The 144,179-nt window shown below is 32.6% G+C and overlaps 1 protein-coding gene across 1 annotated transcript; it reads left to right on the forward strand.

Annotated features, from left to right (window-relative positions):
* The first annotated feature begins 9,681 nt into the window (after window positions 1–9,681).
* On the forward strand, window positions 9,682–100,434 carry kek2 (leucine-rich repeat, immunoglobulin-like domain-containing kekkon 2 protein). The gene is made up of 2 exons (XM_090101546.1): window positions 9,682–9,779; window positions 97,893–100,434. The coding sequence occupies exon 2, from the start codon at window positions 97,938–97,940 to the stop codon at window positions 100,236–100,238; it is 2,301 nt and encodes a 766-aa protein (XP_089957672.1). The 5' UTR covers window positions 9,682–9,779; window positions 97,893–97,937; the 3' UTR covers window positions 100,239–100,434.
* The last annotated feature ends 43,745 nt before the right edge of the window (window positions 100,435–144,179 follow it).

A 144,179-nucleotide genomic window follows, 5' to 3' on the forward strand; every position in this document is an offset into this window, starting at 1 on the left:
TCCTTACCCTATTTTAGCCTTAACAATGAATAAATCTATTTTTTTCCATCTTTCTAAATTACGTACGAATAATATAACAAGTAAAATAAACAATTTACTAAGAATTACTCCATTCAAGTATATTGTAGGATTAGTTCTACACGCAGGGACGTGGCAGAACTATTTGTTAATTTTTGACTTTTACAATAACGAAAGGCGGGACTTTTGAGAACAAATTTTACTGCTTTTGAGATGATTTTAATTATATTATTCAAATCCAAAGAAGAATTACTTGGCTTCTGTATAGAATATACGAAAGTAGGTTTTAATATAAGCTATAGGTACATTCATCATCATCATCATCACTTTCAGCCTACACTTGTCCACTGCTGGACATAGGCCTCAGTCATGGCACGCCACTGAGCCCGGTCGTTTGCTCGTTGTCGCCAGTTTTGACCAACCCTGCGGATGTCGTCACTCCACCGTGTAGCAGGGCGTCCTACGCTACGTTTACCGAGCCGCGGTACATTCATACTTCCGATGATATTATTGGTCAAGCTAATTCAGTAAATAACACACAAATAAAATATTTATTTTGTATATTGATGTTTTCTTTGACTGTTATGATTATATCGACCCTTTTATTTTATCATTAAAAATAAATCTTTAGGGATGCCATTTGCTACATAATATCTCCCCTCAAATAATGAATAATAAATGACCTCTGAACAATTTGTCCACATTATGGTAGATAAACATTAACGAAATTGTATTTGGAGTGCATACACTTCAGCCCGCGACTTCACTCGAATAATTATGACTATATATTATATTTAAGTTTGTAACGTAAAGAAATTAATAAAAAATAGAGATAAAGTAGAGCTTAAACAACATAGGAAGCTTTTCATTGCAAAAAATATAAAATGTATATTTGAAACCCAAGATAATAATATGAAAAAACTAGTGTAGTATAATAAAATACTAAGTAAAATAAACACAATAATACAGTGACTAAAATACTTTAAAATTTAAACATTTAATCCGATAAATCAATAAAGATCAAATACTTAATTACTACATTGCTACTAGCTTCATACATCTGTATAAATTTATAAAGAATATAAAAAAATCGATCAGGAGGCGGGACTCGAACCCGCATCCTTTCGCGCCATTCCGGGGCGGATGCCTGACCAACTCAGTCACTCGTGACCCGCCAGAGCAATCGAATTTATTCTATTCTTTCAATTTTATGTGTGCGTGGTGTGTCTCTTAGACACATAAAACCGAAAGAAGAAAACCAAAATATCAATTTCATACATCTGATCATATTTCCTGATACCAGTTTCATACAGTCGTAACACAATAGTACACACTTTTCCATTCAAAGTCGAAGACAGGCACTTGGCACAAAAGACAGACAGACAGACACGACGTCGGAAAAAATACCCTCCATGAGGTCTGCCAAAACTGTATTTTATAAGGACTGGTGCACATAACGTCCGCTCCTGTAGCTGTCGACTACATGCAGTTTTTAATCAGAGGTAGGGTGACCATTTGATGGATTTTGGGGGATAAGTTTGTTGAATTATTTTGATGTGACTGTTGCTTTTGTTGATATAATAGATAGGGGCTTGCTTATAATCGAGTAGGTATATCTTGATCCTCTAATTTCATGAAAAATATATGAACAAAAAAAAAGTGTGTGCGTGTAACCTTTACGCGCGATTGAAGTAAAACTTCTTTGGCGTTGACGACATATATCACTGAAATGATTAAATATTAACTTAAATAAATAAATATTATATTATAATTTAATTATATTTATTATTCATGTGCTTTACAAAGATTATTTAAATGTTATATTAATATGTATTATTCATTCGAAACAGGTAATTGAATGTCATCATAATTTCTTACGTACGAAATTATAGGTTTGTGGTAACTATAATGTGAAACATAAATTTTACTCTCTAAATTTGCTACTTTTCTTGAAAATACAGCATCTATCGTTGTACCGAAACGCGTTGTTGAATGAAGTCGAGAAGTATTCATAGATAAATCAAATTTTTCTTCTAAAAAATCAATTAACGGCTGAGATTCCTGAGAGTGAAAATTAACATTAAAATCTCCAGTTAGAATCATCGGTAATTCATGATAATTACTATTTAAAAGTCGAGAACCTTCAATTGTGAAGTGAAGTAATTGCTGATGAATAAATTTTATGATATTTGTCAGGCTAGTATTTGTAGAAATATAAATAACAACGATAATCACAGGTTGGTCATTCGTATTAACACATCGAACCAAGGCGATGTCACCAATTTGTGAAACCTCATCGGAAATTTGTGATAATATAGTTGGTGAAATATTTTGAATTGGTGTTACATTGTTCAGTGTATCTGTAGATGAATGATATACAGCTACTCCACCAGCAGTTGAGTTGGGTCGTTTGTATTGGGTAACGCAATAAAAAATTTCAATAAGAATTTGTTCGTCATTTTTCATCCAAGTTTCGGAAAATAACAGCAATGTGGACCTTTTTAATACTTTATCATTCAGATCAGAAACATGAGCACGTAAACTTTGGCAGTTGAAGGAAAATAGTGTAATGTTACTCTCATTTACAAGGTTATATAATTCTTCCTGTTGTGTTATTAGGCGAGAATTTGAAAGTCTTTCAAATTCACACTGTAAATCAACTATTCCCCCTGGACGCTTTCTTCCATGATAAAATTTGTTGTCATCGGTGTTTGAGACAATGAACAATCCATTTATATCAGTTACTCGTGATAATGCTACATATAACAGCTGCTGACTGTGACTTTTATTGTATTCATAAACGATTTGATCAAAAGTACCACCTTGAGACTTATGTATTGTAAGCGCACAAACAGATACTAATGGAAAGTGATTTCTCTTTGCAAATATTGTCTTATTTCTATTCATTGGTACAGATGACGATCTTCGTAAAATTGGGACTGCTGTTCTACTAATGTTTAGAGTTTGAATATGATGGGCAGCTTTTTTCCTAATTTTCTCTCCTATCTTACCAGGAAACTCAAGCCATAAGCGTATGATGTTATCACTGTCATCACGTTCAATATACACTAACTTTCCAACACAACCGTTGGCTAAGCCATCAGATACATCAATATTGGTTGTAATAATGTAAAATTTGTTAAGAACTAATATGATTTCATAAGGCGATCCTCCTGTATCAATAACTGACATTTTATGAAATTGTTGGCGTACATATGCTTCTTGTTCAACTGAATGACAACCTATATACATATCTGTTGCTATGGATACTACTTTGTCTTCAGCAATATTTAAAATAGATTGATTATAATCCGCAACATGTTTATTTTTATTTTTAATTTACTAATTTTAAAAGTAATAAATAAACAAGTATATTAAGAGATTTTCAAAAAATTTTGCAATTTAAAATAATGTTTTTAAAACTGTTGAATTTTTCATTCACTTTGCTATTCACAATTGATCCGTTTGAAAATTTGAAAATAAATAATCCTAATTGATTATGATATTTGCCACTAGCTGGCGTATAAGTCAAGAAGCGTGTAGTATATGACATATACTTACAACCAATCAGAATTATTATTTTTAAATGGCGGAAACTACACAGCGTTACTTCCGTCAGAAAAAAAATCTGAGTTACTCCCTTGTCGCGCCTAAAGAAGTTTTACTTCAAAAAGCTCTATCTTCCATATTACATTTCCGTAACTGAAACTTTGAATATATGTATATCATTATGGATATAATTAGATGCTCTTGATAAAAGCTATTAATACACAATTTCAACGAGCACACAATAAGCAAGTAGGTGTAGCAAACACGATAGCAATTATAAATATTTATTTTGACATCAATAAAATTTATTTATCTCATCTATAAAATATCCTACAATAATATAAATTATTGTTATTCTACCGCTACCGCGCCGACTATAATGAGTCGAACGCAGTTAAATCGTTGTGTGTGTGCGTGCGTGCGTGTGTGTGTGTGAGTGCCAATAGAATAACACTTTGTGTAATATTATGTGTAGAGGAAATTGGTAACAATGATTTTATGGAATAGACAATTGAGATTTATTACGATGTGATTTATTGTAACATAGAAGTTTCGAGAAACATCATATCAGTTCGGTTTACTGTATTAAAAATTCAAGTGTATTGAATAGGGCTAGTAAATTGAATATAAAAGTACCTATATTATTATTAGAAATCGTAAAAAGTTTGTATTTTTGGTATAGGTACATAATTTATTCTATATGACTCAAAATAGATTTAAAAGTTAAAGAGTTTATAGTTGATTTTATTTCATTGATTAAAATATTATTTCCCTTGATGCGGTATGAGCAGAAAACCACATAATATTTAAGTAATTATTATCCATAAGCAGTAATAAATATACTATTACGAATCCTCAAGTCCAATATCTTTCGATTAAAATGAAACTTGTACTACTTAGAAAGCATGAAGTAATAGTACTTCGTATTTATATTATGCATTCGGAAGAATTTCCTTTACGTCCCCAAGGAACTGAATCCACGATCCTGTGAATCTAATGCTAATACAATGATCACAACGAGGTTTGTTTGTTTGTTTGTTATAAAAAATACAGGAAAAGCAAAATTAAAACGTTATGTGGATTCTCTAGGAAATATATTGTATTCATATCCACTTCGTTGTGATTTATAAGATGTGTGTACTCAATTCAAACTTAAATAACAACTCGAACTCAAATTAAGGCTACATTAAAATATAGTTATTGAATTCGTCATCATATTAAATACGGACTGACCGGTTGGCTTGGTTGGTAGTGGCCCTGCCTTACAAGCCAGAGGTCGTGGGTTCGATTCCCACCCGGGGCAAATATTTGTGTGATGAACATAGTGTTTGCTCTGTGTCTGGGTGTTACATAATATCTATACATATAATACCCCAGCCACACGACTCGACGAGTGGTATGGGAAGTGACGAGGGAAGTAGGCAGGGACGTAGTGTGGCCACGTTACTCGTCATGCCACTCGTCGTGCTCATCGTCCTGCTCACTGCTCCCTATTTTGTCGGCTTTTGCGCGCGAGTCAAAGGACCGGCAATACGAGTGCGAATTAGGGATGGGCGTCATGGAATCAACGGACTAGTTAAATTAACCGTCTATATGTACACTCAACGATTCGACTATTCCATCGCTCACCAATGCACTAGTTGAATTATTCAACGGCTAAACAGTCATATTGATAAGATTAAATTCTTTTCTTTAAAGTTTAAAAAAAAAATATTGTTGGTTTACAAGACCAATATTTTGAATTTAAAGTTTAAACTATAAAAACAAACGATAATAAGTTTTTTTAGTAATACCATAGGTAATACATACTTTTTTTAGGGAGTATAATTTTTGTAAGAAAGCATAAACATTTATTAATTGTTATTTATAATAATAGTTATTTATTTTACACATGAACTAGTCGAAGATTTTAACTAGTTGATTAACGATCTAGTCTCGTTGATGAAAAATACGTCGACGACCCATCCCTAGTGAAGAGCGTCGCGATTAATCGCGCGAGTAGAGCAGTGTGTGGCCAGACGGCAATATCGAGGCGAGCGGCAGCGCGATGAGCAGGACGAGGAGCAGGACGAGTAGCAGGACGAGTAGCATAGTGTGGCTGGGGTATTAGTATTTATTTAAAATTATATATTATGTATGTTTATCAGCCATCTGGTTTCCATAACACAAGCGAAAGCTTAGTATGGGATCAAATCGTGCCGTGTGTGAAGTGTCCTGAAATATTTATTTATTTATTTATATGAAAACAGTTTCAACACTTTATACATGTATAAGGGAACTAGCTGTGCCCCGCTGTTTTATCCGCATTACTCCGTTCTTGTGCGTGATGATATTATATAATAGCCTATAGCCTTCCTCGGCAAATGGACTATCTAACACCGAAAGGTTTTTTTTTTTTAAATCGGACCATTAGTTCACGCGTGCGTTAAAAAAACAAACTCTTCAGCTTTATAATATTAAGTAAATAAGTATAGAAAGAAAAACTCGAATATTTTCATAGAAAATACAGAAACAAAAATGAAATTTAATCTTATTGTGGTGAAAACGAAGTAAAAATGTTAGCTACCGCGGCTTTTAGGGTTGAATAGGGCATTCATTGTAAGGAGAGCACAATAAAATTTTTAATTTATTTTTTCAACTTAATTAACAATTTAGGAGGCGCTTTTACCGACTGTACTGGCTCTGGATTCATTATTTCTTATTTATTTATTTCATTTTGCACATTGCTACTTAATAAGAGTTAAGTATTTGTCTTTATAAAGTTTCCTTGCTCATGTCTTCCCATCGAATACCTACATAAGTAAAATTTGATAGCCTGCATCAACTATAAAGAGGAATGATTACGTTGTTTGACTATTTCAAATTGAGAAGCTATGCTAGACTTATAAAAATACTAGCGGTCCGCCCCATGTTTAAACTATCCTATCTCTCAAGTTGGATCGAACTGCACATGGTGTCCGAATTTTATTATAATCGGTTAAGTGGTTTAGGAGTCCATTGAGGACAAACATTGTGACACGAGATTTATATATATTCAGATGTAACAATCCAACAGTGTTCTTTTTCTCGTGAAGATTTTTTCTATATTTGGCCAAAAGTAAATATTCGACCACATTGTAGTTATATGACTTATGATACAACTGTACAGGAACAAGTACAATTTGGTTATCTACATCATTAACTATAATCCAAGCATATAACATACATTTTCAACAACGCTATCAACAAAAACTGTCTCCAGTCAAATTACCTGAAGCAATCTCACTGGGTAATTGCGAAAGTCGTTAATTTCTATCGTCGATTGTTCGGAATGAAACCTTTAAAACTTCACCCCCTAATACACACTCTTAGTGCAAAAGCTTTTAGCACTTTCAACTCTGGTTTCGCCTTTTATATATTATATTATGTGCTAAAGGTTTTAGTATATATTTGTGTTGGAAAGTAACAATATGAGTTTATGCGATGACTTTTGTATTACTTATCCAATTTCTAGATGAGTGAATACTGTTTATTACAAATACAATGCAATAGATTTACAATAAATGAATGAAAAATAAAATAAAATCGATGCATAGCACTAAAAAGTCGTGCTATTTTAATGATATGGAAAATCCAATCAAAACATTCCAATTTGATTCGATTTGGAAAAATTTACGAAATGTTTTAAATGGATTCTCATCTAAAATACATTATATAAATAATTACCTAAACAATAGCATTCTATTTTTTAGTCATAATTCTATAAAAAATATACTACATTCACAAGCGGAGATGTTTTTGCTTTACTTCAAACTAGCTGTGCCCTGCGGTTTTACCCGCAGTGCTCCACTCCTGTTGGTCTTAGCGTGATGATAATATATTTATAGCCTATACCTTCCTCGATAAATGGGCTATTTAACACCGAAAGAATTTTTCAAATCGGACCAGTAGTTCCTGAGATTAGCGCGTTCAAACAAACAAACTCTTCAGCTTTATAATATTAGTTAATAGTATTGCACGCCTCATAAGCGAAGCGTTGAGGTGGGTACTACTGTCACTTCGCGCAAAACATCTGATTTTTCAAACTTAAAATGTCTTTATGTATCATACATTGCACTTGTAAGATAATACATACACACACATATTAAGAAAAAACACTATTTTTAACATTCATGATATTTTTGATGTCATTTTTGTTATTTAAACTAGTTAAAAAACAGTTTAAAAAAGTTCTGTCTTGGACGTCCGTGTGTCTGTATGTGCGGAGGATTTTCTTGTTAACACGATAGCGACCGAAATACTTTACTAATCGAGTCTTTTTTTTTCTCTTACGCTTGAGTATGCTCAGGAATAGAACCCTTTCATTTTTCAGGGTCTGATTCGATGTGGTTTAATTGTTATTAAATAAACAAAAATAATAATTAATAAATAATTATTAAAAAAAATACGAGGCGTGCACTTTTGGATTTTCCAAATTATTTTTGTTTTATCCCAGGTTACAAAGCCTAGAGACATTGCTCTACCTTGCTCATTAGCTATTCTTATGTTCTAAACAGTTTTTGTCGATTTTTAATAGCATATTTTGGCTGAAATAAACATTTTTTCCTTTTTTCATGTTAATATAGCCCAAGTGCGAGTAAAACTCATGACACAAAAGGTTCCATACGTATACAAAAAATGTTAACGCAACCAATTTTTGGCCGCGCTAACCGCATTTATTTTTTATAAAATCAATATTTGTTTTTATTTTTCGAGTGTTTTTGATTATTTCAGCGATGAGCACACTGAAAATTCAGATCAAACCTATCAATATTGAATGTTTATACTTTGTAGTGGTTGGCGGCACGTATACCAATTATGATATGGATAAAAAATATACCTAGCTAATGTTAGTCAGTATATTTAAAAACCTTTATAAGCAAAATAAATTTTGAATTTGATTGTTATTAATCAAAAATTTTAATATATATTTTATAATATTAGATAGATAGATAATTATTATTAACCTACACAGAAATTAACACAAATTAATACAGATATAGTATAGTAAAGTTAACATTTTGACCGCCTCCTCGGTACAGTGATTGACGCGTGAGCGTAACACCGATGGGTCCTGGGTCCGATTTCCGGTGGAGACGAAAAAAAAAATGTCTTGGTCTGGTAGGACACAGAAGGCTGATCACCTACTTGTCCCTAAAGAAAATCGATCAGTGAAACAGATGTATAATGCATCTACCCCTTACCCCACTAGGGGACATGGGACTTCACTTATAGTAAAGTAGAGAGAAAAGTTAACTATACTAAAAAAATCAAAAAAATGTTTTTTTTTTCATATTAGCTTTCAAATAATGCAATACTGGCTTTGCTACAACGTTAAAATGTATAGAACATAACAACCGGAAGTTAGCAAGGGGTGCGCACATCAAACTTTCACCCCCTGTATAACCCCTTACAGGAATTCGTTTCATGAAGCCCTAACTAATGCACCTTTTACAATTGATATAAAATATTACCTTTATAAGGGCATAGATTACAAAAGCGGCTGTCTTTCGGTGTAAGCCTCAGTAATTAATATCTCGCTAATAAATTTCGAAATACTCGGCAGTGTCGAGACAATTAATTGTTATTTACTATTGGACCGTTTTGTAATAGAAAAATATAATAGAAAAAGAGTCGTAGAAATTGAAGGTGGTGTGTGTGATGTTTAATGAGTAGAATGAAAATTAAATAATAAATATTCGTATTATTTTTCTCTATAAGCAAAAAATATAATAAAAACACGATATACACAATCTTGGGCTCGTAATTCCCGACACATAAAAATACAATACTTACATACACAGTTTTAACTATGTGTGAAAAACTACACGATACCTTTTAGTAAGTATCCAAAATGACAGACAGTAAACACGCCTATCGATCTCAAACCCCGCAGTGAAATGATCAAAACAAAAGGATGTAATTTCAATCAATCCACTCAACCGTTTTAATTGCGCTTTGCACTGCATCGGTAAAGAAGTGGGCATTGAGAAAAGTTCGGGGTCTATCCGTCTGCGCGGGTCTCCCCCCGCCCGCCCCGCGCACCCCGCCCGCGCTCGCCAGTCGACCCTTACACTTCAACCTTGATGCACGTGTTTTGCGCCCAGAAAATTCCGCCAAACATGCCATTGAAATCATTGTGTGTGCTCTGAGTGTGTGTGTGTGCAGTGTGGATTTTTAACGATGTGCTACACGTAAGTTTGTGTTCATATTACGTAGGTAAGCTAATGTAGACGTCTACGGAATTGCGATCGGTAAAGCTGTAATTTTAACGTTTTGCGGTGAGTGATTTGTGGATGAGTGTTATTTTAGGTATTTATAGAAGTATTACATCTACATAATTATTAGTAATTATAAGGTATAATTAGTTTTAATTATAATAGAGTAGAAAGCGAGGAAAATAATACGCTCGTAGACTGAACGCTACGACAGACGCTACGAGAATTTTTCACTATTCGATGTAAGAAGTTTTCATAACACAAATACCACAGCATTATTAATGATACCTACTACATATTATATAATTTTGGACAAGATTGTAGAGTATGTAGATACTATCTAATTATTCTTACCATACTTCAACATAATAATATATTATGTACATATAATAATATAAACCTATACCATAACCGGTCACAAACTAATAAATACTATAAAAAATCCTGTTGAAATGTTATTATTTTCAGGACATAAAATAAATGGTTAACCGTTAGTTTACTTAAATCGTGAATTCCCAGTGAATCCGGTCAACGATAGACTACACGAATAATTCAAACCCGGATCGTGGATCAAAGAGAGCCATTTGTGTAGTAATAAATGGTAGTACATTTGACCTTTTAACCAAATACCTATTACGTGATATGTCGACAATTTGTGTTTACAATTACAGGGCTTTAACAAATAGGTAACTAATAGTACATGATACTTTAGTGGTGGATGGAGAATGGACTCTACATTGAACAATAATATCAAGATACTGTATTTTAATAAGCATTGGGATTATTATTATCAAATTTAATATATATTCTAATCAATCTGTAAACATGTCTTCATATTACAACTTGATGTCTGAACTATTTGTTTCATTAGTGATATAAATATTGGGAAAAGTATAAACAGTTTGAATAGTAGATAATAAAATATCTCTAATAGCTCTACGATTCATATATTATGCACAATGTGCTTTAATAATATATCGATTTGCGTCTTACAATGAGATTAATAGTGAATTTATGTTAACTTGTTTATTATTTATTTATTTATTTATTTATTTATAACACTTCATTGTACAAAACAATATAGGAAATTTGGTACAAATTAGTGAGATACAAAAATTTTGCACAATAGGCGGCTTTATTGCTACACAGCAATCTCTGCCAGGCAACCTGGATATTATTGGATATTAGACAACAGAAGCATAAAAAAACTTCAACTATAGCGATGTTACGCAACCAGGTTAAGAGGAATATCTTACAATTACATTGTAATACAATAATAACTATTATTATAATAGTAACTATTGATATATTACCCAAATACCTCGCCTTGGTAATCCCGGGTTGATTTAACGATGTCAATTACTGAAGGTTTTGTGAACGATTGTCCCTTAAATTAAATCATTTATTATCTTATAGGATTACATTTTGTGTTTCAGTAGATTTATAATTATATACTCAAATACTGAACGCAAGACTGAACACTGAATTGACTACTTATGAACCAAGATTTATACTACTTTTACGGCACAGGTACAAAAATGACATTGATGAAAGTTTTCCAGTATCAGATTAATATTTTATTCTACATTCACCCGCGTGGCTCCGCTCCGTTTGATCTTAGTGTGACGATATTATATATCTATACTAATATTATAAAGCTGAAGAGTTTGATTGTTTGCTTGTTTGAACGCGGTTATCTCAGAAACTACTGGTCCGATTTAAAAATTCTTTCGTTGTTAGATAGCCCATTTATCGAGGAAGGCTATAGGCTATATATCATCACGCTAGCGCTAAGACCAACAGGAGCGGAGCCACGCGGGTGAAACCGCGAAGCGCAGATAGTAATTAATTTAAGGTGAAATCCAAACACTAACTCACCCTGAATAAACTTGAAAATGGAATAAACGAGGGATCGTTTATAATCGTAAAAATATAAATACGGTATTCATTAAGCAACGCAAAAATGGCGCACACAATACATTTTTTATGCTTTTTAAAGTGGATTTTCCAAATGCTATTTTACGCATTCTTTGCTTTGTTTTTTGTATATTATTTTCACAATATTTTGTGGAATAACTCTTCACAAGGATATTCGAACAAATATTTGCATCCTTACATCTTAGATTCTAGAAGGTCTTATTATTTATAGATTATGACTGGAACATGGCTTTTTGGATTTTAAAGTTTCTCTAATTGAAGTTACGTCGTAGTAAAATCAATACTTAACAATGAACGAGCTTTTAATTAGTCTATAGTTATTGCTTTTTTAACAAATTTGGTATGAAATTTAATATATAAATACACTTATTTTAAGCCAAATTACTTCAACCTCTTAAGTATTACGGGTAAATAGATTTGAATTTCTAAATAGATAAATTATTTCAGTTCGAAGGATTAACATAATATTCATTGCCGTATTACATTTTTGGCATTGATATTTCTCGATAATTTTAGGGCCGATTTTTCAGTGCTTGGATAAAACTTATTCGTCGAATAATGTATAAAACTACCATTTTAAAAACGTATTCTAATTGCCTGTATTTGACAGTTTACGTGACATTTTAATATTATCGTGTAATACTTTATTGGACGGATAAGTTTTATCCAAGTGTTGAAAAATCGGCCCTTAATGAATCAATAGGTATGAAAGTTTATTCAACTGTTAATATTTTTAAATTAATAACATACAAGGATATTAAAAAAACAAACTTGTTATTTAATATAACATTACATACCATACATACATGCCAAAGTAATTTCGAGCGGCATTTTTCAAAACGTTACTAGAAATTTAAAACAACAATTGTGCGTGTTCAGATGTTAAAAATGCATGAATTTATTGCCCGGTGTGTTGTTTTTATTGCTTCGTTTAAATTTTAAATGATTCTTCTATTTACGATGCAGGAAAAATGTAATCACTGCGTCAAAACGTTTTTGATTTATTCAATGAAAGATTAGAGAGATTGGAGCTTTTTTTCAACAGCTTATTATGCTTTGACAAAAACCCAAATCACGCATACCATAAACTGTAAATACTAATATTATAAAACTGAAGAGTTTGTTTGTTTGAACGCGCTAATCTGAGGAACTACTAGTTCGATTTAAAAAATTCTTTCGGTGTTAGATAGCCCATTTATCGAGGAAGGCTATAGGATATATATCACCACGCTAAGACCAACAGGAGCGGAGCAATGCGGGTGAAACCGCGCGGCACAGCTTGTTTTCTTATAAAAACAAACGTAACTGCGAAATATTCGTATACAGCTTATAAGGTATGAAATTATGACGAAAGAGGGCAACTACGAGGGCTTTATTAAATTCAGTGACGTAATATACTCTACAAGCTGGGATAAATCAATAGTAAATAGACCAACAGGAGCGGAGTGTGCTCGAAATAAAGTAGCTTTCGTTGTAAAAATAATTTTCAATTTCTGTTTTTGTTAAAATAAAGAAAATCAAATCTTTCATCATAATGATGTATCTTTTTCTTCTTCGTTTAAATATATAATATTGTGAATAAAATTATTATTCAACATGTAGGTGAGTCAAAATCCAAACCCACCTTTTGACCTCCCGGTTGTCAAGGAGAATAAAACGACTTAATACCTACATTTCGACCATTTCATTTAACAAAGGCGGTACCGTATGTATATTATGTAATTCAGTAATACATAAACGTGACATAAACCCTTGCACAAATAATATGCACTGTTTATCTTTTATATTATCAATTTTCTTGTATCTCTATATATTTATATTTACAAAATTCTCGACCGTTTTTTAACGTTTTTGTTAAGACACAAGGAAGGTTCTTATAGAAAACACAAAGTGCCGAGGAAGCTAGAGTATCTTATATAATTTACCTAAATATTATACAATCTCTCATATAATGTGAAAACAACTGAAGTAACGTGCTATTTCTATAATAAATAATAATCTATACTAATATTATAACGCTGAAGAATTTATTTGAACGCGCTAATCTCGGGAACTAATGGTTCGATTTGATAAATTTTTTCGGTGTTCGATAAGCCCATTTATCGAGGAAGGCTATAGGCTATATTATATCATCTCGATATTTCCAACAGGAGCGGAGCACAGCTAGTAGAATATAAGCTTTACATAATAAGACGACGCGGTTGGCGCAGTGGTAAAGTAACTGCCTACTGAGCCGACGGTCCCGGGTTCGATCCCCGGTCAGGGCAAATATTTGTGTGATGAACTCAATTATTTGTTCTTGGGTCTGGGTGTGATTATCTATATATGTATTTATTAAATATTATATTTATCGTCGCCTAGTACCCACAACACAAGCCTTAATTGAGCTTACTGTGGGACTAGGTCGATTTGTGTAATAATGTCCTATAAGTAATATTTATTTTATTATTTATTATTTATTAATAGGTCTTGAAACCATAGTGCGCAGTTTCAATTCCAACCTCACATTGACAAACACATTCCAAAATCATACCTATTGGAATTGTCCTATGGTCTAAATTCATCAATGTCATTCTAATACCTACGCTCCAGTGTACGAAACGCGATGAAACATACGTCATACATTCAACTGCAATGCAATCTGCATTGAAACACGAAAGCCCATATAAATAATTAATTACTAGCTTACCGCCCTTGGCTTCGCCCGCTTTGTAAGACCTAATAAATTATATACTAAAACCTTTCTCTTGAATCACTCTATCTATTTACGAAAAACGCATCAAAATCCGTTGCGTAGTTTTAAAGATTTAAGCATACAAAGGGACATAGGGACAGAGAAACTTTGCTTTATACTTTGTAGTGATTATACGTAAATTAGCTTAATAAAATATAGATACTCCTTTCTGTATGGTTCTGGGAACGAAAATATAGAAAGTTACCTCTATTTTTATAAGTATATTTTCCCCTTTCCCGCAAATGTATCAATGTTAGCTTATGAGCAAATAACACGATATTTTAGCTTCTTATACAATATTATTTTATTATTCTAGTATCATTCTCTCCTCTAGTAGGTGGAAAATTAATATGGGCCCTGGAGGAAAGCACTTTAAATACTGCAGATAGCAAATTTTACATTTTGATAGATTTTTGACGTGACAACGTCTTATAATTCGATAGAGCCGGCTGCACGCACGAAAAAACATGACTCATGCGGCGTTACTTCGCTCTGAGGCGTTCCATGTAAGGCTTGAAGTGCAAGCGAGAGCGCGGAACGAGCGACAAAGAAGCTCCATCAGTATTTTCTTAAGACGTTGTCACGTTTAACTATCGTCAGTAATCCCACTTTACAGACAACCAATTTTTTCCATCTTAAATTAAAACACCGAAATCAAAATAATAATTTAGATAAAGTAGGTAATACCACCGATTACTAATACTTAAAATGCAGTAAAAAAGTGAAGTCCCATGTCCCCTAGTGGGGTAAAGGGCAGATGCATTATACATCTGTTTCACTGATCGATTTTCTTTAGGTACAAGTAGGTGATCAGCCTTCTGTGTCCTGCCAGACCGAGACATTTTTTAAGCTATTGCATAGCTTCTATCGCGGGCCTTGAGCGTGGGGACCGAATCCAGAAATTCCGTAACGAAAAAACCTCACGCTCCCCACTCCGACGGGCACGGCGGAGGTGTGGCTTGAAGGCATGCTATGCAATAGCTTTACCACGGCAGTCCCCGAATGCCACACGTCTTTTTTTTCTTCGTCTCCACCGGGAATCGAACCCAGGACCCCTCGGTGTTACGCTCACGCGTCAACCACTGTACCAAGGAGGCGGTCTAAACGGCGGTAATACCACCGATTACTAAATACTAGTAATACTTAAAATACAGTAAAACTTTTCTATTCTAACATAATAATTGAATGCAATCTCAAATATGAGTTGCATTATAATTCATACTTTGCCTATTATAAATAGCAAATACTCTCGAAACTAATTAAATCAATGCATTTGACCTGTATTCGCTATTAAAATAAGGGGTAAAGTTGCGAAAATACGCCATTATTTGAAGTTAGGAACAAACTAATTGAATGAAGTTAGCTACGGTAATGAAAAGAACAAATACATTATATAGTTTTCCAACTGGTAACGGAGTTTTTTGTTATTTTTCTAAATGTGCAACTTTTTAAGGCTTTGATTAACTTCAATATTTTCTGAGAGTTATTTGCGAATATTTAAATTGATTTGCTTGTTTATTTTAAAGTGTGGTTGATCCTACTAATATTATAAATGCGAAAGTTTGCGAGGATGTGTGTGTGTATGTGTTTGTTACTCTTTCACGCAAATACTACTGAACCTGTTACAATGAAATTAAGCACACATATAGAGGGTAACTTGGATTAACACATAGGATAGGTTTTATCTCGGAAATCCCACGGGAACGGGAACCATGCGGGTTTGTCTTTGAAAACGCGGGCGAAGCCGCGGGTGGAAAGCTAGTTCTTTCTAAATGTATTGTAGTGGGTTAGCATTATATTGTACTCGTAAACACTTACCTAGTGTATAAATGAAGGTATGTTAATTTGCAAAAATTCTCGTAAAAAATTTCTTTTAGCGTTACATGTCGCATAGGTATATTATTATATATTATATCATTTTATATCAAGAGCTAATTTATAAACTACCTATTGAAACTAAATTCACTTAAATAATATCTACACTACATAAAGAGGAAACATATTTTGATTGATTGTTTGAATTGAATAGGCTCCAAAACTACTCCAATTAAAAAAAATATTTTAGCATTCAAATTTTACATGTTAGTGAACTTAGCAGATCATTTTTAGCAGATCAAAAAAAAAGGTGAGTTCTTATCGCGTGCAGTTGAGTTCTACAGTTCCTGATACTTTTTAGAAATAGTTTCGGCGTTTTTACCTTAAAAAACGACATTTGAAAAAATGATCTGCCAACTTCCCGTAGCAGATAATTTTTAGCAGATCAAAAAAAATGTGAGTTCTTATCGCGTGCAGTTGAGTTCTACAGTTCCTAATACTTTTTAGAAATAGTTCTGGCGTTTTTACCTTAAAAAACGACATTTGAAAAAATAATCTGCCAACTTCCCGTAGCAGATCATTTTTAGCAGATCAAAAAAAAATGTGAGTTCTTATCGCGTGCAGTTGAGTTCTACAGTTCCTGATACTTTTTAGAAATACTCGCGTAAAATGAAACACTAGAAAATTTATTTATGTCATATTTCATCACGCCGTAGCACCATGCCGTAGTATCATGCCGTAGCATCATGCCGTAGCTTCATGCCGTAGCATCATGCCGTAGCATCATGCCGTAGCATCATGCCGTAGCATCATGCCGTAGCATCATGCCGTAGCATCACGCCGTAGCATCACGCCGTAGCATCACGCCGTAGCATCATGCCGTAGCATCATGCCGTAGCATCACGCCGTAGCATCACAGCGTAGCATCACGCCGTAACACATGCCGTAGCATTACGCCGTAGCATCACGCTGTAGCATCACAGCGTAGCATCACGCCGTAGCATCACGTCGTAGCATCACGTCGTAGCATTACGTCTTAGCATCACGTTAAGCCGGGTACAGGTCGGGTTTTTTCAAATGTCGTTTGTTAAGGTTAAAACGCCAGAACTATTTCTAAAAAGTATCAGGGACTGAAGAACTCAACTGCACGCGATAAGAACTCATATTTTTTTTTTGATCTGCTAAAAATGATCTGCTACGGGATGTTGGCAGATCATTTTTTCAAATGTCGTTTTTTAAGGTAAAAACGCCAGAACTATTTCTAAAAAGTATCAGGAACTGTAGAACTCAACTGCACGCGATAAGAACTCACATTTTTTTTTGATCTGCTAAAAATGATCTGCTAAGTTCACTAACATAAATTTTACGTTATCCATATTCCATAATGAACATAGGCTATTTTATGAGATTTTATGATATTTTTATCCCGTCTCAACCCGGGTGAAGCCGAGACGAGCGGCTAGTATATAATAAATGTGAAACTTTACCAACCATAAATAAATATTTAGAGTTCGTATTTGCTAATGTGCGTTTGGGTGCAGTGAATTGATAATAATATATCGGTCGCATTAAATGCTAAAATATTTAAAAACAGCTATGTACATTGTACAACGTTATTTTTTTATTTAAATTAATAATTCAGAATATAATGTAAAAAAAGTAATAACGGTTATTAAAATATTCAGCACGTATAAAAAAAATATTTAACAATAATGAATACAAAAAAAAATCTCTATAATATAATGTTACGACATTAACTGTTTCCATCTTGTGTCTATAGAAATTATGTACTGTAAATTATGGCGATTGAAATACACAAAATATTGTTTATTTCAATTTGTTCTTCGATGAAATTAGAACAATAGCATCATTAAAAACTATTTAACAGTATTTAAGTTTTTGACTTATTAACGTACTTGATTATAATACTAGGAAAATAGTTTGGCCCAGTTCCTTCATAAACAAATTTTTCTTACAATATTAGAACTTATTAATATTCATAATAGAAACTAAACAGACCCGTCAGATGACCTAGAAGTGCAATGACTGGAGACACTAATTATTCCGCTTATGGGTATAGAAATAATCCTTGGTGTTGCACTTTATTTCTTGTTGCTATGTTAACATTAATGTCTTAAAAAATATAGGTATAAATTTAATATTTTAGTATTTCAGTTTGAATTTTAGGTAAAAGCGTTAATAGAGTTCAAAAGTTAATAAAACGTATATAATATCACATGTTTATGGTATATAGGTACATAATGGTCTGACGGGATTTGAATCATTGTCTCGTTATAAAATACTTATTGATTAAACATTCCACAGAAATTATTCAAATACCCATCAAATTGCTAAAATGTATTGTTTTTCAAAATTGATGTGTATATAGGGTGCCCCACTGTGTATACTAAGCGCGAAGGGACTTGTAGTTTTGCATACACTGATCACGTAAAAAATACTTAAACAACAAAATTACATCTAAAATTTTTTGCTAAATTTTTCCTGAAAATCTATGTTTTCTTCTCTAGCTGCGCGAAGCAGCCGGCTTATACCGCTTCTCTAATGTGAGCATTTTGTCTATGAAAACATAATCTTAAACGATAGCTCTCGTGCTGATGGCAAAGTTGGGCGGGTTGCTTGTTATGGGTGTACGCATAGAGTTTTAAGAATTTATCTATTTGAAAAAAAATGCGTCTGGAATGTTATAGGTATTTTTTACGTACTCAGCGTATGCAAAACTATAACCTCCTTTGAGCTTAGTATACCAACAGTGGGACACCCTGTATAATAATTAATGTATGTCTATTTCTATAATCTTATAAACATAATCATAGTTTTAATATCTACCAAAACCCGCTATCAGAATTAACGAGAACAAAATATGTATAAACTGTGGTATAAACTTATTGTATTAATACAAAATTTGACACTTTAGCATGAGGTCGACGTAACAGCGCTAGCTTTACTATCAAGGGTTATAACAATTATACAAATAATCATTTTGCGAAGTCGGTAAAAGGGTCAACAATCTCAACTCAGGGGAGAACCGAGAATTATTTTTACAACCCCTTTTGTTCCACTAGGGGTTGATATACTGTTATGTTTGGGGTTGGTTAATGATATGAGAAAAGATTTTTGATATAGAATTGTGTGTCATGTTGATTATTTTTTCTTAACTTGCTGTTTTGTAGAGGTAGCTTAAATATTAATTTCTACTTGAATCACTTTTTCTATTTAAAAACCACTTCAAAATCTGTTGCGCAGTTTTAAAGATTTAAGCGTACATAGGGACAGAGAAAGCGACTTTTTTACTATGCAGCTATTATAGTGATGTTGATGAAATGGAAAAAATACTATTTTTTATATGAGAATTTTTTGCAGTTTTTTATTCTTTTGAATAAGGTGGCAAAAATTTCGGGATAGAGTTGAATTTTCGAAATTTATGTTTTTATACTAAAACATTATTTTAATTCCACGATCTATGTAAAAATGATGAAATTTTGAATTCATTTGCGAAGAACGTGTAATTATAAAAACCACTTCAACAATAGAATTAAAGCGGTTTTCTTTAAACCCCTTTGTGCAGCGAAGAAAATCTTCTTTGGAATTTAAAAGCACTGACATGAGAGAGAAAATTTTATATATTATTCCTAAATCACAATCCGTGTAAAAGCGAAAAGCTTTTAGTATCAGTGGATGGAATTTACTCCCATTCTTTTTATATCCGTAGGCATTTGTGAATATTGAATATGGAATCGTGTTTTAAAGTGTAACTCTTTAATATTATAGTTATTAGGTTTGGGGATTTTTATCATTGGTTTTTATTTAGACATTAAAGATTTTAACGGATTTAAAACCACTCACCGTGACCACGCTCGCTGAAAAGTGTGCGAATCGGGAAAATAATATAATGAATAAATCGCGTTTAAAATCCGTTTAAATCTTTAATGTTTATTCACGTTAAATCAAACACTAGAAAATACTATTGGTTTTTATATTGGTCAATTAATTATTATTGTTTTTGTACCTAATACGTAGTCTTTTATAAATAGAAACAGCAAACCAGCTTAAATTTCATCCGGTTCTTAAAAGATCAGTATTACATTTAATCTAGAACTATCAACTTAAAAATGTAGGTTATACTTTTAATCTGAAGTTAAGTAAGATACGATTATTATTATCACAATAATATTTTTTAATAATTATTTAGGGATTATAGGAATTGAATTTAGGTATTGCTGAATGAAATTGTATTGAAGTAGGTATGTATAGATTGTAGGTAGATTTGTAATAGAAATATAAGGCCATTTCTCGACTTTCAAATGTTATTTTAAGGGCCGATTTTTCAATGCTTGGATAAAACTTATTCGTCGAATAATGTATAAAACTACCATTTTAAAAACGTATTCTAATTGCCCGTATTTGACAGTTTACGTGACATTTTAATAGTATCGTGTAATACTTTATTGGACGGATAAGTTTTATCCAAGCATTGAAAAATCGGCCCAAACAGTATTAAAGTATACAGTCTAAAACTCTACAAACAAAGCCATATACTGTAAATAGCCTAGAATTTTATTCGATCATAAAAAGGATAGTTTCCAGAATTATAGTGCATCCTGTTTTCCAAGCATTCTGTTTTATTCGTGTTACATATGTATGTATCGAAATAAATACGATTTGATGCCAAACATATAAAAAGTTAGTATCGTACAGATCATTACCATACGGGGTTAGATTGGGAGGTCAGCCAAGATACAACCATGCTCTACTTGACCTGTATACGATTTGAGCTTTAAAATTATTTTTCATACTATTTCACGGTAAGTATACCTTATGCATTATGTAGGTTTAAATGGTATGTAACTTACTGGTTCATTAAATAAAGCAAAAAATAAAAAAAGTGAGTGAAGTCCCATGTGTGTTTCACTGATCGATTTTCTTTAGAGACAAGTAGGTGATCAGCCTTCTGTGTCCTACCAGACCGAGACATTTTTTTTTCTTCGTCTCCACCGGGAATCGAACCCAGGACCCCTCGGTGCTACGCTCACGCGTCAACCACTATCCCAAGGAGGCGGTCTGAAAAATAACGTGATTATTATTTAAAACAAATAAAATACCCTGAATTCTTGGAAGCAAAAATGTGTGAGTAATTTAATATTGTTGTACATTTTATCGTTCAATAATTTTCGAACAAAGTTTTATTTCAAACAGTAAGCATTTATTTATTCAAACACACTTCAAAAAGCAGTGTTTTATAGTCAATGATTAAAAATTTGCACCGATTCAGAAAGCACCTGCAAGCTGTTAAGTAACTCTTTTCCATTCATATTTTCAATTTCACGCGTAAAGTCACACTAATGATGATATACAGATTTAAACAAGCATCTTACATATACCTAATATAATCGTAGAAAAGTCAAAACTGTACATTGAATATTCAAAAAAAATATTTGGGACGTGATCTACAATCGATGTTGAAGCCAAAAATATAGTTTTTATAATTTTTGTTCGTTTATCTGTTTGTCTGCAAAGATTTATTTGATTTTCAAATTTGGTACAGAGATAGCTTAAGCCCTGAGGAAGGACATAGGATATGTTTTAACCCGGAAATCCCACGGGAACGGGAATTATGCTGGTTTTCTTTGACTACGCGGGCAAAGCCGCTGTCGGAAAGCTAGTTTAAAATGAACTCACTACAGATGTCGTATCTACCGTACGGTCCGTTAATCGAATCTCTATGTAATTTAATTTCCTTCGAAGTACCCTCAACAATATCTCTCAGTCTATTTAACAGGACTTTGAGAATCGCTCCACTGCTTCGTTAAGCCGTTTTGTGTTTAGTTTTTATGTACTGATCTAATAAATCTTGTTATGTATTGCATATATGCGTTTCATTTGCTTTTGCTTATTAGTATTTTGTTGGTGGTCAAATGAAGAAAAGTCGATTCTCGTGAGTCGATGATTCAAATTAAGAAAAGTGATGAATAGAGAATAACTCAATAATTAAATATGATTCCAGTTATTTGTCAATCATTTTTCTTTGTTTATTTTCTTTCATAGTAGTTAAAAACAGAAACTAGAGAAATAAGTATGCAGAGTTTTGGCATACACATGAAATGTAAATAATATATTTGTCGTCTCTAGGCAAAGTTACCGATTAGATGAAATAAATAAGTACCTACGCAAATAACACGCGAACAGAGAACTAAGCCTATTTACGTATAATAGTTCAAGTCCAGCTTCAGAAATTGCTATAAAAATTTATGAAAAACATTGTTCGCTTCAAAATATTAGAAAGCCGAGGTTTTTCGGATTATACTTTTTAATTTTCTCCTAACGAGATCGGTGTGCGTTCAACCGAGCCGCTTATTGGACAAACCCTTTTAAATCCATAAAAGGGATTGTTTAAATTAATTATGATGCTATAAAATGTACGTACAGTGATAAAGTTTATGACCTAATCTTGTAATCCCCTTATTTCATAATATTATTATACAAGGAAAATGATCCTAATACACCTTTTAAGTAATAGAATTATCAGCTCAAACAGATTTAATTTCACGTTTAGTTTATGTCTGGATTTATTTATCTCGAGGCTAATAGCTAGAGTATTGATTTGTGAATAACTCTTCAAACAAAAGTCCTTTAATATCAAACAATACTTGAAAAAATTGGTTCAGCCTTGAATGCTATCTATTACATGACTCAAGGACCCTTGCCTTCTTATCACGAAGGGAAAAAGTTATATTACTCGTACAATAAAACATAAATCTAATATGGCAATACTGACAATTGTTCCACCAAACAGATGCCTAGACAAAAATGTCAATATATTTCCACTCAACGGTATTACCAGTCGCAGACGACCGTCTACGACGAACCACTCGAAAAATGATAAAATGTTTGCGCAAAGCAAATACCACGATTCCGACAGACGAATAACAATATTTTCATATCACTAAAACAATTTTAAAGCTCCCAGCATAAAGATCATTCTTGCTTCACGCGTTGATGCAATTACTCGGGCATATTTTACAAAGCAAAATGCAGCAAATGGAAAAAACGCTGGGAGTTGGAAAAATGCTGCGGAATAAGGATTTCGACCAGACAGATTAGCAAGTAAAATCAGAGTTACGACGGTTCGGCGCGCAAATAGAGGAAACGCGTCACAATGTTTGCACCAAGTTTTGTTGGAGCCGAATGGTACGCTGAATTTCGAGGACTTGATAAAATTCATACTGTTGTTATACGAATACGAATTCTGTTATAAGGATTTCTTTGTAATCAAAATGGAGATATTTATTTTAAGAACTTGTAACCTGCAAGTAGACTTCACTCTAACTAGAGTTATTAAGAAATATTTAAAATAATTGGCTATCACACATAACTATAACTAATATTTACCTATTGCCGTTATGAGGTCAGAAATGCAATATAGAACATATTATTTAGATAAAGATGCATAATTAAAGCTTAAAACGCTACAAGAGCCATACGCGACAATGACCATACTAAAGAGCCAGATAACTCACGAATAATATCGTCAATTTACGAAAAGTGCTGAACTCACATCCCAGCACTTAGTAGGTAGCAGATAACTAAAGTTGAAAGCATTTCGGAGTCGGGTGGAATATAAGATTTTATGTAGCAAAAGAAATGGCACGTCCTCAGCCCGTAGATTCTGGTCTGAATTTCGTCATGTAATTGGAGTGCGGTAGTTAGGAGTGTTTATTTAACGGTCTCAATTGGGTGAGAACTATTTAAGATACGCTTCGTCCATTGAAGCGAGAGATTCAAATTGAAGGGAACTAAATGTGTAAGCGTAGCTGAATTCTGGGAAATTGTTTATGCATTGGATTGCGATTTTGGTTATAGGTGGGAATCCGGAATTGCAATATGCGATAGAAATGAAGACAAAACCTTAATTTAATGTTAATCTCAGTACTAAATATTTTACGTGGAAATAACAATATGTATTTGAAATGAACATGAGTTCATAACTAAGTTATAAACGATATAAAAAATATTGAACCATAGGAATGAAAAGGTGAATAATATTTTACAGACTACAGATTCAATTCAACACAATATATAGTTTAAATGTAATACAACAATGTACAACAAAACACAAGTATACATTTAAAATATAACTATAAACAATATTTATCCGAACAGAGTTAAAACATGTTTCAAAGAAATGTTTAAAATCATGAAAATAAACATCGCATAAATGAAAACATATTTACATTGAAATGATTGACAATGAACACGGATTCGTAATTTAGATTGACTACATTGAACATCGTCTAGATTCCGGCTCATCAATCCAAACAATAAACTTGTTTTCAAATCTACAATCTCAATTTCTGTTAAATTACACCGAAATGTAATCCTGCCAAAAGTTGAACGTCCAATGTTCTAATAACTCAGGGAAGTATCGAGATCCAAAAGTTTGCAAGTTTATCGAGCACAAACATCTCCGTTCGGGACTTTTTAACTTTCAAACGTTTGAGTTGTGTTTGCTTGATTCTTGTCTCGTTAGATTATATCACGTTCCTTATAAATCTCAAAAGTCATGACGTCATTATTTTAAAGGATAAATTATAAATTAGAAACATGGTTATATATTTGGAGAGTAAATGGTTTATATACTTGCTCTAGCTAGCATCAAATAGTACATTTCTGTGATCTTTTAAAGATCTTGATGAAAATTGAGAATCGTTTGCCGCAAGGTGGACCACTTTTAGTACATTTTTTATTTATACACATTCACGATGTTTTCTAATTCTTAAAATGAAATCGCATAAAAATAATAACTTTACCGTTTTATTAAACAGTTCGTGTCTGCATGGCAAAATATTATCCAGCTAGTTTTAAATATTCATTAGGGGTATGATTTATACAGCCATTTGATAACGTTTCAGTTGTTCCTTTAAGAAATATCATTAAAAAATAAAAATATGATACCGGAAATGTTCGAGAATATAAAACAATTTTCCTTATTACATCAAATATGTTAACAGAATAATAAGTGTAATAGTGAACAAGTATGTTGTCAAACCCTTCAGCCAGCGAACCGTGATAATGCCCATCCTATCGTGCTTGAGAATAACAAGCCAATTCTTCAACGACTTTATTAATTGAAAAGAATCATCCAAATATATTTCATACTTTAATCACGTCTTCTGGTGATCTCAGAATAATTAAGAAGATTTAGATCAAGATTTTTGGGGCGTAATTGGGTTAATTTGATCTAAATATAGAAGGGGCAAAGTTAAAGATAGAAAGTTCGACCCCTATAATGAAGTTTAAGACGGTCTTTTTAATTTAAATTGAAAATCGAAAGGCTACTTCAAATTCATTTAATTTCATGTGTATTGAGTGTAACTTTAAAAATTACAATTGATTTGGCCATATGAAAACCACGGTTTGAAAAAAGAGCGTGTGTCGAGCACACGTGTCAGAAGTGAAACTTCTTTGACAAGATTCAAAGATACCAAAATCGTCGCCTTACTCCATAACGTGACGGTATTGCCATGACGCGACCTTGAAGTTTTAACTTTCATTTCAAAATATATTAAACTAGTGACCAGTCCCGGCTTCGCACGGGTGCAATGCTGATACTATCACTACAGAAAAACTGTGAACGTTGTATATAAAAACATAGCGGCCCGCTCCGGCTTCGCACGGGTATAAAATAGATAGCCGGGCGGCCGGCCGGTACCGCCGCGCCGCAAACGCTAAGTCCCGCAATTTTTAAATCTGTAATATCTTCGAAAATATTCAATTAAATCATACGGTGTAAAGGGCCATATAGATCTATATTAAATGAACAATGTATTCAAGGTATGTAATTGGTTAAGGATTAATGCTGTATTGGTTAAAATTGCTTCGAAAATTAGCCATTATTTGTCGTAAAAAGTAAATGACAAAAAAAAGTTATTGTGGGATATCCATAAGAGATAGACATATACCATCACGGACTTTTCTGTAGACCTTTTCAATGTGTACAATACTTAGTACATTATTTTGATAAAACTCGTAGGGTTCAGCCTGTGTTTGCAATGTAAGCGGAAAAAATGTAATTAGTAACGACATCACATTAGAAACCTCAAAAATAACAGTACTTCTCCTCTATTAAAAAAAACCACATCAAAATCCGTTGCGTAGTTTCAAAGATTTAAGCATACAAAGGGACATAGGGACAGAGAAAGAGACTTTGTTTTATACTATGTAGTGATAGAGGCGATGTAAATGCTACAATGCACTATCACAACTTATTCCTATAATAGCTGTTTACTGTATTAGTTCACACTGAAAGACTTCTATATTCTGTGGAGGAATATCACCTTTTGTCCTGCATATTATTCTAGATGCTACGAGTCGTTTCTGTCAAGATTTTATATTATGGCTAACTTGCATGTTAGCCTTATAACGTAAGGGGCCTTTTATTCAGTTTTTAATCTGAGTACATCTTGCTACAATAACGGCTTGGCATTTGAACCTTTCAAAGCAAGTAGAATTGTGAAAATATGATTTTTTTATTTCTGTGTTTAAGAAATATAATAGTGAGTTCTCTAAAAGTATCCTTAGCACATTCAAATTATTTTTATTAGAGCTAACTCAACAGTTGGGCAATACTAACCGAAGTGTCACTTTGAGCTTAAAAAGTTTAATCTGGTCATCATTGCAGTACTCCAAAAGTTTCAAGCTGTTTAGTTAATAAACTTTAACACTGGTTAACAAGCTTGCTTATAATATTTACTTTGACCATTAATATTTATTGTGGTCGGGTATTTTCGGGGCTGGAATTCAAACCATCATATTTTAATTACACTCTTATCTTGGACTTTATACATTTTAATCAATCCCTGTTATTAGCCAAGCCGGGTAAAAATATACAAACGTCTATGTCTTTCGATCGTCATTAAGAAGAGAGTGGGGGCTGAATAAAGGACGTCTTAAACTTCAAAGCTATCCTTCGGATTAGGGTCGGACAAAAAGAACCTTACAATAAAGAAGTGGGTCAGGCGTGTAGCTAATCTCGAAACAAACATGTTTACAAAAATTTAAATGCTACGCTTGTGTGCGCTGCTTTAGGTATTTTGTAGAGGTCAGCAGATTTCAGATTATTAAATTTATATTGTGTGTGGATTTTTTATTCATCCCTGTATTTTTGATCATGCTCTTATAAGAGCTTCTTATAGGAGCTGTTTTTCAGGTGTAAGTTGTACAATAGTCTGCAGATTCGATTCCCAATATAATGAAAACGTGGGATACCTAAAGGGCAGCTATCTATATCACTGACAATATCTATTTGCGAACGAGTCAGTAAATGATTTCCTTCTTATCTCTGCTTGCCAGACCTTGTCTTAGTTAACAATTATTAAGTTCTGTGTTGAGTTGCTAGCCAAAATAATAGAACTATTTTCTACGACCGTATATCATCTTTGACCGTGCACTCAAACGGCTAGCATACGTTAGTTTTTGCTCTGTGAAGAATTACTATTTCTTAAAGTTATTTACGTTCAAATTGCAACAAGTACTTTCATAACTTGGCAATAAACCAGTGCTGCAGTGAATTACATCAAAAATATCATTAAATAGTGTGTATTATAAGCGAACTAATATCATTCCGTTCAAAAGTTATATCACAATCGGATGTACCGACGTCTGCATGACTTGTGATTTCGACGCGTAGTGCGTGCAATTCGCACGGTTCCGCTCCACGCATAAGCATCATATCTGCTTGCGGCCGCGCTGAAGCATAGTCCCCGCCACTTGCGTCAAAGAATAAGCGACGGAACGTAAGTTACTTTGTGCCTTGCTCTTGTGTGCCGCTGTGAGAATCTTTACATAGGGAAAATTCTTAAATATAAGTTAAAGTTTTCGGATTGCACTTTTAAAATATATACTATGGCTACTGGATCCGCATTATGGGGATGTTGCACAAATGACGATGATACTGGTGTAAACCAAAAGTGCATTATATGTTCATCGTGTGGAAAGTCATTTCATTATGCCTGCTTATCTATGAAGGTTCCCCCTTACAAATCTAAGGAGGAAAAATCCTGGAACTGCCCTATATGCTCAAGTAAGAACCCAAAAACTTTGAAGAAGGATTCTACTCCTATCCGTAATGTAACTTTGAATAGAGGCAATAAAAGACAAGCCTCAGGATCCCCACCACCAACTTCTCCGATATCTAATAATGAAGATTTACGTTTAATGATACAGAATATTATAAAATCGGAATTTAGCGAGATGTTAGATCAATTTAATGTTAGTATTGTCTCCATTATCAATAAAGAACTAATACCAGTCCGTGAGGAAATGAAGGAGCTCGTAAGATCGATGCAGTTTATGAATGCAAGATTTGATGAAATTGAGAAACTACAGCAGTCGGCCACTGAAATAACAAAAAAATTAGAAAAAGAAAATACCGAACTTAGAAATTCAATTGATGATCTACTCTTACGAATTAATAACCTGGAGCAACATTCTCGTTCGAATAATCTGGAAATACAATGCATGCCTGAAAAAAGAAATGAGAATCTATACAACATCGTTACTCAACTAGGCAACGTTGTTAATTGCAACATCGGAGAAAAAGATATTTTGCATTGTACTCGCGTTGCTAAGTCCAATAAATCGAATTCTCGCCCACGGTCTATAGTGGTTCAGTTAATGTCAACAAAGATGCGCGATCAGCTGCTTGCCTCGATTCTGAAGTATAACCAAAACAACCCTCACGATAAACTAAACTCTACACATCTGGGCTGTGAGACACAGAGGTCTCCTGTTTACGTAATGGAACACCTTTCGCCAGCCAATAAGGCTCTTCATGCAGCGACCAGGATTAAAGCTAAAGAAATGGGTTACAAATACGTCTGGGTTAGAAATGGTAAAATATTTGTACGTAAAACTGATGGTGCTGAATATATATTGATCAAGAACAGTGTTAGTCTTAGCAAATTAATTTAGCTGAACCTAGATCGTAAGTTTTTTTTATTTTATTATAACCATGTTTGAGACTTAACCTCTACAAAATTCAATAATTTAAAAATCTATTACCAAAATTGCAGGGGCCTTAGAACTAAAACCAACACTTTTTACAACAATATTTCCTGTACCGATTATGATATAATAATCCTAACCGAAACCTGGCTAAATAGCAATATACTTAGTTCTGAACTGGTTGATGATAGGTACGTGATCTATAGGCGGGATAGGGAGACGTCAGGTTTTCACCCAAATAAAGATGGCGGTGGAGTTTTAATTGCTGTTCTAAGGAAATTCAACTCCTACCGTATCGATAGATGGGAAAGTAGATGTGAAGATCTCTGGGTGACTGTTGATGTGCCTTCTAATCACGTCTCAAATCAAATTATCTTTTGTGCAGTGTACCATCCTCCACCTGTTTCTCCGTCCTCCATCGAACATTTTATTGAACACTGCAATATAGTCATTGAGTCGACAAAAATACCAATATGCATAATAGGAGACTTCAATCTAGGTAAAATAAACTGGGCCTCTAGATCCCTTAATATATCACTTCCTAATGTGTGCAAAACATTCCTGGAATTTCTAGATGTTAGTAAACTGTCCCAATTCAACTGTGTAAAAAATATTTCTGGTCGAACTTTGGATCTTGTCCTTTCTTCGTTATCGTCATGCTCAGTAAGTGAACCTTTATTCCCTTTGACATCCATTGACGTACTTCACCCTCCGCTTGATATTACACTTATATTCTTAAAGGAACTAAATCTACCTTACAACAAACATAACTTGAAACGTAATTTCTACAAAGCAAATTATAAGAAAATTATAGAGTACCTGAATAGTCTTAATTGGAGTGAAATTCTTGGTGGGTCTAATGATGTTGATAGCATGGTCCAAATTCTTTATGATCTACTAAATGAGATCATAGCTAAGCATGTTCCAACTTGTAAACCCTCATCACCTCGTTATCCACCATGGTTTAATAAAGTAATGATACGTTCATTAAAAGAAAAGAATAAGTTAAGATTGCGCTATAAGATGTACAAAAATCCAATGGATGAAATTGAACTAAAATTAATAACAAAGAGATGTCAATTATTAGCAAAGGACTTATACAGAAAATATATGGACGCATTAGAATCTAATCTATCGAAGAATCCAAAACTCTTATGGTCTTATATCAAGTTAAAACGCGGTGGAACCAGTTCCTATCCCCTGACTATGAGCGATGGCGAGACTTTTTCATCAGATGCTACAACAATATGTAATCTTTTTGCTTCGTATTTTTTATCATCATACACAACTAGTCATGACAGTGTCTCTCATGTTCCTTATCATCTAGATGATATTAAAACTAATAGCCAATGCTTAATAATACCATCACTTGATAGGGACTGCATTCTTAAAAAGTTACTTTCTCTGAATGTCGGAAAAGGTGCTGGTCCTGATGGGATTCCGCCTATTTTTATATCTAATTGTGCGACAGCCCTCGTTGACCCCCTAGTAATAATTTTTAATAAGTCACTGAACTCTGGAACGTTCCCAATTGAATGGAAGAAAGCTAAAGTCGTCCCCGTACATAAGTCCGAGAAGAAGGATGTAGTCTCAAATTATAGGCCTATTTCAATTATCTCAACATTTGCGAAAGTCTTCGAGTCATTAATTTGTCCTTACATCCAACAACATTTTAAGCTCTATGTAAGTGATCACCAGCATGGTTTCATTCCGTCAAGATCAACAACCACAAACTTGGTGACGTTTACAGAGTCTCTTATCCGAAATATTGACGCAAATAAACAATTCGACGTCATCTATACAGATTTTAGCAAAGCTTTTGATAGAATCTCTCATCCTATACTAGTCTATAAACTTTCTGCATATGGCATCACAGGGTCACTATTAAATTGGATCCAGTCTTATGTTACCAACCGCGAGTTCTTTGTCGTCGTGAATGGGTACAGATCCAATAGTCACCACATTTCATCGGGTGCTCCACAGGGTTCGCACTTAGCACCCGTCCTTTTCAACATCTATATCAACGACCTGCCCCGATGTTTTCAATTTTCTGAATGTTTTATGTATGCCGATGATTTAAAATTTGCTAGAGCTATTGATGAACCGAATGACATTGCGCTACTTCAAGACGACTTAAATAGGCTTACTCAATGGTGTTATCAAAACCAAATGCAACTAAATCCAAAAAAATGCTACCATATAAGTTTTTCCCGTAAAAATTTAACCTTTCGATCGCAGTATCTAATTGGTAATGAACAAATTCAAAATGTTGACACAATCCGAGATTTGGGAGTAATTTTTGATAGGAAAGTAACCTTTGTGCCTCATATTGATCATGTCATTAAGAAGTCATCCCGAATGTTAGGCTTCCTCATCCGAAATACTAAGGACTTTAGCCGTGAGCGTACAAAAATTATGCTATACAATAGCTTAGTGCGAAGTATTATGGAATACTGTAGTATCGTGTGGAGGCCGCACTTTGCCACTCACATGTTGAGACTGGAAAGGGTCCAGAAACGTTTTTTATGGCACTTAGCTTTTTCTAAAGGTAAAACTAAAAAGCTGCCCTCTTATAAGGAACGTCTCGGCTTCTTCGGAATGCACTCTCTATCGACCCGCTATAATATCAGCGATATGTTATTTCTCTTTAAAATTCTTAGGAATAAAATTAACTGTCCGGGCATATTGAGTCTGATAAATTTTCGTGTTCCATCTAAGTATCCACGTAAATGTATTACTCCGCTGTGTCCGCCGCTGCGTAGAACGGTCCTAGGGGCAAATTCACCCATCGGCAGATTATCTAAATCCCTAAACGAATACTGTGATCTAATAGATATAAATGCAGACAGTGTGGTTAAGTTCTATAATGCTTCTCTCAAATATTTCAAGGAAAAAGAATTGTACTAAAATAATTGTTTTATTTAAGTATTTTATTGTAATTTTTATTATATTGTTATTATTGATATATATATATTTTTTTAATTTTAATATTGTAATTAATTGAATGACGATTTAATTTTTAATATGAATATGAATTGTTTACGATGTCTATAAATAGATATTTTTTCTTATGTTTGTCAAACTATATTTTTGTGTAGGTAGATATTATTAAAATTGAATTTTTGTGTCGTTTTTTATAATATAATCTGAATGCCGATGTTATTTTAATATGAATGTTTATATAATTTGAATGCCGTTGTTATTTTAATATGAATGTTTACATTGCTGATAAATAATTATATATTATGTGTTTCGAACTTTATTTCTATATAGATATTATTGATATAACAAAAATGAATTTTTATGTACCTATATTAATTTGATATTTTTAAATTGTAATTTTGTGTGCCGATTTTATTTTAATATGACTGACATTATTATTATTTTTTTTTTTAATGTTTTATTGATAATTTCTTAAATGTTATTTTGTGGTAGTAATTTTTTTGTTCTTAAATCATAACCGTTTTTTAAAAGCATGTGGTGTTAGCCTGTAATTAATTGTTGCATTTGATATGTTTAATTGTATTTTCGTTTTATGTCTATAATTAGTGTTAACAATTGTTGGCTATCCTTTTTAAATAAATAAATAAATAAATGATGATATTATAAATATTTCTTGATGGAGTGGACATTTCTCAGTTTAGTAGAGGAACGGAAAAAAACTAATGGAATTTTTCGGATTAAATTTCGGCAGCAATAATTTTAAACACTAGAAGAATTTTCTGTAGCTGATTCGCATTGTCTATCTCCAAGAAATTCTGTCTTTATTCAAAACAGTAATTCCTGAACGGAAAACCTGGCATACATTCTACTCGGAACTTTCTAGACTATTTCCATATAGAAACTGTTTTAAGTTTCGCGAAACTAAGATCCGCTGGTTGTGAAGGATTGTAATGCATTTTGTTAAGGATTTGCATGCGGCGTCATATAAGTTCTTGGAAAATTTGAGCGGAAAATTTGTACAGATTTATGAGTTTTATCAGTACTATAGCTTGGCGCTCGTTTGGAATTGGCGCTCACAATGTCATTTATTTTTTTTGTTTCTATAAATTTATCAATAACTGGTAGTTTGGTTGTTTCTTTTACTATCGTCAGTAAGAGTTACATTCAGAACAAATAATTATATTCCATAATTTATTTTCTTTTTTCTTACGAACCGTAGTCCGAGACCTGTGTATTTCATAAATATAATTTTTATCTTCGACAATTCCATTGTATTTTTTGTACAGTTTATATAACAGCTTACCTATATGTATATTATCTTAATATATATAAATCTCGTGTCACAATGTTTGTCCTCAATGGACTCCTAAACCACTTAACCGATTATAATAAAATTCGCACACCATGTGCAGTTCGATCCAACTTGAGAGATAGGATAGTTTAAACATTTAGGTACCACGGGCGAAGCCGGGGCGGACCACTAGTACCTATATGTTTATTTAGATATTCTGGGTATACTATTATTTCATTATTTGTTTGAAAACTGTACACTTGTTTGTTAGAACAGGAAGTTTTGAAATTAGTTATCATTAAGGGTATAATGCTCCATTTGGGTATCGCTTGGGTTTGTTTAATGCACATACTTTTGAAACTTTAACATTCCTAGGCAAGTTAGTGAAGCGTATTGTATATTTATTATGTGATGTGTAGATATTAGTTGTGTGTCAATACAGTTTTACCAACTTTAAAAATGGTTATGTATACGTAATGTTAATTTGGCTCGGGAGTTATTACGCTAAAATACATTATTTAGCAATAGAATTTAGAAAATATCAATGACGAATTATCAATAAATATTTATGTTTCATGAATATTATTTTTACTTTTGGAGTTATTCTAATTTGCCAATAGAATAAATATCAATCAAATACATAAATTAATAAACGAATGAAAACCAAATACATCTCTCTGAGCTTAGGCCTTCAAGTAGGTGGTTTATTTATAAGTCAGCCAAAATTATTACTCCTATTTTGAAGAGCAAAACAACAATTTGTTACACTTTGATCAATAAACGTTATATATTTGTTATTGCACGTTATTGTTCCACTCCAAAGTCATAAAAATAAATGAAGCTATACAAACTATATTTCATTGCTTATAACCTTAATAATATCGATGTTTTGATCGAAATTTATTTTATTTGTATGTTGCTCGAACTTGATGAAAATGCTTTGTTAGAAATAACGTAATTTTAATGTGAAACTTTCCAAAACGTATATGTAATTTTAACTTCGTTAAAGTAATATTTTCTCAAGAAGTATTCGATGTGTGACTTTGAATTTATATAATATGGAGTTAATTTATTTTCTTATTTTTGTTTGAAATTGAACTTATTTTGAGAATACGTGAGCAGACGCTAAATACAATATGGTATTCATTGTTTTTAACATCTAGTAGATATAAATTTAACTTCACATTTGTTATTATTGTGAAACGCTATATAGGTGTCTATATGTATAATAATACTAGCTTTCCACCCGCGGTTTCGCCCGCGTTGTCTAAAACCTAATAAATTATATACTAAAACTTTCCTCTTGAATCACTCCTTCTAAAAAATAAACCGCATCAAAACCGTTTCGTAGTTTAAAAGATTACATAGGGACACAAGGACAGAGAAAGCGACTTTGTTTTATACAATGTAGTGATTAAAGTGTGAATATTTTAAATATTATATAGTAAAAAAGACTAGTTGCAACGGCATGTTTACATGGACGTACGTTTTATAAAAAAGCTCAAATATAGGGTCTTTTTTTCAGAAGCAGGTTACTTATTTCAATGAATATAATACAGATACTTAATCACGTGTCATCTCAAAGAGTTTGTCAGAAACGTATTTAGTAGTATTTAAGGATTTCTTGTAAATACATTCGCTAAGTGGATGAAATAATAATTATATGTTTTACTTTGTTATTCTCGTATCATGTGTATGTAGACACGTGTAATTTGGAAGATTTCAAGAATTTATCTACGAATATTTATTCATGTAATTATTTAATTGTATTTATAAAGAAATAGGATAAGCTCTTGAAATTATTGTATTGTCACCGATCCTTGATAAGTGTACAAAGTTTGAATTAAATCTGTCCGTTTAAAGTGGGTCAAAATCGTGTCGAAAGGCGACGATTACATACAATCAAATTATAAATCTTATATATAAAAATGAATCGCAAAATGTGTTGGTAAGCGCATAACTCGAGAACGGCTGAACCGATTTCGATAATTCTTTCTTTATTATGTTCCTTGAAGTACTAGGATGGTTCTTATGTAGAGAAAACGTAAACATGTACCACGGGCGAAGCCGGGGCGGACCGCTAGTAAATAAATAAATATGTCAGGACAATTTTCACACACGGCACAATCTGATCCCATACTAAGCATCGCTTGTGTTATGGAAACCAGATGGCTGATAAACATACATGTATATATATAATTTTTAAATAGTTTGGAAAATCCAAAAGTGCACGCCTCATAATTTTTTTTTAATAATTATTTATTAATTATTATTTTTGTTTATTTAATAACAATTAAACCACATCGAATCAGACCCTGAAAAATGAAAGGGTTCTATTCCTGAGCATACTCAAGCGTTAGAGAAAAAAAAGACTCGATTAGTAAAGTATTTCGGTCGCTATCGTGTTAACAAGAAAATCCTCCGCACATACAGACACACGGACGTCCAAGACAGAACTTTTTTAAACTGTTTTTTAACTAGTTTAAATAACAAAAATGACATCAAAAATATCATGAATGTTAAAAATAGTGTTCTTTCTTAATATGTGTGTGTATGTATTATCTTACAAGTGCAATGTATGATACATAAAGACATTTTAAGTTTGAAAAATCAGATGTTTTGCGCGAAGTGACAGTAGTACCCACCTCAACGCTTCGCTTATGAGGCGTGCAATAAATACTTATATAGATAATTATTAACACCCAGATACAGAGCAAACAACTATGTTCATCACACAAATATTTGTCCCGGGTGGGAATTGAACCCACGACCTATGGCTTGGAAGGCAGGGCCACTATACCAACCAAGCCAACCGGTCAGTCATATGATATTATGTGAAGCTAATAAAAGCGTATTAATAAAAACTGTTTTCTAGATAAATAATTCATACAAATAATAAAAAGTATTGTTTTCAAAATATAATAACTATTAAAATATAATCTGGATTATTCTGTTATTTTGATAGAAATCCAGTTACCGTAATATCGGAGCATATTCAGTTAACATACCAAATCGTTGACATGAGCCAAAACAAATTATAACCAAACGTCCAACAAAGGTCGGAATTAATTTATCTAGCGCCATTTTTAATTTTAAAAACTATGTTATAACGACGCTGCAGTTACTATATTTATTTTTGTAGTGCCAGATATTACTAATAAGAAGAGAATAACTATTTACTAACAAGCAGAAACTAGAATTGAAAAGTGCTTAAAATATATCAAGTTTTTATTAACAAATAACTGAACTATAATATTATTAATAGTATTTTTCATCTGAACCAAATTTAATGGGACCACACAAGAGTCACCAGCTTTAAAATAAGCATCATCAAAATCAGTTCACCCATTCGAAAGTTCTGAGGGAACGACAAAATAAACACAGTCGATATGAGATCTCTTCCGTTGATAGTGGAAAATTTAATGATGAACACAGATTTTCTAAATATATGTAATTAATATAGAATCTACACTGCATCATTTATTTAATACTAAAAATCTATTTATCTTGATGAACCTTTCTTACTAGATATAAACGCGTTTCATAATAAACCATTATAAAAATACGCTGTTAAAGTGCACTCTATAAATAACTGATAAACCTACATTCCCTGACCCAAAGAAAGCGCCATTTAAGAAGCGTTAAGTAAAGACAGATTATATAAAACAGAGAGGCCTTTAATTACAGCAATTATCTCAAATAAAAACGTTTAGAAAGGCTTTGGCTTCTTACTTATTTATAAAGACAATTGCGGGACAAAATTCTCGATTTAAAAAGCTTTTGTTTGCGTAGATTTAAGTCGTTGTACTCTTTGGCGGGAATGTGAATTTGTTTATAGAAAGCTCTATATATAAATATGACCTACAAAATATATTAATTTAACTTTCCGCCCGCGGCTTCACCCGCTTTGCCTAAAGCCTAATAAATTATATACTAAAACCTTCCTCTTGAATTACTCTAGCCATACGAAATCGCATACAAAACTGTGGCGTAATCTAAAAGATTTAAGCATGCATAGGGATATAGGGACAGAGAAAACGACGTTATTTTATACTATGTAATAAATAAATATATTTGAAGGGAAGGAGAATATTTTCAAAAAAGCATTTATTTCAATGAAAATAATATAATTAATTGAATAACTCGGGTTAAGTTGCGTAGTTAATAATTTTTATATTTCCTAGCATAAACCTGAGCAATTTTAAATGGTTTATTTATTTAATGGAGGAGTATTTCCAATGAACAATATTGCAGATAGCCCTTAGCTTTAAAATTATGTATTACTATTACATGTGCTCAAAATATAGCACAGTCTAAATTAATTTAACCCAATTCCTGTGATATTATTACCAAAATTATGCTTCAGTAATTCTCAGGAAGCCTTCGACCGCGCTGAAAATTTGAGCTTTATTGAGTTCTGTCGATAATGTTGTATAGTGCATGAGTAGTAATTTATAAAGAAACTAACATGCCCCGGCTTTGCAAATGTCACTCGTGGATAGCGTACCTTTCTATTGGTGAAAGAATTTTCATGATCGGTACAGTACTTCCGAAGATAAAGCCTCTTTATAATAATACTAACTTTCCGCACACGACTTCGACCGCTTCATAAAAAACTTATCAAATCTATACATATAATAAAATCGTAGGAAAGTCAAAACTGTACATTGAATATTTTTTTAAAAGAATACATAATCCATGATCTATAATCGATATAGAAGCCAAAAATATAGTTTTTAGAATTTTTGTCTGTTTGTCTGTTTGTCTGTTTGTCTGTTTGTCTGTATGTTTGTCCGAGCTAATCTCGAAAAGTACTGCATAGATTGACTTCAAATTTTGCATGAATATTACTAACAGGTCGTGTGAGGTTTTTTTAAACATATTATCATGCTATCACCTCCGGGGGAGGAGCTGTGAACCTTTACTTTTCTTACGTATTCCGTGTACTACGACAGCGTACAATCTAAAGACTCATGTTTAAATGTTGTTTTTGAGTAAGCCATGCTATTATCTAGCTTTACACTATAAAAACTACGTCATTTACGTAATTTGGGCAGAGAAACTGTTTAATGAATCTTAGTACTATAAAGACAAATTTGATTCAGCGCCATCTATGAGATTTCGTAAAAATCAAATCAATTTACATGTTAACACTACTGAACACAATGTTAAAAATTTATAATTTAAATATAATTATGTTATTTATTTATTTAACTCTTTAACCCATAATAAATCTTCCCTTCCCTATAAGGTGCGCTTATATAATTCGTGTGAATATACTACATTTTTAAAAGTGAGGGTAGATGTATATTATTTTAAGTCAAACTAGACACCATTACAGTTAATCTAATATTGATTGTGTTCATTGGTTACATTTTTAAAAATCTTCGTGTTTTAATAATTCGATCACGAGGCGGGACTCTAATACAAAAAGGTTAGTTCGTTGATAATTATTATTCCTACATCATTTACATGTTGTTAGTAAAAATATACTTTGACTGTTAATACTTTTGTTCAGTATTTATCTGTATGATTATTGCTTGGTAGGTAATTAATATATTTTCATGTCGTATACCTAATTATAAACATAAGTGTGATGTGAAACTAGCTGGATTTATTTTTACACACTCACAGTCTTATATTTTGTGTTAATGTTAAAATAGTATTAATAGTGTAAATCATAATATTTTTTCAAAGTTAAAAATATTTCCTTTTTTCTGATGGTGTTGCCATCGAATTAAACCGCGCTGTCGTTTCGTTCACAAAAAGTCATGTTATTAGGACCGAATATGTAGCCGCCTCAACTTACGGAAACGAGAGTAACCTGCGTTGTCTGTTAGTTATTATATAGTCGAATTTAACGTTACATGGAAATTGGAATCTAAATATATGTATACCTACTTATATTAAATCTGTAGAGGTCAATTCTGCACATGAAATATATTTCCTAAATAACTATCACGAGGTGATTAGAGATCGACATCGACGTCAAAAATGTTTGTCCGTCTGTCTGTCTGTATAACCGTTATAGAAACAAAAACTACTCGACGGATTTAAACGAAACTTGGTACAATTATTTTTCATATTCGTGAGCAGAGCAGCAACTCCATTTTTAAGCTTTCGTCGCGTGTGCGTTCTTAATGCGTGTATCTTAATGGTTAAAGCTACACAGAAATCAAGTATGAAAGAAATGTTCTCCATATTATATAAAAAATATCTCCCGACATCATAAATGTCTATCTTTTATGGTTGAGCTTAGGAGTTCAAAGCTTTCTGATTATATTTGTCTACTAGCTGTCCCCGCGACTTCGTTCGCGTGGAATAGTGACTATGGGACCTATGACCATGGGCTCAGGGTGGGGCAACAATAAAAAATCTTTTTTATTTTCATGCTCCCACTCCCGCGCCCACTCGCACTCCCACGCCATATGCCACGTTCAGTCCCAATCCCACGCCCACGCCCACTCCCTTTCACAATTAGTACCTACCAGATCAAAGCCAGGGTAAGCGCCCCACCCAGCCCCACCGTGGCTACGCCCATGCTGAATTACTACTTAACATACAATTATTGAGTAAATACGTACAACCATACTGTACTGTTGTACTACCATAAATAATTAAAAGAATTGTTATTAAAATTTCTTACTAAACTGAGCTAAAAAACTTACGTACCAAATTATTAAAGAAAATCAAGAAATGAAATGCCTAACCTATACCAAATAGTTACTACATATTGTAATTAAAAATTATGATTAGTATATAATATCGAAAATCAAAAAAGAAATGCCTAACTAATTCTACGTAAAATTTCTTTTAAATTATGTCATATTATTTTTTAGGAACCAGGGGGGGGGGAGAGGAGCAAATTCTATTTCCTTCCTTTCTTAAACGGATGTTTTTAATAATCTATGGTGTAGCCAGTAGCCACTGATCAGCTTAATCGATACTCAGTTTTTATCAAATCCAGAAACAAATCCAAATTAGATGTTTCCTGTCTCACGCACGTAACTAAAGGCTGAAGAGAGAGAGAGCACGTAACTAAACCGTTTAGACGAAGAAAAGTGTATAGAAAAAGGAATAAATAATTTCATAAACTTCCCGACGATCTTTAAAAATAAATTATAACTTTCATTTTTTTCATTCCCACTTTTACCCCTATGTAGGTATAATAAGTGGATGAACCAATTTTGATACACTTTATCTAAGAACCAGCGTCGGAAAATATTCTGCCTAACAAAAAAAACCGCATCTAATTCGGTTTACCTGTTAGCCAGCTACGGTGCCATAGACAGACACACACACACACACAGAAATACATAGCGGTCAAACACATAACACCAGTCTTTTTGCGTCGGGGGTTAAAAATATAATACGACATAATTTAAAGGACATTTTATGTGGAAAATTTACCTATACACCAGGGTAGATAATTTTTGAAACAAAAAAAAATCGCAGTAGGATGAAACCCATTAGAAAAGGATATGATAAAAATGTAAGGAAAAATAAATTACGGTCAATCGGAGTTCGGGAAGTGGGAGGGGGGGAGCTTTTAAGAGAAAAAAATGGTCTCTCGATTTCTCGATAATAATAACACCTGCTAATTTTTTTCTACATATTTTAATTGTACAGACATCACTTTTCCACAATTTTATTATATGTATTGATGATGATGATTGAGATTATAACACTCTTAGTCCGTTTTAATTTTTATTCACCCGCATCAGTGCCACCTAAAAAATCTTTATATATCGAAATTCGAGCAAAGTTAAGAAAATGAGAAATAAGAGTTCTCAAGGATCGTTAGAGATAAGAGGCTTACTATTGACCGAAAACAACATGTGTTATGCCGAACCTGAAACCGCTTCACAACGAGAATTGCGGCTCACAGCTGACCGCGAACGGCATGTACTATCCTGTGAGACCGAAACCTTCACTGAGGGTATATATAACGTCTCACAGCTGATCGCAAATGGCATATTGTACTATCCCGTGAGACCGAAACCCTCACTGAGAGGGAATTACGTCTCACAGCTGATCACGATCGTCATATTTTATCTCGAGAATTCTGAAACTTTTACTCAATATGAAGACCGTTTGACAAATAATAGGGTGCACCATAATATTATTCGATCTCTCGAAGATGAACATGAGCATAAGCAATGACTAGAGTAGGGACGCGAATATTACCATTATTTGAGACAAGAACGATTAATAAGTTTGTTTAATGAAAGATTAAGAATTGAAACTATTGGTCTCTTTAAACGGACGAATAGCGAGAGGCCCGTCTTATTGCAGACAGATTTCGACATAGTCTTAATGACTTAGAGGTAAACATAGAAGATCAATCTACAAATTCGGTGGTGTGGTCCGACGAAATAATATAAAAGTGGGTTTGCTTATAACCTCACAATTGATTACAGATCATCTTCTGTATAGGCGATATTAACGTAGTATGTTCTTTTTGTAATGCTTTAAAGTGGAGTAAGGAGTCGGCTTTCGTTTGAAGATACGCCGGAACCTTTGAAATCACTACTTTTAAGTTTTAGAGGAACATGTGCAATCTAAACAGTTCTTAGACAATATTAGCTCTTATAGTATTGCGTTTTAAATGATCCTTTGGTGCTCAACAATTATCAGATGCTCCTTTCATTCTTACTTTTAAGATACAAGGTCAAGTTTATCATTTGATAGGATCCCTTTTGCCTGAAGGCCAACCTAAGTTTCTTTAAATATATTTTGTATTCGACTACGACGAATAATCGAATACAAGAAATCAATATTTCTCGAATTTAAAACTGAACTCATTTCACAATTTTAGAACATGTTAATTCATCAGGTTAATCCGTATATATGCGTTTTAAATCGACATTAGAAGCTTTTCCTCAAGATGGTGATATTAATATAAAATTGGTATAAATGCCGATAGACTTCCGTCTATTCTATCAGCACGGAAGTCTATCAGCACTCAGGAATTCCCTGAGCGTGTTATAACGCCCAGGCCGCAGTATTACAATTTTTCCTACAGTAGGGCGACGAATGTATTTTCGCATAGCAACGGAGGGGAACTCGTGGGGGGTAAAGTGACGCGGGCCACGTACCACAAACATGTTTAGTTTGTGGTACCGAGCGCGAAAGAAAGTCATCGTGTTTTTAGTAAAGTTACTATGTAAACTAACGTAATTTATTACTTAGGTACATATTCTATAATGGTGCGCTCAAACTGTTAATCTACATTTAATTAAGATTATTATTTTAATTACTAAGAAATGTAGAATTTAAATCACATTCATTCATGTTTTCCTCAGATATTCGATGTCTATGATTTTCGATGATTTTAAGATTTTCTTATCAGAGTATTCAATTTTAATGTAGTTAAATTTTATAAGAGACAATTAAGAACATTCAAAAATAAAGTGTCACGTATTTTTTTTAAACGACGAATGACGAAAAACGACCGAATCGCGGACGAAGTCGCGGGCAACAGCTAGTTATTATATACTAAATCCCGAAGAACCGCTCTATGTATTAAAAAAACCTCGCCAATATCCGTTGCGTAGTTTTAAAGATTTAATCAACGGAAAAAGGACGGACAGAAAGTGTCAGCGACTTTGTTTTATACTATGTAGTGATAAGTATGGACTTTGTGAATTTGGATAATGCGTATTTTTCTAGCAAAAATCTCCTTAATCATGTTATAAGTTTCTGTGATGAATAAGCGTGAAAACTACTTTGATTCCCAATGGAAATTAATAAAAAAATATCTGTCTGGCGATCACAGACGCCTCTAAAGAAAAAGATCGAACTCTGAATACTCAAGTCTTTTTAAAAGAAGGCTGACTTCAATAAAATCTATATTTGTATTCTCGAGTCTTTTAAAAGACCAACGATAACCTTTTGGTTTTAAAATAGATGTAGCAAGAGAGGCAAGAAAAGTGGAATTTAAACTTATTTGAGGTCAGGTCCACGTGCATGCAGTTATAATGGTATGCTGCATTATTAACGACCTATTGATTCGTATTATCAAGCGAATAATTTGATATTCACGCACGTGTTTAGATCAGAGAGCGATTAAATTAAAGGGGGCGATTCAATTGTAGATTACGGCTTAGAGTAACGTAATTTGGAGTTGATATTTGCTTGCCTTTTGTGTGAATGAGTCAAATGTATGATAGTATTTTCTTGTGTTTGATTTTAACTACGCGAATATAATAAATTTAGAAATTAAAGATTTTTTAACGCGATTCATCTGTACCTACATATATAATAAATCTGTAGAAGGGTCAATTCTGTACATTGAAAATATTGAAAAAATAAATAGCAAGCACTTTGCAGCGAGCGTGGTCACGGAGAGACTGAACGTCGGGATAACAATATAACGAATAAATCGCGTTTAAAATCCGTGAAATCTTTAATTTCCAAATGTATTATGTTTTAGAGATTTTGTATGGCTAGTAACAGCCCTTTATATGAACCAGTATCGCTAGAAATTATACTTCTACTGCTACTTCAAACTTTTGTGCCACTGCTCGTGCTCGAGCTCGTATCATGATGAAACATACATTTGTCAAAATTGCAATTATATGTAATAACTAGCTGTTTTCACCCGCATTACTTCGCTCCTGTTGGTCTTAGCATGATGATATATCTATACATATAATAAAATCGTAGGAAAGTCAAAACTGTACATTGAATATTTTTTTAAAAGAATACATAATCCATGATCTATAATCGATATAGAAGCCAAAAATATAGTTTTTAGAATTTTTGTCTGTTTGTCTGTTTGTCTGTTTGTCTGTTTGTCTGTATGTTTGTCCGAGCTAATCTCGAAAAGTACTGCATAGATTGACTTCAAATTTTGCATGAATATTACTAACAGGTCGTGTGAGGTTTTTTTAAACATATTATCATGCTATCACCTCCGGGGGAGGAGCTGTGAACCTTTACTTTTCTTACGTATTCCGTGTACTACGACAGCGTACAATCTAAAGACTCATGTTTAAATGTTGTTTTTGAGTAAGCCATGCTATTATCTAGCTTTACACTATAAAAACTACGTCATTTACGTAATTTGGGCAGAGAAACTGTTTAATGAATCTTAGTACTATAAAGACAAATTTGATTCAGCGCCATCTATGAGATTTCGTAAAAATCAAATCAATTTACATGTTAACACTACTGAACACAATGTTAAAAATTTATAATTTAAATATAATTATGTTATTTATTTATTTAACTCTTTAACCCATAATAAATCTTCCCTTCCCTATAAGGTGCGCTTATATAATTCGTGTGAATATACTACATTTTTAAAAGTGAGGGTAGATGTATATTATTTTAAGTCAAACTAGACACCATTACAGTTAATCTAATATTGATTGTGTTCATTGGTTACATTTTTAAAAATCTTCGTGTTTTAATAATTCGATCACGAGGCGGGACTCTAATACAAAAAGGTTAGTTCGTTGATAATTATTATTCCTACATCATTTACATGTTGTTAGTAAAAATATACTTTGACTGTTAATACTTTTGTTCAGTATTTATCTGTATGATTATTGCTTGGTAGGTAATTAATATATTTTCATGTCGTATACCTAATTATAAACATAAGTGTGATGTGAAACTAGCTGGATTTATTTTTACACACTCACAGTCTTATATTTTGTGTTAATGTTAAAATAGTATTAATAGTGTAAATCATAATATTTTTTCAAAGTTAAAAATATTTCCTTTTTTCTGATGGTGTTGCCATCGAATTAAACCGCGCTGTCGTTTCGTTCACAAAAAGTCATGTTATTAGGACCGAATATGTAGCCGCCTCAACTTACGGAAACGAGAGTAACCTGCGTTGTCTGTTAGTTATTATATAGTCGAATTTAACGTTACATGGAAATTGGAATCTAAATATATGTATACCTACTTATATTAAATCTGTAGAGGTCAATTCTGCACATGAAATATATTTCCTAAATAACTATCACGAGGTGATTAGAGATCGACATCGACGTCAAAAATGTTTGTCCGTCTGTCTGTCTGTATAACCGTTATAGAAACAAAAACTACTCGACGGATTTAAACGAAACTTGGTACAATTATTTTTCATATTCGTGAGCAGAGCAGCAACTCCATTTTTAAGCTTTCGTCGCGTGTGCGTTCTTAATGCGTGTATCTTAATGGTTAAAGCTACACAGAAATCAAGTATGAAAGAAATGTTCTCCATATTATATAAAAAATATCTCCCGACATCATAAATGTCTATCTTTTATGGTTGAGCTTAGGAGTTCAAAGCTTTCTGATTATATTTGTCTACTAGCTGTCCCCGCGACTTCGTTCGCGTGGAATAGTGACTATGGGACCTATGACCATGGGCTCAGGGTGGGGCAACAATAAAAAATCTTTTTTATTTTCATGCTCCCACTCCCGCGCCCACTCGCACTCCCACGCCATATGCCACGTTCAGTCCCAATCCCACGCCCACGCCCACTCCCTTTCACAATTAGTACCTACCAGATCAAAGCCAGGGTAAGCGCCCCACCCAGCCCCACCGTGGCTACGCCCATGCTGAATTACTACTTAACATACAATTATTGAGTAAATACGTACAACCATACTGTACTGTTGTACTACCATAAATAATTAAAAGAATTGTTATTAAAATTTCTTACTAAACTGAGCTAAAAAACTTACGTACCAAATTATTAAAGAAAATCAAGAAATGAAATGCCTAACCTATACCAAATAGTTACTACATATTGTAATTAAAAATTATGATTAGTATATAATATCGAAAATCAAAAAAGAAATGCCTAACTAATTCTACGTAAAATTTCTTTTAAATTATGTCATATTATTTTTTAGGAACCAGGGGGGGGGGAGAGGAGCAAATTCTATTTCCTTCCTTTCTTAAACGGATGTTTTTAATAATCTATGGTGTAGCCAGTAGCCACTGATCAGCTTAATCGATACTCAGTTTTTATCAAATCCAGAAACAAATCCAAATTAGATGTTTCCTGTCTCACGCACGTAACTAAAGGCTGAAGAGAGAGAGAGCACGTAACTAAACCGTTTAGACGAAGAAAAGTGTATAGAAAAAGGAATAAATAATTTCATAAACTTCCCGACGATCTTTAAAAATAAATTATAACTTTCATTTTTTTCATTCCCACTTTTACCCCTATGTAGGTATAATAAGTGGATGAACCAATTTTGATACACTTTATCTAAGAACCAGCGTCGGAAAATATTCTGCCTAACAAAAAAAACCGCATCTAATTCGGTTTACCTGTTAGCCAGCTACGGTGCCATAGACAGACACACACACACACACAGAAATACATAGCGGTCAAACACATAACACCAGTCTTTTTGCGTCGGGGGTTAAAAATATAATACGACATAATTTAAAGGACATTTTATGTGGAAAATTTACCTATACACCAGGGTAGATAATTTTTGAAACAAAAAAAAATCGCAGTAGGATGAAACCCATTAGAAAAGGATATGATAAAAATGTAAGGAAAAATAAATTACGGTCAATCGGAGTTCGGGAAGTGGGAGGGGGGGAGCTTTTAAGAGAAAAAAATGGTCTCTCGATTTCTCGATAATAATAACACCTGCTAATTTTTTTCTACATATTTTAATTGTACAGACATCACTTTTCCACAATTTTATTATATGTATTGATGATGATGATTGAGATTATAACACTCTTAGTCCGTTTTAATTTTTATTCACCCGCATCAGTGCCACCTAAAAAATCTTTATATATCGAAATTCGAGCAAAGTTAAGAAAATGAGAAATAAGAGTTCTCAAGGATCGTTAGAGATAAGAGGCTTACTATTGACCGAAAACAACATGTGTTATGCCGAACCTGAAACCGCTTCACAACGAGAATTGCGGCTCACAGCTGACCGCGAACGGCATGTACTATCCTGTGAGACCGAAACCTTCACTGAGGGTATATATAACGTCTCACAGCTGATCGCAAATGGCATATTGTACTATCCCGTGAGACCGAAACCCTCACTGAGAGGGAATTACGTCTCACAGCTGATCACGATCGTCATATTTTATCTCGAGAATTCTGAAACTTTTACTCAATATGAAGACCGTTTGACAAATAATAGGGTGCACCATAATATTATTCGATCTCTCGAAGATGAACATGAGCATAAGCAATGACTAGAGTAGGGACGCGAATATTACCATTATTTGAGACAAGAACGATTAATAAGTTTGTTTAATGAAAGATTAAGAATTGAAACTATTGGTCTCTTTAAACGGACGAATAGCGAGAGGCCCGTCTTATTGCAGACAGATTTCGACATAGTCTTAATGACTTAGAGGTAAACATAGAAGATCAATCTACAAATTCGGTGGTGTGGTCCGACGAAATAATATAAAAGTGGGTTTGCTTATAACCTCACAATTGATTACAGATCATCTTCTGTATAGGCGATATTAACGTAGTATGTTCTTTTTGTAATGCTTTAAAGTGGAGTAAGGAGTCGGCTTTCGTTTGAAGATACGCCGGAACCTTTGAAATCACTACTTTTAAGTTTTAGAGGAACATGTGCAATCTAAACAGTTCTTAGACAATATTAGCTCTTATAGTATTGCGTTTTAAATGATCCTTTGGTGCTCAACAATTATCAGATGCTCCTTTCATTCTTACTTTTAAGATACAAGGTCAAGTTTATCATTTGATAGGATCCCTTTTGCCTGAAGGCCAACCTAAGTTTCTTTAAATATATTTTGTATTCGACTACGACGAATAATCGAATACAAGAAATCAATATTTCTCGAATTTAAAACTGAACTCATTTCACAATTTTAGAACATGTTAATTCATCAGGTTAATCCGTATATATGCGTTTTAAATCGACATTAGAAGCTTTTCCTCAAGATGGTGATATTAATATAAAATTGGTATAAATGCCGATAGACTTCCGTCTATTCTATCAGCACGGAAGTCTATCAGCACTCAGGAATTCCCTGAGCGTGTTATAACGCCCAGGCCGCAGTATTACAATTTTTCCTACAGTAGGGCGACGAATGTATTTTCGCATAGCAACGGAGGGGAACTCGTGGGGGGTAAAGTGACGCGGGCCACGTACCACAAACATGTTTAGTTTGTGGTACCGAGCGCGAAAGAAAGTCATCGTGTTTTTAGTAAAGTTACTATGTAAACTAACGTAATTTATTACTTAGGTACATATTCTATAATGGTGCGCTCAAACTGTTAATCTACATTTAATTAAGATTATTATTTTAATTACTAAGAAATGTAGAATTTAAATCACATTCATTCATGTTTTCCTCAGATATTCGATGTCTATGATTTTCGATGATTTTAAGATTTTCTTATCAGAGTATTCAATTTTAATGTAGTTAAATTTTATAAGAGACAATTAAGAACATTCAAAAATAAAGTGTCACGTATTTTTTTTAAACGACGAATGACGAAAAACGACCGAATCGCGGACGAAGTCGCGGGCAACAGCTAGTAGCCTATATTACTCGTGGATAATGTAGCTTTCGAATGGTGAAAGAATTTTTAAAATCGGTCCAGTAGTTTATGAGCCTATTCATTACAATCAAACAAACAAAATTTTCCTCTTTATAATATTTGTGTAGACAAAAAATACTCTACATATTTAGGTACTAGAAGTTGCCTCAGGTATTCAAATCAAGGTACATACTTCAATATTATAAAAATAAAATAAATAAAAATAGCCTTTATTACTGATAACATCATTACATTACATTACATTACATTATACATAGTTAATACATTACATTATACATACTCTCTTGTAATAAATAATTTTCAATATATTACAATGTCTTTCCTATTTATTTTAATACAATCGGTTTCATGCACATTTAGTAATTTCATTTTTATTTCAATTATGGTAAGATTACATGCACTTTTAATCATTAATAATAATATTTAATTAAATAATATAAATATAATTTGATTCATTTTAATTTTCGACATCGGTAACTTTATTATCAGTTTGCCTTTTGGCATAGGCCTCCCCTAGGCTTTTCCATCTATCTCTATTTGTTGTTGTTGTTGCAAAGAGAAGCCACAAATAGAGATAGACAAATAGAGACTTCAATATTAATGCACAGCAAATAATAATAAGTCAATCCTACTAATCCTATTAATATTATGAATACGAAAGTTTGTGAGGATGTGTGTGTGTGTGTTTGTTACTCTTTCACGCAAATACTACTGAACCGATTACAATGAAATTTAGCATACATATAGAGGGTAACTTTGATTAACACATAGGATAAGTTTTATCCTGGAAATACCACGGGAACGGGAACTATGCGGGTTTTTCTTTGAAACGCGGGCGAAGCCGCGGGCGGAAAGCTAGTTTTAAATAAATCATAATATGTATGCTCATTAAAAACAATTAATAGGTTTAGCAGATACGCTTTTTGTTGGTTGAAACATCGCTTATGTATTTCTATGAAAAACCATATCAAAGCCAGTTACTACGAAATTATGATTTTAAATTAATCTATTATAATATTATAATCTCTTCTAAATTAGTCTAAAATAAATATTTGAGTTTATCATCTAATCTCATTTAAATCCAAAAACGACAAGGAAACATTTCCATCATTAAATTTGTTTTATTAGGATTGTAATTGGAATTTTAGTAAATTTACTTTACCGGTTCGTTGTAAATTATTTAGGATTTCAATATTTTGTCATAAAATCGTTTAAGTAAACAGTGATTGACGTTGTAATTAGTCCACTGACATATAATTTATTGTGAACTAGCTGTTGCCCGCAGCTTCGCTTGCGTGGAAAAGATAAATTTTCATGGTATAAGTTTTCATCCCCTATATTACCCCTTTAGGGGATGAATTTTCTAAAATTCTTTCTTAGGGACATCTACGACGTTATGACATCTACCTGCATGCCAAATTTCAGCCCGATACGTCCAGTGGCTTGGGCTGTGCGTTGATAGATCACCATATCAGTCACCTTTGAGTTTTATATACCTATATAGATATCAAAAGGAATATTATTATTACAATAATTGTGTACTAGTTATATTTTTTTATTATTATTAGAAACAAAAAGGTTTACAAACATATTGGTGTACAGTTGTGAAGTAAAAAATCACTGAGGATTATAGTAATGTTGTAAAAAACAAATCCTGCGAAACTATTTATAACAATCTTTGATCTCAATAAACTTATCAATAAATTTTTAAATATTCAAAAATTTCTTTCAACACATTCTACAGCCTACCAAACTTTAATTATCGGATAAAACATTTCACCATTAAAAGCTCGTAAATTTTAAACTTCCCAAACTTCACCATTACGCAGGGTAACTCCAAAACACGTACTTAAGTGTTATAAAATACGACTTGTGCCCGAGTTTGCTTGGAACCAATGGAATCAATAATTGCTTCGAAGTTTACAAGTCACTGGCTTGAAATGCGTATCCAAAATTATTATTATTCGAACTGTAAATGACGTTTATCATGCACATTTAACTCTTTAGATGGTTAATTCATTATCAATTAAAGTTATTTCAGAGCCATAATGCGATCTCGAATCGCAAGTTTTTGGGATAGAATGAGACGCTCCAGTAATGGTATTCTGGTGGCTATCTGTAACTATTATGGCAATCCTTTATTTCTTTACTGGTGCAATGTTCATGCATCACATTATGTTAGGTTATAGATCTATGAAGCCAAGGGAATATAAATGATGCTCTAATTGTTTTTAATTGTTTTTAATTTTTATCTTGATTTTGTATACATCTATTATATTATTGTAACTTCCATATGGGAACACATGTCCCGAAATAAAACAATTTTATTTATTTATTTTATTTATTTGTATTGATGCTCACAATACAGGCCACGAGTCTAGTTTGGCCATCTTGGTTCAAATAATATATACTTTATTTACTGTGTTAACAGCCTTATTGTCATAAGTTCAACGATCTTATAATATGCTTGATTTAGGAATAAATATTTTTAATTTTACTTTACTTAAGGATCTGAATAGCTTGATATTCAGTCTATCTTTGCACTTCAAAATATTTCAAAGACGGCAGACGACTTTGTTTTAAGTATACTATGTAGTGAAAATGCATGATCACCCTATAATATGCAAAAACATCTCAAAAGCAGACATTAATCTACCACATTTATTACAAGGTGAAATAAACATTATATAGCCTCATATCTTATCCTATATTCACCATTCTAACTTCAGTAAAACATACAAAATTCTCCGATTCCCAACCCTATGCGACGACAGCATTAGACACTTTCGATTACGTTCAAAAACTTCGAGGAACTTTTATTTTACCTCTCAATATTTTAATGAACCGTCGTCACTGATCACGACTCTGGTGAAATTTGCTTTTAAACTTTGTCCCAGTTAAAGTTTCCGAACGATTGGAACTTGGAATCGTATGAAAACACGGTAGTGAGAATATTGTAATGATATTATTGTTCTAAGTTTGGTTCTATAGTATAGTACCTATTACTAGTTTTCCCACTTATTCACTTAAATCATACGGTGTAAAGGGCCATATAGATCTATATTAAATGAACAATGTATTCAAGGTATTTAATTGGTTAAGGATTAATGCTGTATTGGTGAAAATCGCTTCGAAAATTAGCTATTATTTGTCGTAAAAAGTAAATGACAAAAAAATGTTATTTTGGGTTATCCATAAGAGATAGACATATACCATCGCGGACTTTTCTGTAGTCCTTTTCAATGTGTATAATACTTAGTACATAATTTTGATAAAACTCGTAGGGTTCAGCCTGCGTTTGCAATATAAGCGGAAAAAATGTAATTTTTTACGATATCACATTAGAAACCTCAAAAATAACAGTACTTCTCCACTATTTAATGGATGTTATTATACATATAAACCTTCCTCTTGAATCACTCTATCTATTAAAAAAAACCGCATCAAAATCCGTTGCGTAGTTTCAAAGATTTAAGCGTACAAAGGGACATAGGGACATACGGACAGGGAAAGCGACTTTGTTTTATACTATGTAGTGATAGTGATTAGTAGGAAAGGATATTACTATTTGTGGTTCTATGTTAGAGCACAGTTAAACGTTCCTGTAGTTATGTTGATTAGATCACATGAAATGGAGAACTTCAATTCGGATTTTGGAGTAGATCAAATAGTTTAGCTTTCTAGACATACAATGTAGTTAGGCTAACTCGGTTTATGTGGAGATCAAATTGGTTTAAAATTCGATAAAGCTGTTACCGTACTTCAGTTGTCGAGTTCATTTCGTTCTGAATACTTGTAATAATCATTAGTCTAAAACTTAAGGTTAAAAAAAGATAGTTGTTAAATAAAATAGAGGGATAAATCTATACTAATATTATAAAGCTGAAGAGTTTGTTTGTTTGAATGCGCTAATCTCGGGAACTACTGGTCCGATTTGAAAAATACTTTCGGTGTTAGATAGCCCATTTATCGAGGAAGGCTATAGGCTATATATCATCACGCTAATACCAACAGGAGCTGAGCTTGAGCACTGCGGGTAAAACCGCGGAGCACAGCTAGTATATCTATGTTTGTATATTATAGTCTAACATTTCCTTATTATAAAATGAGCGTCTTAAGCGTATCACACACGGTGAAGATACTATAATATTTTATGTTAAGATTCTCTAATATAAAATAATACAGTATCTTAAGGTATCTGGTATCAGCGTTCTGACCATCATTTTTCTTTTTGTCATTGCGTACTAAGACCCCTTTTTTTTTTTTTTTTTTTTTTTAAGTGGGGAAATCTTGCATAGATACCCACGGCCTCCGGGGAAGGGGCCGTGGGTTATGTCGGATTCCTACCGACCAAAACCCCACTGTGTTCCGTCAAGCCGCATCAACGACGGGGCCACGGGTATGGTGCGTACTAAGACCCCTGTAGAACCGCCATCCTGTTACAAATGACCCAAAATTTTGTGTTAGTATCTCCCGGCCTATAGATGGCTTATCGCTTGGTATCTTAAGATATTGAAGGTAAAATATATATTATCTTCGTCGTGTGTTATGGCTCATAGGATTTTTATGGCGAGCGATATAATCGGAAATAATATGCTCTATGATAATATTATAATATAATATTTTACATTATCTTCACCGTGTGTGATGCGCTTTAATCTTTAACAAACGATTTTTTTAACCGGATAATTTTCATTTATATTCACTCAAACAATTCACATTAAAATGTTCTCAACTACGCTCAATATAAAGTGTTCATAACTCAACCAATTGGTTTTTAATATCTTGTATTTATTTCCATATTCATTGAATACTTCTGTTGTTTGTATTAAATGTAATGTATGATTTCGAAGTACTGTTTTACTGCAAAGGAGCATCATTTAGCATACTTTTTTATAATTACTCCACTCTCTTTTGTTTATTTGCTTGATTTCTCTTGAAAAGTTGGCTTTTTAAAATGTACTGTTAATGTAAAGCTGCAACTTGTACTGTATATCCTTTATATCTTTTTTAATTACTTCATTCCCGATTATATTGAAGAACTAGCTTCCGCCCACGACTTTGTATGTGCATCCCCTTTTTTCCCCGTTCCCGCAAGAATTTCGGGAAATCCTTTCTTAGCGGATGCCTACGTCCTAACATCTACCTGCATGCCAAATTTCAGCCCGATACGTCCAGTGGTTTGGGCTGTGCGTTGATAGATCACTATATCAGTCACCTTTGAGTTTTATATTATAATATACAGATTACCATAAAATGCTACTGAAAGAATAAAGTATATAGTTAACAATTTAATAAAGGCGTGGTATTTACAAAAAATACAGAGAATGTGTGTTATTAAATTTGCTGTTTGATAAATAAGTAACAAGTAACAAGTATTTTTGCTATATTATATTCGTGGTCAATATCTTACAGAATTGCGAAATTTCGTCTGGCCCTGTAATAAACTAGTACCTACCCAGTGCCTCGTGATTTTACCCGCATTGCTTTATAGTCTATTGGTCATAGCATGATGAAACATAGCCTTTAAGCCTTCCTCCAAAAAATGGACTATTTAACAGTGAAATAATTTTTGAATTGGACCCGTGTGGTTCCTGAGATTAGATCGTTCAAGCGAACAAACTCTACAGCTTTATAGTATCAGTATTCAGTATACATTATATATAAGTACACATAATCAATGTTATTTATATCATTAAGTATATTATATAAAAAAAAAACAAATCCCAAAGCGAATTTAATTTGCCTCGTTACCTAGACACACAAGCCAAACAAATCACATATCATAATGGAAGAAATAAACATCTATTTGGATGTTAAGCAAAAACCTCTGATAAATGACAACATCATGAGAGCCGCGAAGTTTATTACGAGAATAAATATTCCCCATCAAATGTAGCTCCGGATTTCAGGGAGTTTTATTTTGGTATAAGTTTTATAAACATGCTTTGAGTCTGCATCGCTAGTCGCTACATAGTATAAAACAAAGTCGCTTTCTCTGTCCCGATGTCTCTATGTATGCTTAAATCTTTATAACTACGGAACGGATTTTAATGCGTTTTTTAATAGATAGAGTGATTCAAGAGGAAGGTTTTAGTATATAATTTATTATGTTTTAGACAAAGCGGGCGAAGCCGCGGGCGGAAAGCTAGTTGATTATATAATTATGTAGTACATGTTTATTTATCAAAGTTTCAATTAATAACTTGCTAGGTTTTTAAACACAATACAATTCAGGGTCGATTTCACCAAACATGACTTTATTCAAGAATTATTCTTGTCATAAAACGCGATAACTTCGTTTACATTTCACCACTCGACAGTATATTAGAAAGTTAAGATTTTCTAGCTTTCCGCCCGCGGATTCACCCGTTATCTATACATATAATAAAATCGTAGGAAAGTCAAAACTGTACATTGAATATTTTTTTAAAAGAATACATAATCCATGATCTATAATCGATATAGAAGCCAAAAACATAGTTTTTAGAATTTTTGTCTGTTTGTCTGTTTGTCTGTTTGTCTGTTTGTCTGTTTGTCTGTATGTTTGTCCAGGCTAATCTCGAAAAGTACTGCATAGATTGACTTCAAATTTTGCATGAATATTACTAACAGGTCGGGTGAGGCTTTTTTAAACATATTATCATGCTATCACCTCCGGGGGAGGAGCTGTGAACCTTTTTTTTTCTTACGTATTCCGTGTATTACGACAGCGTACAATCTAAAGACTCATGTTTAAATGTTGGTTTCGGGTAAGCCATGCTATTATCTAGCTTTACACAATAAAAACTATGTCATTTACGTAATTTGGGCAGAGAATCAGTTTAATGAATTTATTAGTATACAAATTTGAAACAGCGCCATCTATGAGATTTCGTAAAAATCAAATCAATTTACATGTTAACACTACTGAACACAATGTTAAAAATTAATAATTTAAATTATGTTATTTATTTATTTAACTCTTTAACCCATATCTTCCCTTCCCTATAAGGTGCGCTTATAATTCGTGTGAATATACTACATTTTTAAAAGTGAGGGTAGATGTTTATTATTTTAAGTCAAACTAGACACCATTACAGTTAATCTAATATTGATTGTGTTCATTGGTTACATTTTTAAAAATCTTCGTGTTTTAAAAATTCGATAACGAGGCGGGACTCGAACCAGCATTCTTTAGTGGTCGAAATTTTTCTATTCTTTATAAATTTATTGTTTATGAATTTATATTTATAAACAATAATACAAAAAGGTTAGTTCGTTGATAATTATTATTCCTTCATCATTTACATGTTGTAAGTAAAAATATACTTTGACTGTTAATACTTTTGTTCAGTATTTACCTGTATGATTATTGCTTGGTAATTAATATATTTTCATGTCGTATACCTAATTAAAAACATAAGTTTGATGTGAAACTAGCTGGATTTATTTTTACACACTCACAGTCTTATATTTTGTGTTAATGTTAAAATAGTATTTATAGTGTAAATCATAATATTTTTTCACAATTAAAAATATTTTCTTTTTTTGATGGTGTTGGCATCGAATTAAATCGCGCTGTCGTTTCGTTCACAAAAAGTGAAGTTATGAGGACCGAATATGTAGCCGCCTCAACTTACGGAAACGAGAGTAACCTGCGTTGTCTGTTAGTTATTGTATAGTCGAATTTAACGTTACATGGAAATTGGCATCTAATTATATGAATAATACTTATATTAAATCTGTAGAGGTCAATTCTGTACATGAAATATATTTCCTAAATAACTATCACGAGGTGATTAGGGATCGACACTGACGCCAAAAATTTTTGTCCGTCTGTCTGTCTGTATAACCGTTATAGAAACAAAAACTACTCGACGGATTTAAACGAAACTTGGTACAATTATTAGTATGAAAGAAATGTTCTCCATATTATATAAAAAATATCTCCCGACATCATAATTAATGTCTATCTTTTATGGTTGAGCTTAGGAGTTCAAAGCTTTCTGATTATATTTGTCTACTAGCTGTGCCCGCGACTTCGTCCGCGTGGAATAGTGACTATGGGACCTATGACCATGGGCTCAGGGTGGGGCAACAATAATTGTTTTTATTTTCATGCTTCCACTCCCACGCCCACTCCCAGGCCCATGCCAACGCCCACGCCCACTCCCCTTCACAATTGGTACCTACCAGATCAAAGCCAGGGTAAGCGCCCCACCCAGCCCCACTGTGGCTACGCCCATGCTGAATTACTGCTTAACATACAATTATTGAGTAAATACGTACTACCATAAATAATTAAAAGAATTGTTATTAAAATTTCTTACTAAACTGAGCTAAAAAACTTACGTACCAACTTATTAAAGAAAATCAAGAAATGAAATGCCTAACCTATACCAAATAGTTACTACATAATATTGTAATTAAAAATTATGATTAGTATATAATATCGAAAATCAAAAAAGAAATGCCTTACTAATTCTACGTAAAATTTCTTTTAAATTATGTCATATTATTTTTTAGGAACCAGGGAGAGGAGCAAATTCTATTTCCTTCCTTTCTTAAATGGATGTTTTTAATAATGTATGGTGTAGCCACTGATCAGCTTAATCGATACTCAATTTTTATCAAATCCAGCAACAAATCCAAATTAGATGTTTCCTGTCTCACGCACGTAACTAAAGGCTGAAGAGAGAGAGAGGGAGCACGTAACTTAACCGTTTAGACGAAGAAAAGTGTATAGAAAAAGGAATAAATAATTTCATAAACAGCCCAAAGATCTTTAAAAATAAATTATTATATCATTTTTTTCATTCCCACTTTTACCCCTATGTAGGTATAATAAGTGGATGAACCGATTTCGATACAATTTATCTAAGAACCAGCGTCGGAAAATATGCTGCCTAACAAAAAAAAGCCGCATCTAATTCGGTTTACCTGTTAGCCAGCTACGGTGCCATAGACAGACACACACACACACATAGAAATACATAGCAGTCAAACACATAACACCCGTCTTTTTGCGTCGGGGGTTAAAAATATAATACGACATAATTTAAAGGACATTTTGTGTGGAAAATTTACCTATTAGAAGTAACCATAATGTTAATTTGACCCCGCCCCCCCTACTACCTCAGCTTACCCCCAAACCCTTGGGGAATTTTGATATGATCATCTGGACATGTAAAGGAATAACTGTAGCGTATAACAGATAAATTACGTTTTATCGTACACTGTACAATGTACAATAGAATGCCTTAGCAAATGTTCACCGTGATTACTTATAAATTGTCATAACTTTTTTATTTATGAACCGATTGACATGAAATAAACACTAACTGTTAAATGAAGATTACCACAATACATTAGTGAAAACCGCATCTAAATCGGATAAGCCGTTTCTGAGATTAGCGTGCACAAACATACAGACAAACAGACAAAAAAATTTTTAACTACAGTTTTGGGTTCAAGATCGATTTAATAATAACACCTGCTAATTTTTTTCTACATATTTTCATTGTACAGACATCGCTTTTCCACAATTTTATTATATGTATTGATGATGATGATGATTGATGATTATAACACTCTCAGTCCGTTTTAACTTAATTTTTATTTACTCGCATCAGTGCCACCTAAAAAATCTTTATATCGAAATTCGAGCAAAGCTAAGAAAATGAGAAATAAGAGTTCTCAAGGATCGTTAGAGGTAAGAGGCTTACTATTGACCGAAAACAACATATTGTGTTATGCCGAGAACCTGAAACCGCTTCACAACGAGAATTGCGGCTCACAGCTGACCGCGAACGGCATGTACTATCCTGTGAGACCGAAACCTTCACTGAGAGGGTATAACGTCTCACAGCTGATCGCAAATGGCATATTTTATCTCGATAATCTGAAACTTTTATTCAATATGAAGACCGATTGACAAATGATAGGGTGCACCATAATATTATTCGATCTCTTGAAGATGAACATGAGCATAAGCAATGACTAGAGTAGGGACGCGAATATTACCATTATTTGAGACAAGATTATTTGAGACAAGTACGATTAATAAGTTTGTTTAATGAAAGATTAAGAATTGAAACTATTTGGTCTCTTGAAACGGACGAATAGCGAGAGGCCCGTCTTACTGTAGACAGATTTCGACAGTCTTAATGACTTAAGAGGTAAACATAGAAGATCAATCAACGAATTCGGTGGTGTGGTCCGACAAATATAAAAGTGGGTTTGCTTATAACCTCACAATTGATTACAGATCATCTTCTGTATAGGCGATATTAACGTAGTATGTTCTTTTTGTAATGCTTTAAAGAGGAGTAAGGAGTCGGCTTTCGTTTGAAGATACACCAGAACCTTTGAAATCACTACTTTTAGAGGAACATGTGCAATCTAAACAGTTCTTAGACAATATTCGCTCTTATAGTAGTGCGTTTTAAATGATCCTTTGGTGCTCAACAATTATCAGAGGATCCTTTCATGCTTACTTTTAAGATACAAGGTCAAGTTTATCATTTGATAGGATCCCTTTTGCCTGAAGGCCAACCTAAGTTTCTTCAAATATATTTTGTATTCGACTACAACGAATAGTCGAATACAAGAAATCAATATTTCTCGAATTTAAAATATTACAATTTTTCCTACAGTAGGGCGACGAATGTATTTTCGCATAGTAACGGAGGGGAACTCGCGGGGGGTCAAGTGATGCGGGCCACGTACCACAAACATGCTTAGTTTGTTGTACCGAGCGCGAAAGAAAGTCATCGTGTTTTTAGTAAAATTACTATGTAAACTAACGTAATTTAATACTTAGGTACATATTATATAATGATGCGCTCAAACTGTTAATCTACATTTAATTTAGATTATTATTTGAATTACTAAGTAATGTAGAATTTAAATCAAATTCATGTTTTCCTCAGATTTTCGATGTCCTCCGATTTTAAGAGCGCATATTCTATTTAACGCAAGTCAAAAACTCCGCGATCTATTACGATAGATCGCGGCTTGCGCTATCCTTTTACTATGAACAGCATAGGTCCACAGGAGAGCGCCGAGCAACATGTCCTCTCTCTGGAAAGGCTCGCTGCCGACTGATTTTAATCGGGTCGCGCGGCGCGCGCAGTGTTTTATAGAACTTTAAAAAAAATTGTAGAAAAATAATAGAGGTACCTTAGTTGATTTTTTAAATTTTATCTTATAAGTAAGACATTCTTTTATTGCAATATGTATAAATTATATTCAATAAAGTCAAATATCTTGGTGAAAATAATCATTTTGTCGACTATAATTTCTAAAAAAATTCACATTGTTCGGATTTTAATTTCGTAAGTTAGGAGTCCAAAATAAAAAAATCTTTTAACTAACTATTTTAATAAGGATTTTTGCAGTTAGTGAAAAATAATTGTGTGTTAGATCTGTCAGCAATTTCAGATATTTTTAGCTTCGAAATTGACACTAAAAGTGAAATCAAGTAATCATCGGCTCAGTTATCTTGATGGTATTCGGAAATACTGTATTAATTGAAAAAAATTCTTAACTAACTACATAGACAATAAAATTTCCTAAAATTATTAGTAATTCATATGTTTGTAAGATAAGTGGTTGATGGACAACCTGGTTTGAAAAATCACATATTTGAGCCAAACAGCGCATGGACCGCGTACACAGCCTTAAGATTTTCTTATCAGAGTATTCAATTTTAATGTAGTTTATTTTTATAAGAGACAATTAAGAACATTCAAAAATAAAGTGTCACGTATTTTTTTTAAACGACGAATGACGAAAAACGACGTAATCGCGGACGAAGTCGCGGGCAACAGCTAGTATATACTAAAACCTTCCTCTTGAATCACTATATCTATTGAAAAAAAAACGCATCAAAATCCGTTGCGTAGTTTCAAAGATTTAAGCGTACAAAGGGACATAGGGACATACGGACAGGGAAAGCGACTTTGTTTTATACTATGTAGTGATAGTGATTAGTAGGAAAGGATATTACTATTTGTGGTTCTATGTTAGAGCACAGTTAAACGTTCCTGTAGTTATGTTGATTAGATCACATGAAATGGAGAACTTCAATTCGGATTTTGGAGTAGATCAAATAGTTTAGATTTAAGCATACATAGGGACATAGGGACAGAGAAAGCGACTATGTTTTATACTATGTAGTCTTTATTTTATACTATGTAGTTCTTAACATGGCGTTTCGTATTTCGCATTTAAATTAGTTCAAAATTTATTAATTTCTAAACGTTATACCTACTCGCGTAAAATCTAACACAAGAAAACACAATAAAATTTGTCCAAAAGCCTTATTATTACATCAAAATTTCAATGCTTATCGTTAGTTATTTTGCTCAGAAACGTATTCATAGATATATATTCGTCTCAGTCGTATAGAATAGGGAAGAAATATTAAATTACTATGTTATTCTCAAGAATCAAACCTAATTACTACGGCGAAGAAGGGAAATTCAATAGATTTCGTTATGATGTTTATCTTACTGAATAGTAAAATGTATCCCATATTATGTTGTCGACCACAATATTAATCGATGCTTGGATACATAGTTCTTGTTATTAAATTTTCGCATTTTCTATATAAGGTTGATATTTTAATTCCTTCACAATAATAATAAACTTCTTAATTGCTTTTTAGTCCTGAATGATTCAACCTACTTATACTTAATATTATAAAGCTGAAGAGTTTGTTTGTTTAAACGCGCTTATCTCAGGAACTACTGGTCCGATTTGAAAAATTCTTTCGGTGTTAGATAGCCCATTTATCGAGAAAGGATATACTAAAGCAATATATCATCACGCTTAAACCAGCAGGAGCGGAGCAATGCGGATAAAACCGCAGGTCACAGCTTGTTATGAATAGGAACGAAGAAAGATGCACGTGACACTTAATAAGTAACGATTACTTTTTAATAACATTTGTGGTTTTAATTTTGTTATATTTATGTTCAATGTGATGTACCTAATGAAAATGATTTTCTTTCTTTCTTTCTTTCTTTCAAAAATATCCCTAATTTAAGGCCTTAAAAATACTCCGACTTTGACCGAATGCGCGAACTTCCAGGAATAGTTCTAATGTCTTCTAAGACATAGAACTATTCCTAAAAAAAAATTTTATTCATCTTCATTAAAATGAATTCACGACCTCTAAGTAGGTACTATTTAAGAGAAAAAGTAATATCATTATTAATGCCCAATACGCATTACCGATACATAAAAAACATATTGATGGAAGAATGGAAATTTCTATCAAATAAATACGCCATTATATCTCGACATTTATAAATAATAAGATTATATTTGCTCAGACTATCGTCTTACCGTATATCAAACGAAAATTGGATTTTTTTCTTACAATTTATATCTGAAGACGACTTTGCGATATCCTTTGACAATTTTGAATTTGATCTTCTTACATTAAACTAATTGAGGATGCTGGGTAATTTAATGAAATTTATCATCTCTAAAATTGTGTAAGGCAATATAAAAAGGTACGCTTTACTAGATATAAGTTATAATAAAACTTTGTAATGGTAAAATATTTTTTAAACGTTCGCAGAGTGCTTTTACGTACAACAATACGAAAGGGCTTCGCCCGCGTGGTGTTTTGATAAAAGGTAGCCTATGTTCTTTCTCAGGGTCTAAAGATTGTCTGTACCAAATTTCATCAAAATCGGTTGAGAGGTTTAAGCGGGAAAGCGTAACAGAGAGACAGACAGACAGAGTTACTTTTGCATTTATAATATTAGTAGGAATAAAAACTTACAAAAATGATAAGTATGTTTTTAGGTTATTCTATCTAAAAGATTTACATAATATCATCAATATCAAGGTTATTTGATATTACCGTGATGAAATATACAGAATTTAATTAATGAACATTTTTTTTATCAAATGCGTACATATTATACGAGAATATCAACATTACTGAAATTCCATTGATTGGCGTATCTTATTTGTTATTAAAAAGCTATAACGAACAAAAAACAAAATCTTCATTACACAAAGTACTTACAAAAACTTAAGGTTCATTTCATTACACAAAAACCTCTATCTATAATTAACCTGAAAATACCGCTAAAAAACAAATCTATATTTGTTTACTTCACTTTAATACCTAATGAACTTTTAATATCCCATTCACGGAGATACCTAAGAACGGAACAAGCCGGAAAAATGATTGATTGTCGCAAAAAGATTTTCACGAAAAGCGACGCATTTAGGACGGTCACCTGATCTCCTGCGAAATGCTGATATTATAAAGCTGAAGAGTTTGTTTTTTTGTTTGTTTGAACGCGCTCATCTCAGGAACTGCTGGTCCGATTTGAAAAATTCTTTCGGTGTTAGATAGCCCATTTATCGAGGAAGGCTATAGGCTATAGGCTATAAGGCTATAGGCTATAAGGCTATAGGCTATAGTGGTGATGTTACAACATTCGCAGATAAATTGAAAAATCAATAGAGTCACCCTTAAAATTTTGACATAATCCACTTATTACATAATCCATCCATTTCTGGTTAAACCTACCTCTTAATATTATATTTACCAACATGATTAAAGTTAAAATTACAATTTCGCGAACACCTCGTTGATTGGACGTTCCGCCTGTTACCGATTTAACAGATGAATTTTATGAGTAAATACGTCAATTATTTAAAAAGTATATGCAAATTGGATAATGTATTCGTGATCCGTAATTTTGTTAGTATAATGAGAATGAGCTGTTAAATAAAACGGGAACGGTAATTGGATGTTGTATGTAGATTACATGTATGTTTGGGTGGATGGTAATGACTAATTTGGCTACAATTCATTCATTTGTCATCAACTAACTTTGGTATGGTGGGATTGGATTGGTACCTATTCGAAATTTTAGCTACGAACAAATTCAAAACACAGCAGGTATAAAGTCTACTGAATTTAATACACACACAGAATATGAAGAAAACACATGATTAGATGTTTTAACATTTTAATGATATTTTAACGAACAGTTACACATGAAAACAATCTTACTAAACGTTTCTATACTTTCATAAAATCAACACCCACATACCTACAATATAAGTATATTTATCTTATATATAAAATTCTCGTGTCACAATGTTAGTCTGCATACTCCTCCGAAACGGGTGGACCGATTCTCATAAAATTTTCTGTGCATATCGGGTAAGTCTGAGAATCGGCCAACATCTATTTTTCATATGTACCACGGGCGAAGCCGGGGCGGACCGCTAGTAAGTATATAAACCCTTTTACTGTCTAGCAAAAATTCGAAGTATACATCTTATCTTCTCTTATATATAAAAATGAATAGCAAAATGTGTTGGTAAGCGCATAACTCGAGAACGGCTGAACCGATTTCGATAATTCTTTTTTTATTATATTCCTTGAAGAACGAGGATGGTTTTTATGTAGAGAGAACGTAAATATTATGTACCACGGGCGAAGCCGGGGCGGACCGCTAGTGTATGTCTAAATCTAACAATGTTCTAGTTCTTTGAAAGCCATTGGATATCATATTCCTATAGCTATATAATACAGTATGAACATAACACAGATGTGGAATCGACAATCTCTTCACTCAACCTTTCATATATAAAACGATTTGCTTCACAAAGAAAATGTAAGTGTAGAAAATATAGCGCAGGGGCTCGTCCCACGGTTTCAAATGCCTTTCCTTGTAAATTAACTGCGTTGCACAAAAATAATTTAGTAAATCGAATCAGCATAAAAATAATTTATCAAATCGAGCTATATCTTGATCTTGCACGAAAATAATGAATATATTTGAACCATTAGTTTATAAGATTAGCTCGTTCAATCACACAGATTGATAAATTACAAATATGTAAAAAAAAAATAAAATATGTCAATTCTTGAATAAAAGCCAAACTCTTCAGCTTAATAATATTATTACATACTAAAAACGGCGATGAATAAAAAACCTGTACTTCATTATTTTTCATTATTTTACGTTTTCAGTTACAATGTTTAAACCGATCGCATCTTAAAAGATTAAAACGTCCCAGTTCCAACCGAATGTCTAGTGCAGTAAGATTACAGTGTCTAGCAAAAACGTAGACTGTGCTTAGTATTTGGGAAGCTGTGTTACAATAGATGTTAGGAAATTGTTTAAATGAGGCTTTAAAGAGTATTATCGGCTTCATACAAACATAGGTGAAGGTAATAAAAACATATGACCGATTACATAATATGACCGATACAGAATGTATAACAATTATTGCTACCGAGCAGGCCATAATATTATGTTGTATTAGGATACCTACAAAATAATAAGTCCTGCTTGGTTTTTAAACCTGGGAGTTAAAAACATATGATATAATTTAAGACCTCTTTAGATTGCACGCGCTAATCTCAACTAAGTATAGGTTCGGATTAAAATACATATATATTTTAGAGTGAGATGTGCATTCATCGAGAAGGCAATATAATAATTTCGCTTCAATTAATAAGAGCAAAGTTTCAAATTACGTGGGCAAAAAATGATTATGAAATTTTTGCGTTGGCAGTAGCTTTTAAAATAAACTGTAGTATACATATTCCATTTAGGTACGTTAAATTTTGTAGAGAGGAAGAAAATAAAATGTTTTATTTATATTTATTTCACATCTAATCTTACAATCTTATGCTATCAAGTCAGTCACGCTAACTCCATTTTCTTTATTTCCAATTTAATTAAATAAGATTGCGTCTATTTTATCAGTCATGTTTTTGAAACTAATAAACTTAATGGATGAAGTGAATTTATTTATAAAATGCAGGAATAAAATTAAATTAAAAAGGTTTGTAGCTAGCGACATCTATCAGCAAACAAAAAATATATTGGGTCCATATTGAATGGTAAAAATTGTATTTGATAGTTTGTTAGTTGTTTACACTGCAATGGAGTAACCCATTGCAATAATTGTACAGATATGCTTAAGTTAAATAAAACAAATCATGTAAAAATTAAATAAAGTCGTGTACCTACCTATATAGTAATCCAAATTATAGTATATAATAAAATATATATGCACTAATATTAGTACATATATATCTAAAAGTTATTAATATTCTGCTTCAATAGCTTTCAAATAGATAGCTATAGATTAGACCAGCTATACTCTAAGTGTGTTCCGCGGAACCCTAGGGTTCCGCGATACCTCTGTAGGGGTTCCGCAAGAATTTAGACAAGCACTTGCGATGAAGCAAATGCCATCAAATCTAAAATTAGTTATGGATGAAGCGGTCAAAATAATTAATTTTATCAAATCACGACCACTACAATCCCGATTGTTTTCATTATCGTGTGAAGATTATGGCAGCAAACATAAAACACTGCTGCTCCATACAGAAGTGCGATGGCTGTCTCGGGGTAAAACTTTAACAAGGCTATTTGAACTTAGAGCCGAGTTACAAATGTTTTTTTTCAGCAGATACTTCTTGACCGTTTGTATACTTGTTTGTTCCGTAACCGTACTTGTTGTACGTAACTTGGTTGTTCCGATCACAGGTTCCGATTGTCTTTTATGGCGGATATCTTTTAAAAACTGAACGAATTGAATTTATCATTGCAAGGTAAACAGACAACAGTGTTTCGGACAATAACAAAATAACTGCCTTCAAATGAAAATTAGATTTTTGGATTATTTGCGTTGGTAAGAAAGAAATAGAAAGCTTTACGTCACTCAGTAAGTTTGTTAGCGATAACGACTCAGAAATGTTTTAAGTTGATGTGTTTGAAAAATTAGTCCAATATCTCAGTTCGATGCGCGCATCTTTTGAAAAGTATTTTCCCGAAGAACAGAATACAAAAATGAAACTGAATTCATGGATTCATAATCCTTTTTTACCCGACTTGTAAAAGCCCGAAAGTATGTCAAACGAGATATATGAATCTCTTTTAGAAATGTCATCAGACACAAGTATATGGAGTCACTGTTCAAAACGACGCCTCTCAACGATTTTTGGTGCAAAATCCGTGATGAATATCCAATGCTTGGCAAAATGGCTCTGAAAATTCTTCTCCCGTTCCCAACTAACTATTTGTGCGAAACAGGATTCTCAACTTATGCAGCAGCCACGAAAACAAAATATCGGAATAGACTGGACGCCGAACATGATATGAGACTTCAACTGTCTTCTATCAAACCTGATAGATCAACCAATTGATGAAAAATAAAAAACAGTTTCATAACTCCCATTAGTTAGATTTTTTCTTTTTTAATAGAATTTATGTATATGTATTTTCTATTATTGTATTTGCCATGTGGTAAATAAAGTAAGTAATAATTAGTACCTAACTGTTACATTGTACTTTTATTATGCTTGTTAATAAAGAATACACTTTTATAAACTATTGTTTTATTGTAGGGTTCCATCAAGTATTTTGCTTCCCAAAAGGGTTCCGTCACCAAAAAAGTTTGAGATCCACTGGATTAGACAGATAAATCACGACCGTAACCCAAATTCATCCGAATCGTTTGTTTATTTTAAGCGTGATTGACATGCAAACACACACAATTCCCGAACTTTGACATTTATCACACAATACGCTAAGCGGATAAGTCAAATTACACATTAAACATTCACAAAGCTAATTTGAAGTGATAATCTATTTAAAATGAAAATTCGTAGTTTTTCTTATCGTAAGCATAAGATATTATGTAATACAGTATTTGGTATTTTATTGTAAACTAGCTTTCCGCCCGCGGCTTCGCCCGCTTTGTCTAGATCTTAATTAATTATATAATAAAAACCTTCCTCTTGAATCACTCTATCTATTAAAAAAATACGTGTGGCACTCGAGGACTGCCGCAGTAAAGCTATTGCATAGCATGAAGCATCGCATGACGCATCGATGTGCCGGTTGGAGTGGGGGGTGTTAGGTTTTTTCGTTTCGGAATTTTTACATTCGGTCGCCGCGCTCAAGGCCCGCGATAGAAGCTATGCAATAGCTTAAAAAACTGCATCAAAATCCGTTGCGTAATTTTAAAGATTTAACAGAGACATATGGACACAAAAAACGACTTTGTTTAAACTATGTAGTGATGATATTATGCATTATGCATTCATCATCAAATTACACATTATACATTCACAAAGCTGATTTGAAGCGATAAAATATTTTCAATGAAAATACCTTTTATGTAAATATTTCTTGTATTAGTTAAAAAATAATATTTTAATCTGTTATCCAGTAATTCTTATTTTATTGTATTCATTTTGTGCAGGAATAATATAGAGCTAAATAAACCGTTTATAAATGGTTACAAGTACCGTATGACCTATTCATCGATTATTATTTATGCCAGTAAATAGGTCACTCTGTGCCCTACCAGATACTGACTTTTTATAATCACCCAGAGACTTATTAGTTACTAGCGGTCCGCCCCGGCTTCGCCCGTGGTACATATTTACGTTTTTTCCACATAAGAACTATCCTCGTACTTCAAGGAATAATAAAAAATTTTTATCGAAATCGGTCCATCCGTTCACGCGTGATGCCGTGACCAAGGAAAACGGGTTTCATTTTTTTATATATAGATTATAGACTAGCTTTTAGCGCGCAGCTTCGCCAGTCTAAGAAAAACCCGCATAGTTCCCGATCCAATTTTCCAGGATAAATTAATCTATCCTTCTTTTTCAGGCCTTAAGCTATCTCGGTATATTTTATTCCAATTGGTTTATGTTTTAGGCGTGAAGAAGAGACATACAGACAGACTTTGGCATTTTAAATAATATTAGTACGGATTCTCGCAAAAGTCCAAACTCTGTTATACTTCAAACTGACAAAGACTGTTCAACAAATTCTTAATTCCCATTAATTTTCATTTGCGAATTTCAGTTTCCGGGAACAAAATAATTAAAAAAGAATGTATTGTAAACATTTCTGTGAATCTGCTGCTGACGTTGTCTAATCGAGCGATTGTGCCGTTTGCTGTGTATAAATTATTTCAATTCGTTAAAACTTCGGAAAACGGGAAAATTTAATTTTTCTTTATAAGATTAAAGTTTGTTTTCCAAAGATATTGAAAGAACTTTAAATTTGGTTTTTGTATTTTTTTTAGAATTTCATAAAAATATTATATTCGACTTGATTTGTTGATATTACTTCTACATATGTTCAAATGTTATCACCACGACTCATAGTTGATGTTCAATACGACATTACGATATTATATACATTTTACGTTTAAAAAAATGTCTATAAATCCTTTACTTTGAAATTAAAACCAAAAATCACAAGTGCTAGTCTTCACTCATAGTTCGAAAATTTATATTCGTACTACAGAGATACCTCCAATAGTTATCAAATAAAGTTATACTTGTATACGTAGTCTATTATTATTAGTCTGTGGTTATACTTAGATTTGAAACCTAGTTAGCGTGAGTCTTGTTATGCGAATCTATTCGAAATTACTGCCTTTCAGCTTCCGTTGAAGAGTAAATGAATATTATTTAATAAAATTGTAAGGTATAAAGGTAAAATATAATTTTTATTTACTTTATATGAAGTTACAAAATCTATACTAATATTAAAGCTGAAGAGTTTGTTTGTTTGAACGCGCTAATCTCAGGAACTACCGGTTCGATTTGAAAAATTCTTTCGGTGTTATATAGCCCATTTATCGAGGAAGGCTATAGGGTAATTATCATTACGCTAAGGCCAACAAGAGCGGAGCAATACGGGTGAAACCGGGGAGCACTGCTAGTATAAAATAAAATGGGCTTGAAGCGTTAGCGTCTTGACCCGGGATAAAATAACCTTTGCCACTCAGGAATATTGTATTTTTCTATTGATAAAAGAATTTTCAATATATTATTTTATAGACACCATGAAAGATGAGTATTATATTGTTGGTATTAAAAAAGTTTTCTCACAGAGACAGTTAATATTGTTATGCTTTTTATAGTTTATTACCTACAGCGTTTATAACAACTTTTTATTTTGTCAGTTTTCTTGTTTTCAATCAGCGAGTAATAATGTTATTAATTTTATGAAATATCCAAACAAATATATTCCCTACCTTCTTATTAGGTATCATTTATGTTTTATGTGTGTTAATAATTTACAAATTCCTTAATTTAAATATGAAGTACATATAAATAAATGAACAATTGGGTGTCGCAGTGGTGAGTTGAGGCGGCGTGAGACGTGTTCCGCCCACGCCGCCCCATGAGGTCAGAGCTGGCGGGCTCATAGTTTGTGTTGGCCTGGAGACGGGCAGCTGCTGCTGATGGGGTCACGGAAGAATTCTACCTATACCCGTGGCCCCGTCGTTGATGCGGCTTGACGGAACACAGTGGGGTTTTGGTCGGTAGGAATCCGACATAACCCACGGCCCTTTCCCCGGAGGCCGTGGGTATCTATGCAAGATTTCCCCACTTAAAAAAAATGCCTACATATTTCATGATATATCTTTTAAATCCTTACATATTATAAATGCGAATGTGTTTTTAATATGGTCAGATTTTTGTTGTGGAGATTATTAGAAGCATAAAAAGTGATATAGCGTTTTGAAATAGTATATTATATTATGAGTATATTACATGAAATGTAATATAAATAAAATATTATATATACAAGTAAATCCAATAATAATTGTTAATCACTGCGTAATAACTACGTGACGATTGGTTCTCTGAAACGGTATCGTATATAATTATGACGTCACTTTTGAAATGTAAAACCATTTAACATTGCACTTTGTTGACATGTTGTGATAATATTTAATTTGTGTAGCTTTATAACAGTTTTAAAATAAACTAGCGGTCCGCCCCGGCTTCGCCCGTGGCACATAATATTTACGTTTTCTCTACATAAGAACCATCCTCGTACTTCAAGGAATATAATAAAAAAAGAATTATCGAAATCGGTTCAGCCATTCTCGAGTTATGCGCTTACCAACACATTTTGCGATTCATTTTTATTTTGTGCAACGCAGTTAATTTACAAGGAAAGGCATTTGAAACCGTGGGACGAGCCCCTGCGCTATATTTTCTACACTTACATTTTCTTTGTGAAGCAAATCGTTTTATATATGAAAGGTTGAGTGAAGAGATTGTCGATTCCACATCTGTGTTATGTTCATACTGTATTATATAGCTATAGGAATATGATATCCAATGGCTTTCAAAGAACTAGAACATTGTTAGATTTAGACATACACTAGCGGTCCGCCCCGGCTTCGCCCGTGGTACATAATATTTACGTTCTCTCTACATAAAAACCATCCTCGTTCTTCAAGGAATATAATAAAAAAAGAATTATCGAAATCGGTTCAGCCGTTCTCGAGTTATGCGCTTACCAACACATTTTGCGATTCATTTTTATATATAAGATTCTCGTGTCACAATGTTAGTCTGCATACTCCTCCGAAACGGGTGGACCGATTCTCATGAAATTTTCTGTGCATATCGGGTAAGTCTGAGAATCGGCCAACATCTATTTTTCATATGTACCACGGGCGAAGCCGGGGCGGACCGCTAGTTTTTATATATAAGAAGATTATACCATATTCATATGACAACAACATGACAAACAGAGGAAACGTGCTGTCCTTGTATTTCTCCGAAATTACACACAAAAGTAAATTCGAAAGGCATTATCATTTTTTCTACGTATGTTTGATTCAAATGTTGGCTACCCAAAATATTCAATATAATTTTATAACTGAGACAAAGAAATAAATATTCATTTGTTTCTAAATTTATACTAGAAACAATGGTATATTTTGGGTACCTCGAAGCGGTAAATAACGTAAATAAGTTCTTAATTGAAATGTTGAGTTTCGATTCATGAATGTGTAGGAATCGATTTATCTAAGGGTGAATACGAATTTAAGGCTAATTATAACATGTTTGAATAACATTAGGAAAATACGAATCAAAGTCATTGTTACGTATAAAGACTACGTATAATGTTTTTAAACGAAAGTACTAATTTAAAAGACCATTTAAATTCATAAAGAAATCTTTATATAAGAATTGTAAGTCTTTTTTACTAATTTAAATTCATTATATCGATCGTAACAGACTTTGAGATCGTTAAAAATAGTAAAAACAACTTAAATAGTAAATAATAGAGTTGATAGATAAATACGTTTTGTAGGAAATTTAAATATCTGGCTAGACGATTCCAGATTATTGTACATGGACGGTTTCACATATAAATCGAAAATTTAAAAACTTCAGACCATCCTCGGTAATACGTCAATAGAACAAAAAAGCAAAGATTCAAACTTAAAATTGCATTCGGCGTCCAGATTTTGCGATAAAAATGTAATCCGTATTGAGTCGACTCCATTCCTTTTACAAAGAATTGTTCTCTTAAATCATGAGAAGATTTAATATTGCACAGATATAAGACGGTTTTATGTTTAATATTTTAAAGGTTTCTTCAAAGGTTTCATTTGAGATTTAGTGTTCTTTTATGAATCTAATATGAGTTGTTAATGAGACTAAAGATTTATTTAATGGGTCGTAATACCTTGCTTGCTCGGTCATTCACCTCAAAATTGTTAACATTTCTTAAAATATTGTTAGAAAAGTTAAGGGAATTAATTAACAAGATACTTTCTGGTTTTATACTATACTAACTTTTCGCCCGCGTCTTCGCCCGCGTTTTCAAAGGAAAACCCGCATAGTTCCCGTTCCCGTGGGATTTCCGGAATAAAACCTACCCTATGTGTTAATCCAAGTTACCCTCTATATGTGTGCTAAATTTCATTATAATCGGTTCAGTAGTTTATGCGTGAAAACCATACATACATACATACAAATCTTTCCTCTTTATAATATTTATAGTATAGATAACGTTTTGTTAACTAGTGAATTCACACAACTTAATGTCTTGCCATTTACGGTAAAACTTGCTTATAATATAACATAAATGTAGTCAAGATCCAAAAATTAGATACTAGTGCTAGCTTGTATGCACGTTAGTGTCTATGCATTTGAATCATCGTCATTTCGAACAATCACAATAGATTGCACGGTATCGAATGCGATGTCAGCATCACTACAAGTATTATACAGCAAATGTATTCGAACGCATGTTGTCGCATCTTTTGTTCCGCTTCCATTACAGAAACTCAAGTGAAAATACTGGATAAAAGCCAAATTATGAGTACACTTATTCGTAGTAAAAGCATCGTTTTAACAGCCCAATAAATCTGACATCGAACCTCGCAGTATTCGTCTTTGTTCATATATTTTATCCTCGAACCGAACACGCTTATCTGAAATACTATTAGCTTATATTAATTATGCCTCTTTATTGGAACTTTTCCTCGCAAATTGAACGGAGGGTCTCCTAATGAGAATTCGATATTTGGGACCGGAAAATTAGCCTTTTGTGGACAAGTCGTAACGTTATTACTTTGTGTTGAAAACGATGTCAACACGATTGCGTTGGGCGCATTATTTGAGCCAATAATATAATTGTTTGGAGAATTATTGTGTTTTACATATTATTATAGTAAGGAAATGAGAAATAAGAATAAGAAATTTTATTGAAATACTTGCCAGTGAGGAAAATCATTATAACATCTTAAAATATGCTGCTAATTACGATCTATGATTTATGCGGATTCCAGCGGATAATGAGATCACTCGGCACTGCTATAAATGAACCAGATGTATATAATATTATACATCTGTATCTGCCAGAAGTGTATTTATTTTTCAGAAAACCTCTTACCCAAAGATTTTAAACTTGTGATATCGTTCTATACAAAGCTGAGCCGAGATGTTTAGCTCGTACATATTATTATCTGAACCCAATTTACAATTAACAATATTAATTATCTCCTAGCAATAATACTAAAACAAATAGACAAATATTTGCAAACCGCGCTAATCCAGTTTATTATAACTTACATACAGTGTCGTAAACTTGCAAAACGCGTTAATCTCAACAGTCGACTGTAATTAAAATTCCCCAGTAAATTCGTGATAAAAGTCAAATTTATTAGGAGTTAATTTTGACAAGTCTTGAACTTAAGCCCGCGTTATACGGATGGATTTCTTTTAAGATGTGGATTACTGTGGAAATAAAGTAAATTTAGTGACTAATTTTAAATAAATAAATTAATAAATGAATAAAGTCTTTATTGACAATCTTAAATCATTAAATGTTACATTTCTTCTTTCACCAGTATGTCTTATAGCAGTACTTATTCCAGCATAGGAAAGTGACGGATCTATACGGGCCATATAGCGCCATCACTTTCTCACACTGAAAACAGTACTGCTTTAAGAGCACACGGTAAATCTCAAAATGTTTTGCTGATAGCAATTTTTGTTTTTGATCTGTGTGACGAAGCCTTATTCATACAGTTCACACTTCTTCAGTTCTTTTAGTCACTTAGATCCCTTCAATGAGACTTTCAATAGCTTCCTTCCTTACGTTAGGTCTGTTTGAATGTTCCTTGAGTTTTTTCTTGACACGGACGTGAAAATTTTTTCTTTGATCTTTCTAAAAGCGTTTGATCTGGAAGTGGGGTTGGGACTTTATTTCTGAGATGAATTTTACGAAGCGAAAGAGTTATTAGACTATTTAAATTAAGGTGATTACGAGGTGTTTTTTTTAAGGCAATTTGGTTGAGCTTTTGGTTAAGGGAGGAATTTTACGTTTATCAGATTTTACATAATGATATTAAGAAAGTGTGAAAAATTGGAGACAAAGAAAAAAATTGTCTCAGTCTGGCAGGACACAGAAGGCTGATCACCTGCGTTTTCCTAAAGAAAAATCGATCAGTGAAACAGATGTATGCATAATGCATCTGCCCCTTAACCCACTTGGGGACACGGGACTTCACTTAATTCTATATAGTATTATAAAACAATCCCAGGCATAGTAATAATAGTTTTTTCAAAGCCCAATGACAATATATTCTACAAGCTGTCACGAGCAGGCGTATTTGTGACCATAGACGATGATGGATGCGAGCCAAGCGAGCCAAGGAACCCATGATTGATTGTCTGTGGTTAGTTTTTAGTTAATATTTTATATTCTGTGCTATATTGATGATGTTGAATTTATGGTTGTGGAACGTGTAATGTTATCGTGCTTTATAATGGACAGATTACATCAGTAACTAAAAAAGTTTGGTAAGGTCTATTGCTTATGATTTTATAGAGCATTTTTATTATTAAACTGATATACCTATACTGACCTATACACATTTAACGTCTATAGTTAATTGAGTTAAGATGAATTATGACATCCACAAAACACAACACATGTGGATGTGTGTTATGTGGATGTAATAATGTGTCACAAAAAATTATTCATGGCATTCTTGATCTAAGAAAAAGCAAAACTAGTCTGCCGATGCGTACCTAATGTTAATTTTTAATTGTTCATTACAAATTTTTATTTAAACTAATTCCAGATTTATCTACGTATTATGAAGTGTAGAAAATATACTTTTTATAGACTATTTTCTGCACTTACCAAAACTACAAAGCCATATTCACCCATACATAAACAGCCTATATTATCATCACTAAAAGCATGTGTTGAATCGGCACGTCATTACCATAACCATGAAGATGATATTAAATTCTATGAGCGCTCAAAGGGTTTATTGGAAAATCTATTCTTATAACCGATTGAGTTCAAAAGCCTCTTGAGTGGTGATAATCGAGAAAAATATAGCCTTTAGTTTTTGGTTTGGGTTATCTGGGTTCGACTTATGTATTTTACTACCTTTCAAACATTTCACAGCGTTATAAATACCCTATGTCGAACTAATTCGCCTTGCTCCATGACGTGACAGAATTGCCACGACGCGACCTCGAAATACTCTCAACGCGCCAAAAGAAGTTTTACTTCAAAATATAAGTTTAGCTCTACCTTCAAATATTATAATCTATACCAAGTACCCCTACGAAGTGAATTTGTGAATGAACAAGTGAATTTATGAAATATATCTGCCCCATAAGGGAAACATCACATTACAAAGGAGAGATTATATCAAATGGTAAAATACATTTTTTCGACCAATGAGTATGTAGGTATAAAAATGATTCAAGAGGATTATGTATGTGAAATGAAGAGGTCCTTATTTATATAGGTTTATTTCAATTTTAAAGATTTGGCAAGTATGTGCTCAAGGGAACAGAGGTTTTTCAGTATTAAGTATTCAGTTTAAAAAAAAATTTGGAGTCTCTGTATTTTAACAGCGTTTTAGTCAATAAGAAACAAATTATTAAACATAGTTATAATTAGGTAATATTTTAAAGTTTCGATACAAAATAGCTTCGCTGTTACGACAAGCTAGTCAAAGAAAAAGCTATTGTTTCATAGTAAATATCCATATAATTAAAAAATATACATATATGTATTGTTTTCAAACTCATATAACACAAGCAAATCCGAGATTCCTGCTGTATCATTTTAATAGCGTTCATAGCAATACATTAATCCTGACCAAATTAATAGATTTGTCCCCAATACATGTTCAATTGAGCTATTGTTAGCGATTAATATTTAACTAAAACAATGTTTTACATATTATTTTGTGTAAATAAATTAACATGTTGTTATAAACATCATTATGATACGCTTATTTCTGGTGGGTTTTGTCCATATGGTTATTTCTAATACGTTATTTTGTAAAATACTTGCTTATTTCTGGTGGATTTTGTCCATACCTATGTTAATTTCTAATACGTCATTTTATAAAATACTTCATTGTAATATTTGTTTCTTGGAAAGATGTAGCTTTTGTATGTAAAATCATTTTTAAAATCCATAGAAGTTGTTAAGTTAAACCCTATCTATATATATAAAACTCAAAGGTGACTGATATAGTGATCTATCAACGCACAGCCCAAACCACTGGACGTATCGGGCTGAAATTTGGCATGCAGGTAGATGTTAAGACGTAGGCATCCGCTAAGAAAGGATTACCCGAAGTTCTTGCGGGAACGGAGAAAAACGGGGATGCACGTACAAAGTCGTGGGCGGAAGCTATAGTCTCCTAATAAACACAAAACACTTCCTCGTTTATAACATCAATAGAAGAAAGAATAAGACCTAAGTAATTATTTACACTAGATTCATTTTTAATAGCAGGTGAAATGAGGAAATATGCACTTTTAGGACTTATACTTTTATTTCTGCACTAGGTCCGAAAAGTTTCGAGTAGCTTTGTTTGATCAAATAATAAAAACAGAACAGAACTCAAATATTCTAACTCTCACTCATTGATTCCTTATTTTACTACGAAACAAGGGTGTTTATAATTTGTGGTATATTTTAGAGCGCAATCCGCCCCAGGGCTATTGTGTGCCAACGCGAACCGTATTCCGTAGACAAATGATTATTTTGATTAATTAAGGTACCCCACTGAGCTTTTGTAATCCCTTCATTACCTTTAGTAACCAATTAGGAAATATCATTTGCAAAATTGCCAACACTCGCGAAATCAAATTAAAACTATGACAATATACCGACGTTTTAGCTTTGTGAATTTGCGTGGATTATTTTATGTGTAATTGTTTTTAGTATTGTTTGATTGAGTTTGGATTATGCGGGTTACAGGTAGAATTTGGTTGCAAATATTTTTATGTTATTTGTGAAATAAATATTATAATAAATATTTTACTAAAAGAACAAATTTGAAATTTATATTAATAGCCCATTCAACTTCATATCGTCTTAATTATACTATCAATTACATAATTTTAGTATCTAGTGATTAAATAAAACAAATTAATGGAAAAAAAAATTATTTTAATTTTAGTTAAACAATAGAGCTTTGTTAATAAATGGTCTTTATTTTTAATTTAGAAAGATATGAATAAAAGCACTTACATGAGAAACTTGATATAAGTAAATGTAATTTAAACAAAATATTTGATCAGCGTCTGAAATGAAATTTAAAATTCAATTGAAATGAAAACGCAATTAGTTATTACACTGAATACAATTCCATTTCAATTGTTACAATGATTTCAAATTGAATATTACTTCGAACTTAGATTTAGTAATACAAGCTCCACCAGTGCTTTAATTTTAAGTTTCATTTTCAATAAATAGCACAATATTTTCGTATACCAATCTACCATTATTAAAATCCAAAATCTATCTAAATGTTAAATACATTATATTATGTTTAATTATCCGTTTTCAATTATATATATAAAAAAATGAAAACATTTTCCTTGGTCACGGCATCACGCGTGAACGGGTGGACCGATTTCGATAATTCTTTTTTTATTATATTCCTTGAAGTACGAGGATGGTCATAAGGAGAGAAAACGTAAATATATACCACGGGCGAAGCCGGGGCGGACCGCTAGTAACGCAATAAAACAAAATCATATTCCGAATTATTTAGATACGACATGTAAAACCTCTTAGATCAAAACCTTTTTCTTTTAAAAATGACAGCTGCGTTCCTTTTTACTCTGTGGTTCCCAATTTTATAGTCTGTGGAAATCGATCGGCTTATGTTGTCGCTGGCCAGTTCAAGCTATAGATAAGGGATATTCACACGTACTTATATTGTTATGTACTGCCCTTTCTACTCTGTTTCGATATCTGATAACGTTGGTACGTGTTGTGAATTGATCTTAGGGTCTGTTGTTTTTATCTATGCTATATGTACAATAAATGGGCAAAATAGAATTTCCTTTGTGAATATGGCAATAGTAGGGCAACATTTGTCCACTTTGGTCTAAAAAGGAAGAAAAAATTGTGTAATTTATCATAAAAATATTACAAGTTCAGTAGTTTTTAGACTCTTTTATAAGCATTTATGAATGAATGAATATAAAATTGATATAATATAACAATTATGCAAGGAAAGCAGTTTTCGCAGAAATGGCGAGAAACCGCTATTCTTTCAGTACATTTTGAATATAATTTAAATAATTTAAAAGTGTATTTAAAAGAAGCTTTTACTGTATAAATATTAAAACATGTAACCTTGGAATAACATTTAAATTAACGTTGTTTTAACAAGCAAATTCTATGAATAGTGAAACTTGTGTGCATTGAATAGATATCTACTGTAAAAGTTAAATTAAAGTTACAGAATTCGCCAAAATTGTAATAATTAGATAATTTAAAAGCCGAGGTTTTTTGCTAGAACCAACCTAAAAAGGCAAAGCCAATTAAAGTTAAAAGAAAACTTTCATTTCTTAATTTGTTTGTTTGTTTTCCTTTATAATAACAAGAGTTAGTATTCTATATTATCCTGTAAAAGACTTTGAAGTGAAACTTCTTTAGGCGCATTGAGAGTAAAATTTCAAGGTCGCGTCATGGCAAAACCGTAATGGAGTGGTGACGATTTTTGTGTCTTTGAATCTTGCCAAAGAAGTTTCACTTCTGAGACGTGTGCTCGGCACACATGCTCTTTTAAAAAAATAAAGCTTGAACCTATAACGTTGGTGATGTCACACATAACCACTGTACCAAGGAGGCCTTAAAGGATAATTTGCATATAAATGAGTTCAGGTTCAGGACATAGGCTGCCTTGCATCATTATAGATTCATAATATTTACTAGGATGCTGATTATGTAGTACAATATAATATTATGCATGCAAATATTACAAAATGATGTAAAACATAATAGGTATGTTAAAGTAGTTTAAATTAGGTGAAGAGTTTTTTTTATGTTATGTTTCACCCGCATTGCTCCGCTCCTGTTGGTCTTAGCGTGATGACATATTATAGCCTATAGCCTTTCTCCATAAATGGACTATCTAACACCGAAAGAATATTTCAAATCGGACCATTAGTTTCTGAGATTAGCTCGTTCAAACAAACAAACTCTTCAGCTTTACAGTACATATAAGTATAGATTGTAATAGAAATAAAACTAATTGGTGTTTCATTATCAGTCTATATATTTTCACAGCATATGATAATCTTACTTTGAAAGTTTAGCCCATTTTTCATTACAAAAGAACAAAAAATGACATAAGTATTAAAACTCTCTACGCAAATATTCTAACACAAGTTCTGCGGTAAAAAACCCAAAAAATAGAGTCGAATTCAGGATATTTTTTAATTCGGTTGAAAATACTCTAAATACAAGATTAATTGCAACTCTTTCTTCATTATTAACTTCTTAAAAACAAACATTCAACTTTAATATGGACTTACAAAGTGTTTATAGGAGTTAAGGGTGACACCAGAAAAGTTAAGATTAAAAGGGCTTCACCCTCTCAAATTTCTGATCACGAATAGCGCCTTAAGTTACTGAAGGGAGGATTTCATAAACGTATATTATGTAGGGCGGGATCGTATAGCAATTACACTTAAAGTTGGTGTATTTTAATGATTTTCATGCCACGTATGAAAACAAGTAAGTTTTAAGGGAAGTAGATTTTTGAAAAAAAAAGATCGAATTATTGAATTTCATTTTATCTATATAGGTACTAATATTATTAAGCTGAAGAGTTTGTTTGTTTGTTTGAACGCGCTAATCTCAGGAACTACTGGTCCGATTTGAAACATTCTTTCGGTGTTAGATAGCCTATTCATCAAGGAAGGCTATTATATAGGTTATAGGCGGAGCCACGCATGTGCAACCGCGGAGCGCAGCTAGTTTATATAAGTGATTTTCAACGGAGCTAATTTGAATGAAAAGTGTCGGTTAATAATAGCCTTTTATTTTTTTATATTCTCATGTCATTTTTTTGCGATATCAATTTCGTGAGCCTCTAAGAGTTATTTTTATCAATTTGGTTTCCATATAATCAAAGTAATACACTTACCCAAAACATGTGATTAACATCATCATACTTTTGATATTCCAAAGCAACAATACGCATAACCTATTTGAATAAGGGCTGATTTTTCAATCCTTGGTTAAAACTTATTCGTCGAATAATGTATAAAACTACCATTTTAAAACGTATTCTAATTGCCCGTATTTGACAGTTTACGTGACATTGCAATATTATCGTGTAATATTTTATTGGACGGATAAGTTTTATCCAAGCATTGAAAAATCGGCCCTAAATACAATAATCTCTGCTCCTAACCTCGAACAATACATACAAAAATCTTTACTCCTACAACCTAAAACATTGTACAATTTAATGTTCAAAATCGAAACAGCGATTTATCCCGTACTACTGAATTCAAATCCAGTTAACCTAGAAACAGTTTCTGACCGGATTTCAACGGTGAAGCGTGTTCGACCACGTTAAATCTACGATAGAGCAGATATAGCCTGAATTTTAGATCACTATTGATTAATATTTGGGAGCAAAAACTAAGCGCTGTTATTGACTACGCTCTTACCTATATAAGAGCTATCGAGTTTCTTGCCGGTTCCTCTCCATAACTGCTTTCCGTATCGGTGGTAAATGTTAAAAATGTTATGACGATTCAATAGTGATTTTATAAGAAGCCTAATTGAATAAATAAATGTTTGAATTTGAGATTTCGGAGTTATTTGTCGGTTCTTTTCGGTGGTAAATGGTAAAACTATGTTATGACGATTCAAATGTGCTTCTAGAAGAAGTCTAATTGAATATATAATTTGAGTTTGATGTTTATTTGGAAATTTTGATAATGTTGATCAAAATAGGTGTTAAAACTAATGACTACCTGTGGTTTATAAATTGATTTGGTAAATAAAATACTTAGTTGTTTTTATACTGCGCAAATTCTAACATAACAAGTTACTTAATTAATAAGTTTAACAGTTTTTTTAATAGTATTGGGAATGGATTAGGACTGTCGGAAAATTTGGGAAACTGTTAAAACATCAATTACGTGTTACCAACCAAAGATATTATATTTTACAAGGGAAGGCTTCAGAAAAATACGAATTTGAATATGACAAATTTTAACAAAAATATAGGTAATCCTTCTCAGAAATCAGCTTTATAAGCAATAATAATATTTTTTAAACGTCCCAACTTTCGCATTTATAATCTAAATAATACCAATACAGTATTCTGAGAAATTTTTAAAGAAATCGGGTCATTTTTTAAATGTTTGAGTTTGAGTTTGAAATTATAATACTACTCTCGAAAATGGCTGCACAGATTTTAATAATTTTATGGTATGTTTAATTTGTCTCCACTTGAATTAAGAACGTATTTTTTTAAATACCTACAATATGGTACATACAGTAAGTACCATAAATAATAACTTGAATAAATAAAATAAATATTATAAGAATGCTGCTAAAAGCCTACTTCCTAATAACCTTTATTCGCGAAAAAATCATTAAATTCGGTCCAGTACTTTTGGATTCTATTCAATATTTTCCTCTTTATAATATAAGTCTACTAAACTATTATAATAAAAACATTGCAAGTTTATAAGCATACTGCGGTCTGGGACCATCGCTAAAACGGCTAAAACTAAGCATATGCATCGAAATGTTATGGAAGCTATTCATGCATTATGTAACTGCATATTTACATTAACTTAACTGTACTTTTGTTATACTATAGTCAGCAAGGTATTCAACTAATTAGACTTTCAAAATTAGATGTAGGTAGTATAAGATTGCGCTCAAATTATTATTATAATTATTGTATCTAATGATTTTTTAAGTTCCACTTTATTTTATGTTCCACAGCTATGCTTACCTTATATAGTTAATTAAAAATAATAGAAAAAATGTGTATTATAAATTAAATTAAATTTAACAATATTAAAATCATGATACGTTAAAATATAATTCAATAAATCGATTGCCTTTTCGCCTTACATGAATTTTCATTAACACACACACGAATACGCAAACACACATAGCTACGTTTACAGTTTACTTACATATACACACACATACTCACGTACGCACTACACACGCACACACACGTATATCATATACACGCACACAAGCTCGTTCCCTTTTCACTTCTATGGGCAACTACCGCCCCAGCAAATACAAAATGGCGCATTTTTCTATAATTCACTCAGCAACGCTCGGAGAAATTGCAATTTTGCTTTCAATTTGAGCCGCTCTTCGTTTGTTTAGGATGTTTAGAATATCTGCTGTTATTTCTTTCACTCTTATTGCTTTGGTGTGACGCTCAGTGAAAATTCAATATAAAATCAAGTATGTGTATAAAATAAGGAAGTTACCTACGTAATTGGTCATAGTTAAAAAGTACTTATTAATGTATCATTATAAACCTACATTATGGAATGAACAAGGCTGCATTCTTTTAGTTATCATCCTGTTTTAACCCCTGAGAGAGAACTACTACAACGTCTACTAAATGTAATAATCATCACTACATAGTATAAAACAAAGTCGCTTTCTCTGTCCCTATATCCCTATGTCCCTTTGTATGCTTAAATCTTTAAAACTACGCAACGGATTTTGATGCGGTTTTTTAAAATAGATAAAGTGATTCAAGAGGAAGGTTTTAGTATATAATTTATTAGGTTTTAGACAAAGCGGGCGAAGCCGCGGGCGGTAAGCTAGTAACATATAAAACAAGAGATTTCCAAACAGATATTTAGTTTAAAATTTTCTGAGATTTTTCGCTCGATTAAAATATATAAGATTTCTCTATAGATTAGAAAATTTAAGATTAGAAGCGACTTACAGTTCCTACCTATCGTTATACCGTAAATCTATTTAGCTCTAACGGCGAACACCTGTGCCCTACGACATGTCCTTGCGATCTGGTTATAGCAGGTGACCTAGATAATGCTTAGATTTCTTTTAAACTATAAGAAGTCTGTTATCAGGAAATTTCAGATTTATTTATTTTTATGTTCTAGGGTTTGGATGCAATAAAATATTATTATTTATTTAGATTGTTTGTTGTTGCTATTTTAATACCATCCAAATTTAACATAGTTGAAAAATGTTGAAAAAAATGTAGGTATGCACAATATATTATGCTCTCAGTTTTTAGTTTTGTATTGAAATATAAATGTATGAGAATTCAAATAATAAATTTTAAACCAGTTGCAGAGTGGAGAACAATGCTCTTGCCTGTTGTAAAATCTACTTATTATGCAATATTATAGTTTGCAATGCAAGAAATTAAAAAAAAATTTAAGCTTTTTATATAAATTGATAAAAATAATGCCCTTAGGCACAGCTCGTATAGAATAATTTAAAAACTTGCAGCTTTTAAATTGCTTTTAAACTTCTTTATTGAAGCGATACTACTCTATATGCGTGTTATGAATATTAATTATTAATATAAAAACGTTCACATATCTGTCGTAAAATGTTAATTTTAACATCATGTAAAATATAAATATTTGTTCTCGTAATTACAATGTATCTGTCTGTTTATGACTTTATTGTTACTTACCTAATCGTTGTACTTTCTAATTCTAGGCTTAGGCTTAGCCTGAGTACTACAATGTATTAATGTGAGAATATGCTATAGATACTTAAAATTATTGTATTGAGGAGAATATTGTCAGTATTTGTGCATGTTTGTTCAGTTTGAGAAATTGTATGCATATAGCGTAAACGTAAAATAATAATTTGCATATAATTTTGGAACGATTATATTGTCAAACACAAAAAATAATATAATAAATAGCTAAAGTCAACACATTTTTCAAAATTTAAAAAGCGATGTAATCAAGAGTTATTATTTTCGAGTAATCGAGTAATCAAAACCACCTAAACAGAATTAAAACTATGTTACGCAAAAATACTCACAAAAAAACACATTATCTTATTAATATAAGCGTAGAAAATTAATCAAGAGCCTTTGTCGATACAAGCCGGTCCATTATCCGACTTATGGTAAAGAGCCGTCAACTTAATTAATCATAATTAATTGATATTCACTAGTAACACTGTAATATTTTAATTAATCTCTGCCTCATTTTCGAGGATATTAAGATTTTGGAGATCTTTTTGTTAATGAACTGTATTTGATAATAATGTTATTGGGATAGTATTTATCTTTATATTATTTTATCTTTTGAGATTTAAAGATTAATTAAATTAAGAAACTTTGAGAAGGACAGTATTTATTTTCCGTTGGTAATACAATTATTGAGGGTGAAATAGATATTATTGATTGACTCGTGTTTTGCTTTGTGTTGTCATTTTACTACTTTTATTTTAAAACATGCTTAATTTTTAAATACATAACTTCCACGATAACGCCTGCACTGCAATCTAAAAATAAAGTACTCAATGTTATAATTAGGTATAAAAATGTAAAAATAACTGAAAAGAGTCATCTAGAAGCGAGCTTCAACTTCAAGATACTTTGCTTTGCGTAGCCAACACCTCGTCTAATATGACCACTCACATATTTTTTATTCAGTCGAAATATATTTCTAAAAAGTACATATATCTCGATGTTCTAAAATTGTATTTTTGTCGCAAACAAATTGTGAACTTTTCCGAATCGTCCGTTAGCTGTAGTAGGTTGCGAATTGACGGAGGCCCGGTAAGGATGGACTTATTTTTACGTAGTTTCTGGAATAAAGAAAACTATAGCAACCGTATACTTTTGGATATAAAAGAAGCAATTAAAAGACGACCAGTTTATATTGAAACTATATACCTACCAACTGTATACAGACAATATAAATTTATTATGCTACATGATACAATATTGTTCGAATTATAACATGAACAAAAAATTACGAAAACAAAATCGCCACAATTCCAAAAGACTAGCCGTATACAGGATGATTTAAACAATTCGACTTCGATATTAACATATTATCTAAATGGTTACTTTTGACTCCAAGTGTGTAAAAATCTTCTTAAAAACACAATGCAATCCACACACTAACACGAACACAAGTTATCGGTACCAACCAATAACATCACAAATCATCGGAGCGAAATTGCTTCGAGCATTATAATAAAAACATACCTCTTGCTGATGGTTCAGCTTTGTTTTTTGTCAAAACATTATTTCTTATTTTTATGTGATTCTTGTGCCAAGGAAAATACATTAGATTAGATGTTTAGGATTCCAGCAGTATCTCGAAGATAGATTGGCGGCTGTCGGGAGAAAATGTTAGGTCAGGTTGGCTCGTCCTTTTCGATTTCGATTTTTTCGCTGATGTCGGTAAAGAGTTGGCAAATCAACTTTTGACTAAAAATCTTAATTTGGTAAGGAACCCTGCTCCAAACACGACTAACCTAAACAGCTCTTCTTTCGTTCTTCTAAAAACCGATGTCAGTGAAGTTAAAACAATAATCACGACGTTAAAATCTGATAGTGCCCCAGGGTGGGACAAAATACCTACAAAATTTCTTAAAATTTGCTCTTCTATTGTAGCTCCTGCTATTTGTCACTTAGCGAACTTATGTTTTAGTACAGGTATATTCCCTGCTCAGCTGAAAAAGTCAGTAGTTGTTCCGGTGTATAAGGGTGGGGATGGATCCGATGTCAATAATTATCGCCCCATCTCAGTTCTGCCAGCAATCTCTAAAGTTATCGAAAAGCTCATTAATAGTAGACTCCTTAATTACTTTGAAAAATATAACATCTTCTCTGACTCACAGTTTGGGTTCAGGCGCGGTCTTTCAACCGAAGATGCTGTGTTGAAATTAACATCTCTTATATCTGACAGACTGGATGAAGGCAAAAAATGTTTGGCTGTTTTTCTAGACCTGAAAAAGGCCTTTGACACCGTTTCCATCCCTATTCTTATCCGTAAGCTGGAGCATGCAGGCATTCGTGGTACACCCCTTAATCTAATGGAAAGTTATTTAACAGAGCGGACTCAATGTGTAAAAATAGAAAATTATATTAGCTGCGATAGAGGCGTTACCTGTGGTGTGCCACAGGGAAGCGTTCTCGGACCAACGCTCTTTTTAGTCTATATCAATGATCTCACTAATTTAAGTATATTAAATGGAAAAATCTACTCTTACGCAGATGATACGGCGATAGTGTTTAGTGGGAATTCATGGCTTTCTGTATTTAACGCGGCACAGATAGGTATTTCTAAAATTTCTGATTGGTTAATAAGTAATCTCCTCACTTTAAACATTAAAAAAACTAATTACATATGCTTCTCAATTAATAATAAAACACAACCTAATCCTAATCTTAACCTTAAGCTCCACGAATGTGACGGAACTAATAATTTAAATTGTACTTGCGACACTATTGAAAAAGTTTTTACTACAAAATATCTCGGGATCATACTTGATCACCGCTTATCTTGGCATTCACACATTGATTATATGAACGAAAGAGCACGGAAATTAATCTGGATCTTTAAATCTTTGAGACATGTAACTTCACATAAGCTTAGGAATCAAATATACAAGTCCTTAGTTCAATCAATCTTAGCATATTGTATTCCTATCTGGGGGGGAGCTAACAAATCTAAATTCATAGAAATGGAGCGTGTGCATAGGTGTCTTCTGAAAGTCATGTATCAAAAACCTCGCCGTTTTCCAACGACAGATCTGTATAAACTATGTGATATTCTATCAGTCAGACAACTATACATCTTACTTATTACAATAAAAACACACAAAAAAACACCATTTATTTATACCACAGTGGAGGGAAGAAGAAGGAAGGAGGTAATTAAAACTCGCTGTACCAAAACTGTTTTTGCCAGACGCCAGTACTCAGCTAACTCAGCTTATATATATAATCATCTAAATAAATTATTTAACATTAATAGACTAACTTGTTGTGATTTAAAAAATAAAATAATGAATTGGCTAAAAACACTAAATTATGATGACACAGAAAACCTTCTTGCTACGTCATGCACTGTGTAATTTATTACTTTTATATTATTTATTTAACTATAACCACGTGTAATCATTAGCTGGTAAATATTAATTGCTATTTCAATTCGTTAACTCACAAACTCGTGCTCATACATAAACCGACAAATCCAAACACACACACACACACACACACACACACACACACACACACACACACAACACAATACACAAACACATCACACACACACAATCATACACTCCACACTTAACTATTAATATTTAGTTATTAACAGTTTATTTTTTTCATGTAGATAACCTATTTTAAGTTAAGGAAGAGCGGGTCCTCCTGACACAGGTTTTATCTTAAACTTACTAGGAGGGCCCTACTACTCCAAATTGTGTAAAATTTAGAAAGGAAATAAACTATTTTGATTTTTGATTTTTGATTTTTTGATTATGTAACTGCATATTTACATTAAGGCCGTGTACGCGGTCCGTGCGCTGTTTGGCTCAAATATGTGATTTTTCAAACCAGATTGTCCATCAACCACTTATCTTACAAACATATGAATTACTAATAATTTTAGGAAATTTTATTGTCTATGTAGTTAGTTAAGAGTTTTTTTCAATTAATACAGTATTTCTGAATACCATCAAGATAACTGAGCCGATGATTACTTGATTTCACTTTTAGTGTCAATTTCGAAGCTAAAAATATCTGAAATTGCTGACAGATCTAACACACAATTATTTTTAACTAACTGCAAAGATCCTTATTAAAATAGTTAGTTAAAAGATTTTTTTATTTTGGACTCCTAACTTACGAAATTAAAATCCGAACAATGTGATTTTTTTTAGAAATTATAGTCGACAAAATGATTATTTTCACCAAGATATTTGACTTAATTGAATATAATTTATACATATTGCAATAAAAGAATGTCTTACTTATAAGATAAAATTTAAAAAATCAACTAAGGTACCTCTATTATTTTTCTACAATTTTTTTTAAAGTACTATAAAACACTGCGCGTGACCCGATTAAAATCAGTCGGCAGCGAGCCTTTCCACAGAGAGGACATGTTGCTCGGCGCTCTCCTGTGGACCTATGCTGTTCATAGTAAAAGGATAGCGCAAGCCGCGATCTACCGTAATAGATCGCGGAGTTTTTGACTTGCGTTAAATAGAATATGCGCTCTTAACTTAACTGTGCTTTTGTTATACTATAGTCAGCAAGTTGTTCAACTAATTAGACTTTCAAAATTAGATGTAGGTAGTATAAGATTGCGCTCAAATTATTATTATAATTATTGTATCTAATGATTTTTTAAGTTCCACTTTACACAGATATGCTAACCTTATATAGTTAATTAAAAATAATAGAAAAAATGTGTATTATAAATTAAATTAAATTTAACAATATTAAAATCATGATACCTTAAAATATAATTCAATAAATCGATTGCCTTTTCGCCTTACATGAATTTTCATTATACACACACACGAATACGCAAGCACACATAGCTACGTTTACAGTTTACTAACTTATACGCACTCATGCATGCACGCACACACATACGTACATAATCATACACACGCATGCACACAAACACACCCATATGTAATCATATACACGCACACAAGCTCGTCCCTTTTCACTTCTATGGGCAACTACCGCCCCAGCAAATACAAAATGGCGCATTTTTCTATAATTCACTCAGCAACGCCCGGAGAAATTGCAATTTTGCTTTCAATTTGAGCCGCTCTTCGTTTGTTTAGGATGTTTAGAATATCTGCTGTTATTTCTTTCACTCTTATTGCTTTGATGTGACGCAGCGTCAGCCAAAATTCAATATAAAATCAAGTATGTGTATAAAATAAGGAAGTTACCTACGTAATTGGTCATAGTCAAACAGTACTTATTAATGTATCATTATAAACCTACAATAAGGAATGAACAAGGCTGCATTCTTTTAGTTATCATCCTGTTTTAACCCCTGAGAGAGAACTACTACAACGTCTACTAAATGTAAAAATAACAATTAAAATTAGAAATTTCCAAACAGATATTTAGTTAAAATTTTCTGAGATTTTTCGCTCGATTAAAATATATAAGATTAACTGTAATTTCTCTATAGATTAGAAAATTTAAAATTAGAAGCGACTTACAGTTCCTACCTATCGTTATACCGTAAATCTATTTAGCTCTAACGGCGAACACCTGTGCCCTACGACATGTCCTTGCGATCTGGTTATAGCAGGTGACCTAGATAATGCTTAGATTTCTTTAAAACTATAAGAAGTCTGCATCAGGAAGCTTGCTCATTTTAGACTTATTATTATGTCCTTGGGTTAAGGTGCATAAAATATTGTTATTTATTTCGATTATTTGTTTTTTCTTGCAATTACATGTAAATCACACTAATCCTACTAATATTATAAATGCGAAAGTTTGTGAGGATGTGTGTGTATGCGTGTGTGTGTTTGTTACTCTTTCACGCAAATAAAAAATTTAGCTCACATACAGAGGGTAACTTGGATTAACACATAGGGTAGGTTTTATCCCGGAAATCCCACGGGAACGGGAACTAAGCGGGTTTTCCTTTGAAAACGCGGGCGAAGCCGCGGGCGGAATTCTAGTTTAATATATTTGAAAATGGTATGTATGTAGGTATGAACAATATATTATGCTCTCAGTTTTTAGATTTGTATTGAAATATAAATGTAGGAGTATTTAAATAATAAATTTGAAACCAGTGTGGAGAACAATACTCTTGCCTGTTGTAAAATCTACATATTATGCAATATAGTTAACTTAAGTAAGTTAAGCAAGAAATTTAAGGAAGCAAAGAATTTAATTTTTTATTCATAAAAAAGCTTTTTAAATAAATTGATTTAAATATTGCTTTTTGGGCACAGCTGGTAGGTATAGAATAATTTAAAAACTTACAGCTTTTAAACTTCTTTATTGAAGCGATACGACTCAATATGCGTGTTATGAATATTAATATAAAAACGTTTACATATAAATATTAATTTAAACATCGTATAAAACATAAAACATGTTTACTTTTGTAATTACAATGTCTTCGTTCTGTTTATTACTTCATTGTTAATCACACTTGAAGCCTAGAATTAATGTGGGAATATTCTATAGATACTCCTTATAATTATAATATTAGGGAAAATATTTTAAGTATGTTTGTTAATTTTGAGAAATTTTATGCATAAAGCGTAACCGTAAAATAATAATTTGCATATACATAATTTAATAAATTGAATGTAAAATGGCAAAAATCAACACTTTTTACAGATTAAAAACGCAATCTATTCAAGTTTTTCCTTTTATTTGAATGAATGAAGGAATGAAATACTCTCTATTGTACATAATATGTATATTATACAGAAATAAAGTTTCTTACATAGTTAAGATAACTTATAATAGAGATGTACAAAGAGCGGCTTTATCGCTCGTGAGCGATTTCTTCCAAGCAACTCGATGGAGATAGATATTATCATCATCATCATCATCAGCTCATATACGTTCCCACTGCTGGGACACGGGCCTCCTATGAGGGAGATAAATATAGTGAACAAGAATTAAAGAGTAGAATAAGACAAGGAAAGAAGAAAGAGTAAACATAGAAAAGTATAATTTTATAATTTGATCAAGTAACACTAACAGCGTTAAAACTATGTACTACAACAACCTTAACATAGTTAAAACAACGTTACGCAAAAATACTCACAAAAAGACACATTATCTTATTAATATAAGCGTAGAAAATTAATCAAGAGCCTTTGTCGATACAAGCCGGTCCATTATCCGACTTATGGTAAAGAGCCGTCAACTTAATTAATTATAATTAATTGATATTCACTAGTAACACTGTAATATTTTAATTAATCTCTGCCTCATTTTCGAGGATATTAAGATTTTGGAGATCTTTTTGTTAATGAACTGTATTTGATAATAATGTTATTGGGATAGTATTTATCTTTATATTATTTTATCTTTTAAGATTTAAAGATGAATTATTTTAGAGAATTTTTTAAATATATAGATGTAAACTTTGAGAAGGAATGTATTTATTTTTCGTTGATAAAATTGGGGGTGAAATGGATATTATTAATATTATGTTTTGCTGTGTTGTCATTTTACTACTTTTATTTTAAAACATGCTTATTTTTTAAATACATAACTTCCACGATAACGCCTGCACTGCAATCTAAAAATAAACTACTCAATGTTATAATTAGGTATAAAAATGTAAAAATAACTGCAAAGAGTCATCTAGAAGCGAGCTTCAAGATACTTTGCTTTGCGTAGCCAACACCTCGTCTAATATGACCACTCACATATTTTTTATTAAGTTGAAATATATTTCTAAAATTGTATTTTTGTCGCAAACAAATTGTGATCTTTTCCGAATCGTCCGTTAGTAGTAGGTTGCGAATTGATGGAGCCCCGGTAAGGATGGACTTTGTCGATTTATTTTTACGTAGTTTCTGGAATAAAGAAAATTATAGCAACCGTATACTTTTGGATATAAAAGAAGCAATTAAAAGACGACCAGTTTATATTGAAAGTACTAAATACCAACTGAATACATAGACAATATAAATTTCTTATGCTACATGATAAAATATTATTCGAATTATAACATGACAAAAAAAAATCGCCGCAATACAAAAAGACTAGCCATAATGTCATAAACAGGATGATTTAAACAATTCGACTTCGATATTAACATATTATCTAAATGGTTACTTTTGACACTACATTAATTTCAAACAAAAATTTTTTTCAACAGCGAGTGTGTAAAAATCTTCTTAAAAACACAATGCAATCCACACACTAACACGAACACAAGTTATCGGTACCAACCAATAACATCACAAATCATCGGAGCGAAATTGCTTCGAGCATTATAATAAAAACATACCTCTTGCTGATGGTTGAGCTTTGTTTTTTGTGAAAACATTATTTCTTATTTTTATGTGATTCTTGTGCCAAGGAAAATACATTAGATTGGATGTTTAGGATTCCAGCAGTATCTCGAAGATAGATTGGCGGCTGTCGGGAGAAAATGTTAGGTCAGGTTGGCTCGTCCTTGAATAATTTATTAGGCTGAGTGCTGATAGAAATAGACGGGGTATTTTAAAGTATTGTATAGTTAAGCTTTTTTCTGTGAGTGTATTTTTTATTTAATTTCTTATAAGTATTCTAATGTAATTAGTTTTAAGTTTTTAAATGAGAAGAACAATTATTTAAGCCCAACAGTCAGGTTATTCTTTTGTTGAGAAATTTTTGAAGAATAGAAAAAATCGACCACGAGGTGGAATTGGACCCTACGTCTTTTTTGCCTCACCATTTCTTCAAACCTTTAAAGATTTCTCATTAAAAGCAATTGAATGCTATAAAAAATTTAATATTCAGTCTTTTATTTATATTCATTGAAAGTAAGATCTTAGTTCTTATTAAAGTAAACTACATGAATAATAATCCCTAATGAGTGCAAAATCCGCGTAATTGAAAAAGAAACCTATACAGTATCGCATGTAGGATATTAAAAAATAAAGGCTGAACTTGATGAAGCTTACATTTTTTCATAATAATATTTAAAATAGTATAGGTACAGTAAATCCAGTACAACCTTATGAAAAAAGAAAGTTTATTCCAACATACAGTACACATAATTTAAAACTACAGACTTATAACTGTTTCTTCTACAGATTTTTATAATTAACTTGAATGATGAAAATAGAATGAGAATTAAAAGCAAAAGAATAGTTATTTAACGAATTTGTTAAAATACAGCTAAAAAATTACACACAAGTCAAATCAATACAAAAACCTGTAAAAATAATGATTCCCTTACAAACGTAGAAGATTCGAAACGATACAAACCCAAGGTTGGCAAACAAAGCCACACAGAATGAAATGGGTCAGGCAATTCGATAAATAATGCATCACATACATTATGCCACGGGCAAGCAGGTTTTTGTATCTTCAAATATCAGATATCCTGGGAATTTATCGTGGCCAAGGATCCGGGTTGATTTTTAGGAATTCATTTGAGAGGTATTGCTGGTATATATTATTGGTAAAATCCTTGATAATTGGCCCTTTCTCAGAATAAAAAGTAAAAGCTTGTGTTTGTTACTCTATCATGTTGAAATAGCTGTTTCGATGTGTACATAGAATTTGGCACAGAGATAGTCTGTATAGGCAAGTTTTTACGTTTCTATAGTGAGAAGATATTATATACAGTTTTTTCATATACAATTCGGTTTTTTTTAGAAGCATGGCTCTCCAAATACCACAGGGAAGTCACTGACACCCTCTCAAGTGTTGAAGTGGCGTACACTGAATGGCTTACTCCTTCCATACTTACACAATACACATATATGCGCATATTTTTTATTTTTTGCTGAAAAACAAACTTGGAAATTTAATGTGATTCGATATCTGAAGTGGTCATGAATCTAAGGTGTCGTCACGGTAAGACGAAAGACACAGGTTCGAATCGCGTCTCCTGGTTTCATTCTTTCAATTTTTTTCAAATGTTTATAAATAGCTATAAACGAAATTAATCATATTTATTTATAGGTTAATTCATTGAAATTCTACGAATTAAATCAAACACTGATTGCATATGATGTAATAAATTATGTTTAAATAACTTTAAAACTAAATTCGGTTTTATTTACTTCGTTAGTTTGTAATTCAATTCTAGTAATTGCTAATTGCATTTGAAATGGACTAAATGATAATTTCGATATCCGTTAATATATTAAATTAATTAATCGTATTCATTTTATAATGAAATCGAACAAATTCTGTTATGTATTTAAACGGTAAAATCAATGGAGCTAAATACACTTTTCATTAAATTATTGGATGGATATAAATAGTTTAACACAATTTTAATCATAATTTTGATGAACCTAAATGAAGATTCATCATTTCATTATATTACACTAGTGGTCCGCCCCGGCTTCGCCCGTGGTACCTACATGTTTAAACTATCCTATCTCTCAAGTTGGATCGAACTGCACATGGTGTGCGAATTTTATTATAATCGGTTAAGTGGTTTAGGAGTCCATTGAGGACAAACATTGTGACACGAGATTTATATATATTAAGATTGAACGATAGTCTCTCTATAACCACTGTGGCGAGCTTTTTATTTTGCCACATATTTTAAAAAATACCACATATGTTTATTACAGAAAATCACAACACAGCAATAGTTTTAACATTTTGATACAAACAAAACACAAAAACGAAAGAATCTCTATTAATTTCGATCACCACCATTACAAGCAAAAAAGAATATTAATAATAACTCCCTTATTAAGAATTTGTATCATGTTCTTGTCTCGTAAAGCTTAAAGGTGACAGACTGAACTCATGAAGTTAATGAATACCGACCTACTTTCTGAGGCAGTATGGGTTCTGACACAAATCAAACGCACTCGCGGTATAGCACATGTCTTTATCTATGACCGAGTTGTGTGTCTCACAATTTTCAAAAGAAACGAAAGAGACAGAATGTTTCTTGTCTAGCGTTACGTCATCGATTATGTAAACTACGTATATACGTTACATGTGTTTGAAATAATAGTAAGAATAGAAATATAAATATAAATAAAAGATAGCATTTTACCATAAAGACGTAAAATCCATGAAAATCATTACTATAAATAAATGTGAGCAGTCAGTTTGTTGCCTGAACTAGAAGATAATTGAATAACCATATAATAAAAATGAATAAAAAATTGATAAATGAATAAAAAATAGATGAAACAAATCTGAATGATGCTCTACAAATAGAGTTAGATGTATTATAATTATCTAATTTTGGTTCATACCTACTGTGACATGTATTTTTTTATTTATTTTACTATGTATTATATTGTTTAACTAAATATTTAAAAAAATAACCGAAACACTAAAATATACCAAACAAAAACTTTAAGGCCGGCGATAGGAACACAATTCATAACTGTATAAAACAACAAAGACCGGCTGTACCCTTGTCAATGTCGCCGGCAATTTGACTTTTAATATATCATTTAAAACGAGAAAAGTTAATTCTCTCTTCATTTTCAGATATTTACATACTTCCCGGCGATTATTTTTGGTTTTTTAATGCAACATGTCGCTAAATAGATGTAGCTAGTCATTTGTTAAAGTTGAAATCCAGTTCATTAACCTGAAACATTTAAAGTTAAACATTTATTTTTACAATACTATATACAGTAGAAACACTTTTGAGTTCTTTAGATTTAAATCTAGTTGACTGACTCAGACTCATTTTGTCTATATTTTATATATGTTAATTTTTTAGTGAAATTTGAAATTTTTACAATTATTATTTAAATTCGCTTGGAAATAAAACCAAAACACCAAAAATCATGAAAATCCATTCAAATGCTTGATGCATGATTTATTGGTGTCACACTAAACAAACTTTTTTTATAAAAACAATACATTTTTTATGTAAGACGTGAATTAGTCTAAGATCTACAGATAATAAAATGAAATTTGAAATGGTTTATGCTACCATAAACCATATTGACGACTCACGCACTAGATATTAAATTTACGACGATTTTGCAAATCGACTTCCTATCCTTTTTGATCCTATAATATTATGCAGCATATGTCTCATTGACGCTATTATAAGAAAACTGCCTTATTTTTAATATTAAAGTAATCAAAGTATACCGTAAATACATCTTTGGTTTTTTGTTAAAATAAAAAAAATATACAGCAGATTTACAAGGTTTTTTTTAACTACAGTTTGTTCTTAAAATAAAACATTCGTTTCAAATTCGTGGTAATCTTTCAATTTTAAATGCAGCGTAAAACCAAATACAATGGTTTACTTGTAAATTGTAATTGGTATATTTGCGTGTTTTTGCATATAAATTTCATGATAATTTTATTAACCAAATTTATATGGATTGTATTTATTTAGACCCCTTTTCACAGTTAACTGTGGCTAATTGTATTAAGTTAGATATTGTGTTTGTTCACGTACCAGCCATTTGAGAAAATGGCGGCATTATAAGCGTGAAATATAATTGTTTACATTATTTAAACAACACTCCTGTATATTTTTGGATGTTTCTGGATTGTCAACAATGTTAAATGGTTCAAAAGCTTTTGATTAAATTTTGCATACAGATAGTTTTTCACAGCATTAGTCGAATCTCAAGTAATTACGATAAATAATAGGTATTTCATATTAAATTTTCGTACACATTAATAACATACACTAAAATTATTAGGAAATTGCTCAGTTAAATTACTTTCGTGTCCATAATTGGCATTCAAAATATAAAGCCTACATTTAAAATTCAATTTTGATCCATTATTATTTTCTCTGAATAGAAAACAGGTTAAAAATTAATTCCGAGATTTTTCATTTTTGCAACCAAATGTCGAGAAGTAATTATTTTTTGACATTTAATCCATCAGTCCTCGGAATCACAGACACAATAGAAAATCTATTGTGTCGCGCCCCGATCGGGCCTTACGGTGGTCAATGGGTTAATTAGTGATGACATGAAGGAATTGCACTGCTATTCAAAAAATGTAATTTTTTTACGAAGAAACGATATGACTGGCAATTTACTTAAATTTAAAATATTGTTAATTTTCATTTAAGTATACGATGACATTGTAATAACGTAATAAAAAAATAAATAATAAACAAATAAAATTCCAGTAACTTTATAAACAATGCTAATTATTATAAGTAAAGTATTAATCCCTTCAAAGATAAGAATCACAATTGCCTTAATTGTAAAGAAATTTATAGACAAAAATGGAATTCTTTAAGATTATTAAAACAAAGTTTTGGATAACTCGATTCGTTTTAATTGACGTCAGAAACTGGGGGATTAGTCTGAAAATGAATTAAAAGAATAATAAAGTTGAATTTATTAATTTCCAACATCTTTATTTCAGCTGTAACAAATTACTGAGACGCTTATAAGATCGCAATTCCGAATAACATCCAAACCAGATGGTCCAAATTGTTAACTTTATTCATCTCGAGAACAAAGCAATCGTTCAAGTATAAAAAACAATACTCCACGAATGAAAAAGTAATATCAATATCTCATTTTCGTTCTTTGTTCCAGATAATGAAAGCGTTTGGTACCGTTTCACGGATGCCTTGAGGCAATATGAAATTGAAACGAAGTCTGGACGTGCGGCTGATCGCGCTGTGTACGACGTGCATCATCCTGCCGGCCATCGCCTGCCCCTCCCAGTGCGTCTGCAAGTGGAAGAACGGAAAGCGGTACGTCGAATGTACCGACAAAGAGTTAAAGGCGATCCCCGACTCGCTAGACTCCGAAACACAAGTGCTCGACTTCACCGGCAATGATTTGCAAGTACTCCAAAAGGAAACATTCCATAAACTCGGTCTGTTGGACTTACAGAAAATTTATCTTCAGAGATGTCGGCTGCAGAAAATCGATAGCCTCGCGTTCAGGGGACTCGCCAATTTAGTCGAGTTAGATCTTTCCAATAATTACATCACAGTCATCCCGTCTAGCAACTTCGTCTTTTTCCCATCTCTAATGAGACTCTCTTTGAACAACAACCCAGTTACGAATATAAAAGCGCACTGTTTCCAACATCTGTTCTATTTGAATACGTTAGAGCTGAGTAATTGTAAAATCGAAAGTATAGAACCGGAGGCCTTCGCCGGCTTGAAGCACTTGGAATGGCTCAGATTGAACGGTAATAGGTTATCAAATATTCAAGGCGATAATTTGTTCCCCGATACGTTGCGGGGTATCGATCTTCAGAGTAATAATTGGAACTGCGATTGTCATTTGAGAGATTTACATAACTGGCTATCGAATTTCAATATGCCACACGCCGTCGAGCCAATTTGCTCGCAACCTGAGCGGTTGAAAAAACGCACAATCACAAGTGTCGACGAATTCGATTTGGCTTGCTTGCCGAAAATCACCCCTACGACCACGTACATAGAGACTGGCGTCGGGAATAACGTAACACTGGAATGTCTAGTGAAGGCCGTGCCAGAAGCGAAAATACAATGGTTTTATCAAGGGCAGCTTATTCGTAATTATTCAACGTCCGCCGCTGAGCCCCATCATGTTTTCCACGTGGAGAACGGCGTTATTGATAAAAAGAGCGAACTGTATATTTACAATATCGGAAGCGATGACAATGGTACTTATTCATGCATCGCGGAGAATTCCGCGGGGAGGTCACGAACAAACTATACCATTAAAATTCTTATTAAAGAGGAACCCGTGGTTATTGTCGTGACATTCCCACATAGACATTTAGTAGTTATAATAACAGTGATATTTTTAATTATCGTATTACTTATAGCCATAATTGCGGTTGTGCTATTAAAATTTAAAACTGATACGCGCAGTCGTAAGAAGAAGGAGAGTGGTAAGGACGTAGCGTTATGTAACCAAATGTTGCCCTCGAGCCGAGGCAACGGATCTTTGCCCAAGAACAATGGCAGCGTTATAGTGAACGCACATTCGCATCACGCGCTGCATTATACAGTGCAAACAAACCGAGATTTCGAGTCGAGCGACACGTATCAAAGCAATAACATGAAAGGCTTTGTCGACAGAAATCCTGACCTAATTAGCGACGCGGAAACGGTCGCAAACAACGCACAGAATGAGAACACAGTGTTATCGGTGTACAAAACGCAAACTGCAAACGATAGCTTTGAAGAGGAAACCGCATTTACTGCGCCAGTGCAACGACAAGTGACTTGGCAGGATCAACAGACTGTAAATAGCATGAGTTTGCCTCAAAACGCAATGTACCAGCATTCCGCTGACGTCCACTTGAACCCTGGTTGTTTCCTTGATAGTGAGGGTTATCCGTTTGACTATGGGCTTCCAAAACATCCGTGTCGAGCGCCAATTATGTCTAATTATTCAGTTGTTGGGCCATTTTACCAGACTCTACCGCACAATCGGGCAAAAGGGCCAAAGCTCGCATGTAAATTTGCTAAAGACACGGAGTTCAATGCCACTCCGCCGCCGTGTGCAAACTTTGAAATATTCAATGGAACAAATGTGAGGCGCACTTTAGAAGGATATCCCGTACCGAGGAATCGCCAAATAGCATTTGTAGGGAATGGAACAGTGTATTACAATGAAGAATTTGTGCCTTCGCCGCCTGAAGGATACAAAACTGAGCCAGTACAGTGTTGTGCCCCGCAGGAAACCTGTCCCGCTTGGAACCCCAAGGGTACTTGTGCCGTGATGGTGCCTATGGGGATTGCGGAAACTCCGGGCCGGTGCTATCAAGTGGAAACGCGATGTGTAGACACGCAAACTACGGACACGAGAGTGCCGGGCGAGGGCACCGAAAACGTTCTAAAACCACTGCCACAAGTTTCTAACGCTAAATGCGCCTCTGATATATGTTCGGAAAGCCCCGACGAGGGGTATGTTGGCGACGCTAACGACATCTGACGACGTCGTCGCAACGATAACGCGTAAACAGGGCAATTTAGACGCTAGTAAAGTGATAAAGCGACTGAATATGAAAATAGTAATGTATATACGAAGTGTACAGTGCACGTGCGGTATTTTTTACATTTGCATTGTCATATGAAGTGACTTTTTTACCGAATATTGCATTAAGATAACGTTTTTGTTCACCAAAGTTTTCTAGTCTCATGATCTCATGTATGTACCATATTATTTGTTTTACATAATGTTTCATACCTCATCATTAAAATCATGCAATGTGCCAAGTTGGAAATAGTTCTAGTTTCCTAGAATAGATTAAATTTACGCCTAAACAATTTGTTATTCGGTAAGTATTTCTGTTATTGCACTCGAGAGAAAATTGGTTTTTAACCCTTAATTACTCGCGTCCATTTAGTTACACTTACGCTCGCGTGGGGTATATTTAACCCCAATTTTAAAGGTACAATAAAACATATTCTTAATGACATACTTTTATTTTTATTATAAAAATTAGAAAGAGACAACATTGTTCTAAATTATAATACTATCTTTAATCAATATAAATATAATAAACTTTTAAAGATGAAACTTTAAATTTAGGACCTTTTTATTCAATACATTTATCACATATCATAGTGGAATGGTCGTGACAAGCTTGCTGGTGGAATTTGGCACAGATAAATCTTTCTTTTTTATCCTTTGACCTTGGACAGATATCACACCTTTTATAAGTTGTCGATGGATCACCTCTGGAAGTGGGGCTAGGATCCCGAACTTGAGCATTTTTTTAGCCGTTTTTGTATGGCCCTAGGCAGTGTGGTAAATATAACCATAGGCCATCTTTTTGTTCTTCTGCCGACGTTATAGTTAGCACACATTTGGTTGAGTTGTGGTCACTCTGGATCACGTCCTCGTCTACCTCATCTTCATCGGAACTATCTATGATGCTTTCTTCGTCGTCTTCCAAACGCTCAACAATCTGGTAGTCAGAAAGACGCTTACTTGCCATTTTAGGCGTTCTTACCTAAAACAAATAAACATAAAACAAAGATAAGTAAAAAAAAAACAACCATTTAGTATATGTACTGCGCATTATAAAATAAAAATACACATACTCACTCGTCCAAAAAAGTTGCACGAATACTCGCGTGGGGCAATATATACCCCAGACGCGATCTCCTGGCACAAACACATGACATGTAGCGGCGCTCGCGAGTGCTTCACGGCAGGGGAAGGTATTTAGACAGCTACTAAGAAAGGCACGCAGGTAGCTTTAAAAATGGCGGAGATACGACGCTTCAAATACGCCGTGGGGTTAGATATACCCCACGCGAGTAATTAAGGGTTAAGATGAAATATTGTGGACTGCGAACGAAATTTCTGTTTCGGACTGTTTTACTGTATTTTGTATTGTTCTCATTCTTAGTTTGATGTCATATAACGAAGTTTTCTAGCGCCTCGTAGCCTGGTATTATATTTTACAGTGATATTTTCTTTCAAAGTTGTACGTAAAACTATAGAGTGAATTGTTTCAATGAAACCAAGTTTCTTTTAATTATTTCTTCTTCAGTCAATATGATATAAATAAATTTAGAATCAATAATGTTAAATAAGATAATTCCTAATATCTCTACGTTTATTATTCACGCGGACCCTTGAACTCTTATTAGATTAAAAAATAAAATACTAAATGTAAATATATCTTGTAAATACTAGGTTTTATTGTATTTCCGAACGGAATCGAGTAGAAAAGCCAGTTCACATTGCTAGTAACAGTAATATTATGTTTATTTTACAGCATTTTTGTACGATATCTAAATATTATATAAGCTACGAAATTTATTCAAATTCGATTGAGTTGAACAAAATTGGCAAATATTATGATGTACCTATAAACAAGTTTTTATTTGACAATTTTACACTATTATATGAAAAATTATTTTAACGGGTGGACTGAAAAAATGGCCGTGTTGAAAAAAGGTTGTTATTTAAAATACGGCTGTCATTTACATAAACTGAAAGAATTCTAACGATACTCTTTTATAAAATAATATATTAAAAAACCCTTATCAGTCTTGGGATTAAATTACACACAAAGAAATGACAATTTTTTTACATGAAAAGACAAATGTTAATCCATTCACAAATAAAAACCTAAAATCACAAACAATTCTAACTTGAATCAATCTAAATATTACCTTAGTTACAAGCAATGCGGGCTGGCATCAATATCAGGGTACCTCCCTTACTTTAGTTATGCCGTACTTCGGCATTTTCTTCGCGTTTTCAGATAAAAATACATATAAGGAAGACAAGCAACTGACGGGGAGGCACGTTTCGTTCCGACATATTTAGATTTTCATCATGATACTTTACTTTGCTGATTGCGAATTTTGATATGTGAACAGATTTTGGATTTTGCAATGTGATTTGAACTGTAATAACAAGCTACATGGTTCAAAATTAATTGGCAGATCTTTAAATAACATAATTGTTTATGTTTACTTGAAACATGGTTGGCAATGCAAAATAGATCTGCTTTCTTGTTAGACTTGTATGACTTATAATATTATTCTGGTTTGTTTTAAAAATAATTAGGAGTCTTACATTATTATTGTGTATTAAATTAAATAATGCGCTACTTGTATTTCTTTCTAGATGTTTTTAAATATGTCAATAACATACTCTACTACTTTCACTTGATTTAAAATCAAATTAAATAATGCCAGAATTCATTTATTATTGTGTTTAATTTTCTCTGTGTGACTATGAATTATTATTTTATATAATAAAGTTATGTTTCCACATGTAATTATCTAGACTAAAAATGTTAAAGGGAAATTGAAATTGCCTGCAACAAAATACCTTCTCAAATACAATATGAAAATATTTCAAGTGAACTCCGTAAATGTACCTTGTTGAAAGTACTATATGACACAAGAAAATGCCGAGGAACGAGAGAATAGGGAAATAATGTATGATATCTTTTGTAAGAAAACAGTTTTCTTTCATATATTTTGTAACATTGAATAGCAATAATTATAATTTATGTTTGTACGGTCAGAGCAAAAAATTACTTGACTTTTGTTAATACTTATAGGATCTTATTGTTTAAGTTAAGTAGTAAATTACAGTGATACATTGTGAGTAAATATATATATTTTTACGAATCTTCGCTGAGCATAAAGCGTTTTGTAACTGACTGTACAAGTAAATGTACAATGATGTCGACAATGCTTTTCATTTTAAGAGCACTTCATATATATTTATAAAGGTTACAAATGATGAAGAGGTTTGGCAAAAAGGTTGGTCCGGGTCAACAGAAGATCGACTGCCGATTGAGCGAGTACCCTAATAATTTTTATTCCGTTTCCCTTCACTGTAAATATTATTTATTCTTCATAAAAATGCCTGATAATAAAACCCATTTCTGTACAGAATTTTACCTTTGATCTCAAATATCATCTTAAATTGAACGTGATCAGAAATTAAAGCTTTTACGACGGGTTTAAAACGCGTTTAAATCCTGGATTCTTACTAGTTGCCAAACAGTCTAGTTATTTATAATACGTTCAATAGTTCCAAGGCAATAAAAATACTGTCAACATCGTTAAGGCGTCGTCAGACAGATCATTTTGGACAATTTTGCACCTTATGTGCTGTGTGACGACGCCCTTAGTATGTTACCTAGAGGAGTGACAGTTTCGGAGGGGAAAATATTTATGCATCAAAGCAAGTTTGAGTTTATTACATGATGTTTTCCTAACTCATGATTGATAAAAACATTTTTAGTGTCGTTGAAATTAGGAGTATTGTTTCTTACATAGAAAATATTAAAATACACTCTTCTATTATTTTCAAGAAACATTGAGATCAATACATAATTTTAAAAAGGTGATAAGTTTAAGCGCAAAGTTTTTCACATGAACGAATAAAGAGTTTACAAAGACTAGATTGTTCGCAGCTGATAGCTCCATTTAAGTTGAAAAATACCTTTGTTATACGATCAGTAGATCGTTATATCTATACAAATATTATAAAGAGGAAAGGTTTGATTTTTTGTTTGTTTGTTTGTTTGTATGAATTGAATAGGCTCCGAAACTACTTGGCAGATTTGAAAAATTCTTTCACTGTTGGAAAGCTACATCATTTCTGAGTGACATAGACTAGGTTTTATCCCGGAAATCCTACGGGAACGGGAACTATGCGGGTTTTCCTTTGAAAACGAGGGCGAAGCCGCGGGCGGAAATCTAGTGACTTTATAAAGTTATTTATTGTACGAAAATTGTCACTCTTCAAAGTTTTATATCTTAAGCATTACCATAAATCGCAGACTGGATAGATTCTTTTGGTATTAAATAGCACAATATCACAATGTTATTATTAGCGAGAACAAATGTAGATGTGCATGAATTTGGAATAAAACGTGTATTTTTAATTATGTTTTTTATTTCATCCTTTTCACAAAAACCTATGATACAAAAAATGAATCACCAAATGTGTTCTTTAGCGCGAAGCTCGAGGACGGCTAAACCACAGGGCTAAACCGATTTCGTTAATTCTTTTTTTATAATATTCCTTGAAGTACGAGGATGGTTCTTATGGAGAGAAAATCTAAACAGGAACCACGGGCGAAGCCGAGGCGGACCGCTAGTTCATAAATAAATATTAATTTGTTTCCGCTATGAAGTTCCTGGCTTTGTTTGATACCAAATGTAACATACATAGTAGTGTTAAATATTGAACCCACGAATTTTGATTATATTTTAAACATTAACTGAGCTTTTGCTGAGCCATCCTTCATTATTTCAATCTGTATCTGAACGTATAGGTACATGCAATATCATAGTAAGTAAAAAGAGAAGAAGTTGGCCTACTTCTCTCTTTATACTATGGCAATACAGTACTATTATATTATATTCTGTGGCAATAATAAATAACTGGGACAATTGAAGGAGCTTGATTATTATTCATGTATTTATGGGGAATTTCAAATAAATTACACCCTGTTTTGATTGTTATATTAATGAAGTTAACACAGATAGAATATTGATAGAATTTAGATGTCTGTTTATACGAGGTGAAATTCTATTAGATCAATCAAAAATATTATTTCGCTAAGAATTACGTTATACTGAACTAGCTGTGCCCCGCGGTTTCCCGCAGTGCTGTTCCTTTGATCATAGCGTGATGATATATTGCCTGTAGCCTTTCTCGATAAATAGGCTATCTAAAACCGAAAGATTTTTTCAAATCGGACCAGTAGTTCCTGAGATAAGCGCGTTCAAACAAACAAACTCTTCAGCTTTATAATATTAGTATACATTTCCAAAATATAAGAGACATTAAATGAAAAACCGAATCGAAAGATAATAATCGATCACTGAAATAGTCATTATTTACATCGCTCTACATCTTAAGATCATATTCTCCACTCGACAAAAACATAATTCCCATATTCAGATCTACAACTTTTTGACATCATCCATACAACTATAGGTACTCTATAGCACATCTTCTAGTAACAGTAAGTACAATTCAACTAGCTTCCTACATTCAAGCTCCTATGAGAAATAGCTTAAAATATAATCACAGTACTTCAGTCCAATCACCTGTCTGTATAGAAATCGAATCTATATTCCATAGAGGGATGCAACTATTAAACAACTGTGCTTTTACAACTACTACGCTACTATAATATACTATATTGGTTCTAACTTCTAAGCAATATCCTGAATAAAGTGCACTAGATTTATATCGATGAACTAATTTACATGCAAAACTTTGTTGAGTTGTAAATGAGAAGAAGCGTACTCGAGTAATGTTGACATCCATACTAATATTATAAATGCGAAAGTAACTCTGTCTGTCTGTCTGTTACTCAATCACGCCTTAACTACTGAACCAATTTGCATGAAATTTGGTATAGAGATGTTTTGATACCCGAGAAAGGACATAGGCTACTTTTTATACCGAAAAAATGACGCAATCCCGAAAATCCCACGGGAACGGGAACTATGCGGTTTTTTCGACTGCGCGAACGAAGCCGCGGGTGGAAAGCTAGTTTTAAATAAATTTAAATAGTTGAAAAGATTTTAAACAGCATTACAAGGTTATAAATGGATGTTTTATTCAACTAGCTTTGAAAAGATCGAATCTATTCAATTATGCAAGTGATGAATAACAAAGAAGCAGAAATTGATGTTCTGAAAATTGAAATACATTTTGATGTTAGTTTTAAAGTTTCTAGTTTCTACTCACATAATTTAATAATTAAGATACAAAATAATTATCATTCTTAAATTCCTACACGCCAATTAATAATTCAAAGGCAAGATTAGAATTATATTTTTAACGACTGATGCTATACAAAATAATATGGGAGGCGTTTCATCTACGTACCTAAATAAATTAATATAATAATAATATTAGTAAATGTTAGTTTGAAGAAGTAATAAGTATTATCATTCTTAGTTGATTAAATAACAGGCGGTTTCATAAAATAATCAGTATGTGAGATATCTAGTCTTATTTTAATATGTGAAGTCCCATGTCCCCTAGTGGGGTAAGGGGCAGATGCATTATACATCTGTTTCACTGATCGATTTTCTTTAGGGACAAGTAGGTGATCAGCCTTCTGTGTCCTGCCAGACCGAGACAATTTTTTTTCTTCGTCTCCACCGGGAATCGAACCCAGGACCCCTCGGTGCTACGCTCACGCGTCAACCACTGTACCAAGGAGGCGGTCCTTATTTTAATAAACATACCGAAATTATTAATTTAATACATAAACAAGAGAAAATTGTATGATTCGATACAGCAATGTAGGGCGCAGGACAAAAATATATTCATGACATCTACTTGAATATATTATGTAAATGCCGTCGTTTGGTAGATATTACATACGAGAGGCATTATTATTAGATCGCGATATTAAAAATTATCTTTTAGTGCTTCGAGATGAGAGATTTGCAGATTCCTAGTATTCTGTATTGTTCCAAGTTATCGTATATTTAATTTGGCTTGGTATTGAGTTATATCGTTTCGTGAGTAGGTAGATGAGATAGGTTTATTATCCCACGTAACGAGTTTTTTTGGTAATAAAATTTAGAAATGGAAATAATTTATGTAAAAATAATATGTTGTAATCTTATGCACGTGTTTCTTTAGAATTGATATTTATATCGTTACTAGCTTTCCGCCCGCGGCTTCGCCCGCTTTGTCTAAAACATAATAAAATTTTATACTAAAACCTTCCTCTTGAATCACTCTATCTATTAAAAAAAATACATAATGATTCTGCGAACAGTCGTAAACATTATACATCTCAATAATAATTTCTAAAGATACCAAATATTGAATCAAAACTAATATTAAACAGGAAATTTTTTATATGTGTGTTTGTAATATTTTCACACAAACACTACTGAACTGATTTCAAAAATCCTTTCACAAGCAGAAAGTTACATTATTCTTAATTTAATTTATTAATTTATTTATTTATTGACATAAGCTATATTTCATCTCGGTCAAGTAGAGTAGAGCCGGGATGAGTGGCTAGTACTGAATGAATATACAATTTAATTAATTAATTATGAATACTGGTCATTATGTTTTAAAAAAGCTTTGGTAGACGATAATTGTTCTTACTTAAATAGCAAGAATTCAAGCTCAGTTAGTGACATGAGTTCATGTAGCCTTGTTATTCAATACACTCATGCTATATACATTTACTTTTCTTTTCTTTTTCATCTAAATGTATTGTTATTGGAACTTTACCTTCACAACTTTATCAATTTATTTTATCCCATAATATATAAATATTTTCCCCATATAAAATGTCATTGTTGGAACATTACCTTTCCATTTTTATCAATTTAGTACATAAACTATCACATGTAAACTATCTATAATATTCAAAATCGGTTCGCTTGTTTTAGCGTGATTGAATGTCAGTCATCAATCACAATCTTTTATATAATATTAGGGTTTGAATGGACAAACATACACATTGATAGGTTTAGCGATAAGTGGAAAATGGGATGAAAAATCTACTTATTATGAAAATTGCTGGTTTCTTTCCAAATAATATATTCAAAGGGATGTTTATTTTATATGTTATTGATGAAATATACTAAGCAATACATAAAAATACATACACAAATACAAAATATATCTTATATATAAAATTCTCGTGTCACAATGTTAGTCTGCATACTCCTCCGAAACGGGTGGACCGATTCTCATGAAATTTTCTGTGCATATCGGGTAAGTCTGAGAATCGGCCAACATCTATTTTTCATATGTACCACGGGCGAAGCCGGGGCGGGCCGCTAGTTTTGATATAAAATACAGAAATACTCAGGCACTTCAATCAGATGACAACAAATAACTTTGTATAGATAATTAAGACGAAGAAACGTTTTCTCTCAACAATATTTTATCATACATACCGAGTACTATTGTTAATATGTATATAAAAATGAAACCCGTTTCGCGTTGTCACGGCATCACGTGTGAACGGCTGAACCGATTTCGATAATTATTTTTTTATTATATTCCTTGAAGTACGAGGATGGTTCTTATGTAGATAAAACGTAAATATGTACCACGGGCGAAGCCGGGGCGGACCGCTAGTTGTTAATATATTTAAAGCTTGTTAAAAATTGTATAAACGAGGTTTAACAAGAGCAAATACAATTCAAACTCTCGAAAATTCTACAAGAAAGTACCATCACGCACACGCTTAACGATGAGAATTTCTAAGAAAAGTTTTTGACAAATTAAGAAAGAAGTACCTACGTACCACACACCGCGGACATAATGGAAATTTTCGATAAAAAAAGGTCTATGAAATACACGGTTGTATAAAACATACATATTTTCTTATAATTTATGAATTTCTCACACTGAAGAAAGTGGTTTGGGTACTTTTGTATGGTCTAGTGGCGTCGTGATGAACTGTCCCAGCCAGTGATGAAACTTGGATATTTTAAAAGAGCAATATATTGCTTATATAAGTGTTCATATACATCGTTTTGATTAGAATTTTTAAATAAATGAAGGAGAAACCTAAAAAAAACTCAGAAAAATCATATAATAGACTCTAGATTCTAGGTAAATGAATAATACAAAACCAAATATCTCTGTTTCTAATACGTTTCGAGATGTATGTCCGTAATAACATCTGCTCAAAATATATTGCTCCTTTTTTAAATATCCAAGTTTCATCACTGGCCACGAAAGTTCATGACGACGCCAACTTTACCCAAACCCCTTAAGAATCGCGTTTAAAATCCGTTAAAATCTTTTATTTTAAAATGTATACTCGCGTAAAATCAAACACAACAAAATACTGATGCAATTTTTATTCAAGCACAGTCTTCAATAGGCGGGTCCACACAGATGGAGATGAAGAAGTAGTGGCTACGCGAAGCGGCTCGGTCAGTGCAGACGTGGCTCAGAGAAAATGGCGACCACTCACGTGACGGAAGAGTAGAGACCTGTAATAATAAGAAAAAGCATAAATAAAGTCTTACAGATCATGATTATCTTACTTCTATTTTAAAAGTGAAAGTTAGTATGACTGGATGTTTGACAATATTCCATTTGATCGGATCTTGATGACATAGGGTAATTGATCAGAAATGTTAATTGCTATAAGTGTAGATAACGTAGCAGAATTGTTTGGAAGAGCAAAAATAAGTCAGAAATATAAATAAAAAAAATAAATATTTCAGGACAATTTTCACACACGGCACAATCTGATCCCATACTAAGCTTTCGCTTGTGTTACGGAAACCAGATCCAGGCTGATAAACATATTATATATATAATTTTTAAATAAATACTTATATATAGATAATAATTAACACCCAGACACAGAGCAAACATCTATGTTCAACACACAAATGTTTGCGTTTAGTATTAATTATAGTTTAGACCACTTTAAATTTAATATTTCAGAATTCGTTTTTAAGAACCTTATTTTTACCTATAATTCCAGGAAGACACTATATAAAGTTCAGAGAAAATGCCCGTGCAAACTGCAAGGTACAGTCGGTCCCGCGGCGACAAGTTGCGCGATTCATCGCCGTGTGTTTTCGTTTTAATCGTCGACTGAACTTAACATCGTTCAAACTTGGATGTGCCCCGGGAGAGAAGGAACCGAGAATTATAGTCTGTTTCAAAAGACTTTTAAAGCTCAGCCTTGTTTGACTTTTTGTGTTATTTCAACTCTGTTTAAAGGTATGGGTTTTGTTTTAGGTTTAGTATCATTTAATTATATTATGTAGGTTAATTATAATAGTGATTAAAATTATTCTATTCCTGGAAATCCATTCGAAAAGTCATGTTATTAATTTAAACATTAATATTGACTGATAATTATTTTTGGTAAAAATAGGTCACTTCTGTAGGTAGGTTTACTTATGTTCTTGTTTTTGGCATATAATGATATAATTTTTATGTTTCTATAGTCTATAAGCTACAACAAATAAAAGATCATAGTAATAATTCATATCTTATTAATGGTGTTACAAACGACTATGTTTCGCAAGATAAATCGAATCTTTCATCGCCATTACATACCTAATTAGTCACATAACATATTAGGTTGCTTCCAGATAATATAATTTATTACTTTCATAGAAATTAGATAGAATAAATACTTCAATATAACTTGACTTTGTTTAGCCACTGATAACAATCTTCTAATATTATAAAGCCGAAGTGTTAGTTTGTTTGCTTGAACGCGCTAATCTTAGAAACCACGGTTCCGATTTGAGAAAATTATTTCACTGTTCGATAGTCAATTTCTCGAGGAAGGCTATTAGGCTCTATATCATCACGCCAAGACCAATAGGAGCGGAGTAATGCGGGTAAAACCGCAAGACGCAGCTAGTGTAATATAATACTAGGGCTAACATGAATTGACATGAGTTGGAGTCTAAATAATTCAGTATCCATTAACATTCTTCAAGTTTAGACAAGTCTAGACCTAGAATTAGTATCTATTGTGAAAATAAGGATTCGCATGATAAATTGCTTTTAAACTAGATTTTTCTTTTTGTATTTTTGCAACGATATTTAAAAAAAACGATCATTGAACCTTGGAAACGAATATTGAATTTAAAAGTGTTTTTCTAAATCTGTACCTCATTTTTATTACGCCTAAAGTATCCTATAAGTATTTAGAACAACTGGATATTTTATTTAATATTATATGAATTTTTAATGGTTCTAAGTACCCTACTGTCAACATGTGAGAACATAAACTGTGCTTTGGAGTATTAGACCGGGAGATACTGACACAAAATTTCGAGTCATTTGTAACAGGATGGCGGTTCTACAGGGTTCTTAGTACGCAATGACAAAAAGAAAAATGATGGTGTGAACGCTGGTACCGGCGGCTTAGTCGCGTGGGCGTTAGTCGAACTCGTCGGAAAATAGCGAAAGTCAAACGATTTGTAACAGTATAGCACTTATTTTTCCTGGAAGTTTGAGGATCAAAGAATATAAATACAAAATTTCAAAGATCTAGGTGTTGGAAATCTTCACTTATATAAATTAATACTAAATTAATTTTTCAAGTATGACAGCACTTTTTCCCCCTACTAGAAGTATGGCAAATATAATAATGGTCACATTTTATCAAATACTCTCCAAAAATCCAAATGCAATACTGGTACAAAAAGTTTGGCGAAATAAATTTTTTTTGCAGATTTTCGGTGGTATGGCGACCATTTGGAATCGTCCGAAAAGTATGGCATGGCGATTTTCGTAAATGGCTGCACGACGATGGTTACCTGTGCAAAAGTTAGCCTGGTACAAATGGTTGAATAATTGTTTTATTTAAATCAACATATTCGCGTCGGTATGGCGGGCTGTAAGTCACACCGGAAAAGTATGGCATGACACTACCGCCTACTTCTTTTTTATGGGCTATCGGTAAATACTAAAATTTTTGTGTTACAAATCGTTTGACTTTCGCTATTTTTCCGACGAGTTCGGCTAACGCCCACGCGACTAAACCACCGATACCAGCGATCACACCATCATTTTTCATTTTATCATTGCGTACTAAGACCCCTGTAGAACCGCCATCCTGTTACAAATGACTCGAAATTTTGTGTCAGTATCTCCCGGTCTATATTGTAAACTTGGTTTTAAATAAAAACGTCATCATCATCTCTACATTATTATTACGTACGTTATGTACGTTTGTTACGCCATAACGAATGATTTGTTTTAATTCAATTAAAATACATCTTAATTGTTTATGACATACCGATATTTTATAACATATAGGTATAATTATTAGGCTCTATGGCGTGCCTTATTAGAGGTCTATGTCCAAAAGTGGACGGGAAAAGGCTGAAGAGAGAGAGAGAGAGGTATAATTTTCTTTCTTTGCTTGTGGGTTCCTTCGGTAACTACTAATTGGGCCAAGCACGCATCGGGTAAGTTACAAATTGACGGAAACTTAGTATGAAATCAATGATATTATAAGTAGAAAGGTAGATAGGTTACCAACACAACAATCGATCTTCAACAACGGCAAACCAACGTAAACACGATGAGACATCAAAGTAATATTTTATTCAACTTATATATTTTACTTATAATGTCACTAGGTTCCCGCCCGCGGCTTCGCCCGCGCAGTCAAAGAAAAACCCGCATAGTTCCCGTTCCCGTGGGATTTACGGGATTGCATCTTTTTCCCGGGACAAAAAGTAGCCTATATCCTTTCTCGGGTATCAAAATATCTCCATACCAAATTTCATGAAAATTGGTTCAGTAGTTTAGGCGTGATTGAGTAACAGACAGACAGACAGAGTTACTTTCGCATTTATAATATTAGTATGGATTACATGAAATTAGTGAAATTTATCTATTGGTGATTTTTATTAGTAAATACTAAAAGCAAAGTAATCCAAATCATACCTACATACATTAAATATTTCTGTGGCTTTAAATTCAAAATGTTTTTGCTACAAAAAAGCTTATGTTTTCCGTAGTATTCTGAATCGTACTTCAATATCCAAAACCTTAAATAAGAGTAGTATAAAGGCGGATTTACTTATGGATTATTATTTTACCTTCAATATAGGATTTATACTATCGTAAATTCATACTTACATCTTAATACTATTATAAAGGCGAAAGTTTGTATGGATGTATGGATGTATGGATGTATGGATATATGGATGTTTGTTACTCTTTCACGTAAAAACTACTGAACCGATTACCTACAATGAAATTTAGCACACATATAGAGGGTAACTTGGATTAACACATAGGATAGGTTTTATCCCGGAAATCCCACGGAAACGGGAACTATGCGGGTTTTCCTTTGAAAACGCGGGCGAAGCCGCGGGCGGAAATCTAGTCTAATATATTTCCAACTTATAATAGTAGAATTTGTTATCAAATAAAAAAGTAGCTTAAATGCAGTTATTTTATTTCTTTTGATGAAGTTTTTTTTAAACCTCTGCAACGGAAAATATACTAATTTGGCTTTGACTTCGAGTTAGAAAATATATATCTATTTCTCAAGGCCATCGTTGTTTTCATATAAAATAAAAAATCTTACAAGAAATGCAAAAATGCTTTTAACTCAAAATGTACTTGTCGCGACTAAATTATTTATGAACAAGACGAGGTGTGAAATGCGAAAAAATGAGACTGTCTGTAATTTAATTTGCTTTTTCCGTTTATAACATACAAGTCGTGAATTTAGAATTATGTCAACGAAGGAAAAATCAAGCTTTTTATGATACATTATATAATTGAATATAAAATAATATTTTAAGGCAGTACTAAATCAACAAGTAATTTTATAATCATTCAAAAATGACTACTTACAACGAAATAATGTATTTATTAAATTGTAGTATAATATTTTGCCGGATATTCTAGAATCTTAATACTTATAGTATTTATATAATCCAAGACATTATTATAAATCGAAAATTTTTATGATTAATATAATACCAAAAGTCGTATTTCAAAAACCTACCTATATATTATCACAAAATGTACAAGACAAACAAACACAAATGCTGCAAGATAACATAAGTTTATTTTAAAAAATCCGTAAAATTGTTACATTTCATGAAATTAAGCACACACGATATATAAAGTCAGTAGTTCAGTACTGAGAAACGAATAAGTGCCTTTTACTCCATATACTAGAATAATTCAGATAAATAAGCCCTCAGAACTTTGACCTTTACTAACGTAAAATAAATTAACCTTTTAAAGTTAATTAACAACTATTATAATATCAAAGTAAGGTTATAATAATATTAGTTCAATGAGTTAGTTTTGTGATATATTTGACTTTCCACCCTTAGTTTAGCTTTTATTGTAAAGCTGTTTAAATTTTATAAAATACTAGCGGTCCGCCCCGGCTTCGCCCGTGGTACATATGAAAAATAGATTCTCAGACTTACCCGATATGCACAGAAAATTTCATGAGAATCGGTCCACCCGTTTCGGAGGAGTATGCAGACTAACATTGTGACACGAGAATTTTATATATAAGATTTCTCTTCTTAAAATTCACCTAATTTTGATCAGCAATTTAGCTGAAATAGACAAAGATGCTTTCGTATTAACTCATATTAATAATAAAAAATATAATTTGTGGAGATCTTTTATCTTTTATTTACCTGGTAAAATAATGCTACATGCGTAATTTTACAGTTTTAAATATGTAAATGAGAAATGAATAAGACTATGATTTTTTTCTAACTTAATAATTTAAACACTCAAAGAGGCAATATCTGAACTACATTCCGTATTGCTCAAATATTATTTAATCACTAGAATTCCTACTTTATCCCGACTATTCATCGAGCAAAGCCAGTGCCTTAAGTTAGTCGAAATTATCGATTAAGCCAAATAGATTGATGCGGTAAGCTGGTTGTGAGGTGTGGTCTCCATTCGCAATCTGTCTGCAATATCTCAGTCAAACAACGGAGGCATTACCAAAATTGTAACGACATTACATGAACTAAGAACCAGTCTAATAAAGAGGAGAATTTTTACAGTAGGTATGTTTACGGTTTAACTGAAAAACTAACTTGATCGTATTACAAAGAAAATTTAAAAAATTAAGATATACAATGTACCTTTCAATATACGTACCATATACGTACCTACTCTTAAAAACAACGGACAACCATTCCTCAGATAATGTTAGAAAAGTAAAACAGTCACTGGCCTGTAAAAAGTATCCAATTTTACAAAGTTTGGTTATATTTTAGTACAAAAATATCAAAAGAAATACATGAAAACTACACAGAAAATAAATGTGAAGACTCGTTTTCCAACATCGAGCATACATCTGTAAAACGTTACGTCTAACCTAAGATTTGGTTACACTCCAATTTTCTTTTTATATTTGTGTATTAAAAAGCGGGAACCTACTTAAATATTATCTTTATCAAAAATAAATATGCCTATGTGTATGTGTGCGCAAATACTACAGAACCGATTACAATGAAATTTAGCACACATATTATAGAGGGTAACTTACACATATAGGATAGGTTTAATCGAGGAAATCCCACGGGAACGGGAACTATACGGGTTTTTCTTTGAAAACGCGGGCGAAGCCGCGGGCGGAAAGCTAGTCATTTATAAGTTTAATGTCACATTTATCTTTAGCAATAATCGTTTACTTTTCCACATAACGAAATTGTATGTCGCATTTATGGTAGATAACTTCTCTAGAAAATGTCATGTTCCTATAAAAGGCGGTCAACGCAAAACCATTGTCTAGAATTAAATAAATTAAAGCTCATTACTGAGTCTTAATTAATCTACGTCAATCCAGTGATAGCTCAGACAAACACTATTTAGTCGATACTGATTTAGATATTGCCTAGAGCCTTAATCGATAAGTCTTTACTTCAGTAAGTAAGTTTAACTCGTATGTATACAACTGCATAAGTCAAATAACAGTTTAGTTACGACTAAAACTGAGATTTATAACAGACCATATATGTACAAGTGCTGCTTAAATCCTACTAATATTATAAATGCGAAAGTTTGTGAGTATGTGTGTGTGTGTTTGTTACTCTTTCACGCAAATACTACTCAACCGATTACAATGAAATTAAGCACACTTAAAGAGGGTAACTTGGATTAACATGTTATAGGTTTTATCCCGGAAATCCCACGGGAACGGGAACTATGCTGGTAATCCTTTGAAAAAGCGGGCGAAACCGCGGGCGGAAAGCTAGTATTTAAAAAAATATACCATATATAAATACTTAAATATTTTCTGATATAAGCTTTTTCAAACCATCAAAATTCTCAATTCAGAAACTAGCTGTCTCTATGATGATTATGATTCCTCTATTTGATCAATTTCCTTAGCAAGTACTTTTTATATGTGGTTAGAAATGTAGCTTTTCATAGTGATAAAAGAATTTTTGTAAACAGAAACGTGTTTAAATTTTTCAGCAGTTATAAAGAAGAAAGAAACATGTAGAGTCTGTAAGTCTTATCTATATTATGTTATACCAGAAACTGTGTACTATTATTGACTAATAACTATTTTTCACATGGCAACACAACACCAATTAGCAAATAGGTTATTAACATCTTTGAAGGTCAGAAAGCGATATATCTCGCAAAACCACGGGAGCCTGAAACCCTGTGGTGTGAACAAACGAATGCCAATGTAAACTGTAATAGAACACATTTATTTTTATTGCTTTTTTATTGAGTGATATGGCAGCGCTTGACTACGATCTCGCCTGATGAAAAGCTGAGATGTGATTTAAGATGCAGCGCTTCTCTTGAAAGTACCCCTTCACTCTTTTCTTTAAGACCTTCTAATTGTACTCGTCGGGCAATACAGATTCAGCAAGCATGTTATTGATGTTAATCTATACTAATATTATAAAGCTGAAGAGTTTGTTTGTTTGAACGCACTAATCTCAGATACTACTGAGTCCGATTTGAAAAATTCTTTCGGTGTTAGATAGCCCATTTATAGAGGAAGGTTTTAGGCTATATTATATCATCACCCTAAGACCAACAGGAGCGAAGCAATGCAGGTAAAACCGCGGGGCACAGCTAGTATTTAATAGTAATGTTACGATTAATATTTAAATCTACTATTCTTCGCTACATAATTCGCTACGTCGTACATATATTTCTTAAAAATAGGTATTACATTATAGAACGTTTGCAAAAGCACTTATAAATCGGAAACGTCAGAATCTTGTTATGTATGAAGGCAACTGGGCCAAAATATTCGACCGGATATCAACTGTACAAACGCGTGCCAAAGTTTCAATTTTATCCGTGTCTTATATCACTGTAGGTTATTGTATTACAGTACTGACTACTGGTATAATGTAGGGAAATGGTTTTGTATGTGAAACATTTGACGTGTAAACGGCGCAATACATATTATAAAGCTTTTGCGCTCACTTAGATTCTTTTGAATCTGTGGTTATGCTATTAATTGAAATAGGTAACGTATGTATACTGTATATATGTATACTGTAAGGACTGACGTAAGAAAAAGCACTTTTAAGGGATTACATTTAAAGGAAACAAAGATCAAAAACAAGTTTAAAATTAACCTATTCCATGTTATTTCTATAACCGAAAATTCTTAAGATATACTAAGCAGTGTAAGCTTTAAAAAATAAGCTTCAGTAGTATTACAAATAGGTATTAAATTAGAATTATATACATGCATAGATATTGTTTTCTGAAAACATTACTTTTTATGCAGTTGTGTCAATCATGTTATTTCACACAAATCTTAATAAAATGACTAGTAAGATCCCAAAAGCAGTTTCATATTGGAATCCTTGCTACAGTAAGTCAAGTAATTTGCGTCGACGTTATACCTTACTGTGTTTTAGGATTAGTTTCATGACACAAACAGTTGTTTCAATAGAGAAATGCAATCGAATGAAACTAAAATGTATTCTGCCTTTAACGATGGCCTATTGTTTTTCCAGATAAATTATTTTTCAAAAAATAAAAATTGCAGAAATAATACATTAAAAGATCCTTATTAAATGCGCAATGTTAAAATTTACACATAAACTAGGGATCGATTCCAAAAATTATTTCACCGCTAAGAAGCTACTACATCTTTACCGAGCAAAAGACGGATTTTTTTTAACTAGCAAATGCGTGTGAAGCCAGGGCAAACATCTAGTATATTTTAATTACACAATAATACTAACGAACTAACAACATAAGATAAGACATAATAATTAAATGTCGAATGGCAACCATCTTGTATTATTTTCTAAGAAAATAAATAATATCCTGTACTAGAATTACTCACTATATTATTTTCAGTATTCTCCTTGATGTGAGCTAAGACCTACTGTACATGACCTTTATGTTGGTTTTAGGTACCTTGAAAATGCTAGAAATAAAAGCTCTTCAAATTTTCAGTATGTTGTATATCTAATTTAAATCTTATATCGCTACATTTTTGTTATACATGTATATTTGTACATAATATAGGTAAATTAGCTTGGAGAAATTTTTGCATATGTAGTGGTGTGTATATTACTCAGATCTTAGAGCGCGTTTCCACTATATCGTTCTGGCCTATACAAAAATGTTTCGATATCCTAACATTACTATTTAATTTTATACTTATTCCTAGCAACACTTTTGTTTTCAATAAAAACAAGTTTTTATTTGAAAGAAAATGGTTTTGACTTTATAAAAAAAAATATATCATTCAATTTTACGTCCTTGAGCAAACGACAAGGCGACTACCGTGAAACAATAAAATATCGTGTCCATAATAATTTGTTTCATAATTAATATTTGACCATAATAATTACGAAACAAAACAAATAAATAAATCGTCACTTGATAGTGGAAAGTGGAAACACGCACAAAACCAGAATAAACCAGTTTACGCTGTCCGCAGGTGCCACGTGCAGTCGTTTGGTACCGTTAGAACATAAAGCACATTTCATTCAAAAATTATAATTATTATGTACGTAGTTTAATTGATAAATTTTGTATTTGTTGATTGTTGTTATTATTTGTTATTATTGTTATAATATTTGTTGAAGTGAATTACATGTCCCGCAGCCGGAGGCCCCAAATGAAAACTCAGATGTACTTAAAAACTACATTTAATAGCTAAAATGAGACTTTTACACCCATGTCTGCACGATGCAGACCGGAGTTAAAGAATGAATTTATACAGTTTAATAATTATAAAGACGTAAGCTTGGATGCTAACTAAGGGAAATCGCATCCACATTCTATTCCCGTGCGAACGGCGTATTCAGCAGTTTTGTATGAAGGCAGGGCCATAACTAGTGTTTAATTTGTGTGTAAGTGTTGTAACTTTATATTGTTAATTCAATATGGCTCCAGTGTTAAAACATGGTCGAGGCAAGCCTTTGACTTCTCAAACTAAAGAATTAAACTTTAAATGTCGTTTCTTTTTCAGGTTAGTAAATTTTTCATTTTAGTAACATTGTTAATGTAAAAGTTATATGTATGTTAAATGTGCAAATATTAAAATAAAGTCTCATCTTTTTCAGAGGAGAAACACATATAGTTTAATTTAAAATCCCTTATATATACAGGGTTACTTGTAAAACACCGGCAACCTCGCAGGACAAGATAGCTAACATCATAAGTAACAACATTTCGACTTTTGATAATTTGTTAGATTTTATTTTCATACAAAAATAAATATTCATTTAATTTTCCGTCTGAATATTATAAACTCTACGCCTCCCAAAAATTACGTAAACAAAAAGCGAACGAGAGGGGGAAGGGGGCGTCGCGTCGTCCATCCGATAATTAATAGAACATAGACTTACAAATGTAAGGAGAGTACAATAAAAGTTTAAAAAATCATTTAAAAATAATTTATTGCGTTATGCCAAAAGTCGTAGAACAAATGTTGTTACTTATGATGTTAGCTATCTTGTCCTGCGAGGTTGCTGGTGTTTTACAAGTAACCCTGTATAAAATAAAAACTAAAAATAAAATGTTGTTTTATTTTATTTGCTGACCATACACTACTACAAACGCAAAAATTTCTCCAAGCTAATTTACCTGTACTATAGCTAGAGTTTTTAACTAAACTAAATTAGTTAGTACACGACTTCAGAACGTCACTTTTCTGAAGTCGATTGAAAATTATTATTAGTAAGTACGCGAAGGAGTAGATGATATATTTAAATCTTATATACATTTATATTATTTACACTTAAAGTTATATTCAAGTTCAAACAGTGTGCATAATAGTTGGAAACCAGAGTTATAAACATTAAGTTTACACTTGTTTATCTTCCCAAACACAGTTGGGTCCAATATCCAATTTTAATCTTAGCTGATAAGGCATAAGAATTGAACAGAAGCATAAGTTTAAATTCCCTCTCGGATCCCTTGCAATAAATTTGAACAGCTATTAACCGTTCGAGTAATCGCGGGCCGCTCGTTTCATTGTGCCATGTTATTGCTCTGGGACCAGATTTTAAGAACATTCCAGAAAAGTGCCTAGTGCTATCGCAGATTGCGTTTCGAATTTGCGAGCTGTTTTTTAGATAATTGTCGGCTGGAGTTTTGATAAAAGTGTTGTTATAAATTTATTGTTTTGAATAATAAATTGAGACAGAATAATTAAATTATGGTCTTGATCATGTGTTTGGAAGCTATAATATACCTACATAGATTTATAGACAAGGATCAATGACAGAAAATTGTTAACAGTTTTGTGTCGTATCTAATTTTTGGGAATATATTTTAGATACCATTTGCTATTGATCTAATATGTATTAATACAGACGTAACGTTGATATTTCTGAAGCAAAAAAACATATTTTTTATTAGTGTCTCGCCCGAGGAAGCTATAATATATAAGAAACCTAGTTGAGAGATCAAACGGCTATATTGCCTGGAGCGACTAAATAAATATGTGAATAATCAGATCAGAATACTGTCTACAAAGACTGCCTGCTGGGTAGGCTGGCTTCAGACCTCTGTATTAATAACAAATTAGGGAAATTTTTCGTTTCTTTAAACATTTCTCAAATATTTAAGATATGCATTTACTAGCTTTCCGCCCGCGTTTTCAAAGAAGAACCCGCATAGTTCCCGTTCCCGTGGGATTTCCGGGACAAAACCTATCCTAAGTGTTAATCAAAATTACCCTCTATTTGTGTGCTAAATTTCATTGTAATCCGTTCAGTATTTTTTTCTTGAAAGAGTAACAAACATACACACCTAAAAATATACATACGTCATACATCCATCCTCAAAAACTTTCGCATTTATAATATTAGGAGAAATAAAGAAGTTTGTGAAATGCTTAGGAGTCCATTGTTTTCAGACAGTAAATATATATGAAAACACTGAAGCGTGACTTTACGAACCAATAGGAATGCATTATTTTTGCAAGTCACGGTGTTAAATGAAATTCTATTGCCCGTTTTACTTCCTAGCTTTTAATGTTGAAAGTACGTCCATTTTATGTTTATACAATTAGGTATCCTCTTTCCCATTTAAATGATAAATAATAATAGGCAGGTACCTATTAGTATTTTGAACGTAAGGCCACGTAATAATACAGTAGGTTGGAACTTGAAAGGTACGACAATAGAACCCCTGAAACCTTTATTTCAGTAAGCTTTTTATTAAGTTACTTCTGTAAGTTTCCTAATTTTTCAAAATCGGTTTCTACAGTTTCGGCGTTAAAAAAACGTATACAATTTCACATCAAAGTTTAAAGCTAATATTTGTAATAATTGTGCAAAATTGCTAAATTAAAATCAAAGAAATAGACTAGCCAGTAGACACGGCTTCGTCGTCGTTCAAATTGACATAATTATCTAATGGTAAATTTCAAAAGTACCATAAAATTACTGTAATAAAAAAACAACCAATTACATTAATACTAATCTAACTAGACAACAATATGATTGTAACAATATTCGCTAGAGGATGTAATGAGGTGGCGTATGAATCAATCATGCTGAGCATTTTCCTCTTGCTAATAAAATTGGTAGAATAAATGGCTTGTTTGCTGCGTTATTAATATTTTGGGCTTTATTTGGGAATGATTTTGTCATGTTTAGAACAAATTTTGAAATATTCGAGCTTTATATTTGTATATTCAACCCACTTCTTCTCTTACTTGATATCCGGAAAAAAGTGTGTGCCGAGCATACGTGTCAGAAGTGAAACTTCTTTGGAGAGATTCTAAGATATCTAAAGTCACCATGGAGCAAGGCGACGATTTTAGTATGTACCAACGTGACGGTATTACCATGGTCCATGACGCGACCTTGATTTTTTTCTCAACGTGCCTTTGAAGACGTTTCACTTCAAAAAGCTTATAAAAATTTCATCGTCAAATATATATGGGCGGATGGCCATAATCATCAGAATCACCCATATCTTCAGTAAATTATAATGTTGGTGGAAACAAATGAATCATCCATGTTACAAACAAATGTTATGTAATCCCACAAATCTATGCGCTAGTAATTAGGGAATCACTTGATCAATCGCTTTTAATTAGTTTCGATACAACAATGCACAAGATTACTCGGAACAATAGCGATTCGTCGCAAACGTGGTGCTTTGCTTTAGCCGTTCTTCGTTTGTAACCAAGCAACGTCTGCCGCCGACCATCGACGCGACGCTCCGCTAGATCGACAGTTGTCAAATCTCGTTCCGATGTAATTCTCATCAGCCAGTAATACTTCTACCAGCCAGTTATACTCCTACATATATAATACAATAGTTATCGTATGAAATTCCGATCAGTCGTTTTACATAAAAGAATAACTAACATTCACTCATTATCACACATTCTGGTAGGATAAAAGACGTAGTACTATTGTAGCAAAAAGGTAAACTAACATTTAGATACAACAAAAACAATAGTTAGCACACGCGCTCTCAATACATAGAAAGTTTCCCTTTTTTCTAAGCTTTGGGCTTTCACACAAATATACATATAGGACTGCGTATTTATTATGTTTGTCTATTTCTATTTAAAATATAATCATTACGATATTGTGCTAAATAAAATAATTTTCCTTTCAATTCGCGGAGAAACCGACACTTTCAAGCTCAAACCCATCGCTCGAAACTTTAAAAAGAGCTCGGGTAATCCGATATTTTTTCCAAGAAAATCTGTACGCGAGCGTAATTATCACGAAAAATATACAACGACCCTCGGTGACAGTATTATAATTATGAAGTTAAAACATGGCGAAAGTTAATATCTAGCACAAAGACGGCATTAAGGCAATAATTATTTAAAACTTTGTCATCGAGAAACAAAAGCGAAAACACTTCTTAGTTGCCAGCTACTTCGCTAACTTTATTAAATAAGTTGTACTTTATAGCTCACTTTTTAGCGCTTGCATGAGAACAGTTTTCGAAAATATTTCTGTTCAACGCACGTGCTATATCCGTCTATTTCTTTGGTTTAAAATGATTCCAGCGTTTATATTTTGATAATAGATAGTCCCAGGGAGTTTTTTTTTAATCTACACTAATATTATAAAGAGGAAAACTTTGTTTGTTTGATTGTAATGAATAGGCTCATAAACTACTTAAAAATTCTTTCACCATTCGAAAGCTACATTATCCACGGGTAATATAGGATAGGTTTTATCCCGGAAATTCCACGGGAACGGGATCTATGCGAGTTTTTCTTTGAAACCGCGGGCGGAGCCGCCGGCGGAAAGCTAGTAAATAAATTAAAAAGAACTTATTGGTTTTATACTTTGTAGAATAAATGGAGACCGCACTTTTATAATTCAGTTTCATTGTCATAACATGATAACAATTCTAAATGATTTATTTGTCCCCTAAACTTTCATCCCTTGTTAAGATTACCTACATTCATTTATTTGGGAAAGACGACAGAAAAATATAGTTGTAGTTAACACGTTGGTACCTTTCCCTTGCACTTGATATCTCCTACATTTTCTGTAAATAAATGTTGAAATTAACTAATTATACCTAGTTCTATCTTTTTATTTCCAAGAATCGTTTCTTTTTATGAGAGCCAAAGAGATATTATCACTTCAACGTAACAAGCTTAGTTATAACTTACCTTTATACCAAATTCTTAGATTTTATCACTTTTAACTTTTCTATAAAAATTACCAAAGAGAACTCGCCTTTTTTGGGAATGTATTTTCTGAATTCGTAGAGTTTCTATGGCATTCTCTTAACTGTTTAAATTATATTATTTTTACTATTTCTTTGTGATGATAATTTTGTGATCTATGAAAGGTTTTTACGTAGAAATTTAAAATTTATTTTTACTTCACTTTACTTCCAAGAGACATTGAATATTAATAACTATTCGCATTTGAATGAAACTAAAAACTTTGTTAAATGTATTAAATATTATTTTACTTACAAAAAAGATTGGAACATTTAAACCTTATTTATCTGTTGTTATGTTTGTGTTTCTTTAAAGTATTTATCTTATTAAATTATCTTTAATTATTATCTATATATAATTATCTATAATTAATTATCTTATATAATTATCTTTTTACTCTTTATCTTTTACTAGCTGCGCTCTGCGGTTTCACCCGCGTGGCGCCACTTTTGTTGGTCTTAGCGTGATGATATATAATAGCCTATAGCGTTCCTCGATAAATGGGCTATCTAACACCGAAAGAATTTTTCAAATCGGCCCAGCAGTTCTTGAGATTAGCGCCTTCAAACAAACAAACAAACTCTTCAGCTTTATGATATTAGTATAGATTTAAGTATATAATTCGTGTAAAAAATGCTTATTTGATAATGCTATAATTAACTGTTTTGTTGAAATAATGGTTTAAGTTGAAACGCAATCGGTCTTTGGTTGGTTAATACTTATTTATTTTTACGCGCTCATTCATATTATTCTCGTTGACCCTGTAATGAAGAACTGCTATAAATACTTCTAAACATAATTAAAACCCAAAATACTGTATGTACTCAGTACCTAATTGACAAAATTTACTTGCAAGTCGCGACAGAAACCAAAATTTTTATCAACAGCTTCATTATATATAAAAACTAGCGGCCCGCCCCGGCTTCGCCCGTGGTACATATGAAAAATAGATGTTGGCCGATTCTCAGACTTACTCGATATGCACAGAAAATTTCATGAGAATCGGTCCACCCGTTTCGGAGGAGTATGCAGACTAACATTGTGACACGAGAATTTTATATATAAGAGATATCTTCACTAACTATCACCGCTTCTCATTAACATAGTTCCAGGCCTATCCACTGTAAAACTTAAATAAGGAAACTTGTAAAATAGTGTTATAAATTTAAAACTAAACAAGAAAGTATCGCAACAGATCCCGTTTGTTAAAAACACCTGCTGTACAATCACTATAACCTACACTCTACTGCTTTGTAAGACAATCAGAATCTACGATATACAATTTAAAATGTTAGTTTACATAGGAAAGTGCTAATTACTTTTGTATTTATTATTATTTATGTAAAATCATCGAAATATTATATCGTAAAAATAAAATATTAAAAAAAACGTATGAGAAATATATTGTATACTTGGCTTATATATTGATGGTAATCGTGATTAAAGCCATTAAAATTGAGTACCCAAAAATGTATCTGCCGAGCACACGTGTCAGAAGTGAAACTTCTTTAGCAATATTCAAAGAAACCAAAATTGTCGCCTTACTCCAGACGAAACGGTATTGCCATGGCGCTACCTTGAAATTTTACTCTACTAAACTTTATTTGTAAAAAGTATATTATTAATATTGTTAAAAGCATGTCATAATATAAATTAGTTGAATGAGTTATTTATGTTCCGGAAACATAAATCACTTCTTTCCAAACAATATATTGAGATGAAAACATACGATAGAAAACCTGAATAATCTCAGTTGTAGCTATGTTGTACACTAAGTGTGACACTATGAAGATCAAGAGGTTCTATATTATTAACCTACAAATATTAAGCCTTTTTCTTGCAATGTACCTACCTACTGAATAATCAATAATTACTGATATAACCATGCTGAAAAATACTTACATAAATACTGACATACTTACGTAGAATGTAGATACATAAAAAATTGTGTAAATGATTCATGACCACAAAAAAGAAAAGAAACACTCATTATTGAAGGATTATTAACGAAATATACATTAGAAAGGAAACCTCTCTAAAAAATTTTCTATAATATTACACACGTGCCGAATTTTATATTCATATTGAATTCATTTATAAAATACGGTATGTATTTAAGGGTATATTTCAACATACATATTTCTAAATTTAAATAAAAAACGTAGCTATTCCGTGTATAGCATTTTACCGTACATTACTCACTGGCCAGCAGCAGGCGACACTCAAACCTAACCAAACACGTAATGTATAAGCCACAACGATTTAGCATCGCACGTTCGCTCGGTTCTAGTATTTTATTTGAACCTCATGAATTTAGTATTTCAGAAACAACTCTTTTAGTATTCATCATGTTTGACGTGGAACGAGACAGCTTATAGCTATTTATAAATTTATGCTAATCTCGAAATGGGATGGGATAATGGTGTATTATGTCCGATTATTCTATCCTAAATATAGAAATTTAAATTTTTGCTCACAATGGTAAAGATGGGCTAGTATATGTGTGTATGTATAAGTATATGTGCCTTTTAAATACATTTTTTTTATGGTTTCTTCTGCTACTCTCAATTTCCGGGTTAATTCGTCTAAATTGTGGCAGTATGTCGAGTAGACGGTCATTGTAGTATTTCCATACAAAATCAATGGGTTTTAGGTCGGGGGACCGTGGAGGCGAAGCTATAAGGCAGGTGACACCGGCGCACGCGCAGACCGCAATGACCAATCCTTCTTTCGGGGTATTTTTGCCCTAAAGCCTGGCTGGATTTTATTTTCAATTATATCTCAACAGACACACACGAGTCGTATTTAAATGAAAACGAATCCAATCCTTTTAATTATTCACTGTCCATTAGTACTATCTGAAAAATAATACGATATTCCAGTATGTCTAGCTCGAGTTAATAACGAAAGCATAAATCTTCCAAAGCCATTACTTCGCAAATTGTTATGTGCAATAAATTTAGCGGGAAAAATTCGCGAAACAAAATATTTTACGGCATTATGACCGACTGGACAGTATTAAAATATTATTGTATTATACATGAGTTGAAATTATAATTATGTTGGTGTAAGGACGTGCCTTTATGTTGTTTTTGATTTTTACGAGAGCGACAATTGATGACTGTTTGCCATATTTTAATGTTAAAAAAATATTGCTTTCTTACGTACAACTGTGATAGGAACCAATAGAGAAATGGAGACAGCATAATTGTTTTAAGTGAAATAAATGATTTATTTATTTATTTTATTTATTTATTTATAATACTTGTTAATCTTCTATATTAATCTTATATATATATTAAAACTAGTGGTCCGCCCCGGCTTCGCCCGTGGTACATATTTCGCAATAAAAGGTAGCCTATGTCCTTTCTCGGGTATCAAAATATCTCCATACCAAATTTCATGCAAATTGGTTCAGTAGTTTAGGCGTGATTGAGTAACAGACAGACAGACAGACAGAGTTACTTTCGCATTTATAATATTAGTATGGATGAAACCCGTTTTCCGTTGTCACGGCATCACGCGTGAACGGGTGGACCTATTTCGATAATTCTTTTTTTATTAGGTATATTCCTTGTAGTACGAGGATGGTTCGTAGAGAAAACGTAAATTGTACCACGGGCGAAGCCAGGGCGGATCGCTAGTTTAATATAACAATATCTTAAAAACCACAATTTACTCTCCCATATACTTATGGTATCTAACAAATCTAGAGATTATTAAATTTCAACAGCTTTTAACAGCAAATTCATCAAGAGTGAAATGAAAATAGTTTCATCATTCAAAGCTTATCAAACTTCCATATTCAATGATTTCGACCTGCGAAACTTTTAGCAGAACCCGAAAAACTACAATAATATAGTTTTTTACGAGTGAAAATCCGAGTGAAACTCCCGACTTGATTAATCCGGGAAAAAAACTAAAAATAAAGAAGAAAACACAGATTAAACTAGAGACAAATTACCTTAGTCAGGTGAAAATTAGAGTAAATTAGGTACAGAATATTCTAGGTTATTTCTACGTTATTTTTAATTTAATTCAATTTATTTAAACAGCATTTACCGCTTCGATTCTGATGTACCGTGGGCGTTATTGAAAATAAACAGTTTTTATCATAAAAATAGTCGATGTCATTTTCAGACCTATCTAAAAAATTACGTTATAGGTATGTGTTTTTATGTAGTTAAATAGTTAAATGAAAAGTGGTGGAAATCTCTTTTTAAATAAACGTATATTTACATTAGATTTATATAACTATAGTATATTTTTCGTTCAGTTGAAAGTCACGTAACACATTTGTAATAAAATAATTGTCACTTGTTCACATTCCTTACCAATAATTATTAAAATCACAGGTTACGTATAAATATTAAAGATGTATGATAAAATACATGCGCTAATTATGTAATGTCCATAATGAGCCAAATCGGTCCAATATTATCAACTAGCGGTCCGCCCCGGCTTCGCCCGTGGTACATATTTCGCAATAAAAAGTGGCCTATGTCCTTTCTCGGGTATCAAAATATCTCTATACCAAATTTCATGCAAATTGGTTCAGTAGTTAAGGCGTGATTGAGTAACAGACAGACAGACAGAGTTACTTTCGCATTTATAATATTAGTATGGATGTGCTACTTATTAAATAGGTTTGAAGTTGGTGCCGAACATTAAGCACTTAGTATTAAGCCCGTGCACCGACATCAAACCTTTTTAATAAATAGCACATATATAAATAATATGTAGTAAATAATAATGTCAAATCTTTTTTATTTCTTACTTTTCCGTTTTTGAAGTTGGTTGTTTTTAACGCAGTTATTTTTATTAGTGAATATTAAGCTTTCCGTGTGATTAGAGCTTTTTATGAAAATTAAGCTCTCCGTGTGATTAGAACCTTTAATGAAAATTAAGCTCTGCGTGCGATTAGAGATTTTTGTGAAAATTAAGCTCTCCGTGCGATTAGAGCTTTTTGTGAAAATTAAGCTCTCCGTGTGATTATAGCTTTTTTGAAAATTAAGCCTCCGTGCGATTAGAGCTTTTTGTGAAAATTAAGCTCTCCATGCGATTAGAGCTTTTTGTGAAAATTAAGCTCTCCGTGCAATTAGAGCTTTTTTGAAAATTAAACTCTCCGTGCGATTAGAGCTTTTTGTGAAAATTAAGCTCTCCGTGCGATTAGAGCTTTTTATGAAAATTAAGCTTTCCGTGCGATTTGTTTTTTGTGAAAATAAAGCTCTCCGTGCGATGAGAGCTTTTTGTGAAAATTAAGCTCTCCGTGCGATGAGTTTTTTGTGAAAATTAAGCTCTCCGTGCGATTAAGAGCTTTTTGTGAAAATTAAGCCTTCCATGCGATTAGAGCTTTTCGTGAAAATTAAGCTCTCCATGCGATTAGAGCTTTTTGTGAAAATTAAGCTCTCCGTGCGATTAGAGCTTTTTATGAAAATTAAGCTCTCCATGCGATTAGAGCTTTTTGTGAAAATTAAGCTTTCCGTGCGATTAGAGCTTAGTGAGAAAAATTAAGCTCTCCGTGCGATGAGAGTTTTATGTGAAAATAAAGCTCCGTGCGATTAGAGTTTTTTTTGTTAAAATTAAGCTTTCCGTGCGAATAGATCTTTTTGTGAAAATTAAGCTCTCCATGGGATTAGAGCTCTTTGTGATAATTAAGCTCTCCGTGCGATGAGTTTTTTGTGAAAATTAAGCTCTCCGTGCGATTAGAGTTTTTTGTGAAAATAAAGCTCCGTGCGATTAGAGTTTTTTTGTGAAAATTAAGCTTTCCGTGCGAATAGAGCTTTTTGTGAAAATTAAGCTCTCCATGGGATTAGAGCTCTTTGTGAAAATTAAGCTCTCCGTGCGATTAGAGCTTTTTGTGAAAATTAAGCTTTCCGTGCGATATGAGCTTTTTGTGAAAATTAAGCTCTCCATGCGATAAGAGCTTTTTGTGAAAATTAAGCTCTCCATGTGATTAGAGCTCCTTTGTGAAAATTAAGCTCTCCGTGCGATTAGAGCTTTTTGTGAAAATTAAGCTTTCCGTGCGATTAGAGCTTTTTGCGAAAATTAAGCTCTCCGTGCGACTAGAGCTTTTTGTGAAAATTAAGCTTTCCATGCGATTAAAGCTTTTTGTGAAAATTAAGCTCTCCGTGCGATGAGAGTTTTTTGTGAAAATTAAGCTCTCCGTGCGATTAGAGCCTTTAATGAAAATTAAGCTCTCCATGCGATTTTATGCGGTTATCAATTCGGCCGGTATATTTTTTTTTATGTATGTACACCGATTACTCCGAGGTTTCTGAACCGATTTACGTGATTCTTTTTTTGTTCGATGCGGGATGGTGTCGAATTGGCCCAGTAGTTTTTATTTTATGAGCATTTTTGTCTGTACTCGATGACTAAGTTGATATGTAGCAAGTAACTTTGATTCACTTCCCGGTAACCGATTGAGCTGAAATTTTGTTTACGTATGTAAATTTGATAGCGATGAAACATTATCATGACATGAAGCTGATTTGATGATGGAATCGGAAGGTGGCCATAGGATCTCAGTAATATATTGACTCAACTTTATCGAGTTTGGGCTCGTTTGATTCGTGTTGAAAAATACACTAAAAAGTATTAAATAAAAATAACTGCGTTAAAAACAACCGACTTCAAAAACGGAAAAGTAAGAAATAAAAAAGATTTGATATTATTAACTACTACATAATATTATTATTGTAAATATTTCGCAATAAAAAGTGGCCTATGTCCTTTCTCGGGTATCAAAATATCTCTATACCAAATTTCATGCAAATTGGTTCAGTAGTTAAGGCGTGATTGAGTAACAGACAGACAGACAGAGTTACTTTCGCATTTATAATATTATTATGGATGTGTAAAAGGAGCCCTTTGAAGTATATTCAAAGATCCGTTTATGAAAGGCAAAGATAGGGTCATGATATTGGTCAAAGCAACGCTTACTCCTCATACAAAACACCAGCAAACTGTATAACGTTTCCCATATACCTAATGCCTAACTACTGTCAGAACGCAAACTTCCCCTGTGAGAGCGTGATCTAATCAAAAACAACACTTTAAAACAGAGAATTCGAAATACTAATTTTTAAAAGTATTATAAACAACAACTCAGGTAGACTCAACTTACCCGACGCCTAGCTTCGTTCACGATAAACTAAACTTAAATTAAGGTGCCTTTAAATTTTCTTTAAAATCCATCAATAGGAAAACTTCTCGCGTTTTCTAAGTCAATGAAATCGAGATCCCAACTTCGGAGCCCCAGAGTTAAGGCGCTACCCGGCAATTTCGACTATGTTCAACCTCTATAAAGTCTGGTACAACATAAAGCACAATACCGAAAAAAATATATAAAATAGGATGGTCTTTGATCTTTAATTGCTCGCGAGGACTTTTTTCCAAAGTTAATAGATTTCTAGAAAAAAAATGTGCCGTGGTCATCGATTTTTCCGCAAATACTCTATAAACTTCGTAACCTGCTGACTTAGAGCTCTGAAAATTTTATGTTTAATAAATTATCAGTTACACAACATTCCCTGACGAGGATTTTTTGTTTCACTGATTGGTATCTTTTTAAATACAAAATGCGAGGAAAAAAGAAGGTGCAGCGGGAGAGATTTGAGATCCGTCAAGTATGGTCAAGGTTATTAGCGCATGTATAAGCCTTAACAAGAATAAAAGACTTCGTGTAAATAAAGTCGGAGTACTCGGATGGGCTTCTAACTTTCAACCTCTTCAAGCATAATTTGAATTTATTATACGAACGCACTTAATTATTTGGTATACTGTTGTTGATTATATTAACTGGGGTATTGGAGGAATTTAAAAGCATTTTATGGGTACCAGAGAATTCCATTATGTTGTAACCGACGGAGTTACTTTTAATTGTAGCGTGATATCTTGCGGCTTGCCCTTTTGTTTAGAAAGGTAATTAATAAACTTATAACACTCCTCTTTTTGCGACGGGGGTTAAAAAGGTTATAAATAATTTAAAAAGGCAATCTATACTTCTATACTAATATTATAAAGAGGAAAGGTTTGTATGTATGTATGTATGGTTTTCACGCATAAACTATTGGGCCGATTTTGATGAAAAATTGGCACAGACAATATTTAGGCCCTGAGAAAGAACATAGGCTACCTTTTATTGCGAAATAATATGGGCGAAGCCGGGGCGGACCGCTAGTAAATAAATAAAAAGGTATAACAATTCTAGTATGAATACTAGCAAGTTTTTCATCTTTGTTTGTTGAAGTGAAACTTCTTTAGGCACGTTGATAGTAACATTTCAAGGGCGCGTCATGGCAATACCATCACGTCGGTCACCATACGCGAGTACGGTGACGATTTTAGTACCTTTGAATCTTGCCAAAGAAGTTTCACTTCTGACACGTGTGCTCGGCACACATGCTTCTAACCTACGACTTTTTCTATTAAAATTTTACAAGCACAAAATCATAGGTATATATAATCATAATTCATAGGTAAGGTAGTTAAGTTAATTAGTGAACTAATATATTTTACTAACATGCCACTAAACTGTAGGAAGTCTTTCATTTAATTAGTTTTAGTGTAGAGCCAACGTGCTTCGGCACGTATTTAGACATATATTTTTAAAATAACTATTTAATGTATGAACTTTTGGAATGTTATAAGCTTCAGTTGCATATTGTACAGTTCAAAGTAAAATCACTTGAAATGATAACAAGTTAGTTTTGCAGTACAATACCCACAATAAACAGAGTTCCGGATTCGATTCCCGGTGGAGACATAAAAGTTATCGTCCACTTTCCCAGGACGGGATGACCCACTTACAATAAAAAGAGCATTTGATTGAAATGCTTGATTTGTTTGGCACAAACAATTGGATTTTGTATGACTCAATTTAAATTTTAAAAATTTGCAAATTTTTTCTATAAGAAACTAATTATTTCGTTTTATCAAAAGAGCTTGATAGGTAATAAACAAATCTAAATATTTATATCAATTTTAAGTAATTAACATATATATTTATATATATATATATATATATATATATATATATATATATCCCTCAAACAAACAGCCGTCCTCTGAAGACAAAAATGCATTTAAACTGGCGTCCACCTGCTTTTGGCGTCCGAATACTGGACGCCACTTTGATAGCCAGTGGCGTTTACATCCTATTGGTCCTAACAAACCGTAGGACAAATATCGATAGATGCCAAAATATCGCTTACATGGCTGCAATAATATATTAAAAAGTTCGAGAAGAAATCTTAGCGCAGATGAGGCGCTGCTGTCGCGCGTATATTTACAGTCGTATAACTCGGGGATTTCCTGACTCCGACTCCGCGTATTTGGCGTCCACAACTGCGACGTTGCCAGCTCGTTCGCAACAATAGATCACAATCATAATATTTACCACTGACTGCAATATTCGCCGTAGGAGGTGTACGCGTTGCGTATCATTAGGAGCCCGAGTTTGCTGATGATAAAGCTGCCAAAAATGTTTAGTAAATCCATATCTATACATATAATAAAAAACAATATGGGATTTACATGCCTGAAATAAAACAATTTTAAAGTGAAACTTTTATTACATCGTCTCAAACTTTTTGGTCTGTGTAGCGCATGTCGCGTGACGGTCGGCTGCCGAGTAGGTATAAAGCAGTGTTCGGAAAGTTTCACTTTTACCGTGGTTTCATAAAACCACACAACATTTTTTTTTAAATTATTTATTTTATTTTATAATAAAATCGTAGGAAAGTCAAAACTGTACATTGAATATTTTTTTAAAATAATACTTGAGGCGTGATCTACAATCGATTTAAAAGCCAAAAATATAGTTTTAGAATTTTTGTCTGTTTGTCTGTATGTACGTCCGGGATAAACTCAAAAACTCCTGCATGGATTTACTTGAAATTTTGCATGAATATTACTAAGAGGTCGGGCTATAGGCTACATATTATCAAGCTATCACCTACGGGGCAGAAGAGTTCGTTTGTTTGGTTGAACGCGCTAATCTCAGGAACTACTAGTACGATTTGATTAATTTGATTCTTTCAGTGTTGGATAGCTCATTTATTGAGGAAGTCCAAAAGCTATATAATATCACACTAAAGCTAATAGGAGTGGAGCAGTAATGAAAAATGTTACCAAATTGGAGGAAATTTAAGCGACGGTAGTGGGTGAAATTCTTTATAAGCCATAAGATTTAAAGCGAAAAGACCACGAACGTAACTTTCAGTTAATATAACAACATAAATAATATGTTTATATTGAACGGACGTACAATAGCTTTATACGGACAGCCAATAGCTATATACGGACGCTCAATAGCTATATATACGGACGTCCAATTGCTATATTATACGAATGTTCAATTCAAATCTAGTGGGATATTCTGAAAATCTTTTTTCTTCTCTCTAAAAATATTTCTTCCTACTAAATGCCAATAATTCCCATTGATCCCTGGGAAATCTGTGGGGACAAATGGGAATAATCCAATATGGTGCAAGTGATGCAACACGATTGGTAACAGTATTTCCATCATACAGTAGCTTGTTGGTAGCCAAACAGTACTGCCGCAAATAGTGCCGTATTTTTACAATTAAAGTAGTCAGGTTATTGAACATCCGTATATAGCTATTAGGCGTCCGTATATAGCTATTAGGCGTCCGTATATAGATATTGGACGTCCGTATATAGATATTGGACGTCCGTATATAATATTTGACATCCATATATAATATTGGTTCAGGCCATGGTAGGATACAATCCCGATTTTTATCATACCTATATATACCTATTGACCCACAAATGAAGTTATTACCTACCTACTTGTCTTAAATTTATAAAAAATAGATAAGATAAACATGTACATAATTAAAATGCTTGTTATTTTAGCAACTACCTGCGATTTTTCATGTAAAAATTACAGACAGGAGCTTAATTTTCTTTATCTTATTATAAACTACTAGCTGCTCCGCGCGGTTTCACCCCCGTGACTCCACTCCTGTTAGTCGTAGCGTGATGATAGCCTATAACCTTAATCGATAAATGGTCTGTCTAACACCGAAAGAATTTTTCAAATCGGACCAGTAGTTCCCGAGATTAGCGCGTTCAAACAAACAAACAAACAAACTCTTCAGCTTTATAATATTAGTATAGATTTGTGTACTAAACTTTATCAAAATCCATTGTTACTAATACGTGTAGATAGATTATTTTTTAATGATATAAAAATAATGTGCATCCGTATATGTATAGATCTGACTAAATTGGTATAAATGAAAAGACAAGCGTTAATAAAAGAAAGATATAGTAAACCGAAATCTGGCAACGTCGCACTCACAAATGCCGTTCATGCTATCAATGAGGACGCTAGATAGTCGATGCAATAGGTAAATCACGATCAATATATCCAGGACGCCTATAATTTATGACCATGGTTCGGGGCTCAAAAATGTTGCGGCACGAACGCAAGAAGAATATCGCGAAAAATTTAATTATCCGAAAATGACGTACCCCACGGAGCTGGCTATTGAAAAACTAAGCAATATTCATTAACAGATGTTAAAAAAAGCAAGCGAAACTGGGGGACGTCGTAATGATGCACGACGTGCATGACGCCAAAAAGATTGTATGATGTAAATATATATATATATATATATATATATATATATATATATTTGAAACTATAAGTATTTCTTTAACTTAATTTTCGGGATAATTACCATATTATTTCGAAAAAAAAAATGTGTGCGTGTACTAGTGTACACACGTAAGAAGTGAAACTTCTTTATGATCTTAATTTTCAAAAAAATATTTATGCAACTTTATAGAAATACGTCGAATCACGCGTGGTAGGGATAAGAGAAAGATGGCGCGTAACGGAAAAATGTCACGCGTAACGAAAAAATGTTACACTAAATTTTTTTCCAACCCCCGATAAAGAAGTTTCACTTCAAAAATTACACGTAATTTTCAAAATTATTGAAACATTAAAGTAATATTCAAATTGGTTCTCTTTACGCATAATTACTAAGACTTAAATAATTAAAATAAGTATTTCTATACTGAAAATAGCAATAGGCCGTGGGTAGACTGTAGGTTGCGATGTTAAAGCTGTCCCCTTGAGAATCAATCCACAAACCACAGCTCTGGCTGTGACAGAAATGGTTAAACATTTCTACAATTATATATTAAACATATAGATTAATAAATCTTAATACTATTATAAAGGCGAAAGTTTGTAAGTATGGATGTATGGATGTTTGTTACTCTTTCACGTAAAAACTACTGAACCGATTACAATGAAATTTAGCACACATATAGAGGGTAACTTAGATTAACACATAGGATAGGTTTTATCCCGGAAATCCCACGGGAACGGGAACTTTGCGGGTTCTCCTTTTAAAACGCGGGCGAAGCCGCGGGCGGAAATCTAGTATAATATAAAGTATGAAGTTCTAGGCGTAATACATGTATTAAATTTCTTGAAGGTTTGCTATAGTTTAGTCTGTTAATGCGAAAGTTTGTGAGGATGTGTGTTTGTTTGTTAACTTTCTCAGAAAAGCCACTCGATGGATAATAATTGGCAGTGATGTAGCTTATGCATCGAAATAGCACAAGCTATAAAAATTGCTTGCTTTTGCCGGCACGGCATGGCTTCGTCCATCATCCATATTGTGTGAAAACGCGCGGCAAAGCTAGTATTACATCACAGGTAAGAACATTTCTTGACGTAGGTATTACTTTCGTTTTGAATATTTATGGATTAATAGATCATTTTAATGAGATGATATTAAGCTTGATGATATGGTAGATTTGACAACGTCTTGTAAAAACTTTGCGTTGTCTAGTAGGTGTTATACACTGTGTTATAGTATCGCAGATAATCACTTTTCTTATTTCTATTATTAACAATAATGTAATTTTTTATTAAGATGCTTTAGAGCATCAGGGACTTAGCAGTGTTGCCATGATGTCTTAAAGCAGTGTTCTTTCCAGTGTGAGAAAGTGATAGCGCTAGTAAAGCTCTATATAGCACCGTCACTGTTCTACATTAAAAAAAATACTGCTTTTGCTTTAAAACATCATGGTAGCAGAAGTATATTATTTGTTTGTGACATTTCAACAAACACCAAGTTCTATAGATACCAAAACCAATATCCCACGGGACCTTGCACGGGACACAATAAAGTTGTTTTATAAAGTGAACCCTCATCCTGCATAAAATCAATAAATTACCTGAATATTGTTACGTGGAATTTCATTGCCAAAAATATGCAAAACTGGAAGAAATTATACAAGCCAAAGCGGATTGGACAGGACTGCGAATGACGCTTGGCCCGTCGTCAAAGTTTATAAGGTTAGATTGTGGGCCAATACCTAATGTATAATTCGTTTGGGAATTTAAAATTAAAAAAGCTGGTCAGTATAACTTAAAATAAAATCTAGTAGGTTTCGATTGCAATAAAATCATTAATGACAATGCAACATATTAGTAATATACTTTTCCCCGTCGTTTTCCTTACCCGTCAGGTGGGGTTATATATTTTTATCCTACATATTTTTAAGCTATTGCATACCTTTTTCTCAGACTTTGAGCGCGGCGTCCGAATATAAAAATTCCGTAACGAAAAAACCTAGCACCCCCCCATTCCAACCGGCATCAGCACAGCGATGCGATGCTATGCAATAGCTTTACCACACGTATTTTTTTTATTAAATCATCATATTATTATTTCTTAACTTTTTTATATTTAAATATAAAAATAATTATTATTATATAAATTGTTTTTATAGTACTGCCTATTAATCTAATGGTCCACTTATTTTCGCAGTATTTTATAGTACCTACTTAACACCTCTCGGCTTTTGTTTAAAATACAGTATAGTGGTACCTTAAGAACTTTAAAAAGAACTTGAAATAACACGGAATAAACAGTAATTATTTCGATTGTTAAAGTAAGTCCTTACAAGACTAAAAAAACACATTTTCTCCACTATATTTAAATGTAAATACAAACCGTAGTATATTTCAAAACTGGTAATCCGGTTTCGATAAATAAAAATTTAAAGCCAAATGTTACACGGAAATTACACGGAGTTGCCTGCTAACTCTTCAAAATATTTGTATGAAATATTGCGTCGTGAATGTACACAAATCGACTTTTCAATTTCAGCAAAAATATATTTGCTTCTGTTTGCTTCAGTTTTATATAAGCTGTTTTGGCTTCACCAAAATAGTGTTAATGATAAGTGTTTTGATTATTTTAGCTTTTGCATAAACTGTTTCGATTTTCACACAAAAACTTTTTAGTATTCTGTTTTCGTGTAACTTATACCTATATTAGTATAATCAGAAATATGAATAATTTCAATTCGCTCTAGTTGTAAAGTATTATGTAGAGTAAGATCCTAACACAATCCTAATGTTTTGGTGTATTCGTAATAAACTGTATTATAGTATTATATTATCTGTGGTAATAGGTACGTCGAATATTTTTTTTTTATTCATGACAAAGAAAACAAAACATAGGTTCGTAATTTTACAATTTCTTATTCTTAACATTATTTACAAATCATAACAATTGACTCCTTCGACGTAATTCAAACACATTCTTAAAAACAAAAGTAATTCCAAAGGAAACAAGAAAGAAACTCGTATTAATAAATCAAATTTGTTTAATCGATAAGTCGGAATCGGTAAAATTAAACGGGGCATTTAGTAAAAGTTTCCTATACTTGGGGTTTTATTAACGTTATCATTCATTTTTATGGGGCATACATTTGAATTAACTTCCAAAATACGGTAAATCTTACTCGTTATATGTATTATGTAGTCTATAAGTATATGGTGAAATTAAGTCGTGAATCGTGATAAAGAAAGTCAATTAATTGAGAGATCAAAATATATTTTTTTAATTCAAAAATTTTATTTAACTGTATGTGGATTGTATCTCCGAAATGGTGGAACGGAACTAAGTGTGTTGTTCTTATATCAAAAACATTAATGTTTTGTGGAAATAGTCGCTACGAAACATAAGCTTTCATTGCAACTGATCTTAAGATCTCCGCCATCATCATTGTCATTTTAAACAGCAATAAATTCCTAAATTTTGGTAAGTAACTGCTTCGATTTCTCAACATAAACAAGACTAATGTATTTTCGGCCTTTCTATATCTGTAATTCATGTATACATCGTCGAAAAACATCTTTAGTCGCAAATGAAAACCCCGAAAAAAACTAAAATCGTAAATCAAGATTGTCCGGTAGTTACACATAAATTAAAAACTATCATTCCGCACCCTTGCCCTTAAACTTGCGAACTGTAGGGCTAAAGCTGAGCTAGCAAGGACAGTTATACAAAGATATATAGCTAGTTTTATAGGCTTCGTTTAAGGGCGACCCTTTGACGTAAAACTTATAAGGGAAGGAAGGGATTTAAATGAATATTTAAAAAGACTAGCTCATTCCGTTTGAGTTTTTGGGAAAGTTTCGGAGTTTGGACGTTCTAATGAATATTTCAAGTATAAAAAGGGCATTTTATTGTATAGAGTGTAGACTTTTCATATTTCGCTAATCAAACAGATTTAAAGTGAGATAGACTTATGTTGAATCAAAAATAATTTTAGAATATCAGTTCAAATATTCAAACATAAAAAACATACCAGAACTCAAACTTTTACTCGACAAAATTCGATATCAAAAAGTTGGATAACCAAAAATGTATTTGTAGCCACTTCGAATCCAGCAAAAGCACTCAACAAATCGAAATTGATTTAAAAACACTCGTAATAAATAAATAATATTCTGCACATTTTAAAAACATTGAATACCGTTCAAACAATTGCAAACATAAATTCCGTGCAAATAGAAATAAAATTTCACTTAACGCGATGCAATATGTTACTATTAAAAAGCTATTTCGATTTTTGTCTGAAAAGTTGTTTGCATGCACCTATATAGTGTTTTTAGGAAAATTTGTGTTTTTAATACCTGTGCATCGCAAATGCCTGAGCCAAATTCTTACAGCCAAAAATAACAATTGTAAAAGTAATATAAATAATAACTGCCTTCATAAAACATTGTGACTTTTTTTTTGAAGTGAAACTTCTTTAGGCGCGTTGAGAGTAAAATTTCAAGGTAGCGTCATGGTAATACCGTCACGTCATGGAGTAACGCGACGATTTCAGTATCTTTGAATTTTGCCAAAGAAGTTTCACTTCTGACACGTGTGCCCAGCACACACGCTATTTTTTATTTCAAATTACTCTTTGTACTAATCCAGGCTATAATCTATCTCTGGACGAAATTTCATGCAGTATTCATGAGCCAATTTCGCGTAAAAAATAACAAACATCAGGGGTCGATAACCTTACAGACTTTCACGTATGAAGTAGAATTATATACGACTTGTATTATTTCCGCTATTGTACATTTTGTAGCAAGCAACTTTATACATAAATAGTACGAATGGATTTAATTAAAAATAGCGTTATGAGTACGTGCACATGAAAATCGTAATCGCGGTCCCCGTTCTAGTTCCAAGCACCGGGCTGGTACACAATGATTTGTGGAATTATTGTTTTTTGTTATTTTTCTGAGTCGTCAAAGTGATTAAATATTGTTATAGCTTATTAATTGCCCTACTATGTTAGATGAAGGGTATTTTGAATGAATGTATAATCTATAGCGTACCGTGTTTTACATAATAGCACGTATTCTTGTAGTATTATAATATTATCTATGATAGAACTAAAGCTGCCAATGGATAGTGCAGTAATCATGACAGCTTATAGGGTAAATAGATAATATTACATTTTCTCCTTCAAAACCTTAAATGTTATATCAAAACGATAGATCTATACATACTTGTGAATAAACATATTGTTCCTAGGTTATTAGGTTAAGGGTTCGATGAAATAAACGAATTAGATTTGAAAATTGTTGTTTTTTTATTGATAATATTGATAGATAAGCTAATTTAACACATTACCTAAGTAATAAATTTTATTACAAACATAAACTATTATATTTATTTATTTTTTATTCACAACAGTGTGTCCCGGGCCGTAGTCTAGAAAAAGTCAACGGCCGTACAAGTACAAAGTACGCCGTGATTATCAGAGGTAGTTGTGGTTTGGGGTTCCGCAAGTGAAACATAATAAAAAATATTTTTTCTTTGTTTATTGTATACTGAGGTTTTAAAAGTTTCATTTTATGAGTTATAACGTTAACGGCATGTCGTAATTAGCATGTAACAAAAGTAAATAAGTATGTGTACCATGGTACAGAAGAATGTTTTCTATTCTTTAAGATTGATGATTTAAAAAAAGACCGTGTGCCGAGCACACGTTCCAGAAGTGAAAATTCTTTGGTAAGATTCAAAGACTTTTAGAATTCTTTGAAATAAATGTCTCTCTAAACCTAGATACTAAAATCGTCACCTTACTCCATTACGTGACGGTATTTCCATGACGTGACGGCATTGCTATGAGGCGACCTTGAAATTTTACTCTCAACGCGTCTAAAGAAGTTTCAATTCAAAACGAAAAAAAAAAATATTTTACTCACTTTATTGAAAGTTGTAAGAGAAAAAACTCAAGATACAAATGTGTTGGTAATATTTAATATCATTGTCTGTCATGTTTCATTTTCCTCAAACTGTCAGAAACAATAAATGGATGTATTGTTCATCCATCCATCTAACAAAACATTATTGGTATCATTATATTGTATTCACAACTAGTTTTATAAATTATAGAAAGACGAAGAATATCTGACCTACTTAATTCACTTGAAAAATAATGTATTGATAGAATTCTCTACGCTGAAAGAATAACTTCTTAGTATTCATTCTATAAAATAAACCTTAATTATTCGAATCAATCCAATTTCCAGATGCAAGTTGTAAAATTGTTTCAAGTAATAAAGGCTTTTTCGTCTTGTTATGGTAAATTAATTAATATTCAGAATATGGCATGGCTTTTCCATATTGCCACAACACGTCGAATGGTATGTTAGCTACAACACGGCATGGGATTTCTAAATTGCCATAACGCGTCAAATGATAATAGAGGTATGTTTAGCTACAACACTTTCGCTATGTTGTGTTTCTATGATTCGTGAGCGTTCTTGTTATCCAATATTCATTGGAGCCATAACAAGAATTTCGCGTGGAGGTTCTTTTGCTGTGACCACGACGCTTTGTGATCTAAATTTTCGCTCAATTTGCAATGGCGGTCTTTGAGCCTAACATAGTCATATAAGAATAACTCACAATAAAGAAACTTTCAAATTTAAGATGGCCGAAAACAAAATGGAGTCGGCGCCGCAGCAGTTTTTTAAATGTAATTTTGTTAAGTTCCTAGATAGTACAAACAGAAATCTTCGGATCACACCACAAGTGCTTATATTTACATATTTCAGCCACCGAGTCACGTATCCAATAACTTCAGACTCAATGTTACGGGATACACGTCAGATATTTTGACACGTAGGCCGCTTAGAAATATCAATAACGTCGAACATTCTAGAAAAACGATACGTAAATTTGAAATTGTGGTAAGACGTAAACGGATTTGAATAAAATTTGTACATTTTGACTCAAAATTAGCTGAGTTTTGCTCGTAAAAACTTTTGCAAATGTCTTGTATTCGTTATTTTTAGAAGATAAAATATATAGGTAATAATTATTTTAATTAAAATTTAAAGTATTTTTCCTCTTATAAAATAAAAAATCGCTGGGTTATAGTTAAGTTCAAATAACAATTAACAGTACAAAGCCTTCAGTTAAAATCTTTTATTTAATTAATTCTAACGGATGTATAAGGTCATTAAAATATATACTCTAATTTACGCCTTATTAGCCTCTCTTAAGATATTACATACCTACTTACTTTTAGTTTAAGAGACGAGAAAATGTAAGTTGTAATGTTTTTGCAAGGATCTTTTATCATTATTATTTAGGTTACTCCGGCTAGGCTACACAGAGGGGTTCCACGAAAAAGTTATATAACAGGGAGATTATGAAAGGTAAATCCCGTAATAACATAAATACTAAAAGATTTGTAGAAACGGACATTTAATCCACTGCCCACGTACAGTGTGCTACAGACACCGTAAAAAACAACCTATAGCTGTCATAGATTCTGTTGGGACTAAGGCTGTGGTTTTAGTAAGAAACTTAGCGGTAGCGGAATTATATAAATCCCACCAAAAACATTTTCATGTAAAATGTTGCCAAGACGAGTCCATATGACTCGCACTGTCAAAAAGTTATCAGATCTCATGTAGAGCCAAGCTTCTAACACTACACGCCCTAACTCTACAAGGCCTAACTTCACAAACTCAACACCTTAGTCAAAATATGTGGCCTGGCCATTTCGCTACATTCACATCGGCGTAAGGTGAAAAATTAATTCACTGTTCATTACTTTTGTGTTATACAATAGTTCTTGTAGTAAAGAACGGCCAAGCCACATATTTTGACTAAGGTGTAGAGTTTGTGAAGTTAGGCCTTGTAGAGTTAGGGCGTGTAGTGTTAGAAGCTTGGCTCTACATGAGATCTGATAACTTTTTGACAGTGCGAGTCATATGGACTCGTCTTGGCAACATTTTACATGAAAATGTTTTTGGTGGGATTTCATTTCTTTTTGTAAGTTGTTTGTAACAATTTTATTTTTTATTTTTAGCTACTGTATGGACGTAAGAGGCAGGAGACGTTCGCAACACTTCTATTCATTCATATTTATATGATCTGATCTGAAGTATATGTCTCAATATATGT

Source organism: Colias eurytheme, chromosome 4 (assembly GCF_061535395.1).
Source record: "Colias eurytheme isolate Ceu_HAF_F1 chromosome 4, ilColEury1 Martin Lab GWU primary, whole genome shotgun sequence".
In the NCBI taxonomy this organism is placed as follows: Eukaryota; Metazoa; Arthropoda; class Insecta; order Lepidoptera; family Pieridae; genus Colias; species Colias eurytheme.

Bases quoted from the DNA above. Each gene is read 5' to 3' on its own strand.
- kek2 (XM_090101546.1), top strand. From the start codon at position 97,938: ATGAAATTGAAACGAAGTCTGGACGTGCGGCTGATCGCGCTGTGTACG.